The sequence below is a fragment of the Pararge aegeria genome, chromosome 11 (assembly GCF_905163445.1).
Source record: "Pararge aegeria chromosome 11, ilParAegt1.1, whole genome shotgun sequence".
NCBI classification, from domain to species: domain Eukaryota; kingdom Metazoa; phylum Arthropoda; class Insecta; order Lepidoptera; family Nymphalidae; genus Pararge; species Pararge aegeria.
In genome coordinates this window covers 3,634,334-3,757,232 of record NC_053190.1, presented here as the reverse complement: position 1 = coordinate 3,757,232, position 122,899 = coordinate 3,634,334, and the positions used below count along the sequence as shown (strand labels likewise).

Below are 122,899 nucleotides of genomic sequence, written 5' to 3'. Positions count from 1 at the left end.
TGGACACCTGAATCTTATTATCCTCTTAGCAAAACCACATGTGTACTGCTTAAAACTTATAAGTTTTCCTTCGGTTGTCATATAAACAGTTTATTGGTTCGTCACGACTAACATTTCCGAATATAATGTTTCTAAGACGATGTTTCTTACTATAGGAAATAAACATTACAAAGTAAATAAATATAACCATAAAATAAAAGGCATATTGCCATAAGATTCGCAATAGTTATCTCATGTTAAAAAGGTTTATTTTAATTCTTAGTATGGTTTAACTAAAGGAACACCAAAAAAAAAATAATATTATTAATGTAATCAAACTAGTAAATGTGTCGTTTTTTCTCGCACGCAATTACTTAACATTCAAGTTTTTCTACATTTTATCTCATTTAGTTTGCCTTTGTTTAGTAATAGGATGTTATATTATAAGGGTGCGACATAGTTTAACACTGGGATTATATATAGGTGAAGTCTCACAATGAATCTTAGCGCATAGTGTGTGAGTAGATTCCAATTAGATTATTGAAAGTTGACACGAAAATGTGTCTGGTGTTGTATTTGTTATACTGAATTTGTAATAGAAAACATACATTCACTATGTATGTTTTCTTATATGCTTCGTACTACATTTACTATAGTAATACATCACTAGGTACAAATTTAATCACTAATCTTAATATTTGTAATGGAATGTACATATTAGTTTGTTAAAATAAAGTTAAAAGAACCAACAAATATATTATAAATACAAAAACGTAACAAAATCTTAAAATAAAACTTTCTTAAATGATAAAAATAAATGTACATTAAAAAAATATGTTCCATTACATCAGGTGTTACAATATTAAAAATAACTAAAGGTGCTTTATAATCGTCAGATGTCATATAGGTAAAAATAAATCCCGTAAACAATTTAGTAAAACGTCAAACTTATTCCAGATGAGGACTATGACGATTGGAAAAACCAGGTCGGAATTTAATAAATTACATTTTATATTATTACAGTTCGAATACAGTCGGTATTCGAACAGTCAGTAATAATATAATAATAATAATAAAAACTTTAAAAAAACGATGTTCAACTGTAATAGTCTCTAATTCTTTTCATTGCATCTTAGATTTTGTTATTACTTACCAATTATCATAAGGTTATAATGTTGTCAAATGAAAATTGTAAATTAACAAAAGAAGAAACACATTTTTGTGTTTTATGTACCAGTAACTAAAAAGTACACGGTTCCTATTGCATTTGGAGTGTTTTGGTGTTGGTACACAAAATATTTATTCATATATATTATTATTTAAAATGTTAAAATTTTGATTTATTAATTCAAATCCCTTTAAATCGCAACATCCTTTGAAACAAAAAAAAAAGATTTACGTACCCATCGCCAAATACTAGCAATTTTTAATAATTCGGCGACAAAAATACAAACACGCCGCTTTATCGACTAAGATCCATACGAGTGGATGAGATTCTACTAAAATATCCATATCTGCGTAAAATTAAATGTATGTTTTTTCACAAAAAAATCAGGAATCAATTAGATTACTCCTACTGGAAACCGGTTTAAAAGAAACTTGCCAGCAAGCATCAATCATAATTTGGGCAACCAGTGACGGTCCGGTCCGGTCACTGCCATGGCACTACTATGTTATGGGGCGAGTATATGTTTATTTATTTAAAATAGCCAACAACCAAGTCGGGTAACTTTGTTTTTCAATGTAAGATTGTAAGTCAATGAAAACTGAGGTTTTTTGTATTCTATTTCGTCTACAATGCACTAATGATTCAAATAAAAATTTGATTTTTTCAAGTACCAGACGTATAAAACCTTTTTTAAAATGCGTTATTCTTTAGTACTGGATATTTGGTCATGAATCGTGACGTGATAAGCATTGAGTGTTAAATATATTAGCCTTTTTTTACTTATAAAAAACGATTAAAAATCTTATTTTATGTTGACTATCAATGCCCCATTGAACAGCAAAACATTACCCAACAAGACAGATAAATCTAAATAAGGAAGAACATTTCCTATATTAATTTATGTATTTGATTTTACATTAAGTGATATAAAGTTATATGGGAGGAATTGTTTTGTTCAAGATATTTTAAAGAAAACATGCGTTAATTTATGCCTTAATTAAAGTAATTTATTTAAACCTATTTTTATTTGTTATTTATTATAAAGAATTGTTTTATTTTTTACATTATTGCCTGCTATTTCTGATAGTTTCTTTATTTACATAAGGTACTCATTCCACGTCCCCGGCGCTTACATTAAAAAAAAAAAACTTAATTATGTACACTATGGTAACTATTTTATATGATTATTTTGTATATGTATAATATTTTTAATGTCGTATATACAATTATGTTGTGATTTTTTTTAACTTATAATAAGATTCCAATCTTATGGAATATAAAAAAAAAAGTAAAAAAAGATAATTGCTGTTAATTAGAAACAAAAATGCTTTTTAAGCGAAATTAAAATTAAAACGTTTATATATACGTATATGAGAAAAAACTTAATTCTAAACATATTGTAAATCATAACCTATTTTGTATGCATTCATGGAATGTTTTTTTTAGGAAACTAGAACAATATCTCCGTATACTTATACACTCGTGCTATATCTGTATAACGAGCAGCGTTGGGCGATAGTTAGTTGAGGTATACTGAAATAGGGATTGTAAGCTCTAATCTTAATCGATATACCTACATAATATGTCATATATCATTACATAAACGATATATTATATATTCACGCATAACAGGGTTTCAGTAAGCATAAGTATAAGTAAAATAAATATTCGAGAAGTGAATATAAATATACAAATCCTATAATTACATTTAAAATTACGCTACCTGCCGTTTCCCCATATTCAAGCTGATATTCGTTATTAGTAATAATATCGTGTAGAATGCGAGAATTAAATACGTCGTCGTCGCCCTTAACACTTTAACGTAAAAAGAGACTCGACATTTTTATAATCATAAGACATACAATTTAAAACAAAAATCTTCAATAATAATCTTCATTAATAAAGTTAATTGGCTGACTGAAAAATGGGACAGTGAAACAGAAATTAAAACCCGGATAGAAGTCGCCCGTAGTGCTTTTCAAAGCATGAAAAAAGTGCTCACTAGCCGCCGCCTAAACATCGCATTACGAAAACACCTTCTACATTGTTACGTATGGCCAATACTTATTTACGGATGCGAATCCTGGACCATCAAAGAGGATCTCAGGAAACGTCTAGAAGCATTCGAGATGTGGGCCTATCGACGCATGCTGAAAATTAGTTGGACTCAAAAGGTTACCAATGAGGAAGTCTTGCGACGAGTTGGTTGTCAGCGCGAACTTTGGAAGACCGTCAAAAAGAAAAAAGTTGCTTTTCTAGGGCATGTGCTTTTGCATGATAGATACAGGCTACTGCAACTGATAATGATGGGCAAAGTTGCTGGAAAGAGACGCATCGGTCGCAAGAGGAAGTCTTGGTTGCGCAATATAAGGGAGTGGACTGGGATCGCGAGTGCCGCCCAGCTGTTTAGCCTCGCGAGAGAAAAGGAAAAGTATCAAAAACTGACGGCCAACCTTCACTAGTTGGAGAGGCACCAAAAGAAGAAGAAGAATAAAGTTAATATAGATATTGTATCAAAAACTAAATATTGTGTAAATAAAACTCAAATTTCAAGTATTTTTGCACACGCTTCTGAGTGGGTAGCGAGCAAACTGTAAGTATATGAAATGTGGACTCAAAGAAGAAGGTATATGAAGTTATTCAAATATTTTTACACATGACTGTCATTCCCGCCAACACAAGTAAAATCCCTAAAACGCGTAAAATCGACATTTTGCAATCACTCTCGTAAATACAAATTGCAAGAGAGCAACAGCTTCATAGTGCAAAAATCATTGCGAATGTAAAATAAGGACACTTTTACACAAGGAAAACTCAATACTAGAATGTGAATTGCTGGCTCAACTTTTCACTGTCACAACGTTCTAAGTACAACGCAGGCCGGTCTGTATCAAGACAAGCGTCCAACTTAGCATGCCTGATAAGAAGACCCCTCCGTTTCCAAAGCTGTGCTTCGTCTAAGGAGTCACAGGCGACTAGAACTGCTGTGACGCGGTCATCAGGTGATAGAGAAACGCAGAGACTATGATGGCGTATCAGTCCATTGTCAAAACGCCACTCTTGGTTTCCGCCTGTGTTGTGGCAAGGATACATGCCTGGAAAAAGAGAGAAGTAAAATTATTGTTAATATTTAAAATAGTAGAATATACTAATTTTAAATGAATAGATCCTACTGGTCTGCGTAGGGATTCTATAATAGTTATTATTTCATAGTTAGTCTTTGTCTGATCTTTGTAACATCGAAGAAAGGAGACACCGTTGTTCTTCCAACTTCGAAGTTCAAATATTCTATTCTGTTACTTACCCACAGTTCCATCAACAAGGTGGCCCATAGTGTCCAAACACTTGGACCCTTGTCTAATGGCGTAAGAGCCGCCTCCTAACGAAGGTACTTGCAACTCAGGATACACGTGCTCAAGGTACCACCGGAAGGGTTTGCAGTGGAGTTTCTCGCGGATTGCGACTCTTTCTGAAATGCTGTAATGTAAGAAAGGAAAAAATTATATTTTTGAGCTGAACGGTGGTTGAGTGAAGAGTTTGAGTAGGAAACTCTAATGGTAAGACAGCTAAGTTGGTGCACAGCTGTTTTATCACTCATGATAACATCAGCGTGATAATGGAGTTTGAAAAATTAGAGTCTGATGTAGGTGTTGACGGCAGATCAGAAAACTGATGCCACCGCCCCTCTTCTTCCCGCGAGTGTCGTACGTTTAGGAAACCTCCGATCGGGAGAGGACTTAGGCCAGCTATGCACTATTGAATAGTCTTTCGATACTTGGTAAAACAACGAAATTTCACCTCTTTGTGCTGGCACTTTTATGACATCGAGAGTTGGTTAAAGAGTGTGGGACACTCTTATGACACATAGTAAGACAGCGTTTGTGCTGATTTGTTTTGTTGTCATGAGCACTTTTGTTACGCATCTCACTCTTCATGATGAGTTCCTACTCTCATAATGGAGTAAGGGTGTAGGCACTGGAACAGGGATGGTTTGTTTTCACGAGCATTTTATTTGCATATGAAGACGAGAGTCCGATATTGGAGTTGTCCGCAGCGGAGTTTAGAAGGACTGTGAGTTTGCTCTCATTTCTTTATTTTAATTTTTTATTTGACATTACGTCAAGCTTACTTATACAATTGTTTGCAGAAATTAATAGTACATTTTTATCGAAGGCAGAAAAGCAGTGTCACGGTTTATGTTCGAAATATTTAAATTAGACGACATTACTGAATTATCTTAATAAATTTCAGAAAAGGTTTTTTTTAAATTAAAAATCTGTTATACGGACTGGGAATACAGTCCGTATTTTGAGTAGGTATTCTGTGGTTGACTGTAAAGGAATATTTCCGTGCATGTTCGAGAAAAATATATTTGTAGAAACTTACTCTCCATACTCGACCTGCTTGGCCAGAGGTTGAGACCGGTAATAAAGCTCCTTGTAATCGTCCATCCATACTTCAGCGGCTCGCCTGGTGTTCCTCGCGAAGACAGCGCCGGAGCCACCGGGGAAAGTATATGGATGACGTTTGCGAAAGACATGCCCTACACGCGAACAGGGCACAATCTCTAGCGATCCGCCGCACTGCCATACCCTGGAACAAAAAGTAAGTTTGGCTTTTATGCTAGGGGTTTTGTGATAGTTCCTACACGTCAGAGTACCAATCCGCACTAGGCCAGCGTGGTCGACTACGGCTTTCTCATTGGGACCCGTGCCCTGTAGGACCTTTTTCTTGCATGCCCTCCGAAGTATTTTTTTGTTTATAGGCGAATAGTTTTCCACTTATATCACTTATCAAAGTCCTACTTTGAGAAAGCAGTCGGACACTCCAACCCCTAGTGGTCGAGGCTTCCACTTATACCCCCGCCCCAGAAGTCGAGCTTAGGCGGCGACGTCCGAAGCATGCCATTTACAACAAATCAAATTACAACCGACAATGTGTCCCAACAACACAGAAACACACAGAAAAAACACCGTCTTCGCCGGCGAAGACGAAGGCCCCGACCACGGTCACGGGGGCGTTCGGACTAAACAATAATTAGTCCAAAAGTCCACCAACCCTCAGACTAACTCCGAGTCCTCGCAATGGGCAACCTCGAGTCTCGTCTCCCCCCCAATGTCGTCGAGCCCTAGGGCTCTTCTCATGGTGAGCTTTCGCGCTCGCCCCACTCCCGACGCCCGAGCATTCCCTCAGGTGGTTATCGGCAAGTGTCCATCCGAAAATCGAAAATCGACTGATATCACGTATCTTCCGGCTGTCCGTACCCGTTTTTAAAAGCTGATGCGATGGAGTTAACCTTAACTGTGAGATTATAACACTTGCTATATTACTGTACATCAATGATTGCACTGTGCATGATGTTCTGGATTATTTAAAATAATCTATCATCAAATTAGCCTAGCCCTCGTGTCTCACAGGTGTTAAGAAGCTAAGTACCACGCTGCTCGAATGCGGGTTAGTGGGCTGAAAGGAAACTTTTAGGTAAATTTTATAACTGAGCTTTTAGGCGTTGCTGTTCATTTACACAAAAACTGAAATATTACGAATTATTGAACTTTCGTGAATGATTGCTATTGATTTTACACAGGCGATTTTGTTTTTACAGACAGTATGAAATCTTTAAGGCGCCATGGTATATAAATATTTTCAACAAAAAATTATTAAGATATTTCATTCATAAAATTTTTTTGTGGCTAGTTTTATGTTGTATATATTATGTATGTCTCCCGCTATTATTGAGTAATGTAAAATAAGGTACGTTATGAATTGCACCGACTACTTTGCATATTCTATAGCTATTTGCATATTCCTTTTACATCTTTGGTTGCCGGAAAGTACCTGCCGAAAATGCAAAATGCAATGCTGTGTTGCGGTCTTAAGTACGCGGTGTTATTACAGGCAGGTGAGGCTTATCACTTACGCCACAGTACGTTGCAGGACGTGCTCCTAACATGCCGTGCGAAGTTTTGCACAATGAAGTTCAAAAAAATTCAAAATTCAAAATTCATTTATTTCAAGTAGGCCTAATTAATAAGCACTTTTGAAACGTCAAGTCAGTCTGTTTGTAGTGACTCTACCACCGGTTCGGAAGGCAGATTCCACTGAGAAGAGCCGGCAAGAAACTCAGCAGATTGCTCTTTTCCAACATAATTTTAAAGTTTAACAATCTTTAGAATTTTTCTGTTTTGTGAGGGATGAGAGTGGAGTGGCCTGCTGAATGAGAAGCGGTTAAGGCCGTAGTCCACCAGGCTGGCGAGAACATGCAGGTTTCTTCACGATGTTTTCCTTCACCGTTGAAGCTCGTGATATTTTAATTACTTAAAACACACATAACTAAAAGTTAGTGGTGCGTGCTAGGTTTCGAACTCGGGCCCCCCGAAAATGAAGTCGAGCTTCTAAACAATGCGCTACCGCTTCTGTCAAATAATACTTTAAAAAAAAAAGAGATTGTCATGTCGCATAAGTATATTTATTCATACCTAAAAGATATTTCTAGATTCTCTCCACCCCATACGTCCATCTTCATGTCGTATTTGCCGAGCTTGTTGAAGTAGGTGCGGTTCATACTGAACAGTCCTCCGGCGATCATTGGAGTCCTGATCACTTGTGTCGGGTCACTGAGGCGGGCGCTTCGTTCTGCATGCGTCAGGTATACCCACTGAAATGTAAACACATCTTCTATGAGCTTTCTTACTTATCTCTATATTACCACGTGAAGCAAAAACTTTGTACTGCTTTTTACGAAAATTGTGCGGACGGAGGAGTATGAAATTTCCCTTATAGTTTACAGACTAATTAAAGATTTTAAACTAAGATTTTCGTGATTAATCAACATTCCTTAAATATAGTTCAACGGCTACATACCACGTTAATATTTTTGTAATTGTCGATATTTCGACCTAGTTGCATGAATCGTGGTCACGACGGGACTCTATCGGGGTTATCTCTGGATCTACGGAACCGATTTTTAAAATTCTTTCGCAAAAATAAAGCAGCTTAGGGCTTTAAAACAACACGCTACGACCTCTAGCTACTACGACCACGCTACGATCATGGGAAATGTTGCAACAAATAATTTTTTGAGAGATTCCGATGCGTGCGATGCGTGAACGGTAAACGTTACGCGGTCACGTGAATACGCGGTCAGTTGCCAGTCAATATATAAAATAAATCTTAGTTTGAAAATGGATTCGTTAACCGCGGTAACACGCTCTAAAAGTCTATGGCATTGAATAGTAACAATAAGTGCCGTAAATTTTTCTTGCCTAAATATCTTAAAAGCGAGGTGGTAGATTACGGTATTTATTTATTACCGAGAGAGTAATTTTGTTACTTTCGTTACACTTAGTACCTATATAAATATAACTGGTTCGTTTGTCTAGTAGTTGATATATTTAACTACGGATCACGAGGTTACGGCTACGGTTCAATACGGGTCGTTCCAAATTATTAACGGTAGTCGCATTTATAAATGAAGAATATTTAAAAGAAAAACTTGGCGGCGTCAGCCCCTTGCCGTCGATCCCCATTACTTATTATTGTTCATTTACTTATTATTATTTAAAAACCCGTATTGGAGCAGCGTGGTGGGTCTATGTTCTAAACCGTCTCTCCTATGAAGGACGAGGCCTGTGATCAGCAGTGGGACGTTAATAGGCCGCGCAAAACGAAAGTTAATATCGGTTTGAAAATGGATTCGTTAACCGCAGTAACGCGATCTAAAAGTCTAGGGCATTGAATAGTAAAAATAAATTCGGTCAATAATCGAGGCGATTGGAGAGGCGGTTTACCTTGAACACCAGGTTCCAGTCGAAGCCGCCGCGCAGGTCTGCCGACGCACCGATGTACTGGAAAGTGTCCATGCTGATAACGTCTATGACGGGGCAGACTACTCTGGTGGGATCCTGGAACAAACGATAGATAATTAAGTTCAAAATTCAAATGCTAATAGGCCGGCTGGCTTGTCATTGTGGCCGATTGGCGCATTTGCGCAGTGCGCAGTGACCGGCAAGTGGCGTGCATAGAGGGTATGCAGATGATATAAAATGAAGAAAATCTCCAGTACGAGTTATAAATACTTAATGGTAGGCTTTAAATAACTCTTACAATGCCTATCCTATAGTATTTTGTAACTCGCACTGGAGATTTTTTTCCCATTAATTTTTGTGTGATGAACGTTAATATAATTCATTTATCTTAGTTCCCTTAACACAAGCTACGCTTACTGCGGGATTAGATGGCAATGTGTGTATTGTTGTATTATATATATATTTTTATTTATTAACGAATAAATTATTTGTATAGTAACAACAATTTAGTTAATCTGTTTATAATACATTGTTTCAAAAGTCAAATAATCTGACGACAGACCCATTATACTACCCAGTAGCAACTGGGTAGTATAATGGGTCTGTTTTTGTTTCTGTTCTGTTCTGTTATTCTGTTCTGTTCTGTTCTACTCTATTTTATTCTATTATATTCTGTTCTGTTCTGTTCTATTCTATTCTGTTCTGTTCTATTATGTTCTATTATGTTCTGTTCTATTATGTTCTATTCTGTTCTGTTCTATTATGTTCTATTCTGTTTTGTTCTGCTCTGTTCTGCTCTGCCCTATTCTAGCGGGGCGGGGCTATAAGTGGGGAGTCCCGGATACGATGATTTCTGAATTTCTTTCGCTGTGGCTGGTTACCACCCTACCGACAAAGTCATGCCAAGCGATATACCGTTCCCTATTCCGTATACCGATCAGTAGATGAATAAAAATACTAAAAAGGCCAAATTATGAAATGTTATTCGCGTTTGCTACATAACCTAGTAAGCTATCAGATAATTAGTGTTCTTAACTCATTCAATTATCCATTTCACCTCTCAACTGCTGACGTTATGTTCAATCAAGAGGTCGAGTACGATATCTAAAGGTCTTCGCTCATCTATCGGCTCAACACCCTTTCAAAGGCGTTTAAACTCATAACTCAATTCATTGTCATCGAGTCGACAGCTAGTTATCCACTTTTGTCTCGTCGGAGGCTTAGAACCGCGTAGTTACCATCCTATACAATAAACATTAACCTTTGTAACGCCTGCTTCTATCTAATAGTTACCACCCTACCGACAGACACGTGCCGCCAAGCGATTTACCGTTCCATAAACATCTCGTGTAGAAACCGATCAGAGGTATGGTTCAAAACCACCATACCCCTAACAGGTTTGCCCTCTTCCATTTGAGACTTATCACCAAAGGTTAACTTGTAGTGGAATTTAAAAAAACCGCGTGGTGTTGACGAGAGGACTACTCGGTATCTATTATTTATCCCTATCCCTATCCCTATCCCTATTCCTACTAATATTATAAATGTGAATGTAAGTTTGTTTGTTACGCTTTCACGCAAAAACTACTAAACCGATCCTCAAGAAACTTCGTACACATATTCTTGAAAGTGTTAGAAGTAATATAGGATATTTTTTATCCCGACTTTAAGCTCGGTTCCTTTGGGAGAGGGGATGAAAGTGTTTGACGATTTTACACCATAACTCCGACAAATTATAACCGATTTGATCGGTTCGATTCGGTCATGATATAAAATATAATATAAATAATTATAATATAATATAAATATAAATAAAAATGTGTTTAATTTTGCCCAAACTTTGTGTAGATCTGAATGTGGTTGGAGATAGAGGACAAAACTCCTCAGCGGACAGCAGCAAACCCCTCATTTAAGGCTTAGCTATACTGAATACTTTAAATTTTTTTAGACCTTAATTATTATGGACAAATTAAATTATTATCTACTATCAATCCTATCTGCTCCTACCATATCACTGCACGTTCATCGGGTCGAGTTGACAATGCATTGCTAACGAGTTGTAAGCGAGGTAGGTGGTTAGAAGTAGTCCACTCGTCACCGCATTTTTACACAGTTTTTCTAACGACTTAATTTATGTCGCACGATATAAAGCTCACTTTTGCACACTCCAGTTTAAGTGGAGATGGTGTTGAGTCACTTTTCCATGCTCTAATTTAGTCGGAGTTAGTGTTGAGACGTTATGGTGTGCGAAGTGCTGTAACTCAATCTCCTAATTATATTCAACACCGGACTCAGCACACATTTAGGTACCTACTAGTTATTATTTAGTTCATACTGTTACCAGAGCGTAATTTCTTAATTTTCCTTCCCTGGCACAGCGCTGGCCGCTGTCGTTTAAAGTTTGAGGTCCCGGGTTCGTTCGATTCCCGGAAAAGCCAATTTGGGATTTTACAGTTTCTGAATTTTCTCTGGTCTGGTCTAGTGGGAGGCTAAGCGAATTAGCGTTTCTCTACACTTCTTACGTTGTTCAAAGTCAATGTTAAAACTAACTGTATCAAATTTTCTTACTTTACGTTTTTGTATCGTACTAATATAACCGATAAAAGTACTTACCCATACAATATAATTTCGACGAGTATAATTTTTGCAACGAAACTTTAATACCCTGGGCTTTATTGGCATATGTATTATCTTTCGTAATAAACTTAATACGATTTTTCTTAAAAATTATTGGTACGTTACACTGCAGTAGTTTTTGTACTTTTTCTTTGGCTTGGGGCTTATGATAATAAAGAAAATTTACGTGTTCTAGATAAAGAGAAAGCAGGAATAACAGGATTATATAATAATATCAGCCACCATAATGAATTTTATAGGGCAAATTTTACTACTTTACTAATTTCATTATTGCTTTTTTCTTAAAGATCCCTGATTTATTTTAAAACAATTTTAGCCTATATTTCTACGTGATCATTTATATTGGTATAGCATTCTATTGGCAAAAAAAAAATCAATTGGTACAGTTGGTTCGGTACCTATTTGGGAAGTATACAACGGGTTCCCCGGACGTCCAATAAAGCCAACGAGAGGGACATGCCGTGGTGGTTTTAAGTTCGGGTAAAAGGTTCGGTACCTATTGGGTACAAACAAATAAACAAACAAACAAACAAAAAAATCCAATTTTTTTTGCCAGTCGCATGTGAACTGACGTTCTCTTCAATGCTTCAACTAGAAAAAACACCGAGAAAGGCTTTTTGACGTCAGTTTGAAAAACACTGAGTTTGAAGGATTGCGTCAAGAGGTCGAGCATGAAACCCAAGCCGCTGGTAATTCAATATCCTAATTAGATTCAGTCAACACTCAGCACCCGTTTCCTAAGACGTAACTGACGAAAATTAGTGCAGACTTGTCTAGTCTCTTGCAGTGATTCCGTTTCGAATCTCTTGCGTAACACTGACGCCTTGTGTAACACAGTCGCTGTAATAGGCAAAGAGACGGCTGAAAGATTACATAAGCTAATAAACGGGAGATTTTTTTTTAAAGTAAAACTTCTTTGGAATGTCATTTGAAAATCGATGTAACGAAAATGTGTCGCGATGAAACACAAACACATAATTATGTATCATGATAAAAAAGAACACATGAATAAGAATAACTATACTACGCATTTTATTTTAGTTAGCATGGAAACTAATAATATGTAATAATATAATATTTTACCGTATTATTACATATTATATACACTATATACATATTAATCTCTCCTTGGCTACTTTTACTTTCAAAAGTTTCTGTTTTTTTGGCCGTGTGTGAATTGCACACAGGACTTTTTGTTAACTTGTTGCCTCTTCCGATCTTTTCGGAATTTGGGTTCTACAACGTTGCCCTATTTATTTATTTCATCGCAATATTAGAAATTTTTATTATAAATTTTGGCAATATTGCAAATTTAGAAATTTCTATCGGCCAACAACAATTTTATTAGATAGCCTAATCGAAATGTAGCTGAGATATTGGATTGTAATTAAACCGAGATACTTTTACATTTAAGAAGCACGTGCTTCGTGATTATAATTAATCTTTAGCTAAAACGCGGAAAGCAGTTACCTGGTGTCAAATAAAAAAGACAGAGGAAGACTACGTAGTTTTCTGCTACCCGTAGCATAACAAGATGTGCAAACTTTAGGAGTAAACTGGCTATGTGCCAGATTTATATAAATAAGGTGTTTTTGAAATTTATTTTCATCAAAGATGTGCTTGCTCTTGTCACTAATGCATGCTGGAAAGCACTAATGAAATTTATATCTTGAACTCTATCTTGGAGGGTCTTCAAATTATATGGCATGAAATATAGATAATAGACAGGCGTTTAAATTTTTAGCAAATTGAATCCCTACTAATTGCGGCATTACTTTGTTTGCTGATATAGAAGGTGGAAGAAGGAACTAGCCAGTGAAGTTCTTGCTCGTACTGAAAATTTCGTATATAGTTACGGTTTAAATAACAAATGTTAATAAAATCAGGATCATGTTATATGCTGTCACATGAATCATTCACGCCTTAAATATATCAACCGTCTCTTACACCGTGTTTAAGATCCGGTTCGTGCTGTGACATTCGCGTACACGTCGCGCCGCGCTTGGCCTTGACATAAACATTCACACATTCAAAAGACATCTTCTGCTTTATTGACGCCTGGTAACCTTGCCCGTGGATTCTCTTTTCGATTCATCATCATCTTAATCGATGGAGGTACGCTGCTATATATATAGGTATTTTGCTATTTGGTATTGTGGTATGGTATTTCGCTAGTGTCCAGCAATTACCAATTACCAGATAATTGCTGGACACTAGCGTTACAGAAACAAACTGGCTTGATGTCGTGAGGGATTGGGAAGGGCTAGCTGGTAATAAATCAAGTTCAATTAAAAGCGGACCATCTCAATGCAATGCGTTTTTTCTTCTTATAAGAATATAGAAAAAAGAAGAAAAATAAACACTTTATTGCACGCAAAACGTAAGGAAAAAGAGACATTAAGAAGTTATACACAGCTTTATCTTGCATTTCTAAAGTGGTATAATTTCAAGAGGGGCTTGTCATTTCAAATCTGGCAAGGTGGTTTACCATACAAAGTTTACAGAAATGTAAATATATGTTTCTTAACCGTCTGGACCACATAAGGTTGCAAATTTATTGTATTGTATTGTATTGTATGTGTATATTCTAAGTATTTATGTATATTATTCATAAAAATATTCATCAGTCTGTTTATATGGCCAAAACACTGCACCGATCTTTATGCAGCTTGGCAATATACCTTGCATGAAGATGGACATTGACTAACGATTCTGTGTGTTTAAAAAATTAAACTTTGTTATATATGAAGGGCTGAACTGATCCCCGGTAGCCTATATTAATACTAACGTTTCTTTGTTTAAATGTGCTTATGTCTTACACGACAAGTCGGTTTAAAAAAAAATCGCATTTTTTTTAATTCGCCTAAATAGATATGTTTTATGAGGAATATTATCATCAATCCATTACCGGCCCATTACAGGCCACGTGTTACCTCTCAGAAGTGTTTAAGTCGTAGTTCACATGCCCTTTAGAACGTTATGGGAAACTCTCAGGCATGCAGGTGCAAAAGCAACTGATGCATATTTCCATAAATTTCAAACGCACATAACTCCGAAAAGTTAGAGATGCATGCCGGGAATCGAACTCGGTTCCCTTCAAGCAGATGGCGCACCTAATGGTAAATAAAAAAACCTTCGTCTATAAGCACAGCATCGACTCGCAGGGCATGTATGAACACGTCCTATAAATTGCCGGCCGGAGTCCATTGATCTGAGGAGTACGTTAGGGTGTTAAACCTTATGTGCCTGTAATTACACCGGCAACTGCGCCCTTCGGAATGGGACTCAGAAATGTTGCTTGGCGGCAGAAAAAGCATTGCAGCAGTACCAGCGGCGTGCACTCCATACATGCGCAAAAGCACTGCATACAAATATTTTTTTAATGTAACTCGTATTGGAGAGGAATTTTACCATTTTATGCCAAGCACCTGCTTTATGCATCATCATCATCATCATCACATCAACCGATAGACGTCCACTGCTGGACATAGGTCTTTTGTAGGGAGTTCCAAATTCCACGATTCTGAGCCGCTTGGATCCAGCGGCTACCTGCGACGCGCTTAATGTCGTCTGTCCACCTCATTGGGGATTGACCAACGCTGCGCTTACCAGTACGAGGCTGCCATTCCAGCACCTTGGGACCCCAACGTCCATCCTTTCTCCGAACTATGTGCCCGGCCCATTGCCTTTTAAGCTTCGCGACTCGTTGAGCTATGTCGGTAAGTTTGGTTCTTCTACGAATCTCCACATTTCTGATTCGATCGCGTAGAGATACTCCGAGCATAGCTCTCTCCATCGCCCGCTGAGTGACTCTAAGCCTTCTTATGAGGCCCATAGTTAACGACCATGTTTCAGAGCCATAGGTCATCATCATCAGCTTTATGCATACCCTGGTCAAAAACCCATTGCACGCCACAGAGCAATACCTTAACCATACGATGTCTGTCACAAAAGGGTCTAAGTAATTAGCTTAGGTACTAGATATAGATGTTCAGAATAATAAAAAATGAGTATAAATAGTTTAGGTTATTGTACTTCTGACGTGTGTTCAGGCAGAATATTTTATTTCTGATCGACCTTCAACGTTCACAAAGGCCTTGAGGCCGTAGTCCACTACGATGGCCCAGTGCGGATTTGTCACACCTTTGAGAACATTATGTAGAACTCTGAGGCATGCAGGTTTCCTCACGATGTTTTCCTTCACCGTTGCACCAAATGATATTTCAATTATTTAAAACGCACATAACTTAGAAAAGTTAGAGGTGCGTGCTGGGATTCGAACTCGTCTCCCTCGAAAGTTAAGTCGAGGTCCTACCCAATGAACTATCACCGCTTAGTCCTGAATATATTTTAGTTTCTGATTGACCTTCAACTTTCAGAAATTGGCACCGGAGCAGACAAAGGCCCAAAAGCTTAGGTTATGGAAATAGAAATAGTTCAATGTAACAAAATATGAGTTAGAATAGTCTATTTACGTGACAAATATGAGTTAAAATAGTTAAGGTGATTGTACTTCTGACGTGTGCTCAGTTCAGAACATTTTATTTCTGATCGACCTTCAACTTTCACAAATTGGCACCAGAGCAGTCAAAGGTCCAATATCTTTAATCAAGGCCCAAACTTATAGGTCAAGGTATAAAATAATTAATACGATCAGTCTCTTGACGCAACTCAAAATAACTGTCACGTTAATTGGTTATTTAAGCAAATATTAATTTGTTATACAAGTCTTTACTATTATATCTTTACTAATATATTTTTATGTATTTCGTACTGGGATACGGTGATAGCCAAGTGGAAAGGACTTCGACTTAATTTTCGGGAGGGCGAGTTTGAATCCCAGCACGCCACCCCTAGCTTTTCGAAGTTACGTGGGTTCTTTTTTTAAGAACTAAAATATAACTTGCTTCAACGTCGGAGAAAAACATCATGAGGAAACCTGCCTGAGAGTTCTACATAATGTTCTTAAAGGTATGTCGAATCCACCAACACACAGACTTATAAACTTAAAAAAAAAATTGGATAGTGGGTTAAAAGGTAGAATAAAAAAGTTAATTGGGAAATCAGTGCTAAACGATTCGACTTTAAAGTATCATTAACTTGTTAACACACGTAAAATACCTTTCATTTTTTACCGCGCAATCCACATCGATACCTACGGAACAACTGGAACGTAATGTATGTTAATACATTACAAAATCTATCAACTGCTCATCAACGTCTAGATCACGGAACGTTCTCGAATAACACCGAGGTCAAACACGAGAGTGCAAGATGCACAGAAAAGAGAATGCGCATTGTTCTCTACCACCTAAGTACCAGACCATTTGGACAAATAAAATTTGAAGGTCAACATTTTTCTACATTTTATTTCTGATCGAGATCACGGACTTATTAGCATGCAGGACCAATGAGTACTAAAAATCTTACAGACATGTCATCAAAGTTAAATTTTTTTCAGTTATAATTGATGGACCAAGTAGAGAGCCTTTCTGTTGGCAAGTGGGGAAACAATCGCCTATTAACAGAGCAACACTTTGCAGGGCATGCAAGGAACTGATTGAACGGATACTGAAAAGTGTTGCCATGTTTCCATCAACCTGTGGTGTAGGTGGCTCATGTGCCTGTAATTACACCGGCAACCCCACCCATACATACGGAAACACGGCATTGCAACAATGTTTCTTAGTGGTAGAAATAAGCATTGTGATACTTCCCAAGATGAGCTCTATCACAAAAAGGATGAGTCATTGTCGTGTTTCGAAGATGCACTATAACAGTGGATTATATATAGTCAGGTGTATTGAATAGGATTTTATTTTATTTATAGGGTTTTACGAGTTGACTAAACAATTTAATTCTTCTCTAGGGTTCATCGGTATCAGTCGACAACAAATTTAGCTAGCCACTGTTAAAAGTTGCCCTTAAATAATCTGTTAAATCCCTGATTTGCATTCTGAAACCTAAATAACCAACTCAGTTCATTTCATCTCGATTTTCAGATAAAAATAATAGTTTGGGCACTGCAGAGGAATGAAATTTGTTTGTCTCCTCTTAGACGAGTTACTTGTTTAACACGAGAATGCGATTCCGAAACAATGATAGTGGACGTTGTAACGCTGCATGCAGCTGAGGGTGAAGGGACGCCGATGATGCAGCTTGCGCAACGTTGCATCTTCCGTTCACTACGCTTAAGTAACTTGGGGCATGGTACAAGGCATGGGATATCGCCGTACATTGGTGTTGTTTGCTAGAAAATAAACATTTTGTCCTTTCCTCATGTGTAAAAACATTTTCCGCCATTAGGAAAGGCCAAAATGTTTATTTTCTCGTACAGTTTTATTCACTCTGCAAACACTGATGGAAGAGGGAGAATGATGTTCTCCGAAAGGTTCCAGAAGGAGACAGAGAGGAATGCTCAAAGTCTATCTATATAATCAAGTGAGAAATGTATCTCCTCATATCTTCTTGATTACTTAGAAGTTTACATATTTTCACATCATTCATCCTGGATGATCCTGATGAAGAGATGGAAATCTATCACATCAGCTACATGTAAATAAATATAGATAAATAATTATATAACAGAATAATTAAAATCTTAACTAAAACAAAAAAAGTTTAAGCAATTAAATAACACTTGCTTTAACTGTGTTGGAAAACATCGCGTGGAAACCTGCATTCCTGATCTCCATAATGTTTGCAAAGGCGTGTGAAGTCTTTTAACCCGCACTTGGCCAGCGTGGTACACTACGGTAACTGCGAATTGTGGTAATAGGCATAAAGACCTATAAATTACTATAAACCTATAAAAAGACAATATAAAATACTGTATAAAACCAAAAGATTATATCATTAAGTAAGAAAAATAATGATGATACTGATGCCTAATTTAATGTTACTTTGATTTAATAGGTTCAAGGCATAAGCTTAAAGTGAGGAAATAACAAGCAATTACATGGATGTCTTTATAAGAACCACGTGGATTACATAAAAGTGTTTTTTTTTTACAATTATTGTGTACTCAGCACGTGAAATGCATTAGGTTGAAGGGACATCGGCAACGTAAATTGCGTAACGACACATGTAAGCCATTCACTTCGTTTGAGCAACTTGATATAATGTTCCTAGCTTGTACCAGTTTCTATACTTGTAGAGACGTGTTAAAACACAATCAACGGAGTACCGCGCCTTCAAGAACATAGTTGTAACGTGTAATTGATATTGTGTGTTTAAAATGTCATCTTCATCATATCAACACATTACCGGTCCACTACAGAGCACGGGTCTCCCACATTGAGAAGGGTTCAGGCTGCAGTCCACAACGCTGGCTGGTGGACTTCACACTTGAGAACATTATGGAGGATTCTCAGGCATGCAGGTTTCCTCACGATGTTTTCCTTCACTCGGCCCCCCGTAAGTGAAGTCGATCTCCTACCCAATACGCCATCACCGCTTCTCCGTCATCTTGCAAGTGATATCTAATTTCTTAAAACGCATATCAATCTGATAAGTAAGAGATAGGGGTATCGAACACAGTTCCTTCGAAACTGTGGCAGAAGTAGCCACTAGGCTATCACCACTTTTTAGCCGCGATATATCTACACGTTATTATATCTTAGGCGCTTCAATCGCTTCTGAATTATGCCGCCACTGAAAATGTACTATATAACATGTAAAGTGTAAGTGAGGCAACCGACTTTCAATCTAAATCGTTTGTGCAAGAGTCTCGTCTGGTCAAGGCGTGATCTCGTAGGCGGCGTCTCGTAACCAGCGCATTCCGGATATTGGACGATAAGCCTACATTGCTTTATAAGGTGGGAAGTGCCAAAAACTATACTAAATGCTTAGTAGGGAATGTGAGTCTTTTGTTACGCTTTCACGCCCTAAATAACCTATCGCATAATGTTCAAGTTACGTCGTTACATCAAATTCCGGAGCCTAGCTTTGAATCGTGATGCGATATCTTTTTAACCACACTTCCTATGGGAAATTAATTGATTGACCTAGGCTAGGGAGCTCGTGCCACAGTTAATAAGTTAAGTTTTAATATTATCTGGGAAGTATACAACGGGTTCCCCGGACATCCAATAAAGCCAACGAGAGGGTTTTTAGTTCGGGTAAACGAGTCCCACATAACCTCTGTCTGTCAAAAGGACAGAGGTAGCCACAGAGCTTTTCCACCACGACAAAAAAAAAAGTTTTAATGTTACAATAATTAATAATGTAATTCTTAGACTACTACATTTATATGTCTTAACATCTTTTTATTCTGCACCCTGCTGCGACCCCAAATATAAGTAGCTGGTTAATAATAAATAAACATAAAGGTTAGCTATCTTCGAGTTATTTTCTTGTGTCTGGTGTCTCACTGTATGATTACATAAGGTTCAAAGTTTTACAATCAAATAAGTAACGCTTTTTGCCTGTCTGCCGTTTATCAGCTGCTATTGTGATTGTAAAGTTCAACAAACAATAAAACAAACAATATATTGAAAGTCAAAATGGTTGTGCTAAAAATAATTCTTGGCTGGACCTTGACTGTCATTATTATGAAAATTAAGCTTAATTTTTATAATATATCATGAATTTCCGCTAAGTTATACCTTGGCTGTCACACTGTCGCAATTTTTTTTCTGTTTATTCCTATCCCTATCCCTACTAATATTATAAATGTTAATGTAAGTTTGTTTGTTACGCTTTCACGCAAAAATTCCTTCACCGTTCCTCATGAAACTTTGTACACATATTCTTGAAAGTATTAGAAGTAATATAGGATACTTTTTATCCCGACATTAAGCTCGGTTCCTTTGGGAGAGGGGATGAAAGAGTTTGACGATTTTACACCATAACTACGACAAATTATAACCGATTTAAATAATTATTTTTGTACTATAGAGGTAATAATATGTGTTTAATTTTGCCTAAACTGTATAGATCTGATGAATGTGGTTGGAGATAGAGGACAGAACTCCTCAGCGGACAGCAAACCCCTTATTTAAGGCTTAGCGAACACTTATAATTTTTTTAGAACTACAACTAAATTGAATGCCACACCAAAAAACAAAATCAAACGCAGACGAAGTCGCGGGCAACAGCTAGTACATTATATATATTTTTTGAACACCAAAAGCTTTTTCACAATACATATTAAAGGAAAATTGTAAATATTTTCTTTCTAATCAGTCAGTCTAACCAGTCTAACCGGTCTTGATCGTTGTGTCCATGCATCATCCACTGTCTATGACAGTCCACTGCTGGTATAAATGCTGCCTGTAGCGGTCTCCACATTACAGAGGTAGATGGCGCCACTAAAATCCTGCATCGCGCTAGCGAAGTGTTCACGAAGAATGCCTATATATACAACTTCCAAAAATGAATTTTTCCCCCCCGATGTCGTCGAGCCCTGGGCTCTTCTCATGGCGAGCTTTCGCGCTCGCCCCACTCCCCCGGTGACGCCGTAGCAACCCCTCAGGTGGTTATCGGCAAGTGTCCTCCCGAAAAATGGAAAAAAAAAATGAATATTCAGAACTCAGGCCCTGAGCGGTTACCCCCGAGCCCCAAACCTGGGACTCCGAGGAAGACTTCAGAGTGAAATATTCGGAACTCGGTCCCCGAGCACGACCACCCGCTCGGAGGAAGATCTTCTCGATCTTACGGTCGAGCGTATCACCATAGCTCCCGTCCACTGCCCAACGGTAGGGTTTTCTCACCACGCTGGGCAGTTTGGTTTGGTGATCGCAGTAGCCGGTAGTAGTGGCATGGAGCATTCTACGCGCTCTTCATCATATTCCCTTAGTCGCCTCGTACGACAACCGCGGGAAGTTGAGGGGTGGTGACAAATATATTCTGATCTGCCGTCACAACACGTAATGCCCTTGAATACTTCTACTTATTATAAAATCGGAAGCGGATAGCCAAGTGGGTAGGACATCGACTTCACTTTCGGTGGCCGAGTTCGAATCTTTAGTAAGCTATGTGCGTTTTAAGCAATTAAAATATCACTTGCTTCAACGATGGGGGACAACATCGTGAGTAAAAACGTCTGAAAGTCCTCCATTATATTCTCAAAGGTGTGTGGAGTTCACCAATCCACACTGGGCCAGCGTGGTGGTCTAAAGCCTTAACCAATTCTCATTGTGGGAAAAGAGCCGTGCCCTGTAGTGGGTCGGTAATGGGTTGATAGGATGATTTTAAATTCGAGAAGACAAGACAAGAAGAGACAAAATCAAATAAACTTAAACATTAATTTAATAGTTTTAAAGAAATCAGATTAAACTGAATAAAATTATTTCCTGACTAGCTTTTCTCCGCATTTAGTAAGGTTTTTGCGTATCCCGTAGGAACTGTTTATTTTCCTAGGATAAAAATTTCCATGTCACCGGCCACCGCGTCCTTTCCACTAACTTTATGTCAAAAATCAAGTTTTTTGGTTTCTTTGTTAGGGCTTAACGGAAGGAGAAACAAACAAACAGACTTTGGCATTTAGAAATTTAGCTAAGATTTACTTAATAAATTATTATTTCCTTATATACTCAATAAATTTATATAATATACTCTAGCGGCTGGCAACGTTAATATAATTCAAGCTGATCTATGGGCGATATAGAGCTTTATACAGGTTTCAAACGTTATGCAAAATCATGATCTATGAAACTTATAATAAATATGACCCGGAAATTTAAACACGGCCAGAAACATTAACCCGAGCACAAGCCCCCTGGCTATAAAGTATCCGTTTACTAATGCTTCGTTTACACTTTACGAATCTGACGCGCGTTTTTTGGGCGTAGACACGCGTTTCTACTTTTTGAGCTACGTAGTAGTTTGACCTTAACAAGTTTGTAGTTCACAGTGCATTATTCATCATCATCCTTCTCTGGTAATTGAACTGTTAATCGAACTAATTTTTTTTTAAATTCTCAACAAGTTTTACTAGACCAACGATGCAGTAGCTGATCTAATGACGAGTATCGTCGTATTTGTCCTTTGACGTTTGGTATCAATAATCGCTTATAGTTGCAGTGGTAACGAGCGGGACATTAACATAATTTACTTTATATATTTTAAACGCGCGTACCACGCAATCGGCAGTAATAATATTCTGCAATTTACTTTATTTATTTTAAAAGCGCATTACCTCGTGATCGGCAGACTATTCTGTTATTTACTTTATTTTAAATGCGCGTTACGTCGCTATTATCTCCAACAGTTTCGGTACCTTGCATACAATCCATTGCAAACATACTCGTGCAGTTTGACGCTCGGTCTGCGAAGACCCTAACATGATGATTATATTAAGTATATATAGCCTCTGATTTATTACCCAATAAAATATGATATAAACTGCCTTTGCAAAATTTACCTATTATTTTCTTTGTGTCGTATAGCCAATTATTTTTTGAACCCGTGTCATAAATTCATTATTTTCTGCTCTTACACAGAAAACATCAGTTTATAGATTGTGTAACAAGTGCATGTAAATGTGTGCAAGGACGATTTTCCGGTTTATTTGTAACTATACTGCACACTATGTTATTAGGTAGGTTAATATGGCTTCTGACATATATTTTTTTGACTATAGGCCTAGTTTAGTGTTAGTATTTATTGTTGTACTAAACTTTATCTCTGTAATGCAATCTTATTTGGTGTTATGTGATGATGCAGTATTAAAAGGATGGTAGCAGGCTAACGGTTTGGAATATGAAACTCCGATTGGTTTCTACGCGGCATCGTACCGGAATGCTACATCACTTGGTGGCACGTCGTTGTCTTTGTCTTGTCGGTAACTATCTAAGGACGAAGCCTGCCGCCAGATCAGACTTTAAATTTTAAATTCCACAATTGCTTCCCCTGGGAATCAAAGCCGGATCAAAAGTCGTCGGAAGTACTTGCGTTATTCACGTCACTGAATTGTTTTGTTACTTTTGTTACTTTTGTAAGGATATAAAATCTTCAACTATTAACGTAACGTTCAAGCTATTTGTAAATGCACGTTTGTGCTGAAACATTTATAATGGATGTAGGGATCCATTCAAGCATGTACTCATTGAGAAAATGGAACACGTTATCCTTAATGCACTTTTTTACTTCAGATCTTTACCTCTAAAATCTCTGTTATCAAACTTTAATGTCATGTGATTGTTAATCTTATTAGTCACGCAGTCAGAATGTTCAGTGGAAAGGTTTTGTTCGATTCCCGGATCGGACCAAAAATGATCGGGGTTTTCTGTTAAAAAAGAAACAACCGCAAACCTCTATTGCTAAAGCGTCATCATGCTCATCGCGCTCATGCACTAAGAAGGTCCAGTTGAACGAGGTTATATAGGCACGAGGCTGAGGTTGAAGATAACATTGGTCTTATATATTTTGACGGACAAGTATATAATCTGGCCTGTGGTAGAACGTTGACGGGGGAACAAGATTGTTAAGCTCCTGAGCACACTCACTGAAGTATATTCGGTAAAAAACCGATAAACCCCATGTCATTGATTTTTCACCTATAAGTATCCTCGCGCGACGAACCACCGAATCCGAATGAACTGGTACTCGGCAGAGCCACCCCAGAGCAGGGCTAGCACGAGCAGGGGACAAAAACTATACCCCCCAATTATATCCCCTGACAGGGGATATAATTAACGTGTCCACCTGCCAAAGCACGGGAACAGGGAATAGGCGAAGTTTAATCCCGTTTTTTTTATCTGTCATTTATTGATTTCATTTTTTATTTAAATTCTTAACAATGCTTAAAAAAAAACACTATTTAAAAAGGAATAGGAAAAACATCCAACCTCCGCTTGCTATTGAATGCCCAAGCAACCGCCGGTCAGGGCTCCAGAGTGAAGAACCTCCTCACAATACGCGCCGTTTCAAGGACTACTGCCTTCTGTATCCGACCCTTGATCCAACAACCAAGCGAAAGCTTCTTAAGATGTTGGTCTGACTGAAACGACGATCGGAACAATAACGGTCGACTCAACTCCCGTTTATTATTACACATATTATTTGGATATTAATTCTACTTGTGCACCAGTGCTCTAAGAGTTGATAAAGCTGCGGGAGAAGATACATTTTTATCATCTCCCGGGGGAGAAAATTGTCTCCTGCCCATGTTAGCTGTGGTGACTACTATCAGGTGACTACAGTACTTCATGCTTGTTCGCACTTAAGCACGGTACAGTGCGAGGAGTTGTCCTGGCGTGCAGTACTGCGTAACCTTATTAAGGATACCAAGTTTTTTTGCAGCGACTATTTAATTATAGTAGTATGTTGTTTGATACTTATTTTGGAATACTTACTTTTTTTAATTTCTTGTTCGTGATGAGTTTGTGTATGCAACCTAAACTATCGAACGTTTACGAAATAAATTCGAACGGCGACATTTTAAACATCACTTGGTAACTCGGTTACCACATTACTGCAATAAAAACGAGGTAAAGGTGAGCGTCTAACGGATGTAGTTAAGTTTTTAGTATCGCGCCGTACATTTTCAGTTGTAAAAAGTAAAAGAGGCATTTCATTGATGTGCCAAATATGATTTTTTTGAAGTAAAACTTCTTTGGAATCGTTGCAATTTGAAACACGATGACAGCTGGACATAGCTGTTTTGTAGGGAGTTCCAATACCACGGTCCTGGGTCGCTTGTTTCCAGCGGCTCCTAGCGACTCGCTTGATGTCTTCTATCCATCTCGTTGGGGGGCAACGCTGAATTTACCAGTGCGGGGTCGCCATTCCAGCACCTTGGAACCCCAACGCCCATCGGTCCTCCGAGCTATGTGCCTCGCCCATTTCCACTTCAGCTTTGCGACTCGCTGAGCTATGTCGGTAACTATGGTTCTTCTACGGATCTCCTCATTCCTGATTTGATCCTTCTTATGAGGCCCATAGTTAACTTAAATTACTTTAAATGTTGATTACAGTGACTTTAGATAGATTAAATAGGCTGTCAATGTTTGACGTCTAAAAAAATCACTTACTATTTGACGTATCTAAAATAAGTTTGATAATTTTAACTGGGACGTCAAAAATCTTAAATAAAGTAATTTATGTTTTACTTTATACGATGGTCTATATGGGTGGGTATTAAGCCGCATTATGCAGTGGCATATGATGATTACCTCAAGCATACAGTCGGTGGACGTGCAGCATTGCAATAAGTGGGCTTAGAATGGTTTAGTCCTTGATATTACCGTGCCGATCACATTCCGTCGGCATATGTCACTCTTCCGATGCAGTGAATTAGTGACATCTCCGGGTTTCTGAAACCCTAGTTATTTATTGTTAAATTTAATTTCAAAACCCAAATTCACTTATTACAAGTAGCTGTGTCTTACTCTATAAGCATATTTAAACGTCAAATATGTCTGTTTGTAGAGTCTCACTGGTTCGAAAGGCCTAGAAGATTTCAACTTCAATAATTTGCACATTAATGAATTTGGAATCTTCTAGGTAGAGGCTGCCTTTAATTAACATTCCTTTTCGATCCCGGAAAAGATGAATGACAAGCCGGATGCTTGCAAGCAACCTTGTCACCAGATAAAAGTGTTGTTCTTTTAAAATATCTCTGGTGCGGTGTTAACTGTTGCCTTACCGTTGCCGTTGCCGGATTAGGGAGGCCTTAATGGTACTATATTTTGCATAGTATTCGACTGGCGCTTTGTTGTTAGTAAATTGTCAAGCGGCTTCCATTTTCAAAATGTTTAAACGGCCCAATCAAAGTCGACTTGTTCTCATTAAGATCAACGTTTGTTGACCGTTGATCATTCTTTCGATAACTGGGGGATGCTACAAAAAATATAGGTCACAGATGAGGTAAACTACATTTTTAAAGATGACATTCATTAGTAATTTACTGTTGGTTGCAAATTAAACCTTGACATAAGAAACTGAGCACGCTTGATAAACCAATGTCGCACTACGAAATATATTATGTGAGTCACACATAAAGCACTTCTTTTTACGCCTTTCGTTGCCTGGAAGTTAATACAGGGTAACCAGTGGCGTGCACATGGTTTTTCACCAGGGTATGCATAATATATTTACGTGTTATACAAAAAAATAAGGTAAGCAGTACTTCGTGCATGTATGAAAAATTTAGACTCAGAGGGAGTGTAAATTATAAAGCCCCAAAATATTATTATATATATTTGTACAAAAGTATATATATACATATATATATATATATATACTGGCAGACCCAAGCGCCATCTGTCGGGCTGATTTGTGAATCAAACCAATCAGCACCAGGGTGCCACCCAAAAGCATACCAAAAAAATCGTTCAAATCGGTCCAGCCGTTTAGGAGAATTTCAGTGACATACACACGCATACAAGAAATACATATATATAGATATATAATATTATAAACGTAAAAGTGTTGATGTTTGTTACTCAGTCACGAAAAACGGCCTAACGGATTTGGATTAAGTTTGGCATGCATGTTGCCTTTGACAAGGAAAGGAACATACACTACCTTTTATCCCGAATCCTAGAGTAGTTCCCGAGGGAACTGAGAAAATTGTAAATTATTAACGAGAGAGAAGCTAGTAGATTATAAATATAAGTGTAAACATAATCTTTGACGGAAGTAGAGCTTTTTGTGGCAGAGTTTGTCCGGGAAAGCAATACTACCGTGCTTATTTGTGCCACTAAGCAATGCTCTGTTCCGGTCTAAATGACGTGGTTGCCAGTGTAGTCCAGGCACATGGGGCTTAACACCTACTCCTCAAGTTGATGGACGTTACAAGACCTTGCATGCCCTATGAAGTGCTCTATTTATACTATCAGGTAGGCCCTATGCTCAGTCCTTCTTTTATTTAAAAAAAAACCTCTCTAATCAGAGATATAGTATAAGAATATAAGTATAGTGTGGACTAGAAAATACGCAATACGCGAATATATATTTGCACTGTCCCAAATGTGACAAAATTATACTATGACCATAAAATATTTTGTTTGGAATTAACATAAACATAATCTTTGTTAATGTTATATAAAATTAACTATTTACGTTGATAAGGTCATAACATCGAATTTGATTTGTATCAAGATTACATTTCCTGGATAGGATTTATGAGATTTTATTTAAATAAATTTGATGTAAATGTCAATCATGCCCATCTTGTAAATGGAAAAGGTCAATTATCAAAATTAAGCTTAATTTGCTATACTCCGCGAAAAGCAGGAGAATCTGTGTGGTGTAATTTATAATTTCTTCAATCCTTATACTCCACACCACACAGATCCTCGGCAATACACCCTCTACGCACGTTAGATGTAGACTTAACAATTATTCATTGTAAAGTCAACATCTCCTGATGATGCTCCGGTTTCGGAGCGAAACGTGCGATTACACCACACAGATTCTCCTGCTTTTCGCGGAGTATAGCAAATTAAGCTTAATTTTGATAATATATCATGGATTTCCGCAAAGTAACGCCTGCTTCTATACAATATTTGGAAAAGGTCAAGTAAACGTTAAGATTACTGGTACAACGGTGAGCGCTGTGTATTAGGTTCCTAACTCCAACCTAATCACAGCGTTCGTCGTTGCGTTGTCCCGGGGTCGATTCCCGGCAGGGGGTAATAATGGTATTTATAAATTTAGATTTTTCTCTAGTCTGGTCTGGCGGAAGGCTTCGGCCGTGGCACGTCTTTGTCTTGTTTGTGGTAGTAACCACCCTACCGACAAAGACGTGCCGCTAAGCGATTTAGTGTTCCGTTGCGATGTCACGTATAAACTGATTAGGGGTATGACTACCATACTCTCTAAAAGGTAAGCCCGCTACCATCTTAGCATCTGCATCATCACTTAGAACCAGGTGGGATTGTAGTGCTAGCTTGTAGTGGAATTTAAAAAAAAAACCTAGTGCCATGATGCATCAGAAGGCCAGAATAAATCATACAGAAGTTACAAAAACGGCCATCAACAGTTACAATCGGTGACGGCCGATTGTTTGTGTGATGAACATGAATGTTTTTCAGTGTCTGGGTGTTTATATATATCATCGTGCATCTGAATTTTACAAACAACAACTTTGCAAATGTAGTGAATGGTAAAGTATTTTAAAAATACTAAAATTATAATGAAGGAAGTTAAACATTCTGTTGTCCAAATACGAGCGCACGACCTTTATGTCCTTAATTGGAAACTTTTAAGGCTGCCAACTTCCTGGCACAGTTCTGGTATATTAATACATTGGTCATTGGCACACAATGTGTCACACTGCACTACTTGCATATTATTCAACACGAGTTTCAAAACAAAGCCATTGTCTATGGAATTTGGTATTAAACTTTAACTAGGGCGATGCGAGCGTTCTATGGGACCATACGGTATTTTCCAAAACTTTTATACCTATTACCTATATTTAAATATATTCTCAGATAATAATGGGACTAAAATGAATAATGTAAAAAATAATGAGACCGGCATATAATGAGTCCAAACGTCGTTTTACGTCGCAAAAACGGTGGACGAATGTTGTACCTAATGTCAAATCTTTTTACATGTTTTAATATTCTCCAATAATAAAAGGACTTTACCGAAAAAAATAGATATTTTAGTTCCAGATAAATAGCTTCGCGGCACGTCTTTGTCGGTAGTGTAGTAACCAGCCACAACCGAAGCCTTCCGGCCCAGTCCAAAGAAAATTCAGGAATTATAAATTCCATAGTTGCACCTGTTATTGTTTAAGATTATGACGAAATTATTACCACAATCTAATTTAGACTTCATAATAAAATAAAATATCAGCCATGCGCAACTCAGTAATAAAAAAAAAGAACACGGATTTTTTTCCAAAAAAAAAAAATACTTAAAAGAAAATATGTTGCTTGACCACTGTTACTGCATAACCAAAGAACAAATAAAAGTATTTATTGCGTAACACAGACTTATTGCTCTGTTTAGAACGGAGGTTCCTAGTAGCAATACTAACATGATTGCATAACCTGCGGCTAATCTATGAGCTATGCAAAATGCGGACGCGACGTCGTCTGCATGCGTTGCATATTGATCGCATGATAAATGAACTTCGTAGTACAGGAAGCTGTGTAGTGGCCTAAGTGCGGTAGAATGCATTTTTTACTTGACTACGGACTTCTTCTTCTTTAGGTGCCTCTCCAACTAGTGAAGGTTGGCGGTCAGTTTTCGATAATTTTCCTTTTCTCTCGCGAGGCTGGGCGGCACTCGCGATCCCAGTCCACTTCCTAATATTGCGCAACTAAGACTTCCTCTTTCGACCGATGCGTCTCTTTCCAGCAACTTTGCCCATCATTATCAGTTGCAGTAGCCTGTATCTATCATACCGAAGCACATGCCCTAGATAAGCAACTTTTTTCTTTTTGACGGTCTTCCAAAGTTCGCGCTGACAACCAACTCGTCGCAAGACTTCCTCATTGGTAACCTTTTGAGTCCAACTAATTTTCAGCATGCGTCGATAGGCCCACATCTCGAATGCTTCTAGACGTTTCCTGAGATCCTCTTTGATGGTCCAGCATTGTTAATTTGTTACGTAGGCCATACGTAACAAATTAACAATGTAGAAGGCGTTTTCGTAATGCGATGTTTAGGCGGCGGCTAGTGAGCACTTTTTTCATGCTTTGAAAAGCACTACGGGCGACTTCTATCCGGGTTTTAATTTCTGTTTCACTGTCCCATTTTTCAGTCAGCCAAGCGCCTAGATTTATACCTCTGCACTCTCTCCAATACTTGGCTAGCCACTCTAATTGTTGGACCCAAATTTGCATGATTTGACTACGGACGTTTGAGTCTATTTAACTTTTACATAATCAAATTGACTTAGCTGCTGGCCTGCCTGCCAACATACCACATAGTTATGTGCGTAGGAGTGCCGAAATTATGAGGTTCGTACCAGGGCTTGAACTCGTTCCCCCGAAAGGTAGACCGAATTTCTGACCACCAGATTTGACGGCAGATTGCCGCAGTAGGCAGCGACCGTGCTTTCAGAGTCTAAGGCCGTGGGTTCGATTCCCACAACTGGAAAATGTTTGTGTGATAATCATGAATGTTTCAGTGTTTCTATGTATCTACTTATATAATAGGGATTTATGTAAGTTATTCGAAAAAACATTCAACAGTCATCTTAATACCTACCTATAACACAAGCTACGCTTACTTTGGGGCTAGACAGCGATATGTGTATTGTCCGTCCGTCTGTCAACATGCGTTATCTCATGAACCGCGATGGTTAGATAGTTGCATTTTTCACAAAAGATTTCTAATGCCGCTATAATAACAATTATAGAATATTTTTTAAGAGGCATGATACAACAGACATGATTTTTAGTTGTCATAGATATTGGTACAGAACCCTTTTTTCGCGACTTCATATAGCACTTGGCCGGTTCTTTTATAAAATAAAATCATTTGTGATTAACGTCAAAGTATAAGAATCTCGCAGGGTTTTTTTTGTTATCAGGGCAGGACTACGTCTGCCGGGCCCCTACTATTACTCAAAGATAAAACGTATATTACGATTTCAATCTACATAATAGAACAATTGCATAAAAATCGTGACAGTCTTTGTTATTCCCATGCACTTTGGAACTCTTCGCTACATAAATTGGTATCTAATAACACGTTGGGTCACACTAGTGGGTGTTATTTCCTTTCACTATTTACTCATTGAGTTTAGCAATTCGGAGTTAAAAAGTTGCAAAATCATAACATATACGCATATTTAAATAGCTTTGGGGCGTGGAGGAATGCAAGTATGGCACCTTGATCTAATATTCGTCACTTATCATCTAAACCTTTTGTATAAGATTTTCACGCTCGAAAACGTAGTCGTTTTCAAATATCGATATACTGTAACGTCAAAGTATAATGGACTTTGTTTTACACACTTTAGAGTCTTAAATTCTCTACTACTGATTTTTAATTTATCAACCTTCCGCCAAGAGCGCTAACTGTACAAGTGTGGACGAATTTAAATTTTAAAACGAGCACTTTAAGTTCCATTTTAACATTTTAGCTAAACCTGAGCCTTGGATTAAAATTAACAAACGCGTGACTGGTGTTGGCGTAAATGTAAAAAGGATGGGAATGGAAATGAATGGGGGAATGTTGTGATTGGACAATTCAAAACTAACTTAACATCTAAATAGATAAATAAATCGATATACTACGACAATGCACACATCGCCGAATCGCCAAATTCTTGAACAAGATTAAGATATATAAATTGTAACGTAACTTTGTATAGGTATTGTAACGGATGAGACCTCTTCACACCACAGATTAAAGATAGACAGTTAATTGTCATAGTCAAGCCGCCATGTTGTCGTGACCACCATGGTGCCAAAAATGCCATCATTATTTACTTTATCAATACAAAAATCAATAATCTTTAGCTATGGAACTTAGACATATTAAAGCTCTAATTTGCATATGATGTTTGACGAGTGATTTTTTTTAAACTATAAATTGCAAAATCTTTAATTTCTGCAAAATATAATGTTTTAGAAACAAAGTAGATCGTAAAGTAGTTTTTCAAAATTAGTCACTATGTCTATTTACAAGGAACATAAAGATGAATTCGTTATTGTCCTCGAACACAAGAAAAATCTGAACGGGCAATTAATTTGATGATTTTGATTTGATTGATAATTTTGTTCAATCTACCTCTATCTTTTGTTATATCAAAGAGATCTTCCAAACTCTCTGCGCACGTTTCGCTCCGCTACACCCCCAGGAGATGTTAAATAATTTTACAATATATTTAATAAGAGCCCTTTGGCTCTAAATTTAGTATCGAAATATAATGGTTCTAATGATTGTAAGAATGTATACTGATTTGTGAATAGAATCATCATCATAATCATCATCATCATATCAACCCATTAACGGCCCAAAGGCTACGTGGCACGGGTCTTCACCCACAACGAGAAGGGCCGTAGACCACCACGCTGGCCTAGTGCGTATTGTTCCACAAGCCGAGAACTAAACCAGGATGCAAAAACTATGGAGGGTAGAGGTAAGGAGAGTCATCTTATATGGGAGAAAAGTTGATAAAGTGTCCAGTTGTTGCGCTAAATAACAGTTCAAAAATCCTCCACAATGGCGCTGGTGGATGCACAGTGTATGGTATGAATGTAGCAATCGTAGATGAATTGAAGTATGCCGAGTTAAAAAATTTAATGTCATTATCGACTAAAGTAGTTAATTATTGAGAATTTCAACAACTTACGTTGTACAAAATATTGTGGTAAATATAACCTTACTTCCTTGTATCTCCATACTTCCTTGTTTATTTTTCAAGCCTACTCTAACAATATTTATATTTGGCGCTTCTTTTAAGAGTTACCCTGATGCAAATGTGGCGCCATCCTAATTTAATACATTTTGACGACACTTTTTCATATACACAGATGACTCTTCTTACCTCTACCCTCCATAGCAAAAACCTAAGACAAAAACTTAATCAAAAACACAGATTATGCGGGTTCTGTGTCACGGACTAACGTAGTGTTTAAAGACTCATTGGCATAGATCATAATTAAAATTTTTCTGTATGCGTTTATTGTTATTTAGACGGCCGATTGGCGCAGTGGGCAGCGACCCTGCTTTCTGAGTCCAAGGCCGTGGGTTCGATTACCACAACTGGAAAATGTTTGTGTAAAGAACATGAATGTTGTTCATTGTCTGGGTGTTATATGTACTTATATTATAAGTATTTATGTATATTATTCATAAAAATATTCATCAGTTATCTTAGTACCTTTATAGGTACTAAGATAACTGATGAATATTTTTACTTGTGTTATCACAAGCTACGCTTACTTTAGGACTAGATGGGGGTGTGTGTATTGTCGTAGTATATTTATTTATTTATTTATTAATTTGTATTTACGTTTCCCTCTGAAAACACAGATAATTTGAAAATGCAGACTCACCTCCTTTATCCTCTGTAAAAGAGGCTCAAGCCAGAGTACATTGCACTCCACGTGGGAGTCCAGGAAGGTGAGGACGGGCGCGGTGGCTGCGTCCGCCCCGCGCACTCTCGACCGCATGAGCCCTTCGCGTTTCGAGTTCCTTATCACTTGAACTTTGCGTATAGCGCGAAGGGCCGCGCCGTCTTCCGCTGCAACAAATATTAAAGTAAAATATAAAATTTAAAAAACATTCAATATAGAGTGCATTATTCTACTAGTCAAGCACTTTCATTTGATATCCATATTGGTTGCCATTTTGTGATCGGGGCTATTTTGGATTTAAATTTTGTCATAGTGCATGGAGTTTTACAAGTTAAGACCTTTCATTTTATACCTACCCATATTGAGCTTAAAAAAAAAAACTCGTATGCCATCACGCTAAACGGCATGACGATCTCTTCTGCCGTCATGCATCTCATATTAATATAACATAATATTCTTTTGTATTTATATTCTGTTATTATAAATTATCATTAGTATGTCTAATGGGAAGCGGTGAAAGGCCATTGGGTAGGACTTCGACTTCACTTTCGGTAGGCCGAGTACGAATCCCAGCACGCACCTCTAACTTTTCTAAGTACTAATTTGCGTTTTAAGCAAATAAAATATCACTTGCTTCAACGGTGCAGGAAAACATCGTGAGGATGCATGCCTGAGAGTTCTCCAAAGTGTGTGGAGTCCACCACTCCGCACTGGGCCATTGTGGTCGATTACGGCCTTAACCCCTCCTCAATGTGGGAGGAGGCCCATGCCCTATTGTGGGCCGGTAATGGGTTGATATGATGATGATGATGCTTAAAGTATTAAGGACAAAATTTCATTTATTTTACCAACGAAACTATTTTTATTTATTTCATCATAATCATTAAAAAATAAAAAGTTTATTTTGGTAAGAAACAAAGTGGTATCAATATATCGCTAAAGCCTTCTTTTAAGAGTAGTATTACTACCCCAGTGTCAGAAGACTCCGATCTTCCATTACAATTAAAAAAAACTTAACAAAATACATAAAAATGAAAGTAAGTAAACAAACAAAACAATAGATACAATGATCATTATATCAACCGGCCCACTACTGGGCACGGGTCTCCATTCAATAATAGGCCACCACGCTGGCCCAGTGCAGATTGGATGTATTTATTAAATACTAGCGTCTGCGTGGACGTCAGAATTGGGTCTAAAGCTTCGCTCGTTAACAATTTTGAATCTTACCACGTGAACTATTTGAGTGATCGGTATAGAAAGTACATCTCCTTTTCCATAGCATAGGTAACATGCATACCATATTTTAAAGCTTTCTAATCGCGGTTAAGCACGTACACAATTTTCAATTTTCCCCCGGGAACTGCTTAAGGAATCAGGATGACAGGTAGCCTATATTCTTTTCCATGTCAAAGGCTACATGCATGCCAAATTTCATCGAAATCCGTTTAGCCGTTTTTGCGTTACTGTGTAACAAACATCCACACTTTCGCATTTATAAAATTACTAGCGCTTGCCCGCGACTTCGTCTGCGTTTAATTTTGTTTTTTCTTGTGGCATTATATAGTTGCAGTTCTAAAAAAAATTAAAGTATTCGGTATCGCTAAGCCTTAAATGAGGGGTTTCCTACTGTCCGCGGAGGAGTTCTGTTCTCTAACTCCAACCACAGTAAGGGCAAAATTAAACACATATTATAATCTCCATAGTACAAAAATAATTATTTAAATCGGTTATAATTTGTCGGAGTTATGGTGTAAAATTGTCAAGCTCTTTCATCACCTCTCCCAAAGCAACCGAGCGTAATGTCGGGATAAAAAGTATCCTATATTACTTCTAACACTTCCAAGAATATATGTACAAAGTTCGGTTTTGCGGTTTAGTAGTTATTGCGTGAAAGCGTTACAAACAAACTTACATTGAAATTTATATTAGCAGGGATAGGGATATATAGTAGGATTTAAATTATAAGCTCTAACTAAGTAGGTAATGAAAGAAATCCTGTGGTTAACTACTAGCTATGCACTTGAAACTGGAGTCCATTATATACTATTAACCTTCACGTTTTAGTGCAAATCATCTACGGTATAAACATGGTCTACATGGCCTTTACTCAATTCCATATTTCCAACTAATAATACACGCAAAGTGAAATTAGTTTTGTACACCTATTGTTACAAATCACAATAGATGCGAATACAGTCCGCCACTCAATTATACAAGACTTAGAAATTATAATTATGCGTTTGTTATAAATACTCATTGTCTTTGAGTAAACTAACTTTTGCTCCCGGTCTCACACGCCTGAATGTAGGCCAAATATCTCGAGCGGATTGATTTCCATCAAACAACTTCATCATCGGGTTTCTCTCAGAATAAATTGGTTAGTTATGGTATATGGAATAAGTTATGGTTTCCTCAGGATGTTTACTTTAAATATAAACAAGTAATATTAAATTTCTTAAATTAAAAGTTTCACCTTTATTCCTCTAGTGAGCTTTGTGTAATAACAGAAAAATAAATAAAAAGAAAAACTATCCTAATAACATAGAAGCATAGAGTTTGCTGTTGAAGCTATTATTTTTTCGTGGTGATAAAAGTTTTTTAATAAAACTGACTTCACGAGCCACTTCAAAACTGTATTATACTGATAATGGCTCGACTTCAACACAATGCAATAATATAAACCTTCTCTTCTTAAATTCTGCAATTATTTAACGCCTGTCAATAATGTACCAATTAGTTTAAGGTTTCATGTAAACTAACGTCGCAACCGTGTCATTTAAAATTTATTTATTTTTGAAATCATCTTCATCATCATCACCACCACACATTACCAGCCCACCAGTGGCGTGCATAGAGGGTGCACATGGTATCCAGACGATATGAAATTAAGAAAATCTCCAGTACGAGTTATAATACACTACCAATCGATTTCGAAAACATGAATCTTAATATGTTTAAGGATAAATTAAGTAAAATGCTTCTCGAAAAATGTTATTATGATTTAAAAGAATATTTATTATAAACAAAAAAAAAATTAAATATAAATTATGGATCATTTATTTCGATTTGGTTATTTATTTACTGTAATTTTTAATTTTATCATGTGTTTGTAGTGTTTATTTTAATTTAATTTGACATTTAATTAAGGTTGATCTTTTTAATATCCTTGAACCGAATTTGCACACTATTAATTTAGTAGAATGTTATGCTCTCTAAACTAACTACGAGTATATTGTTTACCAACATCTTGATATTGTACAAACGTTCTTGCAAATAAATGATTATATCGTGGCACCATGTTTATTGTGTCAATTCTGTACCCTTACCAATATTCTAAATAAATGAATGAATGAAAAGTATAACGAAATAAAAAATTAAAAAGAAATAAAATAAAATAAAAATTATTATTATTAAAAAACTTAAGGATAGGCATTGTATGAGTTATAAAAAGCCTACCCTTAGGTATTTATATCTCGTACTGCGGACTTTCTTTATTTTATATGATCTGCATAACCTGGGCATACCCTCTATGCACGCAGCCCACTACGGGGCGCGATTTCCACGAACAGCTCTATTAATCTTGTATTTAATATAATATAGGAGGAGCCGAGGAATTTGTTTGTTTACTTGAACGCGATGATGTCAGGTCCGATTTGAAAGTCTTTCAGTGTTGGATAGCCCATTTATATATATAGAAATGGAACCCTCGTAGCTTTAGTTTTAAGTTTACCATTGTAGTTATCGCCATCACTACCCACTGCTATGTACACATTTTGTATATAATAACGCTATCAAACGCAAAAGTGCTATCTATGTGCCTATTTGAATAAAGAAATATTTGACTTTGACTTTGACTTTGAAAAAATATAGGCTATATATCATCACGCTAAGATCAATAGGAGCATGCACCAATGGAGAATGTTTCAAAATCGGGAGATTTTTTTCCCTTTTCAGAGCTTCGCAGCGAGCGCTGCGTAAACGATTAAAGTTTTGATTAAATCATGTATGACAAATTTGTTCTCCTTAAAGGTTCTAAAAAAAGTCTGTGACAGCATATTTCATCCCTTAAAAATCACATTTCGGGGAGACGAATAAATAAATTAAGCTTGCATTAAACGTCGCGAGGGACCGCTAGTACTGAGATAGAATTATTACACTGGAGTATTTCAGTTACGTCCATTTTAAATAACAATAACTTTTTTATTTTTAAATTAAATGATGTTTTGACTTAATTTTACTTTACTTTTGACTTTTATTTTAGTTAACTACAGACACACTTTTTGATTTATAACTCTGGTATAAAAAAAAAAACATACATTCAATTGTTGTATCAGTGGAGCTGTAAACAATGATGGAATACTGGTACTTTTATGGCTAGACTTGATTTCTCAGTGAGATCTAGCGTTTTCATTTATTACAATGCGCAAGCGCAGTAACTGCGTCGTGCTTAGCATTTTCAACTACGAATGATGACGTTCCGAGTTCGAATCCTGTGTCGGACTTGTAGTTTTTAGGTATTGACTTTTTCTACTCACATTTTTATTTTTTCATAATATAATTAACTACATTTAAAAAACTCCATATATAATGCGAAAGGTTGACATTTAAAAGTAAACTTTTTACTGAGCTTATATAGCTTAGACTTTCCGGTGAAGAAGTCTTTTCTTCATCATATCATCATAAAAATCCCATCAGATTAAATGCAGAAAACAACAGGCATGGAGGTCGGTGTTTTTATTATTTTAAAATCCTTTATATTCAGCTATCTGAAAATCCGCGGCATGCGTGTACTTAGGTACAATGCATGGCAAATGCTGAGCTGTACACCCTTTCTGTCTGGTGTTACACACAGACATTGTATGTTGTATACTATTGTTACTTATTATTATAAGATGTACTGTTTGTAACACTTAACATGAAATAAATGTTTTTTCTTTCTTATCGTTCTTTCTTTCTATCGTATCTTGGTACATCTGTCTTTTTTACTCAAAAATCATATGATCGCCATTATCATCAGCACATTACCGGCCCACTATAATCCACGGGTCTCCTCTTAAAATGAAAAGGGCCTACTAGGCTATCAGCGCTATTGAAATAAAATAAATAAATAAATATACTACGACAATACACACAAAACTTTCATGTTCATCACACAAACATTTTCCAGTCGTGGGAATCGAACCCACGGCCTTTGACTCAGAAAGCAGGGTCGCTGCAAACTGCGCCGATTGAATTTCTACTAAGCTTCGTGTCTTCTCGTTAAGAAATTAAAATATCACTTGCTTTAACAGTGAAGGAAAACATCGTGAGGAAACTTGCGTTTCTGAGAGTTATGTTCTTAAAGGTGTGGATTACTTACTACGGCCTTAACCCCTACTCACAGTGGGAAGATACCCGTGCGCTGTGGTGGATCAGTAATGAGTTGATATGATGAAGCTTCGCGTCAGAATTGTCTAAGATTTATTGGCAGTTGTGAACCACGGTCGCCAATTTATATAAACCATCTATCGATTAGGATTTGGAAATATAGTAAAATCCGTTTAATTTGTAGGCGTGATAAAAAATTTAATTCATTAAAATACATAATGGTATTCAATAAACGTTCTTTATTCAAATATGCCTATCACCATTTCAAAGTAGAGCGCATGGGAACATATTAATTGCTTTAACGGTGTAGGAAAACATCGCGAGGAAATAATGTTCAATGTGTGTGGAGTCCACCAATCCGCACTGGGCCAGCGTGGTGGACTACGGCTTTAATCCCTTCTCATTGTAGGAACCCTTGCCCTGTAGCAGACCGGTAATAGGTTGATATGATAAATGATCTAGGTTATGAATAGAAGTGAGTTTCAAAATTACTTACGATTATCACTAAAGTCGTCTACTAAAATTATTTCTTTGATCAAGTTTTCCGGACTCCGGTTCAGGACACTGAAATAGGAAACAAATATATTGTAATAATTGAATTGTATTATAAAATTTGTATATTTATATATATATATAAAGTTAAGAATACAATTAACCGTCCACCGTTTTGTTTGATACCCATATTAAGGGTATAGAAATATGTAATCCACCATTTTGTTGCGGCGACTATCTCGGACAGATTTTTATCAAACATAGCTAAGAACACTCCCGACTAATTCACCTTTCAAACAAAAAAAAACCAAAATCGGTTCATCTGTCAAAGTCAAAGTCAAAGTCAAAAATATCTGTTTAGCAATAACGATGCCACAGAGAGATACGCACACACACAGACACAGACAACCTTTCATTGTCTATAACCTCCTGTCGTTTTTGTGTCGGATGAATTTAAAACTGATATAAAATAAAATTCGCAGGTAACTATGTATTTCATTTCTATACAGCTGTCAAATTTGTAATTGGAACTTTTTGATAAGTAAATAGCTAAAGGTCTGTATTACCTGACAATGGTGCGCAGGAGTGTCGAGCGAGCTTCATTATGAAATGTTATTATCACACTTGTTTGAGGTAGATCTTCATCGTACTTCTTTAGGCGGCACCTGCACATAGAACAAGTTGGTGAGTCCTCAGCGTAAGTTACAAACTAAGTTGGACGTTTTTCTCAAATATTATACTAGCTGCTGCCCGAGTCCGAGTTTATTGTTACGAATTAATTCGGAATTCATAAAAATCCGTATATTATATCCGAGAGGCTAAATATCGATAAAGCCGCCTTTTGTATCCTACTACTTGAAGGTATAAATCAATAAAAAAAAACAAAAATCCTTTAATAATGTTAAAGATGACTTAAACGATAAAAAAGCTTGGGTGTGAATTGCACTAACTTTATAGCTAAATATTAAGTAAAAAAAAATATACCCGGCTAAGTTTGTTGTGGACTCTTCTTAGACCAGGGCGCGTTTGGAACCCTCGTAGCTTTAGGTTTAAGTTAACGACCGAAGTTATCACCATCCCCTTACAATTATGTAAACATAAATGTATGAACGTGTTAGGAAATAGGGAATTACAGCACTTTATCTATGATAAACCCGATGATTATATTAAATATATCAACAAATAATAGTTTGTATACTCATTGATAATGTATTGAAAATAGAATAATGGACTTTAGTAAACTGTCAAATAAAAGTATAGGATCTATGGCGGGAGACGCGAGTTTGACAAGTTAGATTGGCGGCAAAGAAAAGTGAGGACGGATTTAAAAATGAATTAATAGAGAAAAGGAGATTAAGTAAAGTATTGTGGATAGAACGTTACAAATTGGGTTGAGATGATTTATAATGGAAACGATACACTTAAAGAAATATTGTTGTGGCGAAACAAGTCGTATGTACTGGTGATGGAGTTGTTAAAAGTTGTTGGTACTATGGTTGTACCTGATGTTGCATTAGATAAGTATATCTCATCCTTTGGTTTATTTAGGTATCATATATGGAGCCCTAGCATAACTTTATACCGACAGTTTATGTAGCAGAGGTTGCTCTATACAAACAATTTGCTTCAAAAGTCCTGATGTTATAAGTGATCCTAGTAGTTATGTTTGACCTGTCTTATATGTCTTGTATCAAAGGGCCTAGCGTTATAACATATGATAATGTTGTAATTGTGTTTATAAGTTGTTTTAATTGATTGAATAAAAGAGCAACGGTAGAGTTTCTTGCCAGTGGTCTTCTCTGCCGAAGACAGCATTCCGAACTGGTTGTAGAGTCATTTGAAGGTAACAAGTAATATGAATTATAGAGAAGCTTAATATACAGTATTAGAGTCAGTCCAGTTCTTTTATTTCACTCCTTGGGAAGTCAGGTTTATAGAGTACAGACCCACAACAGTGCTCTAAAGCAGGTTGGTGGGCTTTAAAGATTTCTTTTATAAAATGAATACTTTAATAGGAAGGAAGAATAATAGTCATGAGAATAAATGATTACTGCTAAGAAACTAGGTATTTAGCTTCAATAATACGGTTAATTAATGAAAGATTAAGTGCCATCCTGAACATTGTGGGTATTATAGTGAATATCTGAATACCTGGGCCTTCCATTTTTTATATTTTTTTAGCATCAGAAGTGGGATCCTATTCATGTCCAATTTATGCCTTTCTCTAATGCAGATTTACTTTTTTTAGAACCATCCCGTCAAATGTGGACATAGTAAAGAGTTTGATGTTTATGATGATGCCTCAACTTTTTGCTGCTATGTGCTGAAACAGAAACACTCTGGAGACAAAGCACCATGCTTGTTGAAATTCTATATAAGGATATGTGGTCCGGGGAACCAATTGATGTGATATTTTTATTTTTTATTTTTGTTGTTTCTACTTTGCAAAGATAGTACTTATTATTTGAAACTGGTATGGCCTAGTGGCTCTTTTTTTACTTGGAGTCTAAAATAGATTTGATTTATATTTGTTTTGTTTGTTATAAACCAACTAGTCAAGTTAGCCAAACAGAATGTGTGATAAGTTTGATTAATTTGAATTATCAAGTTTTATTTAATTAATCAGGTTAGCCAAATGGAATTTGTGCTAAGTTTTATTTTATTAGACTGTCCAGGTTAAAATAATTTAACTGGTCAGGTTAGCCGAACGGAATGTGTAATAGATTTTTCTTTTGATTCTTATTTATTACATACAAGATTTCAAGTTTATATTGAGCAACTAGTCAGGTTAGCCAAGCTGTTAACTTTTATTTAGGAACTTTTCTATGTACTTCGAGATCGAAGTACTTGTCAGGAAAGCCGAGATAGGAGAGATTATGTAAATTATTCAGAACATATCAAAGAATACACAAAACAAAACAAAACAAAACAAAAAAAAAAAAAATTTGTTGGTAGAATAGAATAGAATATGATTATGTATCAGAACAATACATATAGGGAAAATTACTATTGAATAGCTAAATAAAATAGTTTAGTTTCTATGTTGGGTTGTGTGAAGAAAAGAATTAGGAGTCAGCTTAAATGTTGTGGGTTAGGTTAGGTCAGTGATCTTTAAGTATGATGTTGAGAGAAGTTTTTAAAAATGATATAAATAAAATACAATTATAAACTAAATTAATGTTGCTGCTGCAAAGGAAAATATATTAGTTGCATTATAAATAATTATATTATACTTAGGTCTACAGTTGTTTAAATTTTCAATTTCTATTTGAAATTTTAATAGTCCTTGTATGATAAATGATTCTGTTAAACGGGTGATTTTATTGATGTTTAGATTGAAATAATCTTTGAATATTAGAAATAACAATTAAACATAAACCTTGGCTTTTTTGATGATATGATAAAAAAAAAGAGGTAAACCCTCCATAATAGAAATAATTCCATCTTAGCGTTTTTATTTTAATTTATTTATATTTATTATATATATTACTTGACTTGGACAGTGAAAAGAATATGAATATCACCAGTGGGTGATGATTATGTTGATATCATCAGTAGGAGTTGGTGTTTTGGTATTGGCTAAGTAAGTCATGCGTCAGGTTCTTGCCCACAGCTGATTTAGCTTCAGTGTTTGTGAGTAAGGAGCTGTTGAGACTTGTATTGCACATTGTTCGAATTGCCTTGGCATATTTAGACTGTACCTATTGCATCTGTGACGAAATGAGACTAACAATGCAAATAACAGAATTGAGGAGAAATACAATTATGTGTATATTTTGATAAAGTTTGACTGGAGGCAAATGGATAAATTGTTTGAGATTTATATTGAGATGGAAATATTTGGATTGTGATTGTACATGTTAAAATGTACAAGATAATGAAAATGAGTATTTTTGATTTACATTGTTGAAAATTAATCATTTTTTTTACTTTGATAGAAGTATTACATTGTTATAATTTGTTAAATGGTGTGGAATTTTGATGAAAATTTTTTTTGGTCTCTTTCACTTTAATTTTAAAATGTTATGATTATGCCTATCTTTTGATAAAATATTGTTTACAGTTTATTGATAAAAGTGTATACAGAATGTAACTGATTTGATGATTTTTTATGCTTATATACCATGAACTAATTTTATAGAGGTGTACATAAGATGATGTACTTATAAGGATGTTCTTTGAACCTAAAGACTTATGATACAATACATATACCTAAAAAGAATAACCCTATGTACTTCGAGAACGAAGTACTTGTCAGAATGGCCGTGTTAGGAAATAGGGAATTACAGCACTTTATCTATGATAAACCCGATGATTATATTAAATATATCAACAAATAATAGTTTGTATACTCATTGATAATGTATTGAAAATAGAATAATGGACTTTAGTAAACTGTCAAATAAAAGTATAGGATCTATGGCGGGAGACGCGAGTTTGACAAGTTAGATTGGCGGCAAAGAAAAGTGAGGACGGATTTAAAAATGAATTAATAGAGAAAAGGAGATTAAGTAAAGTATTGTGGATAGAACGTTACAAATTGGGTTGAGATGATTTATAATGGAAACGATACACTTAAAGAAATATTGTTGTGGCGAAACAAGTCGTATGTACTGGTGATGGAGTTGTTAAAAGTTGTTGGTACTATGGTTGTACCTGATGTTGCATTAGATAAGTATATCTCATCCTTTGGTTTATTTAGGTATCATATATGGAGCCCTAGCATAACTTTATACCGACAGTTTATGTAGCAGAGGTTGCTCTATACAAACAATTTGCTTCAAAAGTCCTGATGTTATAAGTGATCCTAGTAGTTATGTTTGACCTGTCTTATATGTCTTGTATCAAAGGGCCTAGCGTTATAACATATGATAATGTTGTAATTGTGTTTATAAGTTGTTTTAATTGATTGAATAAAAGAGCAACGGTAGAGTTTCTTGCCAGTGGTCTTCTCTGCCGAAGACAGCATTCCGAACTGGTTGTAGAGTCATTTGAAGGTAACAAGTAATATGAATTATAGAGAAGCTTAATATACAGTATTAGAGTCAGTCCAGTTCTTTTATTTCACTCCTTGGGAAGTCAGGTTTATAGAGTACAGACCCACAACAGTGCTCTAAAGCAGGTTGGTGGGCTTTAAAGATTTCTTTTATAAAATGAATACTTTAATAGGAAGGAAGAATAATAGTCATGAGAATAAATGATTACTGCTAAGAAACTAGGTATTTAGCTTCAATAATACGGTTAATTAATGAAAGATTAAGTGCCATCCTGAACATTGTGGGTATTATAGTGAATATCTGAATACCTGGGCCTTCCATTTTTTATATTTTTTTAGCAAACGCATCATATGTGCCTGTGACAGGCCTATTATACTTTTTTTAAATAAAGCTATTGAGTCCAATTTTTTTTTAATTTTAATCTTTATATACTACTACAATACACATCGCCATCTAGCCCTAAAGTAAGGGTAACTTGTTTTATGGGTACTATTTAGCCCTTGAATATATATTTTATTTATAAATATATTACACATAAATACTTATAATATAATGGAAACACCCAGACACAGAAAAAAATTCATGTTCATCACACAAACATTTTCCAGTTGTGGGAAACGAACCCACGACCTTGGACTCAGAAAGCAGACGCTTAGAACCGATTTTTAAAATACCTCTGAGTGCGTTTTCTTAAAAACACCCATAAGGTTGTAGAATAGGGCAAACACGTATTACAAATTATACGCGGACGAAGAAGGCACTTCATCGACGATGTATCGAAATATTACCAACTTTGTAACTAATCGACAAAAAAATAGTTTTACATGAGATTTTTTATATCTATCTACCGATAACATGTTTAATATCTATTGCAGAATTATTTACGTAAAATAAAAAAAAATTAACAATTTTATAAATTTATAATGCATATAAAAATTTTCGGAACCGACAGGATTTGAACCTGCGACTCTCGGGCAATCGCGGCCTGAGGGCTGGCACCAATTAAGCTACGGCTCTCCTACCGTCGATGCCGAAATTAGTATATTCCTTTCACCTATTTTTATATGCATTATAAATTTATAAAATTGATAATTCCTCCAAGTGTAGGTAAAAACACTAATATAATAAAAATTATAAAAAAAAAACAAATCTTTTTTGTAGGTAATGGCTCGATATCATCCTAGAGATGGATATAGGATACTTTTAATGCAGGAATAACGTTAGGGAATAACGTCCCGGGGGTTTAAAAGCCTTTATTTGGTACCTATTTTCTACCACTCTTGAAGATTTCGTCTCGTAGGACTAGCATGTGTGCTAATTATCTCATATACTTCAGTACTATCAGTTACTCGTATACTTTCCGTAGCGATAGACGAGATAACGTGTAGACTAAATCCTCTCTTGGTGAGCATGCTAGCCCTACTGGAGACGGACATAAGATACTTTATAGGTAGCTACTACTCCACAGCATGCCAGCTTTGAGTGCCGTATGTTTCAACGAGAAAGAAATATGACTTAAGGAAATGAAAGCAATCTAACGCCTAAAAACTTTATACCCAGAATGCATACGAATAAGGATGAATGGGGAAAAGTTGCTTAATTGGTAAAGCTCATGATGAAAACTCGGGAAGATGACGAATGGGATAGGCAGAACACCGAAGCCTGAATTAAACAGCTGCCTTTCTGATGGAATACTTCGTGTAATACCGGAAAGTACAGTGGAGGATGGAGGAGGTTTTTCACCACCACTTCATAATTATTGGTAAAGTCGGGCATGCCAGTTACTGTTATCCATGAGGATTTTCCTCCTCCATATATATAAAAAAAAGGTAGCTAGCTAGTAGTAAATATTAACTTACATAGCCGTTCTAGTATCAGGCACTGCCCGATTGCTAGGTAAGCTATCCGAGGCTGCCTGGTTGAATCGATTCCGGACGTAGGGGTCAATGTCCTTCGACCCCCCCGCGACGTATCCGACCTCATCGAAGTACTTCCCCGTACTTCCGATCCCGTACTCTTCAGGAGAAGTGGGACTGCTTTCTGGCTCCTCGACATCTGCGTGCTGTTTGATGAGCCGGAGGGCTATATTTTCTTCCTGTAACAAGAGATATGAAGGTTTCAACAGGCGTTACTCTGCGCAAGGTCATACATAATGATGGGAGTGTTTAGCTTTGGCTGGTGGGAGGCTTTGACCGTGGCTTTATCACCCTACCGACAAATACTTGCCGCTAAGCGATTAAGCGTTGCGTTGCGTCCGGTGCGTTGTCTCGTGGTGAGGAAGACCCGCCAAATCACGCAATATTTGAGTGCATGGAGTTCGAAGAGGCGAGAAATAAATTCCGCGGAGATGGAGATCCTCTTACGAGGGTAAATTTAGTGCCCCAAATGTTGGAGAGTAGAGAAGGGTGCTGAATGCTTCAGAACATTATGCAAAAACGAGTAAAGGACGAATGGGATCGGCAAAAGGCAGACGAAGCCTGAGCAGACAGCCCCCTTTCTGAAGTCATGCGTATTGCGGTTCCGAGAAGGACGGTCGGGGTATGTAGGAGGTTTTAGTCCGTAGGTCGCGGAGTGTTGTACTCTCAGCGAAGTCGGGCATGTTACAGTATAAAAAACTAAAAAAAAAATACGTTTAAGCGTTCCGGTGCGATGTTTCGTAGTAACCGATTAGTGGTATGACTCCCATACTCCCTAATAGGTTAGCCAGCTACCAGTGGCGTGCACTTCATACATGCGCAAAAGCACTGCCTACCCTAAAATTGATATGTAACTCTTATAGGAGGAGAATTTTTGCCGTTTTATGCAATTTTCCTGCTGTATGCATACCCTGGTAACCTAGTGCACGTCACTGCCCGCTACCATCTTTGTCTGCATCATCACTTACTATCAGGTGATATTGCAGGGCAACCTTTGCCCTGTGAATTGAACTCTGGATCTCGTGGTTGTCCAAAATTATAACCACTAGGCTAAAGGGGCAGTTAATAAAGGTAGTAAATACGAAGGCCAACGGCCCCATACGTTTTTAGGATCGCGGCATGTGACTTTTGCCTTGACATTTGACACCCGACCCCGGACAATACTTTAATTATGTAAATAGACCAGCTTTGGGACAAGTTCGTATTTTGCGACAAACTGGTTTCTTCGTGCGACATGACTCGATATAGTCTGGTTAGTTAGAAATTGCCAATTATGCCAGCCTCTTTGATCTACGAATTTTATAATGTCTAATCTGGCGACCTCTTTGGCGCAGCGGTGAGCTCTGTGGTCCCAAGTTCAATCTCCAATCCCTGACATGGGCAATGTGGGAATAAATAATTTCTGAATTTTCACTTTTCGGGTCGGGTTTGGTGATAGGCTTAGGCCGAGGTTAGCTACTACCCTACGGATAAAGATTGACCCTAAGCGATCTGGCGTTCCGGTACGTAACTTAGAAACCAATTAGCGGTATGGGTTTACTATACGTGATCAATCCCTAACAGGCTAGCCTGTTACCATCTTAGACTGCATCATCTCTCACATCACTCAAGTGTGATTGTAGCTAAAAGCTAACATATAGATAAAGAACGGTATGCGAAGGCTTTAAGCAATGCAACCGCAGAGTGTTGAGTCTCGTCTCTCCACTATAGCCAATTGTGAATTTCGTGTTATTAAAAATTAATAAAAAACTTTTTCTGTTAATCAAAAGTAAATTAAAAAGCCACGTTTATATTTTCCATTTTATTCACAATTGGAAATTTCTAAAGGGTCACAGTTTTTGTATTATAATAATTGTAACAGTATCTCCGCTATAAATTCACAAAGTAATATTTTTTTATTAATCAATGCGAACAAGTTTGTCGCACTGACACCTGATTGAGATGATGCAATCAAAGATTGAATGCTAATCAATGAAATAAATAGTTACTTTGAAGCAAAACACGTGCGGGACATCTCGGAGGAAACGTCATTTATAAAAAACTTTTTCTAACTTGTCTTTTAATGTAAACATTATTTATTTTTATCTTTTTCATCATTCTCATCGTCATCATCATATCCATCCATTACCGGCCCATTACTGGGCACTCCTCCCACAATTATGGGGGGGGGGGGGGGTGTAAGAGTCGTATTTCAACAACACGCTGGACCAGTAGATTGATAGACTGCACACACTTTTGAGAACATTATCGAGAAGGCTTGTAGGTTTCCTCACGATATTTTCCTTCACCGTCCAAGCAACGCACATAACGTAGAGAAGTTAAAGGTGCGTGCTGGGATTCGAACTCGGCCCCCCGACAGTTAAGTCGAGCTCCTACCCACTGCGCTATCATCGCTTCACTTTTAAGTACATGTTTGCTTTCTATTTTTTTTTATTAAAAAACTAGCGTACCCAGTCCGCTTCTTCGCCGGGCTAGAATTTGCTTTATTTTTTTTAAACAATAAACTTACATCATTACATTTGATTTTCATTTGAATTTAAGTCTCATAATATATTAAATCATTTATTTCTCTCCGTATTCATTATCTTCTATTCTCTTCTCGAGCGGGTGAAGATCATTATCTACACCCATGTACACCCAAGGATAATATAGGAGTGCTCCTATCGCCACCAAACTTTACAGGATTACTCGCCAGGTCAATCCGGAGATTCCTTGAAAGTTTCATTGAAATCGGTCGAGCCGTTTCGGAGCCTATACGGAAAATACCCAAATAATTTCTCTTTTATATATTAAAAAAAATATATATACCTTTAAAAAGATAAATAGATGAATAATGTGCATGTACTTAATGTATATGATACGAAACGCTTAGGTATTTACGCCCTTGTGGCGTCTGTGTGCATTGCAATATGAACTTGATTACCTTCAAGGCTATAAATGGATAAGCATCTTCTAATCTAGAATATTCATGATTGCTTTCCATCAGACGTGATTGTCGTCAAACGCAAGCCTATCTTCAATAGCCTTTGCCGATCTGCAACTATAGTATAGCTTCCGCCCGTAATTAATAATCAAATTGTGCAATATACTAGGTTACTTAAAATTCATAATTCGTTTAAAGGAAATTGCATACAATTCTATAATAAACTACCAATTGACATCTTGGAGATGTCTCTTAAAAAGTTCAAAGTTTGTATTAAACGTAAGCTTATAGAAAAGTCCTATTATAGTATAAAGGACTATGTTATCGATAAAAAAGCTTGGGTGTAAATTATTGCTCTAACCAGGTTGCTCTTCTAATAATTTAAAATGACATTGTGAGATGGTGATAACAAAAAAAAAAAAAACACCCGGTTATGTTTGTTGTGGGCTTCTTAGACCAGGACGCGTTTGGAACCCTCGTAGCTTTAGTTTTAAGTTTACAAATGTGGTTATCGCCATCATCTCACTACCGTGTAATTCTTAGGTACGCATCAAAAGTGCCACCTATGGGCCTACTTGAATAAAGATATTTTTGACTTTGACTTTGAATTTGACTTTGACTTTGAAATTCAAAATCATCAGATGACAGATAGAACTGAGTAGTGCTCTCCTATAAAATTTCAGTTTGTTTCGTACGTGCCCTTGTTTGTAGTTTTAATATTACCAACATGAAATAAGTTGTAAATATTCTCATTGAGTGAAATTGTAATTTCTTTTCTCAACGAGTTGGACTTTGGCCTCCCATTTCATTCTGAGAGAAGACCCGTGCTCTGTTGTGGGCCGGTTATTGTTTGATGATGATGACAATATATCTACTACTTCTATAAACAGTCGACTTACAAGAAATTGTCATAAATTAGTGTTATCTGCATATCGTCTGCGAAAGTTACACAAGTCATTTGTGGGATTGAGTATTCGCTTTTATAATATGATTTGTAACATAATTTTGGACCTCCCAATGCACAAGTTTTTAGAATATGTTAAAACACATTTATTACAGCGAGGTTTCTATACAATTTATGAATTTCTCAATAACAAGGTTGCTTGGAAGCATCCGGCTCCGCTTTCATCTCTCACAAGATAGAAAAATGTATGTTAAAAGTGAAAAATGTAAAATGTTAACAGATGGCTTCTTCTCGGTAGAATTTGCATTCCGAACCGGTGATAGAGTCACTACAAACACACAGCCTTGACGTTTCAAAAGTGCTTAGCCTGCTTGAAATAAATGAATTATGTATAGAAGTTCTCCTGGATAACATTCGTGGGTCATGCTCAAAGAAGCAGTCTCTTAAACACAATTTGCCGTGTAATTTACTAGATTGTGCTTTGACCATATCAAGAGTACGAGTCAATTGGAATTAAAACGTTAATTGCCGTGCTTCCCACAATTCTCTCAGTTTTCGACGACCGACGTATGTACAAGAACAAATTGAATGACACTTTGTTCTCATTTTCTCAAACACTTTACAAATTTCAACACATCACGAGATATTTTTACTGGCTCTCGCTTGGGGTTTCATTTGATTGGATTTTGGAAAAAAATTGCGTCTTCATTGTAAGAAAATTATATTATAGAAATAGAAAATTAAACAGTTTCAATAGAAAATTATAAGAATGTAATAGAAAATTATAAGTTACGTATCTGCGTTGTTATTATCTAGTGATCTCTAGATAGTTCTAGCAATTCTTCTATAATAAGAAGCGGTGATAGCTTAGTGGGTAAGGTTTGGCGTTCCTATCGTGAAAACCGAGTTCAAGCTCCGGCACACACCTTTAACTTTTCGGAGTTATTGGCGTTTTTAATTTAAGCAATTATAATATCACTTGCTTCAACGGTGAAGAAAAACATTGTGAGGAAACCAGCTTGCCTGAGAGTTCTCCATAATGGTTCTAATCCTACCAACCCATTACCCACTAAAGGTCACGGGTCTCCTCCCACAATGAGAAGGCGTGTGAAGTCCACCAATCCGCACTGGGCCAGCGTAGTGGACTGGAAGTGTATTGGAAATACGGGGGCTGCTCAATAATAAAAAAATAATAATCATCCTACCAACCCATTACCCACTGCAGGGCACGGGTCAACTCTCACAATGAGAAGGGGCTCGGGCCGTAGTCCACCACGCTGGCCCAGTGCGGATTAATTTAATTATGTAAGTTTATTATTTACATAAAATAAAGCAAAATCTAGCCCGGCGAAGCGGGCTGGATTTTGTTTTATTTAAGTGTTTCGTAACATGGGTGGACAACACCACTTTCCGTACTCCGCCGAGCATGTGCAATCAGCATTATATAGGAAGTGCAGACTGCGGTGGTAATGAAAGTGCAAGTAAGCACGTATTATTATGTGGTGGACTAGTGACCGTGACGGTAACTGTGCGTGTACTCCGTTTATGATACTTACGTAACGAAAAGAAAAGTTTGTTTTGTTTACTAACGTTTAATACAATGTTTGTTTTAGCTATTTAAATCGAGGGAAGACAAATGAAAACAACAAGTAAAAATGATCGGGTAGCTGTCTTATTGGACAACATATTCGATCAGCATATGCGACTTCGGCTCCCGAAGTCCTGGGTTTGATTCTCGGGTCGTGTCAAAATTGTTAGCTATTTAGACCGGTGTTAGAGAATTGTCGACTGTACGTGCCCCTGAGAGATTTTTTTTAACAACTCAAGCTCATGTCCGTTTTATGTGTATCTATTTTTTTTGTTTATTCCACTAGAAGTTAACCCTTGGTAACGGGCTACTGGCTAGCCTGTTAGGTGTATGGAACTTATATAAATCCCATAGCTCTAAATGGTTGGGTTGTAACGGAAGGCTAAACGGATTGGTGGCACGTCTTTGTGAGAGATTGTAACTAGCCACGGCCGAAGCCAACCCCACGAGAAAAGTTGCGGTCAGTATCACCTACACGATACAAGCAATATGCAATTAAGTCCGCCAACTTGTATTTTAGTAGCGTGGTGTGTTTACGCTGTAATTCCAAAGGAGATCCCTTTGAAAGAAGAGTTCCGTTTTTGTTGGCAATGGAATTCATCTGTTAGGTATGATAAGGATAACAAGGCACTCTTTGAAGTGTTCTAAAAATGCTGCTTGGATTTCATAAATGTAGATTTTAATGTATGTCTAATACATACGTTTAAAATCAAACAATGTTTTTGGTTTCCATTGAGCGTAAACACCAAGATAAAAAATAATAAACAAGAGATATTTTATTGCTCTTGAATTCAATTTCTTGAATTTTTAAACCAGCTGGAATATTTTGAACATTGTTACATCCATTGTACATCTTTGTAAGAAACGAATGAAAATAAACTTGCGTCAAGGATAAATGGGTAGTAAAGTATGTTTTTCATTTACTATTTTCACATGAGTACTTAACATATTTATTTAAATGTTTTTTTTGTAGCTCTTGGAGTCTTCTGTTTGCCTGGTAGCTAGCGTTAAACCATCATGAATTATCAACCCGTTACCGGCCCACTAAAGGGCACGAGTTTCCCTCTCATAATGAGAAGAGTTTATACCACGCTGGCCCAGTGCGAATTGGTGGACTTCGCACGCCCTTGAGAACGTTATGGAGAACTCTGCGGTAGGTTTCCGCACGACTTTTTCCTTCACTGTTTAAAGCAAGTTATATCTACATTGCTTAAATTAAAAACGCACATAACTCCGAAAAGTTATAGGTGCGTGCCGGAGCTCGAACTCTGTCTCAACGAAAGGATAGCCGACGCCTTACTCACTGGGCTATCAACGCTTCTACCTAATCATAATATGTACTAATCGTTTTATTAATTTTTTGAGTTAGATTAGATTTTTTTTAACTTTGCGTGCAATCTTCGTTCTTATTTATGCTATTTAAAACTATGAAAGTATTTTAAAATGTGGCCACGACAATGAGAACCGGATCTCGGTTCCAAGGACAACACTTTCATAATTTGCCTTATGTAAGATTTATATTGCCTCGTTGCTCTAGTGGCTAGCACGATTGACTAGAGATCAAGATAGCTTAGGTTAGATTCCCTGGTTGTTCAAAATTGTTAGGCTACAATAGGTACCTGGCTTGGGTTACTGGTGGAGCATTGGTCAGTTACTTAGCAACGCATCGATGGATTAATATTGGTGCATTGCTCAATAGCTCAGTAATGCATCGACTGGTTACTGGTGCATGATTCAGTAACTTATCAACGTATCGATTGGTTATTGGTGGTGCATCCGACGGTAACTTATCAACGCATCGATGGGTTATTGTTGGTGCATCAGACGATAACTTATCAACGCATTGATGGGTTATTGGTGATGCATCAGACAGTAACTTATCAACGCATCGATTGGTTATTGGTGGTTCATCAGACGGTAATTTATCAACGCATAGATGGGTTATTGTTGGCGCATCAGACGATAACTTATCAACGCATTAATGGGTTATTGGTGGTGCATCAGACAGTAACTTATCAACGCATCGATTGGTTATTGGTGGTTCATCAGACGGTAACTTATCAACGCATCGATGGGTTATTTTTGGTGCATCAGACGGTAACTTATCAACGCATTGATGGGTTCTTGAACACATAGAAGTGACCTTGTTTTCTGAAAATTCTGATAACCTTGTTTGCAAGAAAACTAGAATAAATAACTTTTTTAATTAGTCCGTCCGTTATAATTAAGATATTTAAGATCACAGTTTATTCCCTCAGGAAATCGAAGTTTAAAGCAAATCATTCAAAAGTTATGATGGATTCTATTTATAACTGACACGAATCTAGATATTTTTATTTTTATCAATTTCTCAAGGGAATGTAATCTCGTGTACATTTGAATTTTGATACTTTATCGCCCCTCGCAAATATATCTCGGGAGGTATTTTTAGAAATGCGGAGGTTGGTGTTATATTTTATCCTTAGAGTATGAAGTGTTTTATATCTTACGCTCGGTAATTGGCTGCATATTGCGTAGGAGATACTTTTTTTATGTTCTAGTTCTATATATAGTATCTTGGATAGTAGAAGGTGTTTCTTTTCATAGTTCGATGGTATATATATATATATATATATATATATATATATATATATATATATATATATATATATATGATAAACATAAGCTTAATTTGCTATAATCCGCGAAAACCAAACCAATTTTCATGGTGCTTGTAATGATTTCTTCAATGTTTAGGTACCATGGTAAACTGAATTTCCAAAATGTACTCTACGCACCTTTCATAGGTCTAAGCTATTTTTTTTTGTCCACATCTAAGTACTAAGGATGCTTCGATTACGGAGCGAAACGTGTGTAAAAGAGTACATTCCGAAGATCTGTTTGGTGTGGTGTAAAAGATTGGAGAAACGATAAAATGTACCGTGCAAATTTGCCTGGTTTTCATTTAAATGAGTGTAATATTTTCAGGTAAACGAGGTCGGTGATAAGATGTAGCTATATTTGCGCTATTTTAATTGAATGTTCGTGCAATACAGTGTTTGTACGTTTGTATGAATGTAAATATGTTTGTAAGATTCTTTAATACTTACATAAGATAGAGCAAAGACCCAACACGCTGCTCGAATATGGTTTTAAGAATCGGGACAGAAAGCACGGCAGGTGTAGAATGCCAATTTCCAAACCGGACTGGAACTAAAAATTTCCTGACAAAAACAATTAAATTACCTAAAAGCTACTTCCCCGACTCCATAATCAAACCCTAGACCTCGTGATCAATAGCTGAAAGTTAGCAAGTTAGCTTATTGAACGAAAACATGTTTTTGCGTTCCAAGAGGAAAGCTTATTTACTATCATCGCGAGGTCTAAGTTCGCGGTGAACCGTTACTTTATTACAAGACAGCTAGATAGGATACCGTGTCGGACAGTCTTGTATTAGCCGCTAATATTTAGTCATGCCTTCTTGAAGAGAGATATCTAACCTCTAAAATGGAATTTGAATCGCATTACTTCGCTCTTAGTTTTGTAGGGTGTTCGTAATTTAAGCAAATTTGTATTTTTCTACGCACATCAAAAACTTTCAAGAACACTAATCTTGTTGACTTCCAAAGTACCCACGTACTTTATCATTCTATTTCGTAGAGAACGGTATATGAAGTTATATTCCTAAGCCTTTTTTCCATTAAATACAGGTTCTTGCCTTGACTGCAAATTCACCTGGTTGTACGGGGAGACGCCTAAGATGGTAGCCGGCTGACCGGTTAAGACTGCTAGTTTTACCCATACCAGGGAATCGGTTTCTTCGCGGCACCGGATTGCTTAGGTGGTGTAGTGAGTCTCGGCTGATATACCGAACGACTTAAAACCAAACTACTACAACTAAGTCAAACTAAGGACAGTTGCAGGTATGATAACGGATTACTGCCCACCAAAGAAATATCTTTTCATTCTAGGTATAACCGACAGTCCTCTTGGCAGAGCATGGCGGTAGACGAAACACCGATGTACGTAAATCGGATGCAACAGAGTAGCAGAACAACCTGCAGCATTTTCATCACAATCTGAAGAACTTGGCGACCTGGGTGGCCTGCTGGAGTGAGCTCGGCTGCTGGAGTGACCCAGCGGGGAGCCGTGCCAGAGGCGCATATAAAGAATGATTCCGGCCAACTATGTACGGTGAAATGCCCACGGGAAACTAGTCCAAACAAGATGCACAAATTGTAAATTCCTACAGTTCCCAATTCGGAGATTAAAACCTGAAACTACCTTTTATAAGACCACAACGCACTATGCCACGGAGTTGGACCTGCGTGCCAAAGTTAGTTACTTATAAGAAAACTGGTTCACCTATGCTTTGCTCTTTGATAATAGGCAGTGTTATGAAAGTGCAGTGATATGACATCGTTTTCATATTGTTATGACAAATATAATAACACTCTGCAAAATATTAGCACGCGGAATTCAATTCGTTTATGGCCAGTCTTTTGCTTAAAGATCGGTAAAACAATTCAATTAAATCCCACTCATTCTACATTCGGAATCACCATCATCCCAAATCTTAATTTCAAGACTATATAACCGTTATAATGATATGTAATTCCCGGTTTGACTTTGGATTTTAGACGGCCGATTGGCGCAGTGGGCAGCGACTTGCGTTCTACTTGGGTTCGATTCCCACATCTGGTAAATATTTGTGTGATGAACATTAATGTTTTTCAGTGTCTGAGTGTTTATTTGTATTTTATAAGTATTTATTTATATTATTCATCAGTCAACTTAGTACCCATAACAAGCGTAGCTTGCTACGCTTACTTTGGCGCTAGATGGCGATGTTTATATTGTCGTAGTATATTTATTTATTTTACTTTGTGTTTCTCTGAGATCTCAGGAAATAGCTGTCACGGTGAGTACCGCTGATAGGGTAACCGGTGAAAATTAAAAACCAGTTGCGATCAGGTTAAGCGGTTGGCCTTGGTATTTAACCGGTCAAATTAACTGTTTCTAAGCTGTCTCAGTTAAAAGATAAGGCGCATTGCGTTTTTATAAAATCGCTGCACAAATCTATCTACTTTAGTAAATTTAATATTTTATTTATAAAATCGTTCAATCAATCAACCAGTAACACAAAGAACAATATTTTTGCCGGTAATTAATCACTAAGTTATGGTTGCGCGTCTGTACGTTAGTGTTTGTGTTTGTGTTTGTGCGTGTGTGTGCATGTGTGTGCGTGTGTTGCACACTTTTGTTGTTAGATGTAAAGTTATGATAGTATTATTCATCTTTTCGGTAACAGTTTAAACTTATGAACATATTTCAATACCTCGTATAGCGTGGTTTTACTATAAACTTGATAATAATATGTTGGTTACCCTAGTGCTAGCGGGAATGCCCAGGATAACCGTTCGTCGTTATCTCCTTATATTCCAGACTCGTTGTACATATTTCGTGTACGTGTTCGGAAAGTCAGTCGAGGAAACATGTACATCATAAAATATATGTGACCGCGATGCAGAAAGCTGTGATAGCCTAGTTGTTCGGACTTCAGCTTCACTTTTGGTAAGTTTTAAGCATTTAAAGTATCACTTACTCGAACGGTGAAAGAAATATCGTGAGGAAGCCTGAGAGTTCTTCACAATGTTGAAACCCGTGCGATATAGTGGGCCTATTGAGGGTTAATATGATAATGATAATGATGATCCAGTAGCTCTTATTGCTCGCTTTTTATGTAGGTTAAGGGACGAGCTACGGAAGTTCCACCAGGAATTGAGCACTAGTGCTGGAAGGAGCAAGATATGGTTCCAAAATATAGATGTTCATACACAACTCAATAACTTAATATGAAATAAAACTAGTTTTGTCACAGGTATTGCAGTTATATTAATCACCGTAATCAGTTTACAGCAACATCGTTTCGGAACGCGAAATCATTTGACAGCACGTATTTAGTGGTAACTAGCCAAGGCCGAAGGTTTTTATCAGACAAAAGTAAACATTTTAGTTAAATAAAAAAATGTAAAGAACCCCTGACAAAAAAATTAAAGTTGTGAAAAAAATAGGTATTTCGCCATTTTGTGGTGGTCACCTATTGTCCAAGATCCGGCTGTAGGATTAGTGCGTTCATCGGTTTTTTGCTGAAAACCAAATTTTTATGTATTTTTATAATTAGAAGAATATATATTTACCAGGGTGCCTATCAAAATTTGACCGCCAGTATTTTAAATTTATTTTTACTTGTTTTTTGAATAAAATAAAGTCTACATCGCGGTAATTTATACGAGGTTTAAAATAATATCACGTTGCCGCACCTGGCCGTACCTCTTCGCAGCCAGCTGTAAACAGGTATGATTTCTATACACTTATACGTTCATAACGTTTATTCATTAATCATATACCAAATTAAAGCTATTTTTTTTATTTATTATCATATATGGTTGCCTAATTAAGTTGGCTCGCAAATAAGGGTTGCTGGTTGTTAAAAATGATTAATATTTAGGGTAGAGTGAAAGAGAGTTAGCGCGTAACATCATTTGTCAGATGATAGCGATTGCCGGCTGTGGGACGGTTTCAAGCAATTGCGCATGCGTCGCAAGTTGATGTATATAAAAAGTTGGTTTTCAGCAAAAAACCGATGAACGCACTAATCCTGCATCCGGGTCTTGGACTACTAGCACCGATTTTCGTCAAACAGCTAAGAGCACTCCCGACTAATTCACAGTTAAAACAGTCACAGACATTTGCCATTTCCAAAGTGTTTATTGGTTACCCTAGTTCTAGGCAGCGGTTGTTAGTCGCTATCACCTTATGTTCCAGGCAAGCTTCCTATGGTCGGTATTCCGTAAACGTGTTTGGAAAGTTACCATCGAAGCTTTCCTAGTCACGAAGGCTTATTATCGACAGACCACTTTGTTGTTGTCATTAAGTGCTTTTATATACTGCGTATTACCTACTCGCGTATTACAGTCAGATATAGTGTGATCTATTTAAATCGATACTGCTGACTCTTTTATTTCACTACATGTTAGCCCTTGTCTGCAATCTCACCTGGTGGTAAGTGATGATGCTGTCTAAGATTACCATCTTACAGTGTTTGGTAATTATATAACACTCATATCTCTGATCGGTGTCTAAGTCACATCTTATCAGAACGCTAAATCACCTATCGGCAGTGTAGCCACGGCGGAAGCCTTCCACCCAGACCAGGCCAAAGAAATTTCAGAAATAAAAAAATCCCAAATTGCCCTATCCGGGAATCGAACCCTGGACCTCTAACTTAAAACCACACGCACACCGGTGCGCCAGGGAGGTTTTCAAAACACAACTCTCAGACTTCGATAACGTATCCGATGAAACTGTAGATCTAACATATATGATATTCCAATATGGACCCGAAGGTAAAGGGAATGTTTTGACAGTCATGACAGCGCGATTTTTCATTGAAATGTACATCATAAACTGGTCATATGTTCTAGCCTTCGATCCGCGGCATGCACTTCGAACATTTCGGAGTAATGTGCGTTTTGAGTGATTAAATAGGTATCACATGCACAATTAACGTCTAAGGAAAACATCGTGAAGAAACCAGCTTGCGTGAGAGTTCTCCATTATGTTCCTAAAAGTCTGAAACATTTTTTTATTATTATTTCACTCGCCGTTGTTTAGCTCGCGTTTTTCGTTCGCGTTTATAACGGTTTTTGTTTTCGAAATTCCATGGAAACCGTTGGTTTTCTGGGATAAAAAGTAGCAAATGTTACTCTCTGTCCTTTTAAGTAACTCCATGCGAAAAATCATGTCGATTGGTTGCTTAATATCGGCGTAAAGTAAGGACAAACAAACAAATAAAAAAAACGAACACACTTTTGAATTTAGAATATAATAGAATATGGAATAGACTAAATTTTTATTGCTTTAGCTTTGTACATTTGTAAATGGGAATAGTGCCAAAAGATTGCAACTTGCAGGCGTGCAATTTTCTTATATACCTCTACGAGTATACGATTTATAATATTAGTATGGAAAAGAGTTTCTTATCATGTTAACACAATTTAAATCCTAAAAACTAGCATAGTATGTATTAAAATTTCAAAAGATTATTCCGAACTTACTATCTCGTTGACGACGGTTGGGTGGGAGGCGTTGGCTAGTTACCACCCTACCGAATCAGACGTGCCGCTAAGCGATTTAGTGTTCAGGTGCGATGTCGCGTGGAAACCGGTTTGGGGTATGTCTACGATACTCCCTAACAGGTTAGCCCGCTACCATCTTAGAATGCATCATCACCAGTTGAGATTGTAACTTGTAGTAAAATGAATAAATATACATACGAGTACTACGACAATACACACACCGCCATCTAGCCCCAAAGTAAGCGTATCTTGTGTTATGGGTACTAAGACGACTGATGAATATTTTTATGAATGATATACATAAATACTTAGAATATACATATAAACACCCAGACACTGATAAACATTCATGCTCATCACACAAAAATTTTCCAGTTGTGGGAATCGAATCCACGGCCCTGGGCTCAGAAAGCAGGATTGCTGGAAACTGCGCAAATCGTCCGCAAATAAAAATATAAAAAAAAAACTGTAAAAGTTTTGAAAATATATAGTTATTTTTCATTAAATAAAATTGTTTTCATAATGATCATCTTTATTAAAACGTCTACTGTTGTGAAAGTAAAAACACTTTGGCTAATCAAAATGCATTATTAATAGTATTACAGCATTCTAAGTTGTAATACGCCCGTAAATGTACTGTTTAAAGATCGCTCATTCATATATATTTTTATGATTAATCACTCATTGAGCCGTCAACTAGCTGTATCAGGTGTGATTGATCATTGGCATTTACTAACTGTGATTATTTATTTATCACTTTCTGATTTTCCATATATTTATAGATATAGTTTCCGTTTTTTTTTGAGGGGCAAGCTTCTTTAGCGATATTTGGTAGAGGTTCGCGTCGACGCTGACCTCGACATGCTTGACCTATTTTGCCAGCACAGTGTGTTCATAAGGTGCTGGAATGGCGACCCCGCACCGGTAAGCGCAGCGTAGGTCGGCCCCCAACGAGGTGGACAGATGACATCAGGCGAGTAGCTGGGAGCCGCAGGAGGCAAGCGGCCCAGGACCGTGTATTGTGGAACTGCCTACATAAGACCTATGTCCAGCAGTGGAAGTCGATTGATTGACATGATGATGATGATGATGTGTGTTCATGTATATGCCTAAATACAGTTATACTTTTTTAATGTTTTTTTCTGATGCTAGGTAAATAAAAAAAAAACATCAGATCTTTTACGCATATGACGGATATTGTCATGGAAGAGCGGAGTGTTCTGATGAGGGGTATTACATCTAAAAGAAGGTTCCAAATTACTTACAATCTTCTTAACACTTTAAAAATTTGAAAAAATTAAACTATTTTTGTTTTTTTTTTGGATACTTTTTTACGTTTTTTTTTGTTAATAAACACTTTTTGTTCATTTCTTTCTTTACCGAACTTGTACGGGTATGTGTGTGTTCTAAACTTTCGTAAATCACAATTAATTTAAATGTTGGGAAAAAGGATGCATTTTTGAGCTTGCATTATCGAGTATCGAAAGTCGAAACAGGTCGTCAGACTAAAATTGTCCTCATCACTTTTAATGTCCCACTGTATATAAATGGAAGCTGCGATAGCGCAGTGTGTAGGAGATCGGCTTCACTTTCGGGGGGCCGAGTTCGAATTCCAGCACGCACCTCAACTTCATGTTACGTGCGTTTTAAGTAATTAAAATATCACTTGCTTCGATGGTGAAGGAAAATGTGAGAAAACCTGCATGCCTGAGAGTTTCCTGAGATTTCTACATGTTCTCAAGGGATGTGAAGTCCCCCAATTCGTACTGGGCCAGCGCGGTGGACTACGGCTTTAACCCTTTCTCTTTGGGGGAGGAGACCCGTGCCCTGTAGTGGACCGATAATGACAGAGGAGAGAAGGTTTAAGGGCATAGATTCGCCACGCTTTTCCGACCTGGGTTGACGGCCACTAGTAATAACCACATTTTTGTAATTGACTTATCATACTCTCCAAGTCATCGAGGTACTTCAAAATTAACAGAATATATTCAATAGCACAGTAGTTATACATTACGCTATGTTACCAACAAAAAATTTGATTGTGACAAACAACAATGACTATAAATCATTGAAGTCCGTTTTAAGACATCGTATTATTGTCTATAGGTCAATGGACAGATCAATGGCTTAAACTATATGAGTTACATAAATTGTATTAGTATTACGTTTTATAATTGGCTCTTTCAAACTTTATAGAAAACATAAAACCCAAGCACTAGCTAGTGTCGAAACGAACAATACTTAGTTTTCGATATAAGTGGGGTAATAGGTAATTTTTATACGGCTTTGCACACTTTTATTAATGCAATCGTTACTCAATCTAGGTAATAGAATGTATTTGTTATATTACAGCATGTTTGTTATATTACAGCATGTTTTTACTGACTAAATAAGTAATATAATAGCCTAATGGATAAGGCTTCGGGGCCGCATTTCGATCGCCGGCACGCACCTCTAACTTTTCGAAATTATGGGCGTTTTAAAGTTTCAATATAGTGTACATTATTCTACTAGTCTAGGCGTAAATGTTGACAGGTGTGCCGAGTGTGGTACTCATTTTGTCGGCCCATCAAATAGCGCTTCGTGCGTCCTGTTTATCTTTCTCCTTCCTTTTTGCCCGTTACCAACATTTTTTCTGGAGAGTAGGAAACAGCTTGACGGAAGTTATTGTTTGCTTTGCGATGGACGCGTTGGTTTTAAAAGCATAGGTATTCCAAGCATTTTCATCCAGCACCACAACTCAAAGTTTGCGGTCTGTGGACCGGAGAGTCCATGACTCAGACACACAACGTTCCCGTATAAGAAGATGGAGAAAACAAGGGAGTTTACCAGTCTCAGTTTTTTACGCATAGATATAGGTATATCTACTGCTCTAGATCTTCGACAGGTGAGACATTGCCTTTTTAGTCATGCCAATACGCCTGCGCCCTTTTTATTTTATTCCACTACAAGTTAGCCCTTGACTACAATATCACCTGGTGGTTAGTGATGATGCAGTCTGTTAGGGAGTATGGTAGTCATACCCCTAATCGTTTTCAACGCGACATCGCACCGGAACACTAAATCGCTTAGCGGCACGCCTTTGTCGGTAGGATGGTAACTAGCCACGGCCAAAGCCTCCCACCAGACCAGACCAGAGAAAATTGAGATATTACAAATTCTTAATATGACCCTGCCGGGAATCGACCCCGGACCTCCTACTTAAAACGCCAGCGCACTTCTGGTTCTGATGAACGGAGCAAAGATATTCAAAGCTATCCGACATTCCAAGATTGAGCGTTCCAGTAAGGTTGTAAGATGATACTGGATCTTAGTAAAAAAACGAATAAGTATTCTTTTCTTTTAATAAAACGAAATACCCCGCTGTCTTAATAGATAGGTATATCGAATTATACCTACTTAACTACATTAAAATGTTTCCTTTTGTAAAAGCATTTGGTTAATATACAGTCTACTGTTACAATTTTATGGTGCAATAAACTAATACGGGTTTACTTATGTAATGTGAGTAATCAACTTTCATTTCGGTTATCGGTTTGTATTAACCTCCTATCCGTTGACACTTGACCTAGGAATTTGAACGATCGTTGTAGCTTAACCGTAAAAGTAATTTTTGGCTTCAGCTCTTTAATATGTACAAATTTTATAAGTTCCATTACATACTTAGAATCTCACATCCGGGTTCAGGACTTCTCTCGCATGGGAGAGCTTAGACCTTCTATGCAGAATCGGAGAGTGAGATTCAGAACTCCAACTCTCCACGCCTGCTGGCAGAAGGAATATTATTACTTTTTAACCCCCGATGCAAAAACTACGGCGTGTGTGTAGTTTGAATTATTTTTCACATAGTGTGTAGCTGGTTAAACTTACAGGTTTCAACAGCGTAAACGGGTAGGTTGGCCTCGAAATGAGGTTCAGCCGGTGATGATTTTGATTCTTCTCCTTCTTCCTTCCTTAGAACTCAAAGGAGTAAATGGATCGTCGGCCTAATGGCGCCTTATGTTATGACGAACCTCGGCTTATGCGACGAGTAGTGTGTACAGTGTAGGGGTGATGATTAGTCAGCTCGCCTTTCAGGCCGTGGTGTGTGCCTACAGAAAGCAAGGACCTCGGCTTTGCCAGCTGATGTTGAGAAGCGGTTTTGGGTTGTCGGAGGGGTGACCTGTGACCAATCTCTAAATCAGAGCTGAAGCTTTGATAAGCGTTGGCTTATTAATAGGCTGAGTCCGTAACGTAGGTATATTTTTATTCTCACTTACCACCAGGTGATATTGCAATCAAGATAGGAATTTAAAAAAAAGAAACGTATGCCAATCTACAACATGTAACCGAATTACGAAATAATGTTGAAGGATGCATAAGAATATTTCGTAACCACCCTGTAAAAATATTAAATCGAAAGAAGCATATTCATTTTTCCATACAAATGAATTCAAAACATTCTAAGTGTTTACTTACGACAACCCTATTGAAGATAAAATACCGACACTCGCATAGTACCTTCGCTACGCGACGCGTTTCTTGTGTTAAGTGACAGGAGTTACATGATTTTAATATTGCTGTGGATTTCTTTCAGTAAAAACTATAGCAAAAGTTTACTCAAAAACTATTAGATTTTCGCTTTCACACATAAGTCTCAGAGACAGTAGGTAATGTACTAACTCGAAATAACGTACACGGATCTCTATGAAACACATCCGTGTATAGTGGACTTGTATTGCGTAATAAACCTAATTATCAACAGATCATCTACGGAGTAACAGATATCACGTGAGAATCTTATTTCGACTGGCTCAATTAATATAATGGCCACCCGTAGATCAAATATGATGTGATTCAGTTATGTAAACCTCCATTACGTGGAGTAATTTGATTTCGCTTTGCATACTACTTACTCAACTATTTTAGCCCTAGGTATAAGTCGCGCCATCTAAAACGAGTACTTACCTACGATATATCGGGTCATCATTGGGTTCTGATGACCCGAGATTGGTTTTTTTCAAGATGGCCGCCGCCACAAAATGTCTGATTACATATAGCTCCCACAATATGGTTAACAAATGAAAGGGCTTGACTATTCTGTACCCTCAAATCCAAGATGGCTGCCAACACCATTATACCGTTAATAATTTACGTTTACGGGACATAAGTTAGTGTCGGTGACTTTTTTAATTTAAATTTAATTTCAATGTTTCTTAATATAATTGATTGACTACATAAATAAAGAATGGTGTGTAGAGATGTTTTTGTTACTTCAGACTCATCGTCATCCTGGTTAGGATGTTTCATCTTTATAAAAAAAGGCTTTATGACGTTATAGAGAAATTAAATGCCGCAGATGTGCATGAAATTACGTAAAAACCGAAAAAGGTTTGAAATAAATAGGTGTATTATTTAATATATATATAATTTCGGAAACATATCATCCCCATTTGGTCATAAAGGACCTTTTTAAGTAATGATACTTTAAAAAAAATTGTAATCATTATGTCTGTATGTTAAACCATTATCTTAACCTTTTTATATGTTAATGACCTGTAATATTTTTTGAAATATTTCTTATTCCTTACATAATGTTATAATGTTAGATAGTGTAGAAATGTGTATAATATGTATATTTGAATGTGTTAGAAGACATTAATATCTTTTAGTGTGTTTGACAATATACCAGACTATAAGAAGTACATAAATAAAAAACCCGAGTTAATTGATATTTTAAATAAATAATTAATAAATTTTATCCGCATATTAGTGTCTCAGCCCCACTAACCAGCTCTATACATATACAGCCGTCTTATTACGTGACACGACCTCTATCTATAAGGCCTACCAACAACATATCTTAAAGATAATAATCGATCCATTAACGATACAAAAGAGTTTTTAATAGTGTAACAAGTATAAGTTTAACCCGGTAATCTTTGAATCTGTTTCGGAGAAGAAACATTACAACACGTTAAATATCAGGGTCCTTATTCTTTGTTAACTATTCTTTCGCCATAAACACGCATTAGAGCAGAATATTGGTTTGTTATGAATGCAATTTTGGCGATTCACTTTTCTCTCGTTGTTATGTTAAGTTATCACACGAGTTGCTTGGTAATACATCTCATGCGATAACTTACGCGAGACGCTCTCGGTAATGTTGTTAATACCTAAATCGCTTAATTACTACTACGTGCTAATGGATGCTTTTGGATTTAGATTCAAAATTCATTTAATTTAAATAGGTCGTATGTAAAAACTTTTGAAACGTCAAGTCTGTATGTTACATCTGCGAGGCCGCGAGTGTCAAGGGTCCTCTTTGTGCGACGATGTGCCGTAAACGCAAACTATCCCTCTGTCATAAGGTAATCTTGTATGAAACGTGCATACGACCCGTCCGCTGGCGTGCATAGAGGGTATGCACAGGATATGCATATGATATAAAATTAAGGAAATCTCCAGTACGAGTTATAATATCTTAGGCATTATTATATATGCCCGCTTAGTGCATACCGTGTGCATACCCTTTATGAACGCCGCTGGTTCCATCGTGATAAACTCCCTACAGAACAAGTTTATGCGCCTGGCCACGGGCCGTCCGTGATATTCTTGTCAAATTGTCACAGTAGCTATGTAAAATGACATATACCTGGCATCAACATCATAGGGATGTCCCTATCCCTACTAATATTATAAATGTCAATGTAAGTTTGTTTGTTAGGCTTTCACGCAAAAACTACTTAACCGATCCTTAATACCGGGAAGTAATATAGGATACTTTTTATCCCGACATTAAGCTCGGTTCCTTTGGGAGAGGGGATGAAAGTGTTTGACGATTTTACACCATAACTCCCACAAATTAAAACCGATTTAAATAATTGTTTTTGTACTATAGATGTTATAATATGTGTTAAATTTTGCCCAAACTTTGTGTGCATCTGAATGTGGTTGGAGATAGAGGACAAAACTCCTCAGCGGACAACAGCAAACCCCTCATTTAAGGCTTAGCGATACTGAATACTTTAATTATTTTTAGAACTACAACTAAATTGAATGCCACATCAAAAAACAAAATCAAATGCTGACGAAGTCGCCAGCAACAGCTAGTATTTCATAACTCTTACACGGTATTTAAAAAAAAGCTTATCGCTTACCTATCGGTGAGCCCTCCCTTAAGATAGATATTACATACAGACCACCTATTCCTTCCTATCTTTATGATTATTGTTGCTGTGTTTACACATGCTGTCATTATTATTATTTTTTGTGAATGTCATGGTCACTTGTTATCGATGTACCTATAAGTGAATGTGTAGAATATTGTACAAGTTTATAACTGTATATGGTAATTATTTATATTGTTAGTGTCCTTAATAAATAAATAAATCTTTTAATATGATGCGGTAAGAAACAGCTTATAGATAAGTCCCTTACAAAGTTTAGCCTATGGGAGTCTTTGTAAACCCGTTCCTGCGAAATTATAAAAAATCCAAAACAATAAAGGCAACAATTACATAACGCGTTTTACCAACTAGCTAGAAAACTAAATTATACATTCATTTAATGTGAAAATAACTGGGTCGTAACGGGATATGTCACAGCACTGTCTGATATATGTGCTCGCAGGCCCGCCGCCTGTATGATGATAACAGAATGTTTAGAACATTATGCAGGCATTACTCATGAACTTTATCAGTACATTAACTTCACTAGAGTTCACTACGTAAAGGGGTTTATACACCGACGGTTGGCGCGTGTATGACCATATACCTACATCGCAGGCGGTTTTTTATATCGTTAAAGCTGATGGACCAAGCAGATGGCTTAACTAGTGGTAAACCATACAAGCGACACGTCAAGCAACGTGCCGCCCTGTGTCCATCAAACTGAGGCGTCAACGTTAAGCCTTTTGTGCCTGTAAAAAGGGCAACCCCACCCCTCAGACCGTAACAAGCATTGCAGCAATGCGTCTTAGCGGCAGATAAGCATGGCGTTTTGAGGACGAGCTCTGTAGAGAAAGACTATAGAGAAAATGAATTTTATTTTTTCGGAGCGTTCTTGCTATACCAGAATAACGAAATAATATTGAAGGATGTATAAGTATATTTCATAAGGAATCACCCCGTAAAAATATTATATCAAAAGAAGTATACTTATTTTTCCATATAAACGAATTAAAAACATTCTAGGCGTTTACTTTTGACAACCTTATTGAAGATAAGAGACCGACACGCGCATGGTACAGACCTAATAAAGTGACAGGAGGGACATGATTTTAATTTTGTATGTTATGGGCAGTGGCGTGCATACAGGGTATGCACAGGGTACGCAGATGTTTTTAAATGAAGAAAATTTCTTCATTTTATACCATCAGCATACCCTGTGCATACTCTTTATGCACGCCACTGGTTATGGGTTAGGACTTAGGGCTGTATCTAATTTCTTTCAGTAAAAAGTATGGCAGTGGTATATTCAATGAAAATCGTGCCTGTAATTACAACCGGCAACCAATCCTAAAGGCCAGAGATATGTTGCTTGTCGGCAAATAAATAGTACGGCGATAGTACTTCCGCGGACGAGCTCTGTTACAACAATTTCTACTACTCTGTGCCTACAGCGTGGCAACGCTGTCTAAACAATTTCGGTATTTACAATAGGACCAAATTAGAGAGGTACTGCAAATGAATTGAAATGATTTAGGTGAACTTGCTTTAAAATTTGCAAATAAAATTGTTAGAAATGTAATTTTCTGTTAAGAAAAATAGCGGTGATGGTGTAATTAAAAGATATTTTGGGCACAAGGTTTTGAACAATTTTAAGGCAATTACCTCGCATAAACCTGTTTAAACTACCGCACGTGAAATCGAGCGAAAGTTTAGGATTAGAGGCGTTATAAACAATTACGTGTTTAATTGGTGTATTCATTATATACCAGCAGACTGTCTTTGGCCCGCACCTTTATAAATGTTTTTAAAATATCTTACATCCGTAGCAATAGATACATTGTTTTTTTCCTAAGAACCGGTTTTTAATATATGTTTTTGGAAAGCATTCCTACCGATAGATAGTTTTTTTCCCTAAAAACCTGTTTGTTCTTTTGTAAAATGTGGTAAAAAGATATGTGGTTTTTAAAAAGTTTATATTAAATTATGATATATCGCACAAGACAGCATATTTGTTTTGAGATATAATCAACAGCATACAACCTTCTGCTGGAAATATGGAATGTCTTTAACTATGTTTGGTAGATGAGTTTATCACAGTAAATGACAGCAGTAGCTCAGGCCGCGCTGCAGCCCGTTCTCTCTTATATTTCCTTAGTCGCCTCGTACGAAGCTCGCGCGAAGAAGAAGGGTGTTGACAACTGTATTCTGATCTACCATTATCACACGGAACACCACGTTATAAATATTACGATCTGGTTGTTATATTAGAAATATTCGGCTGTGGTTTCTTCTTAGACCAAGGCGTATATGGAACCGTCGTAACTTTAGTTTTTAGCAAAGGAATGTAACATAATCTTTAGGAAAATTAAGCTTAATTTGCTATACTCCGCGAAAAGCAGCAGAATCTGTATGGTGTAATTTATAATTACTTCAATCTTTATACCGCACACCAAACAGATCTTCGGCTCCGAAACTGGAGAACCTCAGGAGATGTTGACTTTACAATGAATATTTGTTTAATATATCATGGAATTCCGCAAAGTAACGCCTGCTTCTATCCAATAGTAAAATCCTATTCCAAGATCATGTGTTAAAGAGGTGGCGGGACTAACGTGGCGTAGGGTTTAATGATTCAGACGAAAAATTATTTACAAGATTAAATTACATCTTCTTAATATATCTTCTTATGTTGATAGGTTAACAAATACAGATAAACTGTTAATATATGTACGACAAGTTTACATCGCTAGCTAGACCGATTTGAATACATTTTTGTATGTATATTTAAACTGATTCCTGAATGCTTTGAAATCACAATAGGATCGCTTAACTTGAACTTTTGATAACTATAAATTCATGTTTGCCAGATATTTTATTAAATTGATTAGGAATTTTACAAAACTAATAATTATTATTAAATTAATAAATAGTGTTCAAGAAACTATTAAAATTACAATTGATTAACAACCAATGTTCATAACATTGAGTGGGTGGACAGTCCTGTATCGACTTGAACGATGCAAAGATACCTCCCGGTGTCTTAGTCGTTATCAAAGGTCATATTTGCTTTGGCACTGCTTCTACGGCAACGCCTTTCGGCACAGCTAGTACACAGATAAATATGCAGATAATATAATGAGTCAGGTTTATATAAGTTTATTTAAATGAAGACATTGTGATTTGATTCGATTTGATTACGTGCATTACATAAACTAACCAAGCTGTTTTATTTACCTCCCATTATAATAGTATTTGATAATATTATACGTAGTATATAATGGTTTTCGCATGAGATTATCTACCGGGCCGTTGTCTAGAGAAAGTTGATTATAAATAGCGGTCATTTTGAATTCTAGTTGTTACGAAATAAGGACTATTATTGTTTCCGCAATTAAACGGGAAACATTGTTACCGGAGAAACGTTTATGGTATGTTCTGGTTTCCTACGTTAGCAAGGTAACGTGCTTTCCCACGAGAGTTACGACCTGTTCTAGTGCAGCAGTGCGAATATATTACGCTAGCCAAAGGTCCGTGGTTCAAATTTTTGAAGTGGAACCTTCTTTAGACGCGTTCACTTTTAAGTAAAGAAAAAATAGGGAACTCAACGTCGACGAATACTTTCCACGAACTATATGTATACTGTATGTTTATATATACCTACTAGCGGTAGGAGACGATCGAGACTTCACGATAGACATAACTTTTAAAGCGGAATAACTTGGATATACATGATTTTATCGAAACTTTATTCTCAAAAGAAAAATTGACCCAATTAAACATTATTCATTGTTCATCATTATTCATCATTCATTGTCATGCTATCACTGGTCTGAGCGTGATGATATATAGCCTAAAGCCTTCCGCAACGAAAAGGGCTATCCAACACTAAATTTTTTTTTTTAATCAGACCATTATTTCTTGATACCGTCGCTACCAAGTAAACAAACAAACAAACTCTTCAGCTTTATATATATGTATAGTTTAGTCTATCAGCACTCCCCTAAGACATGCCCGAGTGTTTTTTTTTATACTCTTATGGCCCTATTAATGAACTTAGCATAACGTTGGAAGAGTTCTGCAGTGATTTTCTATGCCATTTGAATTGTGACAGAACACTGCATTCTAACGTAATGTCAGGTATAATAAGGCCCTATGTGATTTAGAGGCTATCAATTTTGTCTGGACTTGCAACAAGGCAGTTATTTGGTGTATTTTAAAGAAATCCATCCATCCGTTCCACAGAATCAGGCTTTAGATAAGATTAAGATATATTGTTTGGTATTACTTTTATTGACATTTTTGATATCAACAAAAGTAATACCTACCTTTTAAAATAAAGGTAGTTGTTTGTACAGCGTTGTGGCTTAGATAGTAAATAAATAAATATGTTCCGATGGGACACACAACGCCATCTAGCCTCAAAGTAAGCGTAGCTTGTGTTATTGTTACTAAGATGACTGATGAATATTTCTTCGGGTGATATACATAAAAACTATGCAGATAAACACCCAGATACTGAAAAGCATTAATGTTCATCACACAAATCATTTCCAGCTGTGAGAATCGAACCGACAGCCTTGGACTCAGAAATCAGGGTCGCTGCCTACTGCGCCAATCGGCCGTCAAAACGACAGATAAAAACCATTCATCCGAATGTAAACCATTCATAACACCAATGTAAAGTTTTCTTTGTTTAAATGTTTTAATTAATGTTTGGGCAGGCACTGGGTCCCTGAGATACGGGATTTCCTAGTTTAGGGTTCAGGATACCAAAGATTTATTGTACTGAGTTTTTCTAATAAACATTTTTTATTTCTATTCCTAATTACAAATAAACTCAACTCTCATAATAATAAATAAATAAATAAATAAATAAATAAATATACTAAGACAATACACACATCGCCACCTAGCCCCAAAGTAAGCGTAGCTTGTGTTATGGGTACTAAGATGACTGATGAATATTTTTAGGAATTATATATAAATAAATACTTAGAAAATACATATGAACACCCAGACACTGAAAAACACTTATGCTCATCACACAAACATTTTCCAGTTGTGGGAATCGAACCCACGGCCTTGGACTCAGAAAGCAGGGTCGCTGCCCACTGCGCCAGTCGGCCGTCTGATAATCTTACATTGTGGTAGATATATGCGTATTATTACAGCGGTAAGGAAAGCCTTGCTTCCTGTTACGATAGTGAAAGATTAAGGAGCTTACGAGTATGTTGCTATGTCGGATCCCTTGCAGATAATGATAAATTTTCGCACGGTTATAAGGGTCGGCCACAGAATGGAATACATACTAGGATACAAAGGCCGAGTGGCGCAGTGGGCAGCAACCCTCTCTCTCGCCTTTTGGTCGTGGGTTCGATTCCCACACTGGAAAATGTTTGTGTGATGAACATGAATGCTTTACAGTGTCTGGGTGTTTATCTGTATCATCATCATCATCATCTCAACCAATTGACGTCCACTGCTGGACATAGGTCTTTTGTAGGGAGTTCCACAATGCACGGTCCTGGGCCGCTTGCCTCCAACGGCTCCCAGCTACTCGCCTGATGTCATCTGTCCACCTCGTTTGGGGCCGACCTACGCTGCGTTTACCGGTGCGGGGTCGCCATTCCAGCACCTTAAGACCCCAACGTTTATCTGTATATGTGTATTATATTCATAAAAAAATATTATATTCAGCAGCTATCTTAGTACCCATAACACAAGCTACGCTTACTTTGGGGCTAGATGGCGGTGTGTGTATTGTCGTAGTATATTAAAAAAAAAAAAATTTTTGGTTTAAATGTTACAGATTTAAACCAAGATTCAGGTTATCAGATACTAAAAAGGTTTTTCGTAGCATGTCCACGCAGAAAAACAAACTTATATTTTCATATTAGTAGGTATACATAAAGAAATAGATCGATCTAAAAACCCGTAGTTGATGGAGCACATTTCGACAGCTGGTTGGCGCAGTCTATGAGTTCTGAGTCTAAGGACGTGGGTTCGATTCCCACAACTGGAAAACGTTTATGTGATGAACATGAATTAGGTTTCAGTGTTTGGGTGTTTATCTGTATATTATTAATATTTATGTGTATTATATTCATAAAAATATTCATCAGCTATCTTAGTACCCATAACACAAGCAACGCTTTATTATACTCATTTTCATGCACATGCCTCGGATCTTACACAAAAGAGGGTTTTTGAGCCTTTGTTGTAAAACCCCTTTTAAAAGGTTTTTCTTGTTACCTTTTTCGAAAGTACTAATATACCTTCCAAAATTTTAGTCAATGATGACTGGAATAGGTTTAATTAAGTTTTTTTTAAATTGTATATGGAGCAAACCTACCACATAATATAATTGGTTAAAGATAGGGGATCTATGAAAGTCCGCCATATTGTAGTTGGAAAAATGGCATTACATAAAAAAAAACAGCACATGCGCTTGAGAATTAGTTCAAAATTCAGTGTTGTCAACACAGCAAGTTAATTTGAGAAGCAGTGATAGCCCAGTGGGTACGAGCTCGACTTACCTTTCGGGGGTCCGAGTTCGGATCCCAGCACGCACCTCTAACTGTTCTAAGTTATGTGCGTTTTAAATAATTAAATATCACTTGCTTCAACGGTGAAGGAAAGTATTGGGAGGAAACCTGCATGTCTGAGAGTTAAAGATTATGTTCTCAAAGGCATGTGCCCACCAATCCGCATTGGGCCAGCGTGGTGGACCACGGACTTAATCCCTTCTCATTGTGGGAGGAAACCCGTGCACTGTTGTGGGCCAGTAATGGGTTAATATGATGATGATGAAGTTAAGTTAAAACTATTAAAGAAAATAATGGTAACTCGTAATTGTTATGAAAATGCTTATTCACCGATATCAGTAATAAAGGTTACGTACAATTTAGTTTCTACTCTCACTTTTCATATAAGGAAGGTATGACATGCTCCCATATTATTGGTCAAATAAAGTAGGTAAACAATTTGTATCAATACTATTTAGGTACACAAACTTTCAATTTCCATGTTTGTTTCAAGTGCAATTTTTATAACAAAGAATTTTCCGTTAGGGTTGTCAACCTCCGTTTGTTTAGCAATTCTCTTTCTATATAATAAATAATACACATAGTTCGCATAGGGCACATAGTTCGGAGAAAGGATGGACGTTGGGGTCCCAAGGTGCTGGAATGGCAGCCCCGAACTGGTAAGCGCAGCGTTGGTCGGCCCCCAACGAGGTGGACAGACGACATTAAGCGCGTCGCAGGTAGCCGCTGGATCCAAGCGGCTCAGAACCGTGGAACTTGGAACAGGTTAACCCGTTACCTTAGACTTCATCAACACTAACCAATAGGTGAGATTTCAGTTAAGGACTCACTTAAAGTGAAATAAAAAATAGTAATTTGTACCAAAACACTCATCCTATATGAAGTACATTTAAGTACCTATGAGGGCATTGTCACTATAAAAATTGTCCTAATAATATTTATACAAAACACTCAATATTACATATTGGATAGAAGCAGGCGTTACTTTGCGGAAATCCATAATATATTATGAAAATTAAGCTTAATTTGCTATACTCCATGTCCAGCAGGAATCTGTATGGTGTAATTTATAATTTCTTCAATCCGAATACTCCACACCAAACAGATCCTCGGTAATGTACCTTATACACACGTTTCGCTCCGACACCGGAGCATCCTCAGAAGATGTTACAATGAATATATTAAGCTTAACTTTTATATTACTCCATATTGTTACAAAATATCTGGCTTTATACTCGTAGGTTTATTTCTGTTTTATAAGCTTTTAGCGAACAAATAATTTACACTGAATTATTAGGTTTTTTTTCTTTTGCAGCAACTGACAACCCTGATCTCCATCTTGTTCTAAATGACGCTAATAACTGTTCCGCGGTACTTATATCGTTTTTGTGCGCTCAAAAACTGTGACCCACATTTTTGAAGAGTAAAAAGTACATTGTGTAATAAGATGAAGCGGTTAAACGAAATTAAGTCATCATAATTTAGATGTAAACAGTAGCCCGAGTGAGGTTTGAACAGTGTTGCTAAACTTTAAGATTTTTGTACCTACCAATAAGATAAGAAAACTAAAATTAATCATATAAGAAAAAAAAATTATAAGTGCCCCTTATGTTTAATTTATTCTTACTTGTCTTATTGAACTAATAATATAACAGAACGGCAAATAAGTAATTAACATGTGTTATGTACATAAACAATATTATGTATAGTATGTTTAAAAGTATTAAAAAATGAAAATTTTACTTTATTTTTGTTTTTATTAAGTAAAAAGAAATAACTACACTAGTGATTAAAATTAAAACATTAAGTGCTGTTTTGAATTCAATTATTAAATATTAATTTTAGTTAATAATTATTATTTCCCCGAAAGCGTTGTTTTTCTACAGAGAAAAATTAAATCTTTGAGGTATCCTATTCTTTATAACAGATAATAAATATTATGTCATCATTAAATTGAATTAAACGAAAATGTTGTCACTAGATTGCATAACCATGTCACCAATTGTTATGGATTTCGCCGCTTGCTGGCAGAACGAATATTATTACTTTTTAACCTCCGATGCAAAAACTACGGCGTGTTGACGTGTGTGTATTTTGATTTCTTTTTCACATTGTGAGTAGCTGGTTAAACTTACAGGATTCAACACGTTTAAACGGGTTTAAACGGGTAGGTTGGCATAGAAATGAGGCTCCGCACCTTATAGCTTGCACTGGAGGAAGGGAGTTTCTTAATAACCTAGAATATTTATTTTTACCAATGAACAGTGGATATTGAAAACAAAGAAATGTCATAGTGTATACATATATATATGTAGTTAAACACTAATTTAATTCGGGTAGTAATTTACCAAGTTAATAGAAGAATAATAAGGAGGTGGCCGAATTAGTGACTAAGAATTCTTGGAGGTTTATTAAGAAGTCATTTATTTTTGTATTAGTAATAAAATGTAGAAAATTTGTTATACATATTAGGTAATTCCTGCCCCTTATAAGTAGATACGTACTTTCCTATTTAAAGAGAGAACGCAGAACTGTCTGATTCTTTATATTAATTTTTATGAGGTACTTTTAAATTAGATATTACCAGGGCTTCGCTAGCTTTTGACGACATTTTATTACTTTTCCTTTTGAGATATTTTGTTAATTAATGTAACTGCCTGCGATGGTTTTGCGGTTATCAATTAGGACCACGAATTACTAGGTCCTGGGTTTGAATACCGGGTTTGGCTAAAACTATGCCAATGCTGCGAAGGTATGACATATAAAACTATAATCATATAGACCACTAACGAATTCAACACTACTACGAAATAGTTGGTGCTTAAAGATTCAACTTCACGTGAATTCATATATGTTTAGTAAGCTAGACCTACGTTTGAGTCGTATAGTTGTAGCAATATATATATAAACTTATGTTAAAGTAGGGTCGTGGCCTGCATAACCTAATATCAAAGTTTAGATATTGGGAATATCATATCTGTCATACTTGTGGTTTTTGCTTTACCACAGTTCTATCAAGTATTTTGATAATCTTTGTTGCCTATCTTAATAAACATTTAAACGTCAAGTATTAAAATTGCGATGGTCAAAAAGGAGGTTACGAAACGATTAGCTGTCAGTTTTGTAACATAGTGGAGTTCAGCATCTTTAGTACGAGGTCGGATTCCCTCGCAAACGTCGATAGACAAGTATTAAGGTGTCACCAGAGAGTTAGTTAAGGATAGGTACAATGGCGTGCATAGAGGGTATGCACAGGGTATGTAGATGATATAAAATTAAGGAAATCTCCAGTACGAGTTATAAAAAACTTAAGGATAGGCGTTGTAAGAATTTTGAAAAGCCTAACTTTGAGTATTTATAACTCGTACTAGAGATTTTCTTAATTTTGTATCAAATGCATACCCTGTGCATACCCTCTATGCACGCCACTGAAAGTCATATAGAGGTCTCAGGACAACGATAGATCAAATAAAAGGACCCATACTGGCAGCTATTGGCTAGTTACCAACTTAACGACAAAGACGTGCCGTTAAGCGATTTAGTGTTCCGGTGCGATGTCGCGTAGAAACCTATTAGGGGTATGATTACCGTATTCCCACAGAGGTTGCATCGCCACTTACCACCAGGTGGGATTGCAGTCAAGGGCTAACTTGTAGTGGAATAAAAAAAAACAAAAAAAATCAGTAAAAAAGGACCTAAGCGTCTGTATAATATCACTTTCTAGACGATATCGGCATTTGCCACAAACACATTATACTGTAGTTTTATTAATAGATGAGTAAAATGATAAGTCACACCTAATTGTGCACAAATCAATAGAGTATCACAGTGTCCATTAGGAGATTCCTGCTGTTTACATTTTTATATATGAAATAAATAAATAATTATTATTAAAAAAAAAAAAACCTCTTATTTTGATATACTTAAATGACCCAGAACAAGCACGCCAAAGCCAAGTATTGAATTTGCAATGGTAAGAAGTAGGTTGCAAAACGATAAGCTGTCAGTTTTGTAATTTAATGAAGCTGTGGTCACGACGTATTTGCAAAATATTGACGCCTTAGTACGAATACATAGTACCTGACTCGCAAACTTCGATAAATAATGAGCTGCTAAATGATGAGCTGCTAAATAATGAGCTGCTAAATAATGAGCTGCTAAATAATGAGCTGCTAAATAATGAACTGCTAAATAATGAACTGCTAAATAATGAACTGCTAAATAATGAGCTGCAAAATAATGAGCTGCTAAATAAAAAGTGGCTAAATAATGAGCTGCTAAATAATGAGCTGCTAAATAATGAGCTGCTAAATAATGAGCTGCTAAATAATGAGCTGCTAAATGGGCTGCTTGAAGTGATAGCCTAGTGGGTAGGATTTTAAGTTCTTAATGACAAGGTTGCTTGGAAGAATCCAGCTCCGCTTTCATCTCTCACAAGTTAAAAAAAATAATGTTAAAATGTACCTCAATTGTTTATGTTGGAAAAGAGCAACTGAGTTTCTTGCCGGCTTCTTCTCGTTTCAAAAGTGCTCAGGCCTACTTCAAATAAATGAGTCTTGAATTTAGAAATTTTAAATTTCATTTTCGAGTTCGAATTCCAGCACGCATCTCTAACTTTCCAAGTTATGTGCGTTTTAAGAATATAAAATATCTCATCAACGGTGAAAGAAATCATCTAGTTAAATTGAATATATGAAACCGTCAACACATAACAACCAGTAATAAAGCGAAATCCTTAATAGCTTGTAACAGTCCACTGTTAAACTCAAGGACTTTAGGAGAGGAGTTGCTTATAATAACTAGGCTGGGCAGCCGAGTTGGGGATCGCACTAGGTTGTAGTAGTAGCATAGAGGTCGCTGCTGTCCGTTCTCCGTTATATTCTCTTAGTCGCATCGTATGACAATGGCAGGAAAAGCAGAGGGGTGACAACTGTAGTCTGACCTACCGTCACCACGCGGTATGTAACAAACATATAAAACAAAAACCGAATACTCATTCTTCCAGATTCTGCATAAAATTGCAAATCTAGTAAACAGTGGCGTGCATAAAGGGTATGCAGATGATATATTTGTACATCTTTTGATAAAAATAAATTAAAAAAAAACTATGAAGAAAATACCCAGTACGAGTTATAAATACTTGAGGGTAGTCTTTTTATAACTCTAACAATGCCTATCCTTAAGTTTTTTATAACTAATACTGTTTTTTTTTCATTTTGTATCATCTGCATACCCTGTGCATATCCTCTATTCACGCCACTGCTAGTACATTATTGATCAAAGCTTTCAAACGTCATTATATTACGAGTATCGTAACACTACCCGTCAGAGTAAACTGAACTTTATGACTCTTATTATGATTGACTTTGATGCTTGATTATAATAACAAGCACGCAAAGGTCGAGTATTTAAGCGATAGTACTTAAATAACCAAAACGAAGGTTGTTTTGTAGGTTATGTTATTTAAAACAGCCAACTGACAAACTGACTTGTAGATTTATGGTCATATGGTTTCATAATTTCTTAAATAATACTGGCACACGATCATTCAGAGGTTAAGACCCCAACCTTGTTGTCCCATTATAACTCTAACCTTATAGAGCGTTAGAAGCAACCAGTTCACAAGACCAGATTTCCCTAAATGGCATAAAAATGGGACCTAGATAACCACTAGATCCCATTATAAACATCATGCCTCCTTCACCTCATCATTCAATACATCAAAGCAAATTCAAAAGAGTCCACTTCTTTAAGTCCAGTTCCACTTCTTTAATAGTTCAAATTATCAGTAGTACTTATTTATCTCTCAAACGTATGTCTCCACAATGCCTTTACACATCATCCGAACTACATTTCATATGAACACAATACTTCGGTTACGGAGTGCTGAGCGTTCGATCGCATCGGCCTAAAATATGCAATATGAAAAATTAAACTGTTCAAATGTATTTATTTTATAATGCCATGTTTTAGTACGTCACTAAACTGAATTATTGAGCCAGGTTTGATCGGATTTGGTTACGAAATGAAATTATGAAGTCCTATTTTCTCTCGTTCTTTAAAAATATTGTTTATTTAGCGAGCAGGGTAGATACGTTAAAATATCTAGGACATTATTGCTCAAAGCTCACAAATTTCAAGTAAATTGAACGTTATGTCTTTTATTATGATTAGCTTTGATGCTTGATTCAAATAACAAACACGCAAAGGTAGAGTATAAAAGCGATGGTACCTAAATAACCTAAACGAAGGTTGTGATATTTGAAACTGCCAACAGATAACCATTAGTAAAAAACAGAAGTGGACAGTTTTTCTGCTAGTTTTGTATGAAATTGCAAATCTAGGACATGATTGAACGTCAAGTTAATTGATTGTTAAGTCCCTTATTACGGTTAACTTTGATGCTTGATTATAACAAGCATGGAAAGGTCAGTGTTAAACTTGGGATGGTACTTAAATAAACAAGAAGTAGGTTGTGAAACGGTTAGGTGTCATTTTTGTAACATAGTTAAGTTCTTACGCTCAAGTGCCTCGTTGGTCTAGTGGTTAGCATGTTCAAATACGGATTACGAGGTCCTGGGTTCGAATCCCTGGTCGGTCCGAATAATATATGCTTATAAGGTATTGTGTGTGTTTCTATTAAAGAAATATCAGTACCAGCCCGGAACTAGGAAGAGAGTACGTAAATCCGTCGGTCCCAGTTATTATCACTTAATTGTGGTAATAGTCGTTAAAGCCCACCAACCTGCATTGGAGCAGCGTGGTGGGTCTATGCTCTGAAACAGTCTTTCCTATGAGAGGCAAGGCCTGTGCCCAGCAGTGGGACTTTAATAGGCTGCGGATGAGGTTCTTAACATGCCATATGAGTGTGACTTATCTTTGATCGAGGTTGTAGTATAGTTTCTCGCAAACGACGACGATTTTTGAGTATCGAAACACTCTCCGCCAGCATAAAGTAAACCTTATGGTATAATAATTAGCTTTGACACTTTATTATTATATATCTAACCATGGAAAAGTAAAGTCTAAAATTAGCGATGGGCTAAAACTAATATTTAGATTGCTAAACGATTAGCTGTCAATATCGTTTTAGTGTTCCACACTCGAGAAAAAGTCTACGCGAGGCTTGCAACTCGTACTGAGGTATATAGGTGCAACAATGTAATAAGCGGTTATAATCTTATATCTTCTCTATATCTTCAGTGAAAGGAAATAAAATGTGAATTGAAAAAAAAGGATAAATATAAGTTAAACTAATTTGATAGACAGTAGAGATACCTTCTTGAGTTTTATTCTTTGTGTTATACTAGCATGCCCGACTTAGCCTGCTTATAAAATAGCAATAAACATTTTGTGCAAAGTCCATTTCCTACATAACTGAAAAACTTCCAACTGTAAAATAATATGACTCTAAGTTCTCTACGTCAAAATCAATTTTATCCTTTTCAAAGATTAGCTCAGACCAACACACAGACGCGAAATTTGAAGGACAAACAAAAATGTCAAAAATACGCGTATAGGTAATTATTAATTTGCTATATTTATGGTAATCATATAATAATTGTAAGAGACATTCATTGCGGAATAACTAACTGCCATTTTAACTTCACTCTATCATCAATATCATACAAACCGATTGCTGTCCACTGCCCACAGCTGGAATTTAGAACTAGGGAGCACTACAGGTACGTGGAGGTAAACCTTTTCTTCGCTTAAGATCGGAATAAGTACCTGAAAAAAACAAAAAGACGTGTTACTCTTAAAAATATGGTACTATAGATTACACCGATGACAGAAAAAGATTAGGGTCTTAGATATCTAAACAATACATCACACATCATTTACTGCGTAATTCAAGAACTTTCCAAACGTCAAGTCTATCTGTCGTGAAGATTGTAATGACTAACGCCGGTTCGGAAGGCAGATTCTACCGAAATCAGCATGTTTAAAATTATTATTATTTTAATTTATTATTTTTAATAGTTTAATTATTATTGTTATTTCTATAGTCTTGCGAGAGGCGAGTGGTGAGCATCCAAGCAACATTTTCATTGAGTAATTCGTATTTTTTTTTTTAATAGACGAGCGATTGACTGCAGTCACACCTGATGGTAAGTGATGATGCAGCCTAAGCCCGGCCTATTGCCACTTCAGCATCGCGTCTCGTTGAGCTATGTCGGTAACTCTGGATCTTCTACGAATCTCCACATTGCTGATTCGCGTAGAGATACTCCGAGCATAGCTCTCTCCATCGCCCGCTGAGTGACACTGAGTCTTCTTATGAAGCCCATAGTTAACTACCATGTTAGTTTACAGTTTATAGTTCGTAAGTTACAAAAGTAACACATGTGTCGCACCGCAATGGGTCAAGATCGTGGCCTTACCTGCCACAATAATAATATAATTGCACATACAACGGTAATGCACTGTAATTTGTGTTTAATAACCCGAAAACTTGCATAATAGCACGAGGATAGTAATCTAAGTTGATCGCTCACAATAATAGATTATCGTGAACAATAGTTGTGCATTTATGTATTTTTTTTTAATCTACTTGAAGTTAGCCCTCGACTGCAACCTGTTTAGAGTATGGCCGTATTTTCGGATTGTGTGTAGCTGATTAACCTTGATGATCTTAACAGAGTAACGCGAGCTATTTCTGCTAGAAAGTTTGAGCACGCCTGAGGGCGCCTCGTGTGAGGCCTAAGCGCGGCTAAGGCGACGATTGGAGTGACGGGGTTTCGGACGGTGATTAGTCCGCACGTCTGCGACACCGTTGTATGAGTCCACGTCGAAATGACGTCAGAAGTACGAGACCTCGTTTTCGAAGCGAAAATGCTGTGCAGAGGTCGATTGTTGTCCTGATAGGGAGCCGTATGGCAGTTACATTATACGAGCATAAGTACCACTATAGGCATCATCTTACTCGAATGCTAAATCGCTTAGCAGCTAGTCTTTTTCGGTAAAACCCGGTACCTTTCGCTTATAAGACCACAGCGCTAGCACTGCGCCAGGAGGTAAAAAAAATTATCGTGATCAGCAGGCACGTCTAATGTTGTATATACATTTAATTTACTTTTTAGAATTTATATCGATACCTAACTCGTTGGGCCTACACCGACCAAATCAATGGAATCAATATTTATCGGCAAATAACACCTACCGATATTACGTTATTTAAACTCAATGAAATTCATTGTTGGTTTGTATACAATTTAACAGCAACGGTACGCTTCTTACTTTTCTGAAGATATGTCAAAGTCAAAGTCAAAAATATCTTTATTCAAGTAGGCCCATAGTTGGCACTTTTGATGCGTACATAAGAATTACACGGTAGTGAGATGATGGCGGTAGCCACATTCGTAAACTTAAAACTAAAGCTACGAGGGTTCCAAACGCGTCCTGGTCTAAGAAGAAGCCCACAACAAACTTAGCCGGGTGTTTAGAAGTGCAACCTGGTTAGAGCAATAATTCACACCCAAGCTTTTTTAACTATTACGTAGTCCTTTATACTATAATAGGAATTTGATGTGACGTTTTAGGACATATCAAATGTCACTTGCTTTAACGGTGAAGGAAAACATCGTGGGGAAACCTGCATTTCTAAGAGCTCTCCATAATGTTCTCAGAGGTGAGGTGAAATCTACTAATCCGCACTTAGCCAGGACGTGCCCTTTAGTGGGCCGATAGTGGGTTAATATGATGATATTCATTATCACCATCATCATATCAGCCCTTAAACGGTCCACTAAAGGGTACGGGTCTCCTTCCACAATGAGAAGGGTTTAGGCCGTAGTCCACCATGGTTAAGTGCTGCTGGGATTCGAACTCAGCCCCCCGGAAGTGACTCCGAAGTCTTAACCACTAGGCTATCGCCGCTTTTAGCAGTACGTAGTGTTTAGAAATGTCTTGCGTTTACTGTTACACGATTTAATAACCAATAACATAAGAACTCCAATGTCAATGTGCAACAGTCTCAGATCTCGTGTGAACAATAGAGCAGTTTTCCAACACAAAGCATTTTCCATGTTCTGCAACACGATACAGCTTTGTGGTGTCGTTGTTACCAACTTTTTGTAGTAGTTCTTTGCATTGTAACTAATGAATTGTATTCGATGTTGTCAGATCTTAACATTAAAGAATTCTAGCAATTGATTTAGTTCTAAATTTTAATGTTACGTAGTACAACTTTATCGTTGTGTAATATCTGCCCGGATAACCCAGATTTTCCTAGTTTTTTTTTTTAATTACAGAAAAACCTATCTGCCCGAAATTAGGTGTCCACCCCCGTGCTTCAGAGAGCACGTTAGGCCTTCTGCCCCACTCATTATCCACCTTTTTAATGAGCTTTATGTAGTCGTTGTTTTATTGGTTCCGAAGTTGTCATATCTTTAATATTAAATATTTGAAGTCGTTTATTTAGTTCTACATTCTTCGGGCTATGCAGGCCATATGGTTAGTAATATCTGCGAATTATTATGCGACAGTTCGATAAAGTGCAGGAAATTGCTCGTAACCTTAGACAATTCCGATGAATAAATTATGGTCTAAGCCCGTGGATTTATCTCTCGTTGATGTACTTAGTGATTGGCATGTTCCCAGGTCTAGTCTAGATTTGTTTTCTGTTTAAAATTTTGTATACAAGCCCGGAATTAGAAAATAGTTCGTATCTACAGCCCGGGCCTGAGAGATTTTTTATACAGCTTTTTAATATAATCTTTATCAATTTTTGTAGTAGTTTTTACAGTTATGTAATGAAAATTATTACCTATTCAATTTCTTCATTTCACGGCCGATTGGCGCAGTGGGCAGGGACCCTACTTTCTGAGTACAAGGTTCGATTCTCACTACAGGAGAATGTTTGTGTGATAAACATGAATATTTTTCAGTTTCTTGTTGTTTATCTGTATATTATAAGTATTTATGTATATTATTTATAAAATTATTCAGCAGTCAACGTACTAGATATAACACAAGCTACTTTGGTGTTAGATAGCGGTGTTTGTGTTGTAGTAGTATATTTATTTATTTATATCATATACTTCATTAAAATTTTTCTAATGCTTTAAATGCTTTAAAGTGCTAGAAAGAGTCAGAGTATCTGGTAAGTTGTCAGTTAAGGTTCGCTTGTCTAGAAGATGATTATATCTCTTGTCTTAAAGAGCCTCCGCAGTAAACGGAAGTTGCAAGCGGGCGTTCCACATCATAACGGTTTGTATCGTAGATGACAACGCTGAGTTGGTTGGATTTTAACCACTGGGCCAATAACCCTCTGATTGTAATTCCAAGTTGTATTCTATCTTTGGCTACCTCGTACCTAGGTTACGAACTCCTGAGTTCGATCCCACGTTGGGCAAAGAACTGTGAAATATTGGTTTTTTCGGTAAAACATTCCTATCTGAATAAAGAATATGAGCGTGGTAATTCAACAATGCTCTCAAACCATCTTTCCTACACTATAAATCACGAGGGCCTAGGTTCGATTCCCAGGTTGGACAAAGAATTATGAGGTAATCGTTTTTTCGGTTAAACATTACTAGTATATGTCTAAATATAGAATAAGAGCGAGGTAATAGAACAATGCTCTACAAACCTGCACTGTCCAGCAGTGGGATTTTAATAAGCTAGTGGTGATGTTGGTTAATAAATTACAGATGATATTGCTGAAACTATATAGCTGCCTCGTTGGTCTAGTGATTAGCATGTTCAACCACGAATCACAAGTTCCTGAATTCGAATCCCATGTCCAAACATTAATAGGTATGGTGTTTTATCCTCCGAAGCACGTTAAACCGCCGGTCACCTACTACCACTAACTGGGGTTTATTATTGTTAAAGCCGACCAACCCATATTGGAACAGTATGGTAGTTCGCTCTAAAATCGTTACCTATGAGAGATGATTTCAGCGACCAACAATTGGACTTTAACACTAGCTTCTAATACGAAAATTCAGGATTATAATCGGATACCACTTTAAATATATTACCAGTAATCATCATCATCCTTAACTCATTACCGGCTCACTACAGAGCATAGTGTCTCCACCCATAATGAGATGGGGTTAAGGCCGTAGTCCACCACGCCGGCCCAGTGCGGATTGGTGGACACAACACACCTTTAAGAACATTATATAGAACTCTCGGCATGCAGGTTTCCTCTCGATGTTTTCCTTTGCCGTTGAAGCTAGTAATATTTTAATTACTTAAAACGCACATAACTTAGAAAAGTTAGAGGTGTTCGAACTCGGCCCCCCGAGAAAGAATTCGAAGTCCTACCCACTGGGCTATCACAGCTTCTTACCAGTAATATGAGATTTTATTATGCTAATTAATGTGGCAATCTGCTATTTATTTACCGTAATAATAATTGCACTTAGCAACTTGCATTCCCGGTTTACCGGAATTAGGTAAATTGCTGTGTTGATCTTCAGGCATAGATACAAGTTTAAACAAGTTTAAAGCATCAGGAGTACAAGTTAATAATTCAAGTTTTTAATTGTTATAAGGCTCTCTGTAGACCGTGGATATCTTAAGTTTGACTCCTGGGTCAGCCCGAAGAATACTTTATTGAACTTTTCTGTCAAAATTTTTTAAGTATGCGTCATCTTATATCTTATACTAATATATATATAAAGCTGAAGAGTTTATTCGTTTGTTTGTTATTATACTTTAAAGCGATGATCTCAGGAACTACTAGTCCGATTTGGAAAATTCTTTCAGTGTTGGTTTTTATCAAGGAAGGTTATACGATATATACACGCTAAGACCAATAGTAGCATAGCACAAATGAAGAGTGTTTCAAAACGAAGTTTTTTTTTCTTTTTAAGAGCTTCCGGCCGCATAAACGGTTACAGTTTGCATAAAATCATTTATATATGACATTTAAAAGTTATTAAAAAAAGTGTAGCCCTGTTTATACCTATCTTTAAAGGTTGACTTATACGCGGACGAAGTCCCCACATAATACTTAGTTAAAAGTGCTTAAGTAACGCTGTTCGTCTTTGATTCACTGAACTGATTTTGATGAAATATGGTGCAGAGTCAGATTAGAACTTAAAAAGGACTTATTTTTTAAGAAGGGATTGAAATGGTTTAAATAGTGGATGAAAGTTTGTATGGAAGTTCTTCAAGTTCGGAGATAAACGACTGCAGCCAAGTGTTTTATACACTCGATCTTCTCAGACAAAGAGTGATTCTAGTACTCCAACTTAATGTATAGCAATTCAAATGGGTAATAGCGCCAGCATTTGGGTACCATGCCCATAAGTAAATAGTTGGACGGCTTATATTTTTTGTTAACATCAATGTTAGTTTTTTTTTTTTATTAATGATAGGCTTGACAACAATCATGCCCGTTAGAAAGCAATGATGAGGTCTAGGTTGGAGCACGCTAGCCTAGAAGAAGCATATTCACTCTAGCCTTGAAGATACCAAAATTATACGTGGCAGGAAACACAGTTGCCGGGAGGGCGTTCCACATCTTAGCGGCACGTATCAGAAACGTGGATAAAAACGTTTCGTGCGTGTTGATGGAATATCAACCACATAAGGATGCCACCGCTCACGGTGTCTCGCTGTTCTGTGGTAGAACGGGGAAGGAGGAACAAGATTGTGAAGTTCCTGAGCACCGAAGTATATCCGGTAAAAAAACGAAATTTAAATTATAAACCTAAGTTATCTCTGTGAACGATCTTGATTTGTAAGAAGTGGAACAATTCAAGTTTGTATTTCACACTTTTAAGAGAGCAACTTATTTGTTATTTTGTTAAAAACAGCAAACAGAGCGCAACCAGCCATTTTATTTTACGTAATTTGCGTTTAATTGTATTTTTATATAACCTTTCATTTGATCTTATTCAACAGGGATGTTAAAATGTTGATTATTTATGTTCATTCATAAGAATGAATTGAAGACGAAATAATAAAACACAAAACAAAATGTATACAATTACATAAACTTTAACTATGTAATACAATTAAGTAGGCATTGCGTTATGGTTAGGAGTTTGGTTTCACTATCGGGGGACCGAGTTCGACACGCACCTCTTAACTTTTTGAAGGTGCGTTTTAACTTTTAAGGTGAAGATAGCATCGTTAGGGAACCTGAATGCCTGAGAGTTATCTGTGGAAGTCCCAAAAGGGGTGTGGCCACTTGGCCAGCGTGGAGGAAAACGACCTAAATTCTTTTCATTCTGATAGGAATCCCTTGCATTGCATTGGGCCGGGTAAAGTGATAAAAAAAATTGAATGAAATGGTATCATATTCTTTTTTTACTTTTTTTTTTAACTCATTATTGCACACCCAAAGAAATGTTTTACAAAAGGTGTACCTACTTAATGCTTAAGCATTTTCTACCAGACAACCTTGGGACGTGCGGGAAAAAACGAGTGTGGGTGTGGCAAAAACAAAACTTATTATAATGTTTTACAGGATGCATGTAGTGAGAGATATTGCTCGTAAATACTAAATAGAAATAGGCATATATAAAATATATATATGCCTATTTATAAAAAAAATATACGAATAATATACTTTGTCCTTACCAATATTATAAATGCGAAATTGCGTTTGTTTGTCCTTCCTTTACGACAGCCAATAACTTATATTACTTGAAAAAACGGAGAGAAACAAGGGCTACTTTTTGTACCAGGACAATCATGTATGCGATACGTAAAAAACCGTATTAAACGCGAGCTAGTATTGGAATATATCAGACCTAATTCGGTTACTTATTGCGTGACCAATTGTTGAGGCCTTAGTTTGAATTTGGGGAAGGCCTGAGCCGAGAGGTGGGACTATAATTAGGATGACGGTGTTTTGATCTCTTGCTGCTTATTTATAAGGAGCATTTATAAAATTTATATAATATTGCTAAGTAAGCAACATTTAAAAGGCTATTATTAAAACTACATTGCAACTATTTCTTTCCGAGTTTTTTCATACTAGTCTTTATAAGGCGAATATAAACGGTCATTGACATGATGTTTTAAGAATAGCCTTACACCTGAGAGATTTGGTCAAAGAGCAGAGCAGCTACTGGGTGATAAAAATCTTATACCTTAGGTATATTCTTGTATGCCTCTAATATCTCTAAGTTTTCGTTAGTTTATTTCCTAGATCGCTTCGAAATGTTCCTCATATGCTCAGTTTTAAAGTGTAAGTTGCTTCATTTATCTATATCTAAAGCCAGCTTCTAGCTAAAACTTTGTTAAATTATAATCGATGATAAAAATTTACGTACTTAAATTAGTTAATAGAAATAAAAGGCTCATCTTATTTTTAGGTTTTGGTTTTAAAATTCACGAAAAACATTATTTTATGTTGAATATATGCAAAACCGCATGCGTTTTCCAAACCGTTAGCAGAGTCACTGCAACAGTAAGACCAAACTTTTTAATACTAGGCCTACTTGAAATAGATATATTATAAAGTTATTACAATTTAGACTTATTTTAAACTAAAGGCTTGGTGTGACAAGGTGCTTGACAACAATTACACTTAATGGAAAGTGATAATGAAGCAGACTGCGCTTGCCAAGAATCTACATATATTTAAAGAAGTGCGAGAAACCATTAATTAATGATCATTTCATGTGAGTAAATATTTAATTTACCTAGAGGGATTAATAGCCAAATGGCATCTTTTGTATTTGTCTCTATCAATATTATTACATTTAAAATATCTTTGTCACGAACGATGAGGGGAAAGAGTATAAAAAGTATATTTTATCTTGTCTCGATAAATTTAGATCAATTTACAGCAAAATATTTACAAAGGAAACAGAACGAGTAAAACGATACTTGTTTTCACCAGACATTGGTTTCTTTAAACTTCGGTTCAGATGTTTTGCACAACCAGTGGCGTGCACAGAAATTTTGACCCGGGTTAGCATAAAGAAGTATAATGGCATAAAATGACGTAATCCTCCTCTGTTGCCAGTTGTATAAAAATGTTAGTGTATGCAGTGCTTTTGTGCATGTATGAAGTTCACGCCACTGTGCACATCCATAGATGATGGAAGGCATTACCTCAAAATGCTAATTGTAACACTACGGCTTATTCGGATTCTATTTTCTACGATTTGGACTGGAAGTAAGGATAGCAAAGACGAACAAATCATCTGAACAACCCATTAGCGGCCCACTACAGAGCACGGGTCACCTCCCACAATGAGAAGGGTTGAGGCTATAGTCCATCACGCTGGCCCAGAGCGGATTGGTGGGCTCCACATGCCTTTGGGAATATTATGAATAACTCCCCGAGATTTTCCTGACTAACTCCCTCATTGCAACAGGTTAAAGAAAGCGGTATTTTAATTGGTTAAAACGCAAGAAGATCTGATAAATATTGTCGGAGATAAAGGACATAACTCTTCGCAGATACCAGCAAGTCGCAAGGCATATGGTACAACGATCGAATGCATGCGTAACATCTTACTAATATAATAAATGCGAAAGTTTGTGAGGATAGATGTATGTATGGATGGATGGTTTAGCGTATATAAGTCCATTATTTTTTTTATTTTAGAAAATTAGAAATTAGGTCTTGATGATTGAAAATTGTTAGGTATTGTTTTTCCATTGCTCAAGAATTTTAGACTGATCGCTTGGAGTTAGTAAATTGGCGGTGTCAATCTCCGTGCCTTGGGGGGTAAGCTTTGAGCACGCTAAGCTTTCGTCAAGTTATTATCATTCAATAGTGTTTATAGTCGTTAAAGCACACAATGCCGTATTGGAGCAGAGTGGTGAAGCCATGCTCTACAAAAGTCACTCCTACGAGGGAGGTCAGTGCCCAGCAGTGGGACCGTTAATATGCTGCGGATGAATGAGTGAATGAATAAAATAATGAATGAAAGAAATAATCAAAAAATGTATTAGAGAATGAATGAATGTATGAACGTATGAATGAGTGAGTGAATAAAACTGGAAATATGAAGTTGTTAGCGGAAAAGTCGCGTACCACAACTTGCACATACAAATGCGATTTTAATTCGCGTCGCCCATTATGTGTCATTACCATGTAACTCAGCTGTTTTATTTCCTAATAGACGTTCTAAACTTGAAACTACATATTTACAACATATATCAATCACAGCATGAATTACGTAAGCAATGACTTGAGCATAAGAGCAAAGTCGAGTTATTTAGAAACTGCAGTCACGCTAACGAGGTCATGATTAAGGTTTTAGGACAGGTTAGAACCTGTCCTAAAACCGTAAATATAAGCTTGGGATATACCCAGCAGTCACCTCTAAGTTTTCTGAGTTATGTGCGTTTTAAGTTACTAAAATATCACTTGCTTCAACGGTGAACACTGTGAGGAAACTAGAATGCCTGAATGTTCTATATAATTTTCTCAAAGAGGTGTGGAGTCCACCAATCCGCACAGAGCCAGCGTGGTGGACTACGATCTTAACCCCTTCTTTTTGTGGAAGGCGATCCGTGTCCTGTTGTGGGCCGGTAATGGTTTGATACTAGATATAATAATGACGAATGAAAAATCGCTTGCTGTAACGGTGAAGGAAAACATCGTGAGGAAACCTGTATACCTGAGAGTTCTCCATAATCTCAAAAGGGTATGAATCCGGACTTTTTTTTTTATTTCATTTTTTTTTCTTTAATTGGAAAACCAACAGTTCTAAATACTGAATAGTTAACAAATTGGTTGACTTAAAACTAATAACAGGTTTCCACAGATAAGGGTAAAAAAAAGGGTACCTGATAGAACCCAGCAAAAATGCAGCAAATTATAACTTAATATTAAGTTTACCTAGCATGCAACAGTTTATCTATTAAATTGCGACGTACAAATTCATATTACCATAAAATAAATCAATTTTCTGGGTCATTTGGGTCATTGTAAACAGAATTAAGAAGACGACACTGATTACAAAATAATTAAATCTGTTCTTAGTATTAGTTAAGGGTAGTTACGTGCAGAATCTTTTTATGCCTAGGTAATCGTGAGTGTGCAATAAAATCTAACTTGGTAAGTAATTCCGGACTATCTATTGACCCTCTAACAATGTTTAGTAAGAGACAAAAATCGGCAATGTTTCTACGTATATTAAGTGGTTCAATTGTTCAGCGTGGTGGGCTACGGCCTAAATCATTTTCATTCCGAGAGTGGCTGGTAGTTGGCTGGTACACTGGGTAGATAATTACGATGATGATGATAAACAATATAAATGATATATCCTCAAGAGCGATGATAGCGTATTGGGTAGGAGTTCGGGGGGCCGAGGAACTTTTCTCTATATACTAAATAAATAAATAAATATACTACGACAATACACACATCGCCATCTAGCCCCAAAGTAAGCGTAGCTTGTGTTATGGGTACTGAGATAGCTGATGAATATTTTTTTATGAATATAATACACATAAATACTTATACTACACAGATAAACACCCAGACACTGAAAAACATTCATGTTCATCACACAAATACTCTCCAGTTGTGGGAATCGAACCCACGGCCTTGGACTCAGAAAGCAGGGTCGCTGCACACTGCGCCACTCGGCCGTCAATTAAAATATCACTTGCTTCAACGGTGAAGAAAACCAGCGTAAGGAAGCCTGCATGCCCGAGGGTTCTACATAATGTTCTCAAAGGTGTTCGGAGTCCACCAATTCGCACTGGGCCAGCGTGGTGGACTATAACCTTAACCCTTTCTCATTGTGGGAGGAGACCCGTGCTCTGTAGTGGGCTGTTAATGGGTTGATGTGATGATTAAGATGATCCTCAAGAGGTTAGCCGAAGGCGAGATTGCAGTGGGGCACAAACTTGTAGTGGAATATAAAAAAAGTCATCCAGCCTCCATCGCCAAACACGTAGGATACTGGTACGTTCTCGATAGGTTCTCGATGATAAAAAGGTCGAATTGGGAACACGGCGTTCCGCACAAAGATCACCGGATTAACACCCCATTATTCCTATCACGAATAAGAAAGTAATCTTAGCTCATCACTTACATTCGGGCGTTTGGTATACCCGATAAGTTTTATATGCCTCGGAATTTAATCTCTATCATTGTTGGAATAAAGAGTAGAGTTAGTACAAATTAACATAGGTACGTTGAGGAGTTTTATATTCAGTACCTACCTTGGCAATGATGATTGTGTATCAGGAAGTAAGCCTTCAGAATGTGTTGTTTACTTACCGCTCACGTTAAGTAAACAACGGTTTAAATTGCGGAAAATAGGCAAAATAATGAGGTTATTGTCAGGGGATATGGACCCATAGGCTAAAAAAACCTTCTCTCGTATGAGATAACAGCCCGATAAATTCAAAATTCATTCAGTTCAATTAGATCAAATAGCAATATTGGCATATTGCACGTCAAGTCAGTCTGTTTGTAGTGACTCTATCACCGGTTTGGAAGGCAGATTCTACTGAGAAGAAACCTAGAAACTCAGCAGAGCTATCTGCTGGCGTAGACCTGTGCCCAGTAGTAAGACATTAAAAGAAAAAAAAAACAAATATACGATACACATCGCCATCTAGCCCAAAGGAATCGTAGCTTGTGTTATGAGTAATAAGATAACTGATGAATATATTTATGGATAATATACATAAATACTTTATTACATACAGATAAACACCCAGACATTAAAATACATTCATGTTCGTCACACAAACATTTTCCAGTTCTGGGACCCGAACCCATAGCCTTGGACTCTAAAAGCAGAGTCGCTTCCTACTGCCCAGGCCGGCTAATACATTGTTAGGTATTGTGTTTTAGTACCAACTAGGAGTGAGGAAGCCGCGGGTTCCGTATATCACTAACATGTTTATAATAAACGTTAAATCCCTCAAACCCTCATTTCAGAAGCGTTGTGGGCATGTGTTCTCTCTCTTCTCACTCTCTCCTATTTTAAACGTTCGTTAATAGACTGTTATTGATAATTATGTTATGATAACTCTTATATCTTTAGCGTATTACCACCTACAACTTATCTTTGTCATCCAGTGAAATCGAAGGCGCGTGCTTACTTCTCGTCGAATAAAAAAAAACATTCAAATAACATCCGATCGTATAATTTCACTCGCACCGTGCCAAGACTTTATTAGGGCCTTATTTCCCTCGGCACCGGTTTCGTAAAGCGACCGGATAAGCTTTAAAGGCACTTCCATATAAATCCGCTTGAAATAGAGGCGTGGAATAATAATCAATTATAAATACCTTGTAAGTGTTTTATAAAACATTCTCGTTTGTTATAACGACTTAGAATTATAAGCGGTCTTATGATACCTGAGGCTCAGAGACCTAGACAGCCTGAACCTTTTAAACCTAGTACGGAATAGGTGTAGAAAAATGCATCATTATCATCATCATATCAAATCATTACCGGCCCACTACAGAGCCCGAGTCTCCTCCCACAATGAAATGGATTTTAGGCCGTAGTTCACAACGCTGGCCCAGTGCAGATTGGTGGACTCCACACACCTTTGAGAACATTATGGAGAACTCTAAGGCAAGCAAGTGATATTTTTATTGGAAATCTCAAAACATTATCTTTTTATATATATATTTCTTGTATGCGTGTGTATGTCACTGAACTCCTCCTAGACGGCTGGACCGCTTTGAATAAATTTTTCGGTATGCGTTTGGGTGGGACCCTGGATGGTTTAGATTCACAAACACGACAGATGGCGCTGGGGTCAGCTAGTGTTATATAATTTCATTTAATTTTTTTACTATAATAATTATTCGCTAGAATAGTAAATTTCTATCAATTTTGCTTCTTTAAGTAACTAATCTTTTTGGTATTTTGTAAATGAATGTATTTGAACAGTATATATATATATATATATATATATATATATATATATATATATACTGTTATATATATATATATATATACTGTTATATATATATATATATATATATACTGTTCAAATACATTCATTTATAAAATAATACAAAGTAATATAACCGGTTGAATTTTTGCATTTACTTCAGAGCCAATTTAGTTTACATGTTATATATATATATATATATAACATGTATTAAAGAAAAAATAAAATAAAATAAAATAAAATATATATATATAACATGTAAACGAACGAACTTAATTAGTTTACATGTTATATATATATATATATATATATATATATATATATATATATATAACATGTAAACGAAATTGGCTCTGAAGTAAATGCAAAAATTCAACCGGTTATATTACTTGTAAACACTTTTATGGACATAAGAAGGTGAATAAACAAGAACAGAAAAGCATAACAGCGAAAAATACTTTTGTAAAACTGCTTGAATACAATTTTATGTGTTTGTAATACTACATTTAATAATACCAACGAAGCTTCAAAGTAGGAGCCATACGTTGCTCATCTTAAAAACTTAAACTGTACTCTTATTAATTTAATTCTACTACACGTTAGCACTTGACAGCAATCTTACCTGCTGCAGTGAGAAGGTAACGGGCTCAGCTGTTAAGTGCAGTTTAATTAATCCTATATCCCTTATCCTTTCCTATCCGGTTCCTACGGGACATCGTACCGGAACGCTAAAGCGCTTAGCAGGCGTCTTTGTCAGTAGCGTGGTAACTAGTCACTGCCGAAACTTCCAGTAGACCAGAAAAGAGATTATTCAGTAATCAAAGAGTGTCTTATTACCCCAGCCCCATCGTACACGGGACCTCCCACCTAAAACCACAGCGCCAGGGCATGTCGTTGTTATAACCGAACTACTGCGATTCTTCGAAACCATACAATATGAAATAAACAAATGCGTTCAATGTCCTCCCATCCGTTTATTTGAATGTTAAAAACCCGATAAGATAAGTAATTATTTTTTTTACTGTTGCATTTTATGTTCGTGTAATATTTAACATTTTATTGACTGACCATAATTTCAAACTGCCATTTTAATTCAAATTCAAAATAAATTGAATTCGAATACAACGTTTTATTTTTTTTATTCCACTACAAGTTAGCCTTTGACTGCAATCACACCTCAGTTATGAAGTAGTCTAAGATGGTAGCGGGCTAACCTGTTAGGGAGTATGGTAGACATAACTCTATTTTGTTTCGACGCATCGCATTGGAACACTAAGCGCTAGTTCAGACATGCGGGAACCGCGCGTTTACGAATCGCGCGGCTTGAACCCGCAAAATTGTGATACTATTCAGACGCCGGCGGTTACTATGCGATTTTCGTGCGGGGATAACGTCAGTTTGAAAATGCAGTAGAGATAATAATTCTGTCAGTGCATTTTGGTGAATAAACCTACTTACTTAATATATTCTTTCTTTCCAACGTGACTTCACAATTTACAAATATTTCCACCAACTCATTCTAAGCTCGGTTCTTGATAATTTTATTTGACTAATCTTCACACTGAAGATCCCATATTGTAGGTGTCTTCTCCACTTCATCAATAAATAGTTCAGGTTCGAAACGATCCGTGGCGAACTCACGAGCTGTGAGGTGCTAACCGCGCGATATCCGCAACGCAACTGAACGCGAAGTAAAGACTCCATAGTAATAGAAATGCGCGGGAGCAGCGCGATTCTATTTTCTGGCGGTTGGGTTGCGGTAACCGCGCGGCTTGATCAACCGCGCGGTTATGTCTGAACGATTACTTATAACTCATATAAATAAGACCCGCGCGATTTCCGTGCGATTCTATGATCGCGCGGTTCCCGCCGTGTCTGAATATAACATTATGTAATAATCTTAATTATTTTATTAATTGACCATAACTTAAAACATTTAATTCAAATTCAAAATGTGGTGGGATTCTTCTTAGACCAGGACGCGTTTGGAACCCTCGTAGCTTTAGTTTTAAGTTTATGAATATAGTTATAGTTATCATCTTACTCGCATGTACTGTACACATTGTTTATGTAATGTATAAAACAAAAGTGCCATCAATGGGACTGATGGAAAAAAGATATTTCTGACTTTTAACTTTGACATTATTAGCTGTTGCCGCATTTTTGGCCCGCATTTATTTAGGTTTTTACATATTCTGTGGAAACCGTTTGTTTCACTGCTCCCTTCTTCTCTTTTATATTTAATTTATAATATTTTTAAGTAAATATCATTTTTATATATTATATTTATATAGGTAGTTACTTATTTATTCATTTGTATTTAGTTACAAGTTATTTATTTTATGAGTGGATGTATATATGCACCACCTACCTATTTTCTTGGCCATTGGTTGCCTGGAAGAAATCGCTACAAAGCGATAATGCCGCCAAATTGTATACGTTGTTTTGTTATACTTTTCTTTTTTGTATGTACTTTGTGTGGTGTGCAATAAAAGTACATTCATTAATTCATAAAAATAAAGTTGATTGGTTGCTTCGCTAAGGAATGATAAAGTAATGCACTTTTTCATAACAAATATTATAAAACTTCAAGTCTATCTACGAGTATATCTAATGGTTTGGAAGGCAGATTTTTCGAAATATATTTCGGCTTTTGGTAACTTACCATTTAACTAGGCAAATTGTAGGTACCCATCTCTACCTTAACTCTATTGTATTTGTATTTTTGTGTTTTTTTTGCGGTGTACAATAAAAGTGTATGCATTCATTCATTCATTTATTTACGACAGCCGATTGGTGCAGTGGGACGGAGCGACCCTGCTTTCTTATGTCAAGGATGTGGGTTCGATTCCCACAACTGGAAAATATTTGTGTGATGAACATGAATGTTTTTCAGTGTTGGGTGTTCATTTGTATATTATAAGTATTTATGTATGTTAGTCATGAAAATATTCATCAGTCATCTTAGTACCCATAACACAAGTTACGCTTACATTGGGGCAAAATGGCGATGTGACTGTCGTAGTATATAAAATAAAACAAATAAATAAACAAATTTATAGATTCTTGTTGTTCAAAGTCTAGTATTATCTGAATTTTATTTTTGGACGCCATAAAACCCTTGCTATGGGGTACAAATTAAGATTGATTCTGTGATTTTAACCTTAAAATCACAGAACTCAAACGTTTGCAAGAGAAATATCAAGAAAGAATACCGGACAAAAGGTTGGTATAAGATAAGATAAGATATATAAAATTTGGTTTTCAATAAGATTTGAATCACCACGATATTGTTGCTTTATTTCAGACACTCCTGTTATATTTATGAAATGTCAAGGCAATGTACAGCTCTTCCAAGGTGTCACTATGTAAATATATTGTTGTTTGCATAAAATTTGTTTCAATCGTAATTATAAATTCATAATGAGTTTCTAGAAGATAACCTACATTATACATCTTATCTTTAATAATTTAATTTGCATTTAAAATAAGATTTATCCTCTTACTAGCGTGGAGCAGTTTGCAATGATTAAGAATACAATTGTGGCACATAAATTTATTATATCTCGTTAAGTTTAGGCGGCCTTACGATATCCAGTAACAGATCATGTGTTATTTTTTATACCACTACAAGTTAGCCCTTGACTGCAATCTCACCTGATGGTAAGTGCTGATGCAGTCTAAGATGGTACCGGGCTAACCAGTAAGGGAGTGTGGTAGTCATACCCCGTAGTCATATCGCTAGTGGCACGTATTTGTCTGTAGTCTCCCACCAGACCAGACCGGAGAAAATTCAGAAGTAATAAATTCTCAAACTGATTCGAACCCGGGACCTCCTAAATTCACACCGCTCACCGTTGCGCCAGGGAGGTCGTCAAAATAATGTTTATAATAATAGAAGCAACTGTTTCATACTATGTAAAGAAGATAATATGTACAAGTTGCCTTGTATCGTTGTATACCGTGTATCGTGACGTTGCTATAACGTCACATTTATACTTACCTACTTATTACACTCACACATTCATCATCATCATCACATCGACCCGTTACCGGCCCACTACAGAGCACGGGGCTCCTCCCACAATAAGAAGGGGTTAAGGCCGTAGTCCACCACGCTGGCCCACTGCAGATTGGTGGACTCCACACACTTTTAAGAACATTATGTAGATCTCTTAGACATGCAGGTTTCCTCACGTTGTTTTGCTTCACCGTAGAAGTATGTGATGTTTTAATTACTTAAAAAAACACATCAATTAGAAAATTTAGAGGTGCGTGCTAGGATTTAAACCTAGCCCCCCGAAAGGCAAGTCGAGCTTCTACCCAATGCGCTATCACCGCTTCTTCACACATTATGTTTATTAAAAAGTATAACCTATACTAAGTTTTAAATACACAGTCTCAACAAAAAACAAGGATGGTTTGATTACCAAATAATGCTATAAGTATTGGACTTGCGCGAGTTAGTACTTCTTCGCGAACATGCCTAATAACACTATTTCTGCAGTTGCGATATTTGTAGCGAGCGCAGTTAAATTACTTCCCGCTTTAATTGCAATATGATTTCAATATAGTTAGCACTAGAAATCTGTTGGTTAACAGGTTTAGATTAAGTTTGTGAAACTGTTTTGATTAGAATTTATTATTTCTGCTTTCGTTTATCTAATTTTGCTATTTATTATATTTAAACAGTCTGTGGTGGTTGATTCACCAACAACAAATCGTCTTTTTAATTTTTTTTATACCACTTCAAGTTGGCCCTTGATTGCAAACTCACCTGGTGGTAAGAGATGGTGTCTAAGATAGTATAGGGCTAACCTGTACATCTATAGTAGTTACACAATACACACATCGCCGTCTAGCCCCAATGTAAGCATAGCTTGTGTTATGGGTACTAAGGTGAATGATGAATATTTTTATGAATAATAGATAAATAAATACTTGTAATATACAGTTACACACCCAGACACTGAAAAATATTCATGTTCATCACACCAACATTTTTGAGTTGTGGGAATCGAACCCACAGCCTTTGACTCAGAAAGCAGTATCGCTGCCCACTGCGCCAGTTGGCCGTAAAAATTATATTTGGAACTCACTACCAGAACATATTAGACACTGCCGATCGGTGCACTCTTATAAACACAATGTAAAGGAGCATTATCTATCGTTGTCAGTATATTTATCACTGTTTACTTATTAAAGATATATATTTATATTTTTATTATATAAATATTTATTTTATTATTTTTATGTATTTTGTATATATAGTATCTTCAAATTTTATTGTATTAGTATGTAGAATGTTGTTATTATTTCCATATATTGAATATCCTTAGTAGTTATTGTACCTTTATTTGACTTATACCACAATTAAATCATCTTACTCACATCCTGGGGTAGCTGGAAGAGATCTCTTATAGAGATAAGCTTTCCTGTACACTTCATGTATCTTATGTTCACAATCACAATTTATGGTACGTAATAATGAATAAAATAAAGATATTAAACCCATACTCATAATCAATGTCTACGCGACCTCGTACCGGAACGCTAACTCGCCTAGCGGCACGTCATCGTCGATCTCCCACCAGACGAAAAAGTGTGAGGAGTCCATGGGACATTCACTACGTAACGGTACATATCCTTACGATTTCTTGCAGTTCGAACGTAGAAAGCTGAAGATGGGACAAAATTCAATAGTTCCTGAGTACACTCTCCGAAATATATAAATAAAAATAAATAAATAAATAATTTATATACTGCGACAACGCACACATCGCCATCTAGCCCCAAAGTAAGCGTAGCTTGTGTTATGGGTACTGAAATGACTGATGAAATTTTTTTAGAATAATAAACATAAATACTTATAATATACATATAAACACCCAGACACTTAAAAATATCCATGCTTATCACACAAACATTTTCCAGTTGTGGGAATCGAACCCACGGCCTTGGACTCAGAAAGCAGGGTCGCTGCAAACTGCGCCAATCGGCCGTCCATATATGTAGAATACCGAAAGACAGGCAACTTCTTGACCTCTCTAATAAAAGCTCTCTTTAAATTTGCTGAACTATAACGAAGTTTGTTAAAGAAGTCTGTTTTTTAAAGTAGATTGCAAATGGCTAAAGTTGTTCTAGACTACTAGCTAAGCGAGTTGTTAACGCTGATAAATTGATATCAGCTTTTCTGCAGATTGCTACACCTTGTTTCAACGACCAGTTAATTTACAACCGCCTGGTAGGTAATTGCAAGAAAACAAACTTCCTTAAAGAAAATTACTAATAATATTGAATATTAACTATAGATTTCTTTACTGGGTACTTTTACCTTACTCAAGTTGATTGACCTGGAATAATAATGAAATTATTGGCATCGATACATTCTTATGGTTTTATAAACATGCGTTATAAAATATATTTAATTATACAGTTTTGTAATTTTACTGTTTGTTTCATATTTACATAACAAAGTGATTTGCATAATTTATTTTATAAACCATACGTAGGTACAATAAAAATTTCGTTTGCTTTTAAAAATCCATAAAAATTGTGTAACTGCGTAATGTTATTCTGATTATGTACTTACATTAAATTTTTAAGTAGTTTTATTTTTAACTTTTTTTTAGCTCAAGACAATCCTATGCAGCGGCGTGCACAGGGTCTCCGGCCAAGTATGCATAAAGCAGATACATGGCATAAAAATGAAAAATTCCCCTCCAGTATAAGTAATATAATTTTTTTTTTTTTTATATATACTACGACAATACACACATCGCCATCTAGCCCCAAAGTAAGTGTAGCTTGTGTGATGGGTTCTAAGATGAGTGATGAATATTTTTATGAATTATATATACATAAATACTTAGAAAATACATATAAACACCCAGACACTGAAAAACACTTATGTTCATCACACAAACATTTTCCAGTTGTGGTAATCGAACCCACGGCCTTGGACTCAGAAAGCAGGGTCGCTGCCCACTGCGCCAGTCGGCCGTCAAAATAATTTGGGTAAGCAGTGCTTTTGTGCATGTATGAAGTGCACGCCACTGTTACATGAGAGTACTCCTAACACACCGTTACCCATTACTGGGTCCGAATTCCTTTTAATGGGTAACCATTACTGGGTCAATTCGGTTGTGTTTATTTTATAGTCTAATAATGATGGTCATGATTATATACAAGGTACCAGGGTACAAGAGTTTACATAGTAGTGGGTAATTATTGGGTTTGCTTTAAAAAATTCAAAATTTAAAAATTCATTTATTTCAAGTAGGCCTAATATAAGCACTTTTGAAACGTCAAGTCTGTCTGTGTGTAGTGACTCTACCACCGGTTCGGAAGGCAGATTCTACCGAGAAGAAGCCGGCAAGAAACTCAGCAGTTGCTCTTTTCCAACATTAACAATTTACATTTTACATTTCAAAATTCATTTTTTTATCTTGTGAGAGATGAAAGCGGAGCCGGATGCTTCCAAGCAATCTTGTCATAAATAAAACATTACGATTTTTATTACGATATTACGATTACTAAAACATTTCAACTAAAACATTACGAATAGGTACCTAATAATTTAGCCTATTCGCTGAGCAAACACAAATAACTACTGTTACAGTAATTTTATAAAGTGGGTAAATAACTAAACTTTCGATAACTATAAATTCATATTTGTCAGATATTTTATTATTTCGATAAGGATTTACCCTAATAATTATTAATTGCTTATAGATAGTTTTCAAGAAACAATTAAAATTATATTTGATTAATAACCAATGTTCATGACATTGAGTTGGTGGGTATTTTGATATAAATACGAACGATATAAAGATACTTCTCGGTGTCTTAGTCGTTTATCACTACTGTTTGAATGCATTGTAACAAAATTTACTTTTAGCCCTGTGACTCTTACCCTTAATAAACATCCCTTGCCACGCGGTCACTATCGATCCACGGCCTTTGATTTAAAACGAAGCTCGCAACCCATATTGCTCTCTTTCTTTTACGTTAATCCGTTTCAACTTTTTCCAATCAGGTTGTCTCTCTCTGACATGAATAGTAAATTAACACGGTCAAAGAGGAAAATGATTGCAAACAACTGGTTTTAAAAAGGAAAACCGGCTTTTAGTTTAATTGTTACCTTAAGGTATATTTGCATAGGTCCTAGTCTCAGATTTGAGGATAAACATGCGAATGAAGTGGTAAATATGAGTATTCATTATACCTACCTCTAGTAAAAAAATAACTTTGTTTGTTTCACTTAGTATATACTCAAAATTCAAAATTCAAAATTCAAAATTCATTTATTTCAAGTAGGCCTAATACAAGCACTTTTGAAACGTCAAGTCTGTCCGTGTGTAGTGACTCTACCACCGGTTCGGAAGGCAGATTCTACCGAGAAGAAGCCGGCAAGAAACTCAGCAGTTGCTCTTTTCCAACATCAAAAATTTACATTTTATATTTTAACATTCATTTTTCTATTCATTTTTCTATCTTGTGAGAGATGAAAGCGGAGCCGGATGCTTCCAAGCAACCTTGTCATTAAGAAACTCATCAATTGTATAATAACCTCGCTGTAATAAATGTGTTTTAACACATTCTTTAAACTTATGGATTGGTAGGTCCAAAATTACCTTAGGAATCATATTATAAAAGCGTATACTCAATCCCACAAATGACTTCTGCACCTTTCGCAGACGATATGCAATCATAATCATATTATAAATGCTACAGTATGTTTGTTAGTAAGTTTCTTTGTCCTTCCGTCACGACCTAACTATGCAACCAATCAACCTAATTTTCGGCAAAGAATTAGCTGAAAAGACGTCGAGTAAAATAGGCTACTTTTACAAACAAAACGGTTCCCACGGGATTTGAAAGAAAACGTAATACACGCGGACGACAGCTAGTGTGTCGATAAAAAACGTTTCACGTTCTACTCGTACTAATACCCAGTTGAATAATCTTTTTTTTTAATCCACTACAGGTTAGCCCTTAACTGCAATCTCACCTAATAGTAAGTGATGATGCAGTCTAAGATGGTAGCTTGCTAACCTGTTCGGGAGTATTGCAGTCATACCCTCTAATCGGTTTCTACGCGACATTAAATCGCTTAGCGGCACGTCTTTGCCGGTAGGGTGGTAACTAGCCACGGCCGGGAATCGAACCAGAGACCCCCCTACTTAAATTCAAAGCGCTCACCGTTGCGTCAGAGGGGTCGTTTAATATGTTGGGTGAGTTACGAAGTTCTCCTATCCACCCCAGTGCCTTGAAGAGCACGTAACGAACGGCGGGACTGTTATTATCAACGAGTTGCAGCAGCATTCGGTTAACACTCTAATCCATCCATAAGAGAAGATAAATGCTCTAGAAGCACTGCTACCATGGGCAGGCCGCAGGAGGCCTTTCTCTCCCCGGGGAAGGGACACAATTGTATTGTCTCCCACAGTTTTATTAACTCTCCGAGTATTGGCGCTCTTATGGCAATGATATCAAATTATAAGTGTAATAAGAACCGGTTTAAACTTCTTATCCCTGTAGCTATGCTTTAGAAGTTGGACAAGTAGATTTTATCCTTTGGTATATAATCGGGGGATGAGCTTAAGGATAATGGTGGTTACGAGTGATTTTCTGCTGTATAAGGGATTCTCCACTGGTACTCTTTTTTCGGAGAAAGAGAATAAAACTCCTCGTGTTATTTTATATAAATAAATTCAATTCTATTTTATACTTGTTTATGAAAGAAGTAGAATACGCGGTAGAGTAGGCGGTCTTATCGCTTAATAGCGATGTCTGTCAGGCAACCTTAGGATTAGTAGAAAAGAAGGGAATAGACTGCAGGCACATCACAAATATTGAGATGAAGGAGACACGAAGAAGAGTGCGGTGTTTATATACACTTTATGTTATCGATGAGATTTTTGTTTTCTTTGATTGTTTTTTTATCAGTTTCATTTAATTTCTTGCACTAATTACTTTTGTTTCATCAATTAAATTAATTATTATTTGTATTGTGTATTTTTCGCAGCATATTTTTTTGTTTATTGCTAATAAAAATTATCGTTTAACTGCATTTTGGTAACTTAGTGATTATTCACCTGTTATCATAATTAGGTCCGCAATAGTCATTGCAAAACATACCAATGCTAATGTGTTATATAGGCTGGTTTGGTGTAGGCATAGAGAATGCATTCCGTTCATCAAAATCAGTGCTACTTTCTTAGTCTGAGCGTTATCTCATCATACACCCGCATGGTTTGTGGGGCATGCTTCCACCGTAGTCTGTGAGATAAAGTTTGTGTGCACTCCTTATCAGTCAACGTTAGGAACTCATGAGGGAATTTAGCGGATCAAGTTATGCCATTTACAAAACCTAGATCCTTATCACTTATATAATCTATCTATACTTATTATAAAACTGTAACGGTTAAAATTCTGTACATTATTTTTTTTTTTTAAATTTTTGGAGCACACTCTTTAATTGATACTGAAGACAAAACTGTGTTTTATGAAGGAATTGAAATGAAACTTTGCATGTGTTAAGGTAATTTTATAAATTGGGTAAATAATAAAACTTATTTTCATGACATTGAGTTGGTGGGTATTTTGATATAAATACGGGTGCATTTTCTATACAATTCAGTCATACATGGACTCGAACGATGCAAAGATACCTCCCGGTGTCTTAGTCACATGATTTAAATTTTTACTAGGAGGTAGGACATAGGATACTTTTTATCCCGATATTCAGTTTCGTTCCTCTGGGAGAGGGGATGAAAGTGTTTGACGATTTTACACCATAACTCCGTCAAATGTTAACCAACTTATATGACTCTTTTTGTCCTGGATACGTTTATATGTTATCAGTTTAGGTTTATCTAAATTTTGTGAAGATCTGACAATTATTATTGGAGATAGAGGAAAGAATTTCTCTACGGACATAAGCAAACCTCTCATTTAAGACTTATCGATACTGAACACATAAAGTCCTCTTTTATGTGCAAAATATTTTCATAGACTTCAGTGCTAGGTCTCAACAAAACATGTTAAAAATGTTCTTGGTTACCCATTAGCATACGAATCTACTAAGGATGCGATTTAGATTATTTCTTTAACGAGTACTCTACTTTGTTAGTGATAAGAGCTGAGACTGGTACATACCAAATTATGTTTCCAAAGACAGATTTATCCATTTACTGACTTGCGTCAGCGTTGCTTTCCCAGCGCTATCGACTAATATTTAGAGTTGTTATTAATAACAACTCTAATAATAATAATAATTCTTTATTTTCAGGCAATAGTCCCATAGAATAGATTTGTTTTATAGCACAATAATAACAATAATAATAAATAAAGCTAATGCAGATGTAAAAAAAAAAAAAGAATTATCTTAAAACCTAAAATTATTATTCTCGCACCGGTGCACGCAATTTAGCCACATTATTAATGCAGTCTTTTGTTATAGGGAATCCAAAGATTTTCAAATAAGGCAAAATGGGAGCAGGTCCTTGGGACAGGCATTTGCGACCAGTTCCAGTGTATCAACGTTTCCTAACCGCCTTAAGAAAGACTTCAAGAACCATTTTGCTAGTCTCAAATCAGATTCAATTCACGGCATAAAATTTGCTAAAAATATATTAAAATATAATAAACAAATTATATTAAAATACAGAAGGAAAGGTAAAAGATAAAAGCGTCTGGTGAATAAAGATGTATCCTCGAAAGTTTATGTCATAATAATGTTTTGAATATTTAACATAATCGAATATTTTTGGTAAAATGTATATGTAGCTTATTCTAATATCTATAAATTAACGAGCTAAATATTTCATTTGCTCAATTTTTTTTTGCCTGACTGAATTACGTTTGATTGAGAAATTTGACTGAGAATTGAGAAATGAGGCAACATAAATGAGTCAAATGTGTTTGTAAATTTTTATTCAAACAACCTACGAATGCCGAAGTGGGAATCGAGAAAGTAACCGTGAAATTCATAGAGTTGTTCGACTGGTTTTCAGCGCTTGTTTAATTCTCTATTTCTATCATGTTCAAACTTGTGCGCTTTTTTTTATCTTTCAGTGATCAAATTTCACTGACCTCTATTATTAGCTTATATCTTTATATTGTGAGCAACATGTTTTTCTTTTCTCTGGTTTACCATAAAGTGTTTATTTACATACATAGTTCGGTAAATGGCATTGTCTATCCCGGTGCCTTTGTGAGGACATTAAGGCGTCCATTTTCTTTTTAACTCCCGTCAATGTAATAGCATGGTGGATAGCTCTACTTCTCTGAGAGAAGAGAGTCCAGCAGTGGAATGCAAATAGGCTCAGAACGAAGACGGTGACATACATAGAAACGGATTTAAACAGTAATAACTTACAATTACTATCTGAAATAGTAATAAATTAGTGTTCAGATCGCTCAAGGAGATATTTACTCAAAAAAATTAATCGTGCAGCGGAACTCAACAAAAAAGCGAAGATGATACGAAAAGTGAACGTATTCGTTGCGTGAACATGTTACATTTATAAATTAGGGTTGTCACCTTAATTATTATGGTTAATTTTTTTCAATTTATTGTTTATTTATTTTTATTTTTATCAAACTTGTAAATTACTATTACTCGAGAGTATTAAAAACGATAAATATATTATTAGCAGTGATTGGTATAAGGGGATTTTATTGTATTTTAGCTAATTGTATAATGTTTTCCACCAATCTTAAAGCCTATTAAAAGCATTGTGATACCAAAATTGTAGCTGTCACTCAACGACACTCAATCTACTGTTGTTATAGGTGTATAAATATATATTTTTTACAAGGTTCTCTCATAGAGTCTAGCGGTGAGCGGAAAACTGGACGTTCTTGGTCAAAATCTACTAAACATTGTACAGGGTAACGGTTTCAGTCAGTTCAACATTAAATATTAATCTGTCTAAGAATTTCAAATCAGACTGACAGTAAATTATCTCGTTGGAATATACAACAGACATTGACAGTTATATCAAACCCTAATCGTGTATATATGGGGTCTTACTGGAACTTTAAAACGATTGGCGGCAAGATTTTGTCGATGGGGGGGGGGGGGGGAACAGAAAAAAGTATAATTTATACATTCCCTAATTGCCGTTACATGGGATGGACTTATAGGGCGACATTTTGCAGGATGTATTCCTCGCATACCCTGCGAAGTGTTGTTCTGTTTATAGACAATGGGTTTCTAAGCAAAGCTGATATAAACAATCGACTTACCAGAAACAGACATAAATTATTGATATCTGCATATCGTCTGCGAAAGGTGCAGAACTCCTTTGTGGGGTTGAGTATACGCTTTTACAACATGATTCCTAACGTAATTCTGTACCTACCGTCGCATACATTTAAAAAATGTGTAAAAACACATCTAATACAGCGAGATTACTATACATTTGATGAATTTCTTAATGACTTGGTAGATTGGAAGCCGCCAGCTTCGCTCTCATATCCCGCAAGATAGAAAAATGATTGTAAATGTTGATGTTGGAAAAGAGCAACTACTGAGTTTCTTGTCGGGTCTTCTCGGTAGAATCTGCTCCTACCGAACCGGTGGTAGAGTCACTACAAACAGACATACTTGACGTTTTAAAAGTGCTTATAAAGTAGGCCTACATGAAATAAATAAATTTTGAATTAGAATTAGAACTTGCATCAGTAGTTCTTATCATTATGCCGTTAAATAAGAAGGAGGTAGCCCTAATTGAAAACCAACCTGCCAAATACGATATGCGACTGCAAGCCAAACTTTATGAGAATAAAAATGAAAGCTACGTGCGCGGGCTCCGTTGGATCAGGGTATTTGTTTTGTTGTGGCGCCTCGCGCATACTGTTGAAACAAGACTGGCAACGATATAAACATACTGGAAGTGACGGAATGTGATAGTAAATGAAACAAAGACACCAGGTTAGTTCGAGTGATTTCGTCCCACACTGCCATCCTCGTCGCCAGATGGTATGTCGGTTAGTGAGAATGAAACTACCGTATCGCTCCATAGCTAGTTTAATACTGCCAACTGACACAAATGACAAGCATTATATACATCAATTTACCATCATAACCGCAATCAGACGCCATTTTTTCTACAAACGCAGAATAAGGCGAACGATAATATTTTTGTAAAGATTTTTATCACTGCGCATAGTAGGTACATTGACGCTTTTATGTCTTATTTGCGGTTAGTGTGCCTAATTTTTTTTTATTCCTCTACAGGTTAGCCCTAATCTCGCCTGGTGGTAAGTCATGATGCAGCCTAAGATGGTAGCGGGCTAACCCGTAAGGGAGTATGGTAGTCATACCCCGTCATATGTTGTCATACTACAGCCATTGGATAAAAAAGTCAACGACATAAATCTTGTATAAAAATAACAATTAAATTCAACAAACCTTAACCTGTGGCTTCAAACACGCACCGATTCCAAAGACACTTTAAAAACCAGTTCCACAAAAAAAATCATATTCAGATACTTTGTATCCGTGTAAATGAACTTAAATTTATTAATTACGTGACGCGAATGGCTAATGTATTACGCCGATTTTAATCTCTTCGCCTTATCTGTAGGACACGCGAGCTTGTTACACGCACAAAATATTTAAATTGCGCTTAATTACTTACTTCACTGGCTCAGTGACCTAAAGAGGATCTTGACTTCCGTCACTAGAAGATTGGCTTCTCTATAAATGCGCTGAGTGCTGCTGGATTATTATAAAATTACTAACATATTTTGTCAATAATAATTGATGACGATACAACGAAAAAAGTGATATTCGGGCCGATATCTTCGATTAAAAAGTTGCTTGCTTAACACGATTCGTTTAAATTTTGTTAGTAAAAAAATATGTAGATAAAATTATATAGAATATAATTTTTGTTGAGTTACCTCAACGAAAATATGAAGTAGCTACGTTTTACTTAATTATTTATCAAAGTTTGGTGACACTCTGAAGTGTTGTCTCAGTGTGTTGTTTTTAATTTTCTTTTAAAACGTATACTAATATTATTTTCTCAAAAATTAAGTAAAAACACTTTAATAAAAATATTTCGTTCCGTTTCGGATATAAACCGAAACAATAATATATTTTTTTGGTTAGGCATTATTTATATCCTTACTCATATGCATTTATTAAAAAGCGGCAATTATATTTTGACATATAAAACCACGACAGATAGGTAGTTTATTTGTATAGATTTCCGTGTTTCGAAATCTTAATCGCGACGGCAACTTTTTAACGTTTAAACAAACTGTGGCTTTTTTAATCTCTTCACCTTATCTTTAGGACACGCAAGCTGTTGAAACAAAATATGTTAACGAAGCTTAATTATTATGTACATGTACCAAAAAACTTTAGTAAAAACCTTAACTGCACAATCCTGTCGCCTTCTGAGTTCCTAGTACTTAAAATTTATCAAGTTACCAACCCTCTTATAAAAGTAACCGATTATACGTCATAACTATGACAGATTATATAGTTAAATTAGACATAATAATATTTTTTGATGTCTATTTCTCCAAATGGCGGTGATAGCCCAGTGGGTAGGAGCTCGACTTCACTTTCGCGGGGCCGAGTTCGAATCCCAGCTCCCACCTCTAACTTTTCTTAGTTATGTGCGGTTAAAGTAATTAAAATATCACTGGCTTCAACGGTGAAGGAAAACAACGTGAGGAAACATGCCTGAGAGTTCTACGTAATGTTCTCAAAGGTGTGTGGAGTCCAACAATCCGCACTGGGCCAGCGTGGTGGACTACAGCCTTAACCCTGCTCATTATGGGAGCAGACCCGTGCCCTATAGTGGGCCGGTAATATTCTCGATTTCTCTAAATAAATTGACAGATCCAGTTACTTTTATATGAAGTTACTTAACTTGAAAACTAACACTCAAGCTACTGGATTCATTTTCACACTTGATTTTATAGCGTGCCACTAACTGCCTTAACGTTCCAGTGGATAGCATATTCGATTTTTAGGTTGAGGATATCATTTGTAGTCAAGAAACTCTGCAGTAGAAGGTAAAGTAATCTCTTAGTGAATGTATTATACACATTGTTTAGGCAAAACTAAACATGCTATTACGCTGTAAAAGCTACCACACAAAGGATTTCTTTATGTTCTTCTCGTTGAACAACATAATGATATCCTGGCGATATCACTATTATTTCTTTAACAAGGATGTAACATGAACTTCCGCAAAATAACGCCCGTCTAACTCTATTATAACTATAAAATGGATAATAAAAGCAACATAAGATAATATTCTGTTAAAAAATAGGCAGCGAAGGTTAATTAAGGTTAAAAAGCTTATAACTTCTTAAACTGAAATAAATCTTTCCCTTTCAATCAAGGATAGGATAGTGTCGATTATTTTGAAATCCACACTTATAAATTCAGGGTAACTCCCTTCTTTTGTTGCTGAGAAAAACAAAATAAATACATAAATATAATACGACATCGCCATCTGGCCACAAAGTAATCGTAGCTTGTTTTATGAGTACTAAGATGACTGATTAATATTTTTATAAATAATACACATAAATACTTTTAATATACAGATAAACTCCCACACTCTGAAATCATTCATGTTCGTCACACAAACATTTTCCAGTTGTGGAAATCTAACCCACAGCCTTGGACTCAGAAAACCGGTAGCTGCTCACTGCGCCATTCAGCCGTCAAATGATGAAGTTTTTCAGGATAAAAAACATCATGTGAATTATCCGACCATTTACCCAGCTAAGTATGTTGTGGGCTTTTTCTTAGACCAGGGTCCGTTTGGGGTCCTTGTAGCTTTAGTTTTAAGTTTATGAATGTAGTTATCGCCATCACTACTCACTACTATGTACACATTTTGTATGTAATGAACGCAAAAAATGTGCCTTATATGTGCTTATTTCAATAAAGAAATATGTGACTTTGACTTTAACTTTAAACTTCGTTAAAACAGTAAAAGTCAGACATAGCTCAACGAGTCGCGAAGCTGAAATGGCAATGGGCCGGACACATAGTTCGTAGAAAGGATGGACGTTGGGGTCCCAAGGTGCTGCAATGGCAGCCCCGAGCTGGTAAGCGCAGCGTTGGTCAACCCTCAGCGTGGTGGACAGACGACATTAAGCAAGTCACAGGTAGCCGCTGCATCCAAGTGGCACAGAACCGTGGAATTTGGAACTCCCTACAAAAAAGACCTATGTCCAGCAGTGGACGTCTATCGGTTGATATGATGATGGTGATGACACAGCATGGGTGATCAAGATTAAGAAATTCTTATTGGGTTCACCTTTCCTCTGTACCCGAAAGAGCACGTTAAGGAGTCACTAGGATCTTAGCATTCATAGGAGATGTTGCCTCTACAGCGCATTCAGTATTTAGGTACCTAAATGACGTAAGACACAGATATTTACGCCGGTATTTTGTATGCTTTGGGTTCCACTATACATACCTATTTCTTTTTAATAATAAGTCGTAAGTTGATAATAATAAGGTAATGTAAACAGTTGTTGAAACGGTCCTATCTTATGGAGGGGTCATTTGGGTTACCGTTTATAATAATTAAATATGGGATAAAGTTTTCAATTACTGACGTAAGTAGGTAATTATTAAAACATATTCTAAGGCCTAAGCCTAAGCCGGTGGGTATACAACGTGTAACGTAATTATAAAATACTGTTGAACGGTGCATAAGTATATTTCATAAGGAATCACTGTGTACAAATATTAAATCAAAAGAAGCATATTTATTTTTTCATACAAACTAATTCAAAACATTTCGAGTGTTTACTTATGACAACCCTATCGAAGATAAAAGACCGACACGTGCATAGTACCTACTCTACGCGACGCGTACATAATAAAGTGACAGGAGTCACATGATTTTACTTACGCATGTGATGCTAGGGCTGTATCTGATTTCTTTCAATATAAACTATGGCAATGGTATACACAAAAACTATTAGCGTTTCGGTTTCACAGATAAGTCTCGGAGACAGTAAATAATGTACCTCTTAAGCCTCTTGAAGAATTATTTCGGTTTTCATTTACACGTATAGAGAATGAAACCTAGTCTCAGATTTAACTAAAAAAATAAAAAAATAGATTTCCCACATTAAAAGGAAAAGAAAATTAATGTAGAGAATTAAAGTAAAATTTTTTTATGGTCATTATTATCGCTTTTTCTTTGCTAAATGAATCCGAAAAGAATAATCAAAATTATTCTTTCTTTTGATTGATGACAAACCTCATAATACTTTTTTTTTTAATATTCTACGAGGTAGCCCGTGGCTGCTGAGTCCTGTGTATGTCCTGTCGTTAGTCCATGGTAGAGGGCTAACGACGGGTGGACACGATATATTATATCGAATTGGTGTTCAAAGCTATGAAATATCCACAGAATTAAAAACCTACAGAAACAGTGTACGAACAGGCGGTTACAGTCACCTCCTTTTATTTAGCAGTTGACACTAATTGTTTTACCTCTAATGTTCTTAACGTTTAATATAAAATGGGGAAAATGAGAATTTTTAAGCTAGCAACATTTTTTATTTTTTATTTATTTACTAGCGTACCCAGCCCGCTTTGCCGGGCTAGATTTTGCTTTAGTTTATTTAAACAATTAACTTACATCATTCAATTTTTAATTTCAGTCTCATAATATATTAAATCATTTATTTTTCTCCCTATTCATTCTCTTCTACTCTCTTCTCGAGCGTGTAAAGATCATTATCTACACCTATGTATACCCAACAATAGAATATCATTATAGTAAATAAAAGCTGTATTTTACAGTTTGACAGTTCAAAAATAGGAGTGCTCCGATCGTCACCAAACTTTACAGGATTACTCGCCAGGTCAATCCGGAGATTCCCTGAAAGTTTAATTGAAATCGGTCCAGCCGTTTCGGGGCCTATACGGAACATACCCACACACTTTCTCTTTTATATATATCGATTAGCTTTGCAAGGGAAACAAACAGAACTATTACACATAAAAGTAATGCCGTATTTTTATATCACATAAACCAATGAAGTATCCACAACTTAGTTATACATTCAATGCACTTTATGCAATAATGGATCAATGAGGGTTCTGTATGTTTTTATTCTATGCAAACAATACGGAACTACCTACAAATTGTAAGAAAATTTGAATAACAAAATCAAAATGAGATATTTTCTGCGTAACTGTTTTTCCCTCATTTAGTATTCTTAAATTATTTTGTAATGTAGGTAAATGTTATTAAAACCGTATCACTGTCCTCATAATAATACTGTTTTCCTGTTTGACCCAAAATATATTGTCTTAATTTAGATTTTAAATTTAATTAACCTGCATTTTATGTACTAAGCAGTCTCATTATAGGTATATTGAAGTTACATTTTTTACTACCTTTGTTAAACTGGGCGAATAAACAAATTTTTCCGGCAAAGTATAACCATGTGATGCGAGATCGATTTTTTTACCTCGACCGTCCTCGTCATAAAAACATAATTTCTGCCAATAAATAATGATTTTTGACCTTCGTACCTATAACATGGCTGTATTATTAAGCTACCAGATATTTTCCCTGCCCCCACTAGGATATCATATGTAACCTTAGTTAATCTTGTATTCCGGGTAAATTCCCCGGCAAGGCAAACACCGTTCTAATGATATAAACTAACCTTATTCAACCTTATTATTTAAAGTAGTTTAGCTCTAAAGGATTTAATGAAAATTATCTCTATAGCATAATTCAATAATAAATTTTAAAATTCTTACTACAGTTAAAAAACCTTTACAAAAAAGCTAAGCGAAACTCCAAATATCCCGGTATTACTATACGTATAACTTTTTCGTTCAACAGACAGTTTAAACCCTCACCTTTCTCAAATCTATTATTCAAGTAAAGTTAAAATAGATTGTTACTTAAAAAGTGCTGCAGACTAACCTGTCATGCGCAATGCAGCCTTAACAGCTGATTTCATAAACAATATAAAAAGAGCTACCTTATTCACCGTGGCCTCCGGCTGCATGTAGTAAAATAACACAAACATCCACGCCGTTCCCAAAACAAACAATATTTTCACGTTCCTGCGCATTTTTAGGCTTCCCCTTGCGATTTTGCAGTGACACTCGAGACACACGCGTGTTTTTTGACGTCAATTTTTGCGCGTAACGTATCGCGGTCAGCGCGCGGCCGCGCATGTAGCTGCGGCGGGCGGACTGACGGAGTACGGATTATAAATTGGTTAGCTGTTGACGGTCATGCGCGCAGAGCGTATACTGAAATAGAACGGCGCGCATTGGAGGGTTACGGCATTGTTTCTTACCCTGATAGTGAGATAGTGCTTTTTGATAGTGAAAGTGTGTTTTTAGTTTGTCAATTGTTGTTTAAGCTGTGCCTTTTTAAAAGTCACGTTTTAAATAAAATATTCCATTTCTTTTTTTTTTTCCTATCTTATATACAGTTAAGTTACTTACAGTTAAGTACTTATATACAGTTTTTTTTCTTATCTTATATGTAGGCCTTTTAACGTATCGCTTCTGTCTCATAGGAGAGAGGGATTTAAAGCTATCAACCGACCATGCTGTCCCAATGCCAGTTGGTGGACTCAAATCCTATTTATATATTTATTAAATTTATTATACTAAATTTAAAAAACTAATGTAACAAATAACTTTTTTTTCTAACATTAATTTTACTGAAGTTCTGATTATCAGCATATCATTATGATATCTCTCAGACACGGGTGTGGACACTGTAACTTTCCCAACTCCGGAATTGTACCTACTGAAAAATTTGAACAGAAAAGTCGCGACCTACGTAAGAAAAATATTTGTTTGCCCAACCCGGAAATCGAATTCAGGTCTTTAGTCGAACATGCTGAATCTACTTTATTGTACGTAAATAGGAAAGGACTTCAATTTGAACTGATTACTACGCATTCTCCACTAGTTCACCTTGGCGGACCAATGCAATAAACCTCCATGTTAATGCGCAGAAAAATAAAAAAATATACGAAGTAGTATTAACTGATTTTATGTATGTATGTACATACATACCATACGGTACCTAGGTTTACTATTATTATATCTAAACTAGTAACCTCTTATAATAATAATATAACAATAAAAAATATTAATGCTTTAGCACTAAATTTAATTAAACATCTAATTTTAAGGCTGTAATATAAACTTATTTTAATTATTATTTATTGATCGTTTTTTTTTAAATTTTTATTTAAGTGTTATTATTTTATTTATAAAATTAACACTATATTACGTTCATAAGTGCTGTAACTATAGCCCAAACTGAATAAAGATTTCATTGATTGATTGAGAATATTAATATTAACTAGCGGCGGCTATGTTCGGCGGCTTCGACCGAGTAAACGGGACGCAGCGTACTGCTACCCTTACAACCTACCTCAATAAATCAGAAACCAAGCGTAGAGATTTTTACAATCGTACTTGTCGGCGATACGCCAGGGTTTTCACGCTCGGTGTCCATTATAATAAAATAACGTACTAAATATCACGTAGTTTATTTTCGCACAATTGCTAGTATAGAACAGAGCCGTTTTACATAAATTAAACGCTTTTATAGTTTCCTTACAATGGCTAAAACGGATATAGCAAATACAACTTCTTTTGAAACAAACAAATTAAATTAGGTACTCCAAAATAATTCTTAAAATACTCCTTAATATTTATAATAAATGTTTTAATCAATTTAAATTACTTAATATTATTAATCATTTATAAAATGAAGTAAATAATAAAGTTTGATACAGAATAATGATATTAATTGTATAGGATATTAATTTGAACATTTTCACAGTAAATAAAGTAGTTTAACAATAAATGGAACATCAAACATCTTGAAAACATTCAAACAGTCAAAACAGTGTCTATTAAATATCAGGCCCTAATAAGTAACGGTCTTATGTTTACAAATAACTATTTGAATTCAAAACTGATATATTTCAGATATTTCTATAATAAAATATTCACTTTAACGATAAACTAAAACATAAATATCAATAGTTGCCAATTATTGCCGACAGGTGGCGATTTGCGCCCCTATACTCGTAGATAAAAAGTATCCTTTGCTTTACCTCAAAGTAACAACTGATATCATGCCAAATTTCAAATTAATTAATTCAGTACTTTCAGACTTCAGTGGCAAGGTACACAAATCTCTAAACTCCCTCTCCCTTCTCACTCTCATTTCAAATCTATTAGGTTTAAAGAATTGCTATCCTTTTCACCACGTTCTTTGTGGAAATGGATAACGCCATTTTAAGATTGCCAATTTAGTACAATTTAGAGATTTGCATACAAAGAATTGCCAACACTGGATTTATATCGCAACCTTATGCCGGAAGGTTATAGAACTAAACCCAGCTACAATTCACGGTCAAATCCCGCATAACATAACAAATGCACCGATTTGCATTACATGCGTAATTTTACATGTGTATAACAAAAAATATCCTATTATGAAAACAAAAATATGCTAGAAAGCTAAATTAATTTTATATAATCAAATAATTAATTTATTTACAAAATATTAATTCACGATAAAACACACTTATTTAATAATATTCATTAAGGTACATCAGGCACTTTTTTATTTAATCTCTTAACAAATTATTAAAAAGAAAGTTAGATAGAAAATGTTAATTAAGTATAATAGACATTAATTTAGTAAAACATTAATTAATATTATCCTCGTGTAAAGCAGGATTTCAAAATTAGGTTCTAGTTACACTTAATTTACAAGTATTATGAAGAAGATAATCTTCATAATACTTGTAAATAATTGTGATAAAAGTAAAACTGAAGATTAATTACATAAAAACAACCGTATAGACATATTATAGAAAAATATTCGTTTATCTTTGTATAGTTAGGTAATTTATGAATAGTATAAAGAAATAATATTGTACGCTACAACAAATACATAGTTTTGCTGGCTTTGCTATACGGGATTTTATTATGCGGCATACTCGTAAGAAACAATTATTTCATGTAGCAATTAAGTAACATATTATTTTTGCTTTAGTATCTAATTAGTGTGCCTTTTAAAATTTTATTTTATAGTTTTTTCAATGTACAGAAATAGACCTGTTGAAGTTTTAACATATATATATATATATAGATATAGGCTAAAGCTAAGCGGTGATAGCCTAATGTGAAAAAAGGTCTAAATTCATTTCAAGTAGGCACTTACTCACTACTTAGTTTATAAGCACTTTTGAAACGTCAAGTCAGTCTGTTTGTAGTGACTCTACCACCGGTTCGGAAGGCAGATTCCACTGAGAAGAGCCGGCAAGAAATTCAGCAGATTGCTCTTTTCCAACATCATTTTATAGTTTTACAATATTTAGAATTTTTCTGTTTTGTGAGAGATGAGAGCGGAGTGGCCTGCTTCCAAGCAGCCTTGTCTTTCATCAATCGTATAGCAAACACGATTGGTTAAATGTGTTTTATTATATATATCCCTTCGGTATCACTAATTTATGTCCGTTTCTAGTAAGTCGATTGTTTATATCGACTTTTTGTTTATAATTACTAATGTTTTGTTTAATATAGATAATATTATTATATACAAATTTTTCTTTCGGAGGGACCGGGTTCCATCCCCGGTACGCAACTTTAACTTTTTGGAGTTATGTGCGTTTTAAACAATTATATTACCTTTCATTTTAACGGTGGTGGAAAGCATCGCGATGAAACCTGCATGCAAGTTCTCGATAATGTACTCAAAGGCCTGCCAATCCGCTCTTGGCAAGCGTGGTGATTACGGCCCAAATCGGCCTAATTCTGACAGGAGATCCGTGCCTTGTAGTAGGCCGGTCATAGTTTTATAACGTTGATGATGATGCTTATGTCATTATCCTGGTTATTTATTAAGTTACTTCCATATATTTAAAGCTTTATTCTATTCCCATTGGCTATTAAACATCCTGTCTTTTTGTAAACAAACTATGTTAATAATTCCAGCGTATCCAAAACTAACGAATGTGTTTTGATCTAAAACGCTCTAACAACCTACCTTATGAGTGATTTTGTAGCGTTAACAATGAAAATACCGTGGCCAATTCTTAATAAGAAAAATGACCTTGATAGAAGCGTTAGAACATTACTTTTGCTTTTTCGGAAGGACACTTGCCGATAACCACCTAAGGGGTTGCTACGGCGTCCCGTCCCGAGTGGGGCGAGCGCGAAAGCTCGCCATGAGAAGAGCCCCAGGGCTCGACGACATCGGGGGGAGTATGGGAGACGTCGACCCGAGGGTGCCTCCTGCGAGGACTCGGACCTCGGCTCGGTTCGACGTTAATCTGACTGTTGGTGGACTTTTGGACTAATCATTGTTTAGTCCGAACGCCCCCGTGACCGTGGTAAGGATCCACGTCCGGATGACGTCAGAAATCGGGGCCCTCGTCTTCGCCGGCGAAGACGCTGTGTATGTTGCGTGTGTGTGTATTGTTGGGACACGTTGTCGGTTGTTATTTTATCGTCAGGGTTAGAACATTACCAAAAACGTGGCTAACAATACTTATAATGCATAGCCCGGATTCTGCTAGCCCTTGACAAGCTAGCCCTTGACTGTAATGTTACGTGGTGGTAAACGACGATGCAGTCTAAAATGATAACCTGTCCATTATATTAAGCCCCCAAACCTCGGTTTCTACGCAATGGAACGCTAAATCGCTTGGCTGTATCCTCCGACAAGAACAGACCAGAGATAATTCTTCAGGAAAACACAAAACACAAGGCAGTTTATCTTTTTTTCATTTCTGCGTAATCAGCTTTGTATATGGATTTAAGTACTTTTTGTAATGTGCAATAAGTTATTTTTATATATATATTAATTTAAAATTTAACATTTTAAGGTACACACTAAACTCTAGCAATATATGCTATAAAGGTCAAAATCATGTAATGATTATTTGGCAAATTTAAAAACTTCGTAATATCAGAAAACTTATGATCGCTTTTAAGCGATAAGGCCTTTTGTATTCTACTCCAGTTTTTGGTTGGTGGTTTTCTCTATTCGTCCTTTATTTTCCTAACTGTGTAGTGGTATACATTTAAAGAGTTTAAATAAATAAAACTTAAAAAGTTTAACGGGAATACCAATTTCGATTATACGAAAAAGAATAAGTAAAAATTTTCCACGAATATTGGTTACACAAAAATAATCATTAGAAGACAAAAAGCTGGCTATTTGTTTGCCAATTTTTTTTTGCTTTTAAAATATTTTTGATGTTCTGCCAGTTTTTGTAGACAATCACGCGAATTGTTAGTGATATACTGGGTTAATATAGATTTGGTCAATCAATTGTAGTTGAATATAGATTTGGTCATTATTTTTTTCAAGTAGGCTTTGTTTGTTTATTAACATCAAGTCAGTTAGTGACTCTACCACAGCTCTATTTAAAACTTTTTTTTTGTCTCTCAATGGAACAGTGATTGTTTTTCTTTTCCTCTTCTCTACCACTTACAAAGTAACAATTTTGTAATGTGTAAGGTTTATGATAAGTAGAGTAGAGAAGCGGTGATAGATCGGCTTCACTTAGGGGTGAGTGACCCCCCTGAGACTGCCTGAGAGACGAGAGTTCTACATAATGTTCTCAAAGATGTGTGGAGTCTACCCCTCACTGTGGGAGGAGAGCCGTGCTCTTTAGTGGGCCGATAATGGGTTGATGTGATGATGATGAGAGAAGTCAAGGCCTAAAAGGGCCTATTAGGGCCTTTCACAAAAATATATCAAAATTTAAGGGAAAATGTGACTGCAATAATTTGAACGTTAGAAGCAAAAATAGACTTGCAGTGCACTATTTCTATTAAATAAGCAAGTCATTTAAAGGAAATTGTATACTATTTTACTATAAATTACTGGTTGCTATATTGGGGATGACTCTAAAGAAGTTCAAGGTTTGTATTAAGCGAAAGCTTATAGAAAAGTCCTATTATAGTATAAAGGATTACGTAAACGATAAAAAAGCTTGGGTGTGAACAATTGCTCTAACCAGGTTGCTTCTTAAATAGAACATAATCGTTAAGAACATAAAAATTTGTATATGATCATATAAAAAAATGCATATTTGAATAAAGAAATATTTGACTTTGACTTGGACTTTGACTTTGATGCAGGTATGACGCCACTGTTTATCCCTGCCTCAAAAGTTGGCTTGTGAGCTAACTATATATATACTAATAAATAAATAATAGGATACTTTTTAACCCGATAAACAATAAGTTTCCTTCGGGAAATGGGATGAAATTTTTTATCGATTTTACTTCATATCTCCGTTAAATTTGCACAAATTTTAATGATTCTTTATTTTTTGACAGTGCAGTGTACAAGAACGATGATTAATGAAGATCTGATGAATATTGTCGGAGATCAAAGACATAATTCTTTACAGATAACAGCATGTTGCAAGGCATATGGGCAGACAGAGAGGAAGACGAAAAAGTAGAGAACACCATAATATGTATAGAATGGGTGTATATTATGTAGATATTTATAACAGCCTACACAGTCGAAGCGCAACACGTCACGCACAAGTCGAAACGTGAAAATCACGAAAAGTATAATCTTAAACAACATTATAGTAATACTGCGTTTAGTGTTGGTATTACGCCGCCTTGATAATTAGGTGACCCATGTCATGGCATTTTAGTTGAATGTACGAATTTGCATGTACTTATGTAGTGTCTTGGTGTATAAGAGTTTTTGACAAGGTTGCGTTAAACGTTTATCGCTACCATTAGTGGATATTTATATTATCTGACAGATTGTCATATTCTGATTGTGTAATTCATAATAACTGTCGCCAACGTCCATACCATGTTGAATACACCGGTTCTCGTCCGATCACCGAAGTTAAGCAACATCGGGCGCGGTCAGTACTTGGATGGGTGACCGCCTGGGAACACCGCGTGATGTTGGCTTTTTGCTTTGTTTTGAAATATGTATAACTAAAAAAGGCGAGTATTTTTTACTTTAAACTTTAGTGAATAACCACTGTAAAAAAATAGAGAAAACCAACCCACGGACAATGCCACGGATTTAAGGTACGTCTCTTGTGAGTATAAATTGATTGTTAGGTTTTTTCTTTTGAAATTACATAATGACGCATTCACATACATTTTCCAGGGCGAGACGAGGCAACCACAAGCACTTCCCAAGAGGTCCATGAAAGAAAATTTCACAATATTACCTATCGTGATTACAGAGCACTCACGTGGGCGGAGCAGGAAAAAGAGTCGTTGAATAGAACTAGTGATCCTTCTACGACTGCTGATCCTTCTACAATTAACGTCGCAGGAATCAGGATCAGTGACAGCGAAGAAAAGGAAATCAGCCACGGAACATCAGAGTGAGTACCGAGAACGTTAAAAAGCCAAACGTGACAATATACTACTCATTGATTGAGCAGGAAATAGAACTCAAACATTTCGTACCTTACTTTAGAGATTTGGATATTTCTCCACTCGAAAATGTTAATTAGAATATGCGATCAGTTGTGAATTGTAATTATTTTCATTTCCAAATTACGAAGTTTCAGTTCATAATTTTCCGCGCGGAGGGAATCCGCGCACTATTTTTTTTATTTGATTCTCCGAATTATATTTTACAAGGTAGGTACCTACCTACCTACGGAATAAAGTTCGGTAGGTACGATATGAACGGAGCACAAAATCTAGATAGAAATTGGACTTTCTAGGAGGTCACAATGCCCCTTTACTCCACACCAATGAAAAGTTACATTCGGTAAGGTTGAAAACATCTCACCTTTATAAAATGTTCTTTCCAGTAATATTAAAAATTATTAACATTATATAAAATCAATCGCTCGTTTTATTTTTGTAAGTTACTCCATCTAACGGAAATTAATGTAACTACGATGTTCAATGTTTGTTAGTCGACTCAACGTTTGTCACGTAGCGTTTCAGCAGAATTACGCTAGATGGCGCAGTAATTTATTTCACAACCTTCAAAAATTAAAATTACTGAAATTCCTAATAAAATTCAAAATTCAAATTTATTTCTTTCAAGGAGGTCTACTTTATAAGCACTTATGAAACGTCAGGTATGTATGTATGTAGTTACTCCACCACCGGTTAGGAAAGCAGATTCTACCGAGAAGAGCCGGCAAAAAAAACCTCAGTAGTTGCTCTTTTCCAACGAATCAACCTAATACTAATATACGTACCTACTAATTATTCCTAAACACCTATTATAGCCCGTGACTGAAATCTAATCTGCTAGTAAGGTAAGTATGATACAGTCTAAGATGGCAGCAGGCTAATCTTTTGGGGCCTAAGACAGTTATATTTAACCCACAGAATTGAGAATATTCAGAACCCAAATTCAGCCATTTTAGCAAGCAGTGAGCGGATTGTGTCCAAATGAGACAGTGAAAACGCCACGCGCTCGACTTGATTCACAGCCGCGGAAAGTTGCTAGCTCACAAACATTTTCCCATTTTCCCTATTTCATTAATTACTGTCAACTGCTAAACAAAATGAAGT

At 36.3% G+C, this 122,899-nt stretch overlaps 1 protein-coding gene and 1 non-coding gene across 2 annotated transcripts; one reads left to right on the top strand and one right to left on the bottom strand.

The window, feature by feature from the left end:
* Nucleotides 1–3,611: 3,611 nt before the first annotated feature.
* On the bottom strand, nt 3,612–114,578 carry LOC120627695 (polypeptide N-acetylgalactosaminyltransferase 2). The gene is made up of 10 exons (XM_039895718.1): nt 114,352–114,578; nt 46,249–46,484; nt 39,959–40,057; nt 39,397–39,464; nt 33,510–33,697; nt 8,938–9,051; nt 7,627–7,805; nt 5,534–5,740; nt 4,452–4,624; nt 3,612–4,242 (listed from the first exon to the last, which is right to left on the bottom strand). Exons 1-10 carry the CDS (start codon nt 114,442–114,444, stop codon nt 3,968–3,970), a joined length of 1,632 nt encoding a protein of 543 aa, XP_039751652.1. The 5' UTR covers nt 114,445–114,578; the 3' UTR covers nt 3,612–3,967.
* A 6,618-nt stretch (nt 114,579–121,196) lies between these two features.
* Nucleotides 121,197–121,315, top strand: LOC120627773. Its single transcript, XR_005658939.1, has one exon. It is a non-coding gene; the product is annotated as a 5S ribosomal RNA (ribosomal RNA).
* The last annotated feature ends 1,584 nt before the right edge of the window (nt 121,316–122,899 follow it).

What these genes read in the sequence shown, in the direction of transcription:
- LOC120627695 (XM_039895718.1), bottom strand. Translation starts at nt 114,444, where the DNA reads ATGCGCAGGAACGTGAAAATATTGTTTGTTTTGGGAACGGCGTGGATG. An exon ending in AGACGACTTTAGTGATAATC is followed by an intron (nt 33,698 to 39,396) that starts GTAAGTAATTTT and finishes TATTTGTTGCAG; the next exon opens with CGGAAGACGGCGCGGCCCTT. An exon ending in AATCTAGAAATATCTTTTAG is followed by an intron (nt 5,741 to 7,626) that starts GTATGAATAAAT and finishes TTTTTGTTCCAG; the next exon opens with GGTATGGCAGTGCGGCGGAT.